At 41.9% G+C, this 144179-nt stretch overlaps 2 protein-coding genes across 3 annotated transcripts in view; one reads left to right on the top strand and one right to left on the bottom strand.

The window, feature by feature from the left end:
* Positions 1 to 40378: 40378 nt before the first annotated feature.
* On the bottom strand, positions 40379 to 100374 carry SUDS3 (SIN3A corepressor complex component SDS3). 2 transcript variants are annotated; one of them, XM_089677321.1, is made up of 13 exons: positions 100115 to 100374; positions 93268 to 93337; positions 89861 to 89916; positions 85008 to 85079; positions 78471 to 78490; positions 77432 to 77588; positions 69669 to 69764; positions 63825 to 63886; positions 63324 to 63365; positions 59985 to 60006; positions 56614 to 56719; positions 45870 to 45954; positions 40379 to 41305 (listed from the first exon to the last, which is right to left on the bottom strand). In XM_089677321.1, exons 1-13 carry the CDS (start codon positions 100236 to 100238, stop codon positions 41207 to 41209), a joined length of 1011 nt encoding a protein of 336 aa, XP_089533447.1. In that variant the 5' UTR covers positions 100239 to 100374; the 3' UTR covers positions 40379 to 41206. The 2 variants fall into 2 exon arrangements, with proteins under 2 accessions (XP_089533447.1, XP_089533450.1); XM_089677324.1 differs by lacking the exon at positions 63324 to 63365.
* Positions 100375 to 130264: 29890 nt separating this feature from the next.
* The window catches only part of TAOK3 (TAO kinase 3), a 413079-nt gene continuing 399164 nt past the window's right edge, over positions 130265 to 144179 (top strand). The window contains exon 1 of the mRNA XM_089677299.1: positions 130265 to 130690. The gene's annotated coding sequence lies outside the window, so the exon portion shown is untranslated. The remainder of the gene's footprint in view (positions 130691 to 144179) is intronic.

The raw sequence follows: 144179 nt of genomic DNA, 5'->3' as shown, positions 1-144179 counted from the left end.
TCACAAAATATGTTTTTATGGAAAATAGAGTCCTGTTTTGACTAAATACACAATTTATAGGTCCAGGAACCAACTATCTCTGTTTATAAAATTGTAAGTTAAAAAATGTCCGTTCCCCTCTGTGCCTAATTTAATGCAGCTGCTGTATTTTGATATCCCCCAGACATCTACAAAAGGTGTAATTATATTATATAGCGCTACAAAAAATTATTTGTGACCAGCTATGTAATGCCCCTCAAATAATTATTTTATACAAACAAGTTTGTGTATTAAACATTAAATTAAAACTATTAGAGATGAGCGAATCGAACCTGGCGAAGTGGAATTCGTTTCGAATTTCAGGAAAAATTCGATTCGCATCGAATCCGAATTTTAGCAAACTTCGGGTGCACGAATCGAATTTTTCCCGATCAGCCGGCAAAAGTGTCACTGCAGAGAGCTCCGCTATTTCTGACAGTTCTGACAGTTCATTTACAGCGGTTGAAACATTGTATCTATTTGTTTCCATTTAGGATACAGATGTTTTTATTCGGAAATAAATAGATACAATGTTTCAACCGCTGTAAATGTGAAGGAACTGTCAGAGAACTGTCAGAAATAGCGGAGCTCTCTGCAGATACACTTTTTGCTGTACTGGAATATTTCTTCTTTTCATTCTTCTTCTTCTTTTCATCCTACTTCTTCTTCTTTTCATTCTTCTTCTTCTTCTTTTCATTCTTCTTTTCATTCTTCTTCTTCTTTTCATTCTTCTTCTTTTCATTCTTCTTCTTCTTCTTTTCATTCTTCTTCTTCTTCTTTTCATTCTTCTTCTTCTTCTTCTTTTCATTCTTCTTCTTCTTCTTCTTTTCATTCTTCTTCTTCTTCTTTTCATTTTTCTTCTTCTTTTCATTCTTCTTCTTCTTCTTTTCATTCTTCTTCTTCTTCTTTTCATTCTTCTTCTTCTTCTTTTCATTCTTCTTTTCATTCTTCTTCTACTTCTTTTCATTCTTCTTCTTCTTCTTTTCATTCTTCTTTTCATTCTTCTTCTTCTTTTCATTCTTCTTCTTCTTCTTTTCATTCTTCTTTTCATTCTTCTTCTTCTCATTCTTCTTTTCATTCTTCTTTTCATTCTTCTTCTTCTTTTCATTCTTCTTCTTCTTTTCATTCTTCTTCTTCTTCTTTTCATTCTTCTTTTCATTCTTCTTCTTTTCATTCTTCTTTTCATTCTTCTTCTTCTTCTTCTTCTTTTCATTCTTCTTCTTCTTTTCATTCTTCTTCTTCTTCTTTTCATTCTTCTTTTCATTCTTCTTCTTCTTCTTTTCATTCTTCTTCTTCTTCTTTTCATTCTTCTTTTCATTCTTCTTCTTCTTCTTTTCATTCTTCTTCTTCTTCTTGTCATTCTTCTTCTTCTTCTTGTCATTCTTCTTTTCATTCTTCTTCTTCTTCTTTTCATTCTTCTTCTTCTTCTTTTCATTCTTCTTCTTCTTCTTCTTGTCATTCTTCTTCTTCTTCTTCTTCTTGTCATTCTTCTTCTTCTTCTTGTCATTCTTCTTTTCATTCTTCTTCTTCTTCTTTTCATTCTTCTTTTCATTCTTCTTTTCATTCTTCTTATTCTTTTCATTCTTCTTCTTATTCTTTTCATTCTTCTTTTCATTCTTCTTCTTCTTTTCATTCTTCTTCTTCTTCTTTTCATTCTTCTTTTCATTCTTCTTCTTCTTCTTTTCATTCTTCTTCTTCTTCTTCTTCTTTTCATTCTTCTTCTTCTTTTCATTCTTCTTCTTCTTCTTTTCATTCTTCTTCTTCTTTTCATTCTTCTTTTCATTCTTCTTCTTCTTCTTTTCATTCTTCTTCTTCTTCTTTTCATTCTTCTTTTAATTCTTCTTTTCATTCTTCTTTTAATTCTTCTTTTCATTCTTCTTTTAATTCTTCTTTTCATTCTTCTTCTCATTCTTCTTTTCATTCTTCTTCTTCTTTTCATTCTTCTTCTTCTTTTCATTCTTCTTCTTCTTCTTTTCATTCTTCTTCTTCTTCTTTTCATTCTTCTTCTTTTCATTCTTCTTCTTCTTCTTTTCATTCTTCTTTTCATTCTTCTTCTTCTTCTTTTCATTCTTCTTCTTCTTCTTTTCATTCTTCTTTTCATTCTTCTTCTTCTTCTTTTCATTCTTCTTCTTCTTATTTTCATTCTTCTTTTCATTCTTCTTCTTCTTCTTCTTCTTCTTCTTCTTATTCGTCGTGCCCCATGACTGCCCAAATGAGTGAAGTGTGCGGTGATTCTAAGATCGACGGCACTCATCTGCATGTCATACTGACTGACAGTATTATTTCTCTTCCCCAGCAGACTCCAAGGGCATTTAAATTAAAGGTACAGTGTTCTGCACTAATATAAAGGCTCTCTGAAGCCTAGAAACCCTTTAAATAAGTTAAATTCGCGGCAAATAAATTTGCATCGAATCAAATTTCTCCCGCAAATTCGGCGAATCAGCCGAATCGAATTTTTGAATAATTCGCTCATCTCTAAAAACTATATATGTATCAAAACCTTTTCCAATTAGTGCCAACATTAATAAACTGACTAGTGCTTCCAAAAGTTCCATCTGTGAATTCATGCTGAAGAGGACCCTATACATATATAGGATAAAACACAAATGCACCATTAAAAAAATGTGATTCTTAAGAATTTGCTTTCAACATGCCATCAACATGGTGTGAAAAACAGTCCAAATCAATTTTATGGAGGTTACTTACCAAAGTTGGAGAATGCAAAATGTGGTGCATAGAAATCAATCAGCTTCCAGGTTTTATTGCCAAAGCTTAATTGAAAAAGCTGAAGTTAGAAGAGGACTGGCTACCATGCACCACTACACTAGATTCTAAGTGCACCCATTTTAGTAAACCCCCCCCCAGTGGGTTTGATTTACTAAAACGTGAAATTGCTAAACCTGGTGTAGCTCTGCATAGAAACCAATCAGCTTCCAGAACTTTTGTCAACGTTTAACTGAACAAGCTGCATTTAGAAGCTGATTGGCTACCATGCACAGTTGCACCAGATTGTGCACTCTCCAATATTAGTAAATGAACCTCATTGTATTACGAACATTACTTTTTGCCAAAATACCTTGTTTGTGTCTTTCCAAGTGATCACATAGTATTTTCCCAGTCAACATACCAAAAGCTGCATTTTGTGAGAGGTTTGCTGCTTTGTGCATTGACATACCTCCATACAGCCCTTGAAATTTCCACTCGCCTGTTCATATTGGGCGAGTGGAAATAGGATGGGAGCGAGCAGCACTGGCACCAGGGGTGTGTGGGAGGAGCAATGGTGGGGGCAGTGATAAGCAGCAATCTCCTGTATGTCTTTCAATGAAGCAGCTGGAAGCCATGGGAGGGAGAAGAGAAACGGCTTCTAGCTGCTTCACTGAAATACATACAGATCACTGCTTGTCACCCCTCCCACCACCACCACCCCACCGATCATCTCTGAACATTCTGTTTCTTTCGCCCCCCGCGCTATGTGCTCTTCAGTGCCTAGACCCTCCCCCCATCTTCCGCACCAATAGGAGAAGAGGAGAGAGAAGCTTGATCTGCTTTGCCTCTTCCTGTGCCCGCCCACAAATTGTACACAGAGCAGCCGACAGCTGTGATGCTTCTGACTGAGCATGTGAGTCTGACCTCCCTTCCACCCCTCCCTTCCTTGTATCCACCCCTCCCTTCCTTCCTTCTACCCACTCCTCCCTCCCTTCCTTCCACCCATCCCTTCCTTCCTTCCACCACTCCCTTCCAGCCCTCCCTTCCTTCCACCCACCCCTTCCTTCCTTCAACCAGCCCCTCCCTTCCTTCCACCCACCCCTCCCTTCCTTCTTTCCTTCCGTCCACCCACCCCTCCCTTCCTCCCTTCCTTCCACCCACCCACCCCTTCCTTCCTTCCACCCCTCTCCTCCTTCCACCAGCCCTCCTTTCCTCCCTTCCTTCCACCCACCCCTCCCTTCCTTCCTTCCACAACCCCTCTCTTCCTCCCTTCCCTCCATCGCTTCCTTCCACCCCTCTCTTCCTTCCATCATTCATATCCTTCCTTCCTTTCTTCCACCCCTCCCTTCCTTCCTTCCACCCCTCCCTTCCTTCTCCCCTCCCTCCCTTCCTTCCACCCCTTCTTTCTTTCCACCCTTCCCTTCCTTCCTTCCACCACTCCCTTCCTTCCTTCCACTCCTCCCTCCCATCCTTCTCCCCTCTCTTTCTCCCACCCTTTCTTCCTCCCCTTCCCCCCTCCCTCCCTTTCTTCCACCCCTTCCTCCCTCCCTCCCACTCTCCCTTCCCACCCCTCCCTTCCTTCCTTCCACCCCTCCCTCCCTTCCACTCCTCGCTCCCTTCCTTCCACCCCTCCTTTCCTTCCTTCCACCCCTCCCTCCTTTCCTTCCTTCCACCCCTCCCTTCCTTTCCAGCCCTTTCTTCCACCCTCCCTTCTTTTTCAGCCCTTCCTTGCTTTCACTCTCCCTCCCACCCTTCCTTCCTTGCCTCCCTTCCTTCCACCCCTCACTTCCTCCCTTCCTTCTACCCCTCCCTCCCTTCCTCCCTCCTTTCCTTCCACCCCTTTCTCTCTTCCTTCCACTCCTCCCTCCCTTTTTCTCTTCCTTTCTTCCACCCCTCCCTCCCTTCCTTTCTTCCCTTCCTTCATTCTGCATAAAACATTTATTAGTGCCATTTCATGAGATAATTTACAAGTGCGTGTTTAGGGATGGAATTAAGAGCGAGACAGGGTAGGGGATGGGTGGGGCAACTGGTGGCAAGTAACTCTTAAGTCCTGGCTAGTAGCTCAGAACTTGAAATTTTGAGCCCTGCCTCCATAGACCCAATCTGTGCAGGCAGTATGGTTACCTGCTGACCTGGCACCATCCAGAGGCAGCTTAACTATTTTATGACACAGAACTTAAATCCAATGGGATTTTACTTCAGATAATTTCATCACAGATTATGTTTTTTCCCAGTCTTTTGAAGTGCAAGAAGCCAATGGGGTGCATTTGCTGAAGGCAAATAGATTGTGCACTTTGAAAATGCAGTTGCACTCATTTTCCCAAGAGCTTAGTGAATGCGGTAAACTACCAATCTGGTGCAAGGAAAATAAAAAAACCAAAATTTTTTGCTTGCACATGACTGGATGATGAATAGCAACAGAGCTCCAACAAAGTCACTAAGATATCACAGTCTATTTGCCATTAGTAAATCCACCCCCATGTACTTTTTTAAGCCTTTTCTCTGTGCAGTACTAACACTGAAGGAACATAGAAGACACAAGGAGGGTCTAATTAGCACTTAACCAACTCTCCTAAAACAGGAGGGGAGGACAAATGGAGTTACTAAACCACATAAGTAAACAAGTTGTGGTGGCTCTAAACCTGCCCATATATGTTGGCATACTATACAACAAAATAACAACAATCTGATGCAGATCAATATAACACAGAAAATACAACTAGGTGGTACAGAGCTTGTGTTTCTGCCTGTGCATGAGCTGCAGATCGAATCCATCTGTGAAGGAACTCTGAATGATCTCAGAAGCATCCCAAATGGATCTCAAATTATATCTGATTGCACCTTAAAGTTTGCTGTAAATATTGCAGGTTACGCAAACAGGCTGCAGCGGTACGTCTGGTTTGGTATATGTGCTTTTGAATAGCTATCTTTTTAAGTGAGTGTAAACCAATCTTGCAAAAGTTTTTAATAAATGGAGTCACGTTATGTCTGCTCTTTTTGCTATTTATTCTTTATGTGAACATCAACCATGAGGAGATGAGATAAAGCGGTGGAGAACTACAAAGCTCAGCAGTTCCAATTCATTTTCACTGTGGAGGATACTAGCACCAGTGTTCTTATAATCTTATATGCCTGGAGGAGCAAGCTAAGGATACATCATAGAGAGGAGGATATAGTCCCAGCAAGCTCAGGATATCTGTATTTTAAAACGCATCTGACTTCTAACATGAACTTGTTAGGGTCAACAACACTAGGTGAGTGTGGGACCATATGATGGGAGCATACCTGATGATTCCAAGTTCAGAGTGGAAAAACGATTTTTTTATCTCATTACATTTTTTAAGTGAGTATAAACCAATTTTGTAAAATTCTTTAGTAAATAGAGTCACCCTATGTCTCCCCTTCTTGCTATTTGTTCTATATGTGAGTAATAACTATGAGAAGATGAGATCAAGTGTTGGAGAACTACAAAGCCCAGCAGTTTCAATTTGTTTTCACTGTGGAGGACACAATCATCAGTTTTATTTAATCCTATATGCCTGGAGGAGTAAGCTGAAGAAACTTCATAGAGAGGAGGATTATAAATCCCAGCAAACCCAGGATGTCTGCCATCTAACTTCTAACATTTATTTGTTGGGGTCAACAACACTTGGTGAGTGTGGGACCATATGATGGAGCACATTTCAAGATTTAATGTCTGAAGAGTGGAGGAACTCTAATTTATTTAGAAACATAGAACTTTCCTCCAGTTAGTTTAAGGTCATGTCCCCGTGTTCTTGATTTTGGTTTCATGTTGAAAATACTGCCCTCCTGAACGTTATTCACCCCCTCGATGTATTTAAAGGTTTCAGTCATGTCTCCCCTTTCCCTTCTTTCCTCCATACTGTACATGTTAAGTTCCTGAAGTCGCTCTTGATATGTTTTATTCCACAGACCTTTCACCATTTTTCTTACCCATCTCTGGCCTTGTTCTATCTTATCAATATCTTTTTGTATGTGAGTTCTCCAGAACTGGACACAGTATTCTAAATTAGGTCTAGCTAAGACCTACACCGCGTTCCAAATTATTATGCAAATGATATTTTTCTCATTTACCTAAATAATTGATGTAAATAACAGTCAGCATAATTCTCATGTTATCAAGAGGTATTCTTTGCAGCATGAGATGGTGCATTGTCATGCATGAAGATGATTTTATTACGGAAAGCATAGTTTTTCCTTCTGTACCAGGGAAGAAAGTGGTCAGTCATAAACTCCACATACTTTGCAGAGGTGGTCTTTACACCTTCGGGGGCTCTAAAGGGGCCGACCAGCTCTGTTCCCATGATTCCGGCCCAAAACATGACTCCACCATTGCCTTGCTGACGTCGCAGCCTTGTTGGAACAGGGTGGCCATCCACCAACCATCCACTACTCATCAGTGAACAGGACTGTTTGAAAATTAGTCTTCATGCATTTTTCTGCCCAATGCAGCCGTTTCTGCTTGTGAGCATTGGTTAGTCGTGGCCGAATAGAAGGTTTATGCACAGTTGCAAGACTCTGGAGGACTCTACACCTTGATGTCCGTGGGACTCCAGAGTCATCAGCAGCTTCAAATATCTACAAAAGGTAAAAACGAATAATAGTGAGCGCTCTTAATGAACACAGCAGCTAAAGCACCGAAGGCAACCACAATGCCTTTAAATGTAAAGTGTAAACAAAGGTAATATGGTGCAGTGCTAGAAGAATAAAAACTGAAGACAGTCAAAAGTCAATGTGATAATATCCGTGGTTTCTTATATAGGGTGCAGACTTTCAAAGCTCTTGCGGCCTTAAATAATAGCAATGCGCACTCACCAGAAACGCATGGATTATGCGCATGTAGGAATAATCATTCCAGATGTCAGATCCTCCAACATTCAAATGGCATGCATCCCTCTCACGGTGGGTCCCCGAAGACTCAAAACCAGATCCTGAGGTCCTCCTTAAGGTGTACCAGGCACTTCACAATGGTGGTGGGACTCTCTCCACTAAGTGGTAATGGCACCTTCTCATCTCCTCAGATGTCATCCGAAGCCGGCTGCGCAGGCCGCAAGAGCTTTGAAAGTCTGCACCCTATATAAGAAACCACGGATATTATCACATTGACTTTTGACTGTCTTCAGTTTTTATTCTTCTAGCGCTGCACCATATTAGCTTCAAATATCTGTTTGCTGCTATGTAATGGTATTTTAGCAGCTGCTCTTTTGATCCGATGCATGGATCTGGCAGAAATCTTCCTCAATGTGCCTTTATCTGCACAAACTCGTCTGTGCTCTGAATCAGCCACAAATCTCTTAATAGTGCAATGATCACGCTTAAGTTTTCATGACATATCTAATGTTTTCATACCTCGTCCAAGGCATTGAACTATTTCACTCTTTTCGGCAACAGAGAGATCTTTTTCTTCCCCATATTGCTTGAAAATGGTGCTCTGCTTAATAATGTGGAACACCGTTCTTTAGTAGTTTTTCCTTAAATTGGGCTCACCGTCCAATCTAATTATCACAGGTGTGTGAGATTGTTTTCAGTGATCAAAAGAGCCCTGAGACACAATGCCATCCATGAGTTAAACTGAAAAACAAAAATATTTAATCTTTGTGACACTTAAATAGAATTTGCATAATAATTTGGAACGCGGTGTATATAGGGGAATCAGGACCTCCTTCCTCCTGCTGATGACCAGTTAAGTTTTTCTAGTTTTTTTCTTTTTTAATCTATACAAGTTGATTTGATGGACATGGTTATATACAGTTGCAAGAAAAAGTATGTGAACCCCTTGGGATTACGTGGAGTTTTGCATGAATTGGGCATAAAATGTGCTCTGAACATCATCTAAGTCACAACAATAGAAGAACACAGTCTGCTGAACATAATACTACACAAACAATAGATGTTGCCATGGTTTAATTGCACATAACATGTAAACATTCACAGTGCAGGGAGGAAAAAGTATTTGAGGCCCTAGCTTAATGACTTCTCCCAGAGCTAACTGGAGCCAGGAGTGAGCCAACCTTGACTCCAATCAGTGTGATGATATTGGATGTGTTGCTGACAGCTGTCCTGCCCTTAAAAAGCACACACCTGTTTTGGGTTTACTGGTTTCAAGAAGCACTGTCTGATGTGAACCATGCCTTGCAGAAAAGAGCTCTCAGAAGACCTACGGTCAAGAATTGTTGACTTGCATGAAGCTGGAAAGGGTTACAAAAGTATCTCCAAAAGCCTTGACGTTCATGTGTCCACGGTAAGACAGACTGTCTACAAATGGAGAAAGTTTAGCACTGTTGCTACTCTCACTAGGCGTTGTTGTCCTGCAAAAATCACTGCAAGAGCACAGCGCAGAATGCTGCATGAGGTAAAGAAGAATCCCAGAGTGTCAGCTAAAGACCTACAGAAATCTCTGGCACATGCTAACATTTTTGTTGACACATCTACAATAAGGAAAACATTAAACAAGAATGGAGTACATGGGAGGACACCATGGAGGAAGCCATTGCTGTCCAAAAAGAATATTGCAGCACGTTTGAAGTTTGCAAAAGAGCACCTGGATGTTCCACAGCACTACTGGCAAAATATACTGTGGACAGATGAAACCAAGATTGAGTTGTTTGGGAAGAACACACAACACTATGTGGGGAGAAAAAAAGGCACAGCACACCAACATCAAAACCTCATCCCCACTGTAAAACATGGTGGAGGGAGCATCATGGTTTGGGGCTGCTTTGCTGCCTCAGGGCCTGGACAGATTGTTGTCATTGATGGGAAAATGAATTCCAGTTTATCAAGACATTTTGCAGGAAAACGTACGACCATCTGTCCGCCAACTGAAGCTCCGCAGAGGATGGGTGATGCAACAGGACAATGACCCAAAGCATACAAGTAATTCAACAAAACAATGGCTGCAACAGCAAAGAATACGCCTTCAGGAGTGGCCCAGTCAGAGTCCTGACCTCAACCCGATTGAAATGCTGTGGCATGACCTTAAGAGAGCGATTCACACCAGACATCCTAAGAATATTGCTACACTGAAACAGTTTTGTGAAGAGGAGTGGTCCAAAATTACTCCAGATCGTTGTGCAGGTCTGATCTGCAACTACAGGAAACGTTTGGTTGAGGTTATTACTGCCAAAGGAGGGTCAACCAGTTATTAAGTCCAAAGGTTCACATACTTTTTCCTCCCTACACTGTGAATGTTTACATGTTATGTGCAATTAAACCATGGCAACATCTAATATTTGTGTAGTATTATGTTCAGCAGACTGTGTTCTTCTATTGTTGTGACTTAGATGACGTTCAAAGCACACTTTATGCCCAATTCATGCAAAACTCCACAAAATCCCAAGGGGTTCACATACTTTTTCTTGAAACTGTATGAACTTTTGTTGATATACGTTTTTGTGTATGAGAAGGATTTGGGTAGTGAGCAATGCTGTGTATACATTCATTTCAGGTTTTGCAAACAGTTGACAATGGGAACAGGTAAAGAGTGTTGTCACCACACAAGCAGGAAAGGCCTGAACAAGAATCTGCCTGGCAGGATCACCAGATATCATTTTAATGATAGCTGCAGATTTAAAAATACTGAAAATTAATACTTAAATGACATGAACAAGTTAAACGTTTGAAGAGATTTTAATGATTGGGTATACATATACATATATTCAACAGATTGTATAGGTAAGGAAATATTTCTATTTTAAGACTATGGAGGCATATACGTAAATAAATCATTTAAATAGATTGAATAAAACAAAGCGCATTTATCAATGACATCAGTAGATCTCATCATTCTGCAAAATGCATTGCAATTATATTTAGAGAAGAAATGCGTGACAAAATCATGAAATCAGATTTAAAACAACAAAACTTCACAGAATACAGAAACGGTGCTCCAGACATGACTTCATAAACTGTGTGGCTTTCCTGGAAAAGATTGAGACTAAATCAAATTCATCTGAATTTCAGAAATCCTTTTTAGCACAGAGAGATACACTTATTCGAATTGCAACTCAAATGTAAGACAAAAAGTCCTTGTACAACATTAAAATATAAATTCAATTCTCCAAGGTAAGTACACGAGCTAATAATCAGCTATAATCAATAGATGTTCAATGGTCAGACAACTGGCTGCTTTGAGACAGCTGTTTTTGCTTTAACTCAAGAGTAAATGAACTAGGGCCAGTCAGACATTGGAATAATTACTTTCACATATTGATTTATTGGCATCTGTGTTCAATTGTTAGGGGAACAGATTATCAAGAAAACGGTTTGTGTTTGAGAAACAGATGGATGTCACTCGTTAAAAACATATTGAATAATCAGAACAAACTATACATTTATGGTTCTGTTAGCGAAAATGGGGCTTCAGACAGAATCCATTGTTTTCCATACACCATCTTTTTTCCAACCTTTACCTTTCTCAAATAAAAGCTTCAAATTCCTTGGTTAGTTAAAAGATACTTAGAGCTTTACAATTTTTGCAACCTAGAATTAACCCTGACGTGTAACTCCACTCTTGTGGGAGAAATATAGAAAATTAAAAAAAAAATAATATAGCATATATAATTACCCAAGCCATATTGTAATTTAATGTTATTAAAAATAAACTTTCCTTTTCAATCTGGTTGCCAATGCAACCTGGAGGAATTCTGTGCATAGCTGTTGTACAGAACTCCTCCAGAAATTTAATTTCCTGCTTGTGTGATTGGCTGACCTCTAAAATCAGTATACCTCAGCGCAATTATGTTTTACCCTTATGTACACTTCAAAATGGGCTGGAGTGTTTGAGGTTAAATCTACCTTGATAAAGGGAAAAATCACAATTTGACATAAACACTTGTGGGTCAAATATTGGAGGTGAGAGTATACATGTATGTCGGTGAAGGGAATACACGATTTTGGTGATAACAGCACTGGTCGAATTCAAGAACTGCTCAATTAATTGACTGATCAATGGTAGAATATTGTTCAAATAAGAAACATTTTTACATAGTTATTCAAATATATTTGTTCATTTAAAGGACTCACTATATTGATTATGTGCATTTGATTTATTTATTTCTAGCATGTATATATTTATTAGCATGAATGTATATATTTTTATGACACTGAGGTATGTGTTATTGGTGGTGATATATGACCGCGCTGCACTGTTATAGTATTGTATTTTGATTGACTATTTTCCCAGAACTCTGCAAGAAGATACAATTCAGATTTTAGGCATCCTCTGCAACAAAAATGTAATTTTTGGTGAGATGCTCCTAAAGGGTTAAGCACTTTTAAAGGGATGCAGACCATGCAGCTCATTACACCACTGAAAGTGTATCAGCTGATCAATAATGAAAAAGTCACTCCCATTCAGAATCAGTATCCAAAAGACACAGAAGAACAAACAATGTTTTCTTCAGAACAGAAATATGTAGGAATCTGCAACAAAGTTTGTTAATATCCCTGCAATACACATTGATATGGATTGTTTTTTCAAAATAAAAATAAAGTCACTCTTTAACTGCTTTACCGCTGCCCTATAGGAGAAATACTGCTACATGGTGGCAGGGGTGCGCAAAATCACATATATATATGATTTTTTTTTTAGCAAAGACATGTAGCAGAATACATTTTCCCCTAAATTTCTGATGAAATTTGATTTTTTTTTTTAATTTTACTGGACATGATTAATAGCAAAAAGTCAAAAATATTGTTTTTTTCTCAAAATTGTCAGTCTTTTTTATTTATAATGCAAAAAGTAAAAAACGCACAGAAGTCAAATACCACCAAAAGAAAGCTCTATTCATGGGAAAAAAGGACTTGAATTGCATTTGGGTGCAGCTTTGCATGACCGCGCATTTGTCAGCACGTTAACACAAAAAATGGCCTGGTTAGGAAGGGGGTTAAATCCTCAGGATAGCAAGTGGTTAAAGGAACTAGAGCTTTAAACTAGAGTGATATGATTGGTCACATGCTAATGCAGCATACAGTAAATATTAATCAGATTTCATCAGGCAGTTTGCACACAGACATACCCTCAAGGATACTTGTAATCTGTGCCCCTTTGATCTCAAACACTGCCCAGACAATTGACCTCTTTACAGCAGAACTCACACAAAGATTCCCAGCTAACAACTATAACAAAGACTAACCATTCTTCAGCAGTAACTATATCAGCACCATGGGATACATAGGGATGGCAGGCTCATATTGCACTATATAATATTCTCATTTCGCAGTCCACAACACTTCATTTGATAGTCCAGAACTTACCTTAAAGTGGAGCTCCATTCCCCCTAATACATTTTTGGTAAAAGGAAAACCACAATGAAATCAAATCAAATAGCATTAACAATTGGAATAATTCAATAGTAAAAGCATTGTATTTACTTAGTATTTATTAAAAATTGACCATGATCTCGGAAGCAGGCAGGAGCCATGATGGCTGTGGACATCTGAAGCCCGCAGGTATTTATTTCTGGGAATCGGTGCTGCTTGCTATCCCACTCATTCTCGCGCCGGCACAGTACAGACACTGCTCGGCGTGACGTGTGTAGTACAGGTTGCCATAACAATGGTTGGGACGGCTGAAGTTCCCACCCCCGCCGCCGTCAATCAACCTGTACATCACTTTACTCACAGAAAGTTAGCCCATCAAGGGTCACCACATCCAATTAAAAGTCAATTGCCACACAAAATATAGTTACCAAAGTAGACACATTAAATAGACAGAGTGTGATGTACACACTCTGCAATTCCAGCATAGAGCACAGCGTAGGATGCAGCAGGATACAGCATCCACGTCTTCCTGTAATCTGAACTCTTAAAGTGACTTCATGATGAGGGGTTGAAGCTGTCCCAACCATCTGTCACTTATCATGTTGCTTATGCCGAAGAAGTGGCCCCTGACCCCAAGAAGTTGCAGGCTATCACCTCCAAGGCCCTAAAATGTAACTGAACTCAAATGTAACTGAATTTTGGGGGATTACTAAAGCTTTGTGGAGAGTTCTGCAAAAATCATCAGACCCCTCAACAAGCTATTGAGAAAGAAGAACTAGGAATTTGAACCAGAGTCATCAGGTCAGAGTCAATGCAAGAGGACTGTTCAAACCAGTGTGAGCAGGTCTTTCATTAATTAAAATGTAGCTTGTCTAATATAGATTTTGCTTTGGTTTGAAATACTGACCTGGAGTGGGAAACAGACTTGCTGACACATTGTCAAGAAGATCCCACAGCACTAAAGCTGCTACAAAGGAATGGACTCAGCTAAAACCAGAAAGAGTGCAAGCGGGAGTCGAGCATTGAGTCAAGGGAATGGCAGGGGCTGAAGCCTTTGGAGTCACTGCTGCAGGTGTCCTCAGGCTCTACTGAGACCTCGCTCAAATGAGAGATGGAGGTCTGCCTACTCTCACTAAGAAAGACCTGAGAAAGGATCAAGGAGAGGATCCTCACTGTAGTCTTACCTTGAAAGCCCTAGATAGTTGTTAGTCTGGGCTCTTGCTGGCAATTATCCAAAGGAGGCACAACTGGTCCAGAAAGACTGGTAATGATTACACCTGCACTACAGGGTGGTTTACATAAGGGTCCCCTCGGATGATCCTGAAGACAAGTGACAACTGTTTCTTCCAGGAAAACTGTGTTATCTTCTTTCCACGATGACCATAGTCACTTATGCCCACACAGGATTAGTGAGAGACCCATTCTACTGACCCTGCATGAGAGCTGAAGTTGAAAGATACTGTAACTGCTGTCTAGGCTGCCTCCAGACAAAAACCTTATCATCCAGAGCTGACTCGATAGGCAATCTCCAAAGTCAAGGACCCAAAGAGTTAGTGTGCATTATTCTTCTGAGTCTGGAGCCTGATACAAGTGGACAGGGAAATGTCCTGGCAGTGATCAAGGTCCTGGTACAAAATCCCTTTGTATACTATGGGCTGCCTAAAAGAATTCACACTGATCAGGGCAGACACTTTGACAGTAGACTCATAAACAGTTGTTGGGCCTTTTGGATATCCAAACGTCCTGAACAACCCATTATCAGCCACAAGGGTACCTGCAACCTGAAAGAGTCAACTGAACACTCTTTTGAGGAGCAGATAGGCAAAAAAAAGGGAAAAATAATGGGGGGAGAGGAAAATGGAAAGGGTAAGGGAAAAACGGAAGGTGACCCACTATTCATAATAATGGATCACATACAGAATACTTCTTGTCTAGCTAGCAAGAGAAATGGCCACCGCCCCTTAATTAACTCTCAACGTCCTCTATTTTTTAGATTATGCTGCAAGTAGCTCAGGTTACACTTAGATACCCTCTATTTCCCTTACAGTAGAACTATAGGCAAACATTTTCTTTAATTTTGGATAGAGTAGGGGAGGGTTATAACCCATCAGTTTAGTTTTTGTCATCTGTGTCCCATTGTGGAGATTTACCTTCACATTCTGTTCCATAGTCACAACAGAAAGTGAGAGATAATCCCCGCAAATTAAGGGAATTCCTTGGGGTCCCACAGATCACCAGAACTAGTGTCCCCTTTGGAAAACGTCCCCTCTAATACTTTTCTGGGGACAACCCAAAATTTGGGGTTTTCTTTACTTTCCCTTTTGATGATAATGGTAAACAGAACAAATGGGATGGTGAATCTTCCTAATGGGGACACAGACAGTTCCAATCCCTCTCCACTTTGTTCACAACTAAAAAAAAAGTTTTGGTAGTTATACTTTAATCTCAATGCTCCGTAGTCCAATGCAACACAAATGCAGCTTACTGGGATTTTACTAAGAGCATGGTCGGCTAAAATACTACAGCAATGGCAGGTAGGTTGTGCTCCTTGTATATCTCAGGACTTAAATTCTACTTACACTTTTTATAAAGGAAAGAATATGGCAGAACCGTGACTCTGCCTAGAGAAGGCTGTTCTCAAAAACTCAGTACAAACAACAGTTGAGTCGCCGCACCGCATTTTCAGGTGCCATTAAAATGAATGGCACCTAAACACTCGGTTCTGTGATTTTTCATTTTAGCAGAGCCTTTTGAAATCGCATGCAGAATCATGGCAATTCTGTCCGCGATTCAAAACGCCCTAGTGTGAATGGGGCCTAAAGGCTTTAACCACTTCAATACAGGACTCTTTTACCCCCTTCCTGCCCAGACCAATTTTCAGCTTTCAGTGATCTCGCACTTTGAATGACAAATACTCAGTCTAGCTACACTGTACCTCAACAAAACTTTTATCATTTTTTTATGCAGAGATAGAGCTTTATTTTGGTGGTACTTAATCACCACTGGGTTTTTATTTTTTGTGGACTAAGCAAAAAAAAGTGTGATAAATTAAAGAAAATAAACCACATTTTTTTTAGTTTCTATTAAAAATTTTTGCAAATAAGTACATTTTCTTCATAAATTTAGGCCACAATTTTTACTGCTACATTTCTTTGGTAAAAATAACCCAACTTAGGGTATATTATTTAGTCTGTGTGAAAGTTATAGAGTCTATGGTACCAATCATTGAAAATTGATCACACTTGATGCACTGATGGTCTATCTCATTTCTTGAGACCCTAATATGCCAGGAAAGTACAAATACCCCCCAAATGACCCCTTTTTGGAAAGTAGACAGTCCACGCTATTTAGTAAAAAGGCATGGATGAATTTTTTTGAAGTTGTAATTTTTTTCATCAATTCTTGGGAAAATTAAGAAATATATATATTTTTTTTACAAAATTGTCATATTAACAAGTTACTTCTCACACACGGCATATGCATACTTGCAATTACTCCCAAAAAACACATTCTGCTACTCTTCCTGAGTATGGTGATACCACATGTGAGAATTCTTCACAGCCTGGACACAAACAGAGGCCCAACATCCAAGTAGCACCGTCAAGCGTTCTAGGGGCATAAATTACATTTTTAATTTCCTGACTACCTATCACATTTTTGAAGGCCCTGGAGCACCAGGACAATGGAATTACCCACAAAATGACCCCATTTTGGAAAGCAAACACCCCAAGGTATAATCTATGAGGCTTAATGAGTCTTTTGAACATGTCATTTTTTGCCACAAGTTTTTGAAAAATGTGGAAAGAAAATGAAAACATATTTTTTTTACACAAATTTGTCAATTTATAAGATATTTCTAACACATAGCATGTACATACCAAGAATTACACCCCAAAATACATTCTGATACTTGTCCTGAGTTTAGTGATACCACATGTGTGAGACTTTTACATATACTGGGACATTACATCAGAATAGATGGGCATATGATGGATGGGGTTTGTGGTCTAGTAGGCATGCAATTAGTTTTTGTTTGTAAGCCTCATATTAAACGTAAGACCCAAAAACTGTTTTAACTCCTCCACTGTGAGATGTCTCCATAGAAAAGGACAGGCATAGGATGTACTTTGATTGTTATCAATATACTGCTGAGCAAAAAGGTTAGTCTGGTCCACTTTGTACTGCAGGAAATTGTCAGGGAAAAAACAAATAAACAAAATCAATTTCAGAAACATTTTCAGTATTGGTCTGCATACCTGGCTGTGTGGTGAAAGGGGGGACTGAAGCTGATCCTAAGCTGGAAGGCAGCCATAAAGGGTTTGCCTGGGTGTCAGAAATATATGTTTGGGCCCTAATTCCTGGGATCTGGTGGGATGCTCCAGTGCTGGTACTGGACTTTTCATCCTGGGGTCTAGCACCACTGGTGTCTGCTGATTGACCATTGGGGTGTATGGTGCTGCTCGTTGTTGCCTGCTCTATCTTATTAGGAGGAACTGCTTCCTCCTCCGATTCGCTCACTGACCCACTACTTTCTATTGGATCGTATTCTGAATTGGAATCCGCTGCTCTCATCCGACATGCTCAGGATTTTGAGTGCCTCCTCACTAGTAAAATATTTTTTGGACATTGCAGCTCTGGTGATTGTGGCTACATGAGGGGTAAACTGCTGATGGATGGCTGTGATGTCGACTCTGATGAGTACACTGATTACACTGCACTGATGGCTGTGGTGACAGGTACACCGATGGGTTGCATTGATGAATGCACTGCCAGGTACACTGATGGCTGCACTGACAGGTCCACTGATGGATGCACTGATGGGCTGCAGTGACAAGTACACTGACAAGTATACTGATGGGCTGCACTGACAGGTTCACTGATGGGCAGCACTGATGGGCTGCATTGACAGATCCACTGATGGGGATACACTGACAGATCCACTGATGGTGGCACTGACAGATCCAGCGATGGGCTCTGTACTGATGGGCTGCACTGACATATCCACTGATGTGGCACTGACAGATCAACTGATGGCGACACTGACAGATGCACTGATGGGCTGTGTACTGATGGGCTGCACTGACGGATCCACTGATGGCAGCACTGACAGATCCACTAATTGCAGCACTGACAAATCCACTAATGGGTCCACTATTGGCTCCACTGACATTTCCACTGAAGGGCTGATCTGACATTTCCACTGATGGGCTGATCTGACAGATCCACTTGTGGCACTGACAGGGACTCAAGATCGATGTGTGAGGAGGAGAAGATAGCAACAGTGAGTGACCGCTGTGTGTTTATATTTATGATGGACTGTGACATGGTAAAAAGCCAATTTTTATTGGCTCTTTACCTTCAGCGGGGTACCGCTGTGTTTGAGGGACACAGCCCGACAGCAACGGCTGCGCTGCACGCCCCTGGGGGCGCGCATGCACGGTGCGATGCACAGGACATCATATGACACCCAGTCACAGGGAGAAGAGGACCACATGGCCGTCAATCTGCTATAAGCCAGGCAGGAACGTGTTAAAGCAAAGAATGTGGCAGAACTGTGATTCTGCGCAGAGAAAGTAGTCTACCAAAACTCAGTAGTGCATAAAAAGATCAAAACCCATTTGGAGAACATATAATGTATATATACAGTGATGCAAAAAAGTATTTATTCAGCCACCAATTGTGCAAGTTCTCCCACTTAAAAAGATGAGAGAGGCCTGTAATTGGCATCATAGCCAACATACCAGCAACAGTGTGTGCCAACCTTGTGAAGACTTCCAGGAAACGTTTGACCTCTGTCATTGCCAACAAAGGATATATAACAAAGTATTGAGATGAACTTTTGATATTGACCAAATACTTATTTTCCACCATAATTTGCAAATAAATTCTTTCCAAATCAGCCAATGTGATTGTCTGGATTTTTTTTCTCATTTTGTCTCTCATAGTTGAGGTCTACCTATGATGCCAATTACAGGCCTCTCTCATCTTTTTAAGTGGGAGAACTTGCACAATTGGTGGCTGACTAAATACTTTTTTGCCACACTGTAGTTGCATTGCTCTCAACCATCTCTGATTTGGAGAAACTGTCTCTCTTTTGGAACCAAAAGAGACCTTTATAAAGAAATGTATTGTTTAGCTACCAGACTGTTTTACTGCAAAAAAACATATACCCAGCCACTAAATTATTGTTAATTTGAAATCAGTATTAAAGAGGAATTGGAGAAAAAAAATCAATTGTGGGTTTAAAGTGTTTAAGTGTGTAAAGTCAATTTTTTTTCTTTTAAATTAACGAATGTATTATACTCACCTGCTTTGTGCAATGATATTGTATAGAGGGGGCCCCAAACCTCCTCTTCTTGGTGTGCCACCATAGGAGATCACTTCTTTTGGTGGCACACCTGCACTCTCAATCTCAAGCTGCGCTGCCTGCATCTATAGACACAGACAACATGGCTTGGCCCTGCCTCCCGCTACCTCTTCACAGGATTTGACAGACAGTAGCGGGAGCCAATGGCTCCCTTTGCTCTCAGCAAAACCTATGAGAGTGGGGAGAAGAGGAAGGAGAGGCTACAGATGGGTACATGGCTGGATCAAGATTAGGCTGAGATAAGTATTGGGGAGTGATGGGTTGAGGGCGGATACACATACTGAAACATTTTTTACCTTATCGTAGGGAATGCATTAAGGTAAAAAATATTTAGGCTTTACAACCATTTTAACCAATCTTTTTTGGAGTATCAGTTTTCATGGGCTATTTAAACTGGATCATTTCAGGGATGTGTCTTTTGGCTTCATACTTTATACCAAAAAAGTGTCCCTCTTTCTCATCAAGTTGGAAGTATGGTATTGGGATAACAGAGCACTGGAAAAATAGTGACATCATGAATTGATTTCTAAAAAAAAATCTATAAGAAATTGATGTGCTAGCCTTTACAAAATCATTCTTTTCTTGTCATTTTATGTCTAAAATTGTATCCTACTTCCAAACAGTTTGGCAAGATACCACAATTTAGAAATGACAAGAGTTAAATGAGCAGCTTGTGAAGAAGCAATGCTTGATACTGTCTTTCCATTTTTCTTAATCATAATTGCATGACATTTATTGAAGTGTTTACCTCTCTGTAGTTTCTCATCTCTGTAGCTTTGCAGATAGTGCTTGTGGTTACACAGCCTAAGCGCACTTAGGACAATTAGATAATTTACCTGCTGTGGTAGGTTTAAAATCAAGGAATAGAGGGCTGACTTTTCCACTGGTACGAAATAAATCCTTAAAAGAAAACGCAAATTAAACTGTCTCAAAGAGCTTTTCGACACATGCAAACAGCAATGCTCTCTGTGAAAAGAACAAGAGATTAAAACATGGAGTCATAAAAAGAGCTTGCTGTGTAAACATAATAAAAAGTGTACTTTGGCAATCAAGATTTTATCTGTAAATTGTGTCCATGTGTCTGCATCTAATTCCACATCCTTAGATCCTTGTTATTGATTATTACTGCAGATGATGAACAGCAATAAGCAAAGGAGATATGCAACTAATTAATAGAATAGCTAATGAGAAGGAAGGAGGATGAATTAATGAAGAGAGATGTTGAGATATTCTAGCTCTTGATGTGTGCAGCGAACAGTAGCATTATCTCTCCCCGTGCACTAAATTATAATGATTTGCCTATGAAGTTAGGAAAACTCTGTGGGATTTGGCAGTATTAATAGGTGAATTGGAATGTATCCAGATGTACCTGTTTTGACATAAACAATATTGTAGAAATACTGTATGTGGACTGAGGACTTTCACTGTACTAGACCATATCAGATGAAAAATATTGCTCTAGAATTGGTAATAGAAATGTCACAGTCAGGCTTTGTGCTTTTTATTTTCCCCCTTTTTATTCTTTGCCCATGTTTACATTTTGCCCATTTAAAAATATAAATCTTAAAAAATAAAAATATAAAAATAAAAATCTATAAAACAGGGGTATGCCAATTACCATTGTTGACCTTCACATCTGAAAATAGTTCTTGTAATAGAGCTTTTTTCCTTTATTTTGGTATTACCAGCATTGTCTCTGTGTACATGGTCACCAGGACAAATAGAGAGAGCAAATCTAACCATTGGGGATACAGACAGCCAAAAAAAAAAAAAAAAAAACTTGACCCTTCTCTACTTTAAAACTAAAGAAACAGTTTTGGCTTCATATATGCTTGAGTAGTGGGATTAACGCTTTTACAGACATAACTAATAGTCCTCATGTAAATTAGTGTAAAAAATGACACTTTTAGGGGTGTTTGATTTTTCTTTTGCCTCTAAACACACCTCCATGTTCACCTAGGTGTCCCTGCACGCATAGGCGTTTAGAGGTAGGGGCATTTAGAGACAGAAAATAAAACCCAGAGCCAGCATATTCAGGATAGTAGTGTTTTGCCACTAAAAAAAAAGACCCAACATGTCTAAATGAATTTCACTAGCAGCGTCAAGTGATTGAGCGTTCATCTATTTAAAAAATAAATATATATATATATATATATATATATATATATATATATATATATATATATATATATATATAAAATAAGAAAAAGAAAGTGGGGCACAAGTCTTGTACTTCAGATCATGGGCCAATGATGGTCATGATGTGCCTGTTTATATTTGGCATTTGTGAGTTATATTTTATGAATAAAGTTTTATATTGAGGTAATACGGAAGGCTTGTGCACCCCTTTCTTTTTCTTCTTTTATAGTGCTATTCTGGGCTACCCCAGTCCCTAGTGGGCTGCACAGCATGGCTTTGATTGCATTGAGTTAAAAGGTGTATGAAGATCCCTCCACACATGCCACATCCGGTCCTTTGAGCGCAGCTGGGTTTTTTTTCTTCTTTCTAGTGACAAAAAAAAAATAATATTCTGAGCAATGAAATGAATGAATGAACACCCAAGCACTTGAAGCGCACAAACGAGCCTAAACACATTTGCAAAAAATCCGCTTTAGTTCGATTTTTGGTGCTGCTTTTAGAAGGCATTTAGAAGAGATGGTGCCTTATGTGGTAAACAAACTCCCAATCGTTATAGCAGATGGGAGTTTGGTTACTTTGTCTTTGCAGATTTCCAGTTTTCCTGTAGAAGTGATTTGGGCAGCAGTAAACCCACCCAATCACTTCAACATACATTTATGTGAATGTCATAGAGGTGCTCATTCCTTATTTATAAAAGCAACGAAGTTCCTTTGGGGGACCTAGCTAGAGTAAACACCACCCACACACTACATGTCTTTGCACATCATTTTAACCTGTCTGTTCCTGTCTCTTCTAGGGGGTGACAACACATTGTCCTCGTCTGCTAATTATAGTCTTGTATTGTCAATCTCTTACACAGGCTTCTGATGTAAAATACAAGTGGTCATTTCACCGCACATTGCACAGATATGGTTCACTGTTGTCAATATCAAGAATCCTGCTCTTTCCTGGTCAATGTGTCTGTACATGTCTCATATGAAGAGGATAAACATAGAGCATCAAAGGAAAGGCAATGGGCCAATCTAGTATATGCAAAGTCTGTTGTTTACAGACATATGAAAAATTAAGTATACACCATGGAAGCTCTCGACCTTTCCAACATTTGAACAGGCAAATATTAGATCCTTATTCAAACAGTGCCTACAGATAAAAGTGATATACTGGAATAAAAACACAAGAAAAATTTGCCATTTCAATCATGTATTGAAAGAAAATATCAATAGCTGTAATAGTACAGTGGAAAAAAATACACCCTTAGTATCAGAAGCTGATATTTCTGTATTTAGCAGAGATTACAGTGAAAGTTCTGACCACTTCTTCATGCATAACTCCTTTAGTTGCAAGATGTTTGTGGGTTTCTTTGTATTAACTGCCTGTTTCAAAACCCCATCCTTCCTTTTGTATCTTAGCCATTCATTGGTGGATTTCCTAGTTTGCTTTAAGATCGTTATCATGTTGAAAGACCAATTAACAGTTCAAATTTAACGTTTGGACAGATGGTCTTACATTCTCATCAAGCACACTTTGCAGAATGTATCATTGAAATGCCAGGAGTATAGACAGGTCAGGGTAAATATAGAAAGAGAGATGAGTAGAGATCTCAGGATGAGGTTTTCTATTGGCTCACTGGGAGGGTATTTTTTACCAAAAGATGATCAAGCAAGGAATAATCTTGCCTGAATGGAGATGTAAAGCAAGGCTCCAAAGCAAGGATGGAATGCACTATATCCGGGTGATGGCAGAGAATAGTAGACTAGTGCTGAAGCTGCTAGGTGGAGAGTGGAGAGTAGAGTTCTGAAGACCATAGGTGGAGAGGAAGGGGAATCACCCACAAATCCCTGGAAACAGAAGGATTTCAACCGTTAATACTACAATTTGGCAATGTCACCCTTTAACAAGGTCAATGCACAGGCAGGGGAGGGCAGACTAAACACCTTACCCTGAAACAAGCAATTAGTGAACTACAGCCATGAAGGATGAGAAGGGGCTTAGGAAAAGGCCTGAGGGTAAGCCAGGGAGATCATATCATAGCAAAATGGAGTAGCCTGTGCTCTAGGTCATGTAACTAACCTCCTCGAGTAGAGGGGATGAGAACCGGTAACCAGGGAGAAATGAAATATCCGTGTGCTGTTTTAAATAATATTGTCCCTAATAAAATGTTATAAGGGACAATGAATAATGTGGAGAAGACAATCGCAACAAAAAAATATTTTGATGAATTAGACATAGACAAGATTGTTAAGCTTAAAGTATTTGTAAAGGCTGAAGATTTGCACCCTCATACATTTTATGCATGAAGGTGAAAAAAACCTTCTGTGTGCTGCCTCCCCCACAGCCCTCCCTAATACTCACCTGAGCCCCTTTGGGATCCAGTTATGTGTACGGGAACCTCGGCTGTCTCTCTTTCCATTGGCTCCATCGCCATTGGTTCCTACCTCTGTCAATCACAGCCAGTAAGCCAATGAACAAAGAGCAGGGTCGGGCAGAGACGCGACTATATTTGTCTTATGGACGTATAGAGTGGGGCTCAGGAGCATGCATGCATCGGTGTCCCCATAATAAGCAGCTTGCTATTGGCTATACTGGTCAAGGGGTGGAGCCAGGAGAACCTGCAGGGGACACAAAAAAGAAGAAGATCAGGGCTGCTCCATGCAAAACCATTGCAGAAAGTAGGTACGTATAAAACAAAAACAAAAACCCTTTAGAATGACTTTAAGAGAGTGTCTGGAAAGGCAGTAGTACCTAAACAATAAAATGTAAAAAAAAAAAACACTTTCAAAAGCATGTAGGTACAACCCTTTTAACGGAACAAACTCCAAGGGATACATATGTTTATCCCAGGGATTGAGGAATAAAAATCTCAATAACCTAGTACCCCAAGGATGCAAAGGTGTCTTTGCAAATTTATTTATAGATTATAGATACATTGGCAATGCGGTATGTGAACCTTCAATGACAAAAGTTCCTATTTAGGGGTTGGTAAGCCATGAAATCTTTTCCTGAGTAGGAAAAGGAGAGATGAATGCCTATTGCAGCAATAGAATAGAAAAAGGGTTAATAACCTAGTTTTTTTCCTAGTGAGTAGAAAGTAGACTGGGATCAGGACAGCAATTAAAAATAATTTTGAATCTCCTGCAAATGGTAAAAAAGAGAAAAGATTTTTTGGACATCTCTTTTCTGTGTTGGGGTAAGTGTAAGTAGACTACCCCATTGCCTGAGAAAGGGTTTTTTTTGCAGCTCTGGTGGGCTTAGCAAAGAAAGGTTTGCCACGGCTGGAAGGACCTGAAATAGGTGAAATTGTGCAAACGGATGAAAAATATTATAGCAGGAAATACTGTACATAACACAGAGAAAATTGTGAGGCTGAAGAATGGGGCCTGTACCTTCCCCATCAGTAGCTGCCTCAAAGTATTAATTGAGGCACTTGCTAAAGGAGAAGCTTGCCCTCAAAGGGCATGCGTAAAATGCATCTTTACCACAGTGGATCATAGGATCCTGCACATACTCACAAATTAAAGACATTCTGGAGATCCAGCAGATAAGGTTCTGCATGGCATCCAGAATATTAATGTCAAAAGGTGAACATTATCATTTCTGGTAAAGATTTGGATTGTCTACCGCAGGAGAAAATTCATCATAACTTTCCCCAGTCCAGATAGCCATAGTTTAGGCAATTGCTAATATGACAGTGAACTGCTGTAGGGCTGGGACTTCTAGTGCAGGCAGCAAAAAGTCTTAAAACACCTATCCATTGAATCTCTCAAGAAGAGGGTTTCATCAATAGGGATGATAAATTCATCATTTAGGGCAAGAATGGATGGGTCCACAGTAAGGATGGACCATGTTATTTAAAATTCAGCTTCTGTTGGATACAAGGCTTCAAAATTGTCAGGAGCCGGAGTAACCTCTCCAAATTTGGCCAGTCATATAAGGCCCACCTTGTCTGATCCAGAGTAGGAAAGGGCTTTCTAAAGAAGGTACTTTTCTTAGAGCATTTGTGATTATAAGGGGCCTGTATAATGCTAGGTGTATCTACTCAGAGACTAAGTTTGAACTGCTTTGGTCAATGAATCCACAGCAAATAACATATGGTGAGAAGGTACCTTCCTACCGGCACCTTGCCTTCTTCACCTGAATAAGATGTGCATTGATCATGTAGTTTCATGGTTGCATTTGTTGCCCTGTACATGCAGCCTATAGTAGAGTAAATCTTAAAAATTCCTATGTCAACAGTTTCTGTATGTGTTTAAAAAGGAGTCATGTAGCATGCGGCATGTCACTGCACAGATGAATGCATAATCTCTGTCTGCAGTCTGAGAACTGACATTTCTTGTGAAGAAACTGCATATCCCACAATCTCTGGGTGTCTCAGGCTAGTGCTCTGCAGGTGAGAACTAAACAGGATTGCGGCTGTATCTAGTCTCGTTTCATCCCCTGTGTCCAACTACACTCCAGCCCCCATGCCTACAATGAGATCATGCATACTGAGCTTGTGGAGGGGAGTTGTGTGGGCAGAAAGCTTTAAAGTTACAGAATGCAGCTGACTGAGTCAGCTCAGATGCTGGCTGCTTACTGCCCTTGTACATTGCCTGAGCCTGGGGTGACCAAGCTTAGTAAAAAGAACTGTTTGCACCCTGCTCAATATACTGACCAGCAGCTGCAGCTGCCATTCAATAAAATAGTCCCTGCCAATCAATTCATTGTCTCTGCAGCTGGAGGTTGTGCTTCTTTAGGGCCAGTTCACACTACATGAGTTTCAGTTGCTTTTTTTCCACATCCAAAACGCACAGAAAGTAGGTTATATGGTTGTCAATGTCATAGTTCACATCAGTGCTTGCAGTTCCAGTGAGTTCTGGTTGCAGAAAAAAAAGCAGAACAGGCTGCATTTCTTCTGCACAGAACTGTACTGGAACGCGGTAAAATGCATCAAAAATGCACCGGAACACTCCCTATTTAAATTAAAGAAACAAAAGAGGGTAAAATATGAATTGGAATGCATAAAAAACATGTCAAAAACGCACAATGCAGAAACGCATCAGGAACTCATCTGGACTGCGTTTCTATAGTGTGAACCGGCCCTTAGGCTAGGTTCACACTTATGCAGTTTGTGTTTGATTTGTTTCTCCAGTGCATGTTTTGCTGCGTTTTTTCATGAGTTTTGCTTTTTTTTCTTGTTGCTAGGCAGATTTAAAATGCAAAATGTAAAACGCATGAAAAAGTGGCAAAATACATCAAAAACGCAGCAAAAATGCACTACATACTTTTCTGCAGTGTTTCCATTGAAGTCCATAGAACCAAAAATGCAACTTTTTGCATTTAAAAAAGTCCTTGACCCTTTCCAAAAAACACACTGGGTGAAAAAGCAGAGATGTGAACCTGTCGCATAGGAAATCATGTTAAATGGACTGTAGTTCGTTTCTGCAAAACGCTGTGGAAAATGCTTAGGTGTGAACCAAGGGTAAAGACAGACTTAGACAAAGTGATAGCATTTTGTGTGCAGAAACGCATATGTTATAGAGAAGTGTCATTTTATTAATAATGATCCTTTGTGCTGAGGTTTATGGGTGTCTGTGAAACCCTCACATGTAATAGAGTATTATGTATGAAGGACTGGGGCATATGTGTGCAATGTATACAGCGAACAGGCACAGAGCCTGTTTAATAAGCCACTCCCACTGCTAGGTACAATCTGGTCATGTGGACCAGTCTTGGAATTGTTCTTCAGTCGTATCCCAATCTGCCCTAGATCTTTCATAATATTAACCATACTTCACTTTTGTCATGCTCTATTCATCTTTTTAAATGTAAAGCCAAGCAGCTACTTTTTGTAGGTATTGTTAACATTGGCATATTTATACTCTTTAACCACTTCAAGTTCAGACACTTTTACCCCTTCCTTCCAGGCCAATTTTCAGCTTTCAGTGCTGTCACACTTTGAATGACAATTGCGCGGTCATGCAACACTGTACCCATATGAATTTTTTAGCATTTTTTGAGACAGATAAAACTTTATTTTGGTGGTATTTATTCACCACTGGGATTTTTATTTTTTGTCGCTAAATAAATGAAAAAGTCCAAAAAGTTAGAAAAAAAGTGTTTTTCTTATAAAATTTTGCAAATAAATAATCTTTCTTCATAAATCTTGGCCAAAATTTATTCAGTCATCGTTTTAGTAAAAAAAATAACCCAAATTAGTTTATAACCAAAAATTATAATTTTTCAAAAAAATTGTTTTACAGTTTTATTTAAATGTTTTATATTACTATTTGTTTTTGTTTCTTTTTTTAACATACTGTCACCCTAGCAGTACAGTGTCACCATAATGACACTGTACTACTTGTGGGGGTTGATGAAGGGTTTTTTTTTTTTTTTTTACACCGATTGCTTTTACACCCATAAAGGCTGTAAAAGCAATCATTTCTCCTTGTCTCTGGCTGCATTCTTGCAGCCATTGAGAAATACTGTGAGAGCTGTGATTGGTCACAGCTTGTCACATGGTACAAGGCTGTTGTAAATAGCCTTGTACCATGTTACCTCTGTGACATTCACAGATTTCACTAGTAGTAGCAATGATGTTAGAAGTGACATCTTGCTTACTACTATTCATGTGATCACTGAGTGGCCAATCAGTGATCACATGATCAGGACCTCACACAGAGGTCCCGTATAGCGATCGGTGTTCCGCTGTGTCCTCGGGACACAGCAGGCACCGGATCTCCCAGGGAGTGCGCACAGGCTGAAATGGCGGGTGCCGTTTATGAACAGCAATCAGTTCCTTGCACTGCTCACGTCCAGCCATATATGTATATGGACCAGACGGGAAGTGGTTAAAGCAGACTTCCGCACAAAATAAAACCCAGTTAATACTCCCCCCTACATGTTAGAGAATTGCATGTCTTTTTTATTTTTTTAAATAAAGTGTCTTTGTTTTGCTGGTACTCACTCACACTTCTTCACCTAGGCAAAGATTACATAGCCCTAGACCACGGGTGTCAAACTGGCACCCCTACAGCTGTTGCCAAACTACAAGTCCCATGAGGCATTGCAAAATTGACAGTTACAAGCATGCCTCCCAAAAGCAGAGGCATGATGGGACTTGTAGTTTTGCAACAGCTGGAGGGCCTCCAGTTTGACACCCCTGCCCTAGACTGCACACAGTCTTTTGGCATATCACATCACACATCCCAGAAGACTTCAGGACAGTCTTACCAGCACTTCAGCTGTGGGTCATCTGTGAGTGATCAGAAAGTGACAGTCAACTCCTGAATTCAGGATTCATGATAGTGGCATGGGAAAAAAAATGCAAAGAATTCCGGTGCAAGGAAGGCAGCAATGGATATCACAGGCTATGAGGTATGTGTTTTTTAAAAGTCAGCAGCTACAGTACTTGTAGCTTCTGACTTTCTGTTTTTGACTTCCTGGATGAAGTTCCTCTTTAAATATTCAATGTTTTAGTGTCTGATAGGATTTAATAATCACAAAACAAATGTTTTCTTTTTAACTGCTGCTTAGCTATGTACTGTATCATTCAGCTACCTGTGTTGTCAGGTTGCTTAGTGCAGGCTCTTAGGATTTTACACCCAGTTCCTAGTTCTGGGTGAGATATGTCTAGATCTGCCCTAAAGTATTTCCATATTGTTAACAAGCAGTAAAAGCTTTAAAACAAGCCATTGCTGGTCTCCATAGCTATAGAACAGTGGTCTCCAAACTGCGGCCCTTTGATTGCCGCTATCTGGCCCTTGGAGCACTGTTCTCTCACTGAGGCATATGCCAACTGACACCAACATTGGAAGATCATTTCTCCCAGTGACACCAATGATGGGGCACTATTCCTTCCAATTGATACCAACAATGGGGCCCCATTCCTCCCCCTAATACCAAATGTGGCAATTTTTACTTACATTAATGCCAGGAAAATGTCCACTGCTGCTGGCCATAGTCTGGCCCCCCAAAGTCTGATGGACAATAAATTGGATCTTTGTTTTGAAAGTTTGCTTTAGAATGTAATAAACTGGCTGAAACCTGACTTATGTGAGGTTTGCAGATGAATTGCTGGACAGTGCCTGAAGCTACACTGGTGAGCGAGGGTTTTACCATCAAGAGCCTGGGCACAGATGCACATTAACCCCTTCATGTCGGCGCCTCCTGGCCCTTTAAGGGGTTTCTGACATCAGGAGGCAGGGGCGGGGTTTAGGGTCATGTGACCACAGTGATTGGCTGTGACATGATTGAAAAGGTCCCAATCGCAAGGAGAGATCGGGACCTTTCTGTGGGATGCCGACACGTGCTAGGAAGGCACGCGCTCTCAGCACGCTTGTTTTCAAATGGTACTCAAATATGCAGCTGCTCGATGTCAAGGCCCAGCCGCTGAGAGGTCACATATTTGCATGCGCTCGATGTGAAGAGGTTCAAGTAGTTGTGAACATACTATGTTATGGACACTTTCTAATACAGTTTTAATTATGCAAGCACCATAACTGCTTTTCTTCACTTTCAGAAATAATCTCTTACCTTTTTGTACACAGTTAAAACATTCTGTCATGTGAATATGCATCTCTTTTTCTGGATGGGGGAGACGGTGTTACAGGCAGGGGCGGACTGACAACTCATGGGGCCCCCGGGCAATAGGGGATCATGGGGCCCCTGTGTCCTTGCCCAAACTCAAAAAAGTCTATGAAAAAGGTACCAGAGGCATCTCATGGGGCCCCCCACTGACCCCGGGCCCTCGGGCAGTGCCCAAGTTTCCAAATGGTCAGTCCGCCCCTCGTTACAGAACATTGTGCAAACAAACAGTGTGCCTGTATTTTACAGCCTGCTCAGTCTGAGGCAAGATGCACACTGAGTTTGAGCAGGGGGTGTGCTCAATTGGTAGGCTATGAATAGTCAGGGATTGTGGTGGCTGAACAAACTACCCAATATAGGCATGGCTTGTTTCTGCACAGTGTCCTGTACCTCTGAATGGCCAACCAAAGGATGAAAACTGACCAAGCTAACATAGATCAGCTTCTGTGTGGTCAGTTTAGAACAAGGAAGGAAGATAACTGGCAGGATCAAGAAGGTACTTTAGTTGGAAGAAGTACATGAACATGATAAAGACTATGCTTTATAAAATACACATATGTGAACACACACATAGAAAAAAAATAGAGTTATATACACTTTAAGGCTATGAAAACAACATAAAATTAATTTCCTAATCTCAGACGAAGATAATTCCAGGTATTTATATAATTAATATACTAAGGTACTTATAATTAATAATTTGTCCTCAAAAGAAACTTTACTGCGCAAATTATACCCCTTTTATGTTATACAGGATGATTAGATTAGTCTATCCTGTTTAAAAAGCTGAATAGAAGGGGGTCATTATAAACATGTGTTAGAGGCCAATGGAGAGAGGGCTTTCCTTGCAGCTAAGTTCCAGACCCCCCTGGATATGGGACAGGAGGAGTCAGGCCTAAAGTAGCACGGGTCACCTGTAGGAGTGCTTCTCAGAGGTACACAAAGGAGCACAGCTGATGCACTGAAACGGTGTCTGCAGACAGGTGGCACCCGTGAGAGGTATGCAGGCCTTCAGGGTAGCAGAGGACCACAGAGTAGTCAGTTTAAAGCCAAGGTCAAATGCCAGGTGGAGAATGGAGCAGATGTAGTCAATAGGATAGCCAGGGTCATACACAGGAGAGCGAGTGAGAATATCAGTTAGCCAAGCTGAGGTCAGATGAAGAGAGCAGGTGAGAATATATATTAGCCAAGCCGAGGTCAGATCAGGAGAGCAGGTGAGAATATCTATTAAATGAGGAAAGAACAAACAGAGGGTGCACAGGCCTAGTGCATTACCATAAAAAATGTTTAATAAGAAATAAAATAGGTGTTGTACTCACAAACGACAATAAAGTCAAGGCACATCATAAAAGAACAGCTGGGTCAACACCGCACTGAGTAACAGTCCGTAATGGGGAATGTAGACATCCAATAGGCTGACGCGTTTCGAGGACTTGCCTCTTCCTCAGAGCCCTCTGTGGGATGCTTGATGGTGTATGTAGAGACTGGCTCACGTTCCTGGGGATGTCCAGAACTGTGAAGATAAGTGTCTCTCTATCACGGCTGGTGGGGGTAGTGGAAGGCTCTCCCGAGTGAGGGGCAGGGGTGTTGTTGGTCAATGTCAGGTTCTCTGCGTGGGAGGGGGAAGGGGGGTTTGTGTTGGTCGGTATCTATAGGGGGGGCAGATCATTTTTGTGTTACCTAGGGCAGCACAAAACCTAAATACACCACTGCAGGTTGTGACATGGATAGCTGAAGAAGGACCCTTGCTGGTTACAGTTAAAACCATTCACTTAAGTTAGACTTTTTTCTTTAAAATAAGTTTTCTTTCCTCCTCACAACCCGTGATCAGTTATAGGGGGTAGAAACTTTCCTGGAAATGGGCTTTAAAACAGAACTCATTTTTTTTTTCATTTTCGAATACAGTAAGGGAGAGTTATAACTCCTGTGATTTTTTTTTCTTTGTCATTTGTGTCCCATTGGAAAGATTTTCCTTTACTTTCTTTCCCATTGCCACAGGGAAGTTCCCCAGAACTATCATCTCATTTGGAGGATTTCCCCTCTATTCCTGCTCTGGGGACAACCTAAAATTTGTGATTTTCATTCCCTCTCACTCTTGCTGATATAGGTAAACAGGACAAATAAAGAGGGTGAATCTTCCTAATGGGGATGCAGACTTCCATAAAAACCTGGCAGGTGTTCTAATCGCTCTCCACTCTATCCAAAAAAAACCTTTTGCTTTTATACTTTAACATTATTCTCATACATGTGCTGGAACAGAAGAGCTGAGGAAGCTCTGACTCTACTAAAATGTGGCAACGTTTTACCCAGAAGCACACAATTTTCACCCATGCAAGAGACAGCTGTAGGTATATGAAAGCACCTCTGACTGCATAATACTAGTAACTAGTAAGTTGCTTTAGGACCCTTGTAAATGCACACTGTGTACCAAATACCCTCTACATGAACACATCTAACAAATGACTATACAGTATGTCACAATTAATGAAAGGCAACAAAAGGATCACATGTACCTGTTCTGACATCCATGACAAGTGTTTGTAATCTGGGAAGGTCAAAAATGAATCATAATGCAGAAATTATAACAATAGGTTGTGAAAATTCTGCCAGGACACATTTGACATGTTTGTTACAATAACATTCCAGGTGTCCCTGAAAATGGAAATATTTGCTCTTCAGACTAGTAATTATGAAAACGTAATGGAACTTTTTGTTCTTTCAAACAAAAGAAAAAAAAAATCATTTTTTTCATTTCAGAGAGATTATCCTTACTTGGCAGTATACCTCGCTTTCTTAAATACATCACAATTACCACTTACTGAGCTCAGATTGGAATGTTCAGTGGTGTTCATGTTTAGAAATGGTTCAATCAATATTTCTGTGCTTGTGGGCCAGAAGTACCTAGGAACATGGTAGTGCATAGTGCTTATAAGTTTTCTGTAGGAGGAACAGAGTTTCATTTATGGCTATTGGCTGGTACATTTCTCCCACAGTTTGCATTAAATATACTGCTTTACAGATCCTGACTCCCTGCTGTGCTATTCTGTCATGTTTACGATTACTACAGGAGAACTACACCTATAACAAACTTTTCGTGAATGGATCAGGCAAACTAAACAGTATGTAAGCAAAATTAATAAATAAAAAGCAAGTAGAAATATAAGTACAGGTTTAGTAAGAGAACATGTGGCAATCAGAACCATCATCCCTGTCTACCCCAAATTTGAAATAATGGGAAGTAGGGGTCAGTGATCTTTTCTATGAGTCAACATGTCACACATCTTGCCTTCCTATAGTCCTAGTGCCTGCTATGGACAGTAAGGTATGAATCAGGTGAAGTTGCAGCCTGCTGAAGGCTGCAGGCTATCCAATTCTAAACCAGCAGTTTTGCCTCTGCATTTACATTGACGTAGCAGGGGTGTTTTATGAAATCAGTGAGCCTGTGTGCAAGATCTTGATCCCATTGCTTGATATAAAAAAAATGTTCTTAATGCACCACAGTGAAAACAGGCAATGGTTTTCATTGTGCCAGGGGTGTTGCTAGAATTGTAAAAGACCTGGAACACCTTTAGCATTCCAAATAAAAAAATAATGTGGTGCACATAGCTTGCCATGGCGAACAGGTTTGGCCAAATTGCCTTAATGGTGGAAGGGTCTTAAGATACGTAGTTAAATAACAACATGAAGGCCTTCTAGTACCCATAAATCATAAAACTCTGTGCCAGAGTTTGTAGTATGGAGTGTCTGCAGGATCCAAGCATTGCACCTGCGATCTGCTGAAAAGGGAGTCACAAAGTCATTAATCATTGGTGATTACATATGCATTTTAGTATGCACACGAGTGGAAAGTGTATTATAGTTTAGAAGATACTGCACTATGAATTATTTATTTTACGGTAAAACAATGGAGAGATTGTGAAGAGGTTTAAGTAAGACACAGAGCCGTTGGGAGTGAAAGAAAGCTTTATTAGACCCATTTGTGTATGGGTCAGAAAATCTGGTAAGAATCTTTGATATTGAAACCACTGGATATACTTGCCTGTTGATTGATTGAAGAAACAGCTGCATATATTTAGGCACCTGAAGACCGCAATACATACATTTACTTCAGTACTTAAAGTGATTATACCAGGGTGATACCTGCAAGCTACATACATCCCTGCATTTATTTTTTTTAGCCAGTGGCAACTTTTATGTATGCTTTTACGGGTGATGGGAGGGGGAACCGTTTACTGTCCCATTGCCGAGTCCACAATGAAGCCAGCTTACCCTAGAGCTGATTGAGGACTGGCATGTCCCCGATCATCTCTACGCTATAGGAAACCGAAAGCAATAAGGATTTTGTTATTTCCAGTTTCGACAAATGTCAACAAAGCCATTTTTGGCTCCAGGAAGCTCTCTGTGTGATCAAATGCTTTTAAGGGCAGAAGAGACAAATGGGGTCTAACAGACCCCAGATCTCTTTATAAAGAGGGCTTGTCACTGACTATTGTTATCACAGGGGATGTTTTCATTCCTTGTGATAACAATAAAAGTGGTAGAAAATAAAACAAAATAAAAAGACACTGTTAACACCTCGGTTCTGCATTGGTACGTAAATGGTTATCGCACCACAGATGTGAGATATTGCCGCAAATATCAGCAAGAACAATAATTCCAGCACCAAATCTCCTGTAACTTTAAACTGGTAACCTGTAAAAGGCTTTTAAAGCGTTGCCTATGGAGATTTTTAAATCCTGTAGTTTGTCACCATTCCACAAGCATGCAAAATTTAAAGCGTGGCATGTTATGTATCTATTTACTCGGCATAGCAACATCTTTTACATCTTACCAAAAATTGGGGATCATATTGTGTCTGTGTGCATTCAAATTCAAGTGTATCTTTTTCCCAAACATTTGTGTTAAAAAAAAACAAACTGATGGACAAATGTCGTGTGACAAAAAAAAAGTAGCAGTTTTATTCTTTAGGGCCTCTGCTAATTATACACTGCTCAAAAAAAATAAAGGAACACTTTTTAATCAGAGTATAGCATTAAGTCAATTAAACTCCTGGGATATTGATCTGGTCAGTTAAGTAGCAAAGGGGGTTGTTAATCAGTTTGAGCTGCTTTGGTGTTAATGAAATTAACAACTGGTGTGCTAGATGGGCAACAATGAGCCAACCCCCAAAACAGGAATGGTTTAACAGGTGGAGGCCACTGACAATTTTTTCTGACTGTTTTTCACTAGTTTTGCATTTGGCTAGGGTCAGTGTCACTACTGGTAGCATGAGGCGATACCTGGACCTTACAGAGTTTGCACCAGCAGTCCAACTCCCCCAGGATGAAACATCAATACATGCCATTGCCAGAAGGTTTGCTGTGTCTCCCAGCACAATCTCAAGAGCATGGAGGAGATTCCAGGAGACAGACAGTTACTCAAGGAGAGCTGGACAGGGCCGAAGAAGGTCCTTAGCCCATCAGCAGGACCGGTATTTGCTCCTTTATGCAAGGAGGAACAGGATGAGCACTGCCAAAGCCCTACAAAAATGACCTCCAGCAGGCCACTGGTGTGAATGTCTCTGACCAAACAATCAGAAACAGACTTTATGAGGGTGGCCTGAGGGCCCAACGTCCTCTAGTGGGCCCTGTGCTCACTGCCCAGGAACCATAGAGCTCGATTGGCATTTCCCAATGAACACCAGAAATTGGCAGGACCCCCACTGACGCCCTGTGCTTTTCAGAGATGAGAACAGGTTCACCCTGAGCATATATGACAGACATGAAAGGGTCTGGAGAAGCCGTAGAGAATGTTATGCTTCCTGTAACATTGTTCAGTATGACCCTTTTGGTGGTGGATCAGTGATGGTCTGGGGAGGCTTACCCATGGAGGGACGCACAAACCTCCTACAGGCTAGACAATGGCACCCTGACTGCCATTAAATATCAGGATGAAATCCTTGGACACATTGTCAGACCCTACACTGGTGCATTGGGTCCTAGGTTCCTCCTGGGTCATGACAATGCCCAGCCTCATGTGGTGAGAGTATGCAGGCAGTTCCTGGAGCATGAAGGAATTGATACCATTGAATGGCCCCCATGCTCGCCTGACCTAAATCCAATAGAACACCTCTGGGATATCATGTTTCGGTTCATCCGGCATCGCCAGGTTGCACCTCACTGTCCAGGAGCTCAGTGATGCCTTATTCCAGATCTGGGAGTAAATACACCAGGGCATCATCCGTTGTGTCATTAGGAGCATGCCCCGACATTGTCAGGCATGCATACAAGCACGTGGGGGCCATACAAACTACTGAGTACCATTTTGAGTTGCTGCAATGAAATTTCAGCAAAATGGACTAGCCTGCTGCATCATTTTTTCACTTTGATTTTCAGAGTGTCTTTGAATTCAGTCCTCTGTAGGTTGATCATTTTCATTTCCATCAAACGATAGGGCATCCTTCCATTTCTAACACGCTACCCAGTCCATATCAGTATAGATATCCAGCATGATATATTTCCCCATTGAGATCTGATGTGTTTTCAAAAGTGTTCCTTTAATTTTTTGGAGAATATATATTTGTTGTTCTAAGTAATTTTCTAGCAAAAACAACGGATTTTTAAATGTAAACAAAAAGTGTCAGAAAAGGCCTGGTCAAAGTGGTTAAGCGCTGGACATTTTTGAACTTACATACTGAAATTCAACACAGGGTGATATTGTGCAGCTGATTGGGGACACTTGAGCACTGGTTAAAGAACTAACTTGTGTAGTCTTGTCTGCCAAAGTTTATCATTGCTCATACCTTATGTCAGGGCTTGAAAAAGCCGCTCGCCTGCTTGCTCGCCTGCTTGCCAAATGCGAGGGGAAATCCTTGTGTGGCGAGCACAGATGGAGTGGCTCCACCTGCGCTCCAAGCCTCATTGTGAAGCCGAGTTCTGGTGTCCAACTTCCGGCTTCTTCTTCGGCATCGCCATTACACTGGCAGCACCGTTGAGGGGACAGGTGCAGGAGAGGTCCGCTCTCCTCCGCTGAGAGGATCCATTATGAGAATAGGAGATTAACTGGGGCAATAGTAATATTAAGCTTATATTTAAAACTCACAAATGTCCCTTGGAAAAAAAAAAAAAAGCAAATTAGAGTCAGTCCTTGCAAAGGGGCATTCAGTAAATGAATAAAAGATGAATTAGAAAGATAAAAACAAATACATATTAATGCAGCTCTGTATTGATTAATTCATCATTCAATGTATTTTTCTTTTTACATGCAAGCACAGTATGTACCTATATTTAACCTGGTATCAGCCCCTGTACAGCAGAGTCCAGACTGGGAGAGGGAGAAGCAGCACAAGAAGCCAATCACGTGTGCTGCAGTGCTGATATATCCTGTACATCTGAAGGATGCAGCTCTCCCTGTGTAATCATTGGGCTCTGTGCACTGTATATCAGGAGAATGTGGCTCTCCCTGTGTAATCATTAAATTATCATCAATGAAAAATACAAAATGTTTACTACAGGTTTAAAGTTGTAAAATGTGATATTTTGATTGCACCCTATTGCTATTAAGCTATTGCTGTTATGTTTAAATTGACATAATAAAGCTATATTATAATTGCAGTTTTTTTATATTTTGGACTCTTTACTCTAAAGAAAAATGTAATTTCATAAGCTTTAAGGGGGCGTGGTTTGGGGCACGGCTGGGGGACGGGCCAGGGTTGGAGGTGGACCTGGGCAGGGTAGGGTGGGGCAACTGGTGGAGAGTAAGGTTTGTGCCTGGGTAGTACCTATAGGTCTAGACTCGAAAGTTTAAGCCCTGCCTTATGTGTAGAAGGACAAACCTCTGTTCTCCACAAAGAAAAACAGAATTCATCTACCAATAAGCAATGTGTTAAAAGCAGTAGTAAACTCTCTTTTTTAAGTTATACCTACAGTGGGGATCGAAAGTTTGGGCACCCCAGCTAAAAATTTGTATTAATGTGCATAAAGATGCCAAGGAAAGATGGAAAAATCTCCAAAAGGCATCAAATTACAGATTAGACATTCTTATAATATGTCAACAAAAGTTAGATTTTATTTCCATCATTTACACTTTCAAAATAACAGAAAACAAAAAAATGGTGTCTGCAAAAGTTTGGGCACCCTGCAGAATTTATAGCATGCACTGCCTTCTTTGCCAAGCTGAGACCTGCCAGTGTCATGGATTGTTCTCAATCATCATCTGGGAAGACGAGGTTATGTCAATCTCAAAGGTTTTAAATGCCCAGACTCATCTGACCTTGCCCCAACAATCAGCACCATGGGTTCTTCTAAGCAGTTGTCTAGAAAACTGAAACTGAAAATAGTTGACGCTCACAAAGCTGGAGAAGGCTATAAGAAGATAGCAAAGCGTTTTCAGATGTCAATATCCTCTGTTCGGAATGTAATTAAGAAATGGCAGTCATTAGGAACAGTGGAAGTTAAAGCAAGATCTGGAAGACCAAGAAAAATATCAGACAGAACAGCTCGCAGGATTGTGAGAAAAACAATTCAAAACCCACGTTTGACTGCACGATCCCTCCAGAAAGATCTGGCAGACACTGGAGTTGTGGTACACTATTCCACTATAAAGAGATACTTGTACAAATATGGTCTTCATGGAAGAGTCATCAGAAGAAAACCTCTTCTACGTCCTCACCACAAAAATCATCGTTTGAACTTTGCAAATGAACATATAGACAAGCCTGATGCATTTTGGAAACAAGTTCTGTGGACCGATGAGGTTAAAATTGAACTTTTTGGCCGGAATGAGCAAAGGTACGTTTGGAGAAGGGGCACGGAATTTAATGAAAAGAACCTCTGTCCAACTGTTAAGCATGGGGTTGGATCAATCATGCTTTGGGGTTGTGTTGCAGCCAGTGGCACAGGGAACATCTCACGAGTAGAAGGAAAAATGGATTCAATAAAATTTCAGCAAATTTTGGATGGTAACTTGATGCCATCTGTGAAAAAGCTGAAGTTAAAGAGAGGATGGCTTCTACAAATAGATAATGATTCTAAGCACACCTCGAAATCCACGGAGGATTACATCAAGAGGCGTAAACTGAAGGTTTTGCCATGGCCTTCACAATCTCCTGACCTCAACATAATTGAAAATCTATGGATAGACCTTAAAAGTGCGTGACAGACAGGAATCTCCTGACCTCAACATAATTGAAAATCTATGGATAGACCTTAAAAGAGCAGTGCATGACAGACAGCCCAGAAATCTCAAAGAACTGGAAGACTTTTGTAAGGAAGAATGGGCAAAGATACCTCAAACAAGAATTGAAAGACTCTTGGCTGGCTACAAAAATAGTTTACAAGCCGTGATACTTGCCAAAGGGGGCAGTACAAGATATTAACTCTGCAGGGTGCCCAAACTTTTGCAGACGCCATTTTTTTGTTTTCTGTTATTTTGAAAGTGTAAATGATGGAAATAAAATTTAAGTTTCGTTGACATATTATAAGAATGTCTAATCTGTAATTTGATGCCTTTTGGAGATTTTTCCATCTTTCCTTGGCTTCTTTATGCACATTAATACAAATTTTTAGCTGGGGTGCCCAAACTTTCGATCCCCACTGTACAAGTAAACCTACAAACAAGCATACCTGTAGGTACAATGAATAGCTTCTAAACATGTACCATTTAGGAGATATTCACATCAGAAATAGCCAAAGTTGTTACCTGCGCATGCGCAGTGATGCTTTGCATTCCGAGCACACAGTATGGAATGCAGAGTGCTTTATTTTTGTGTGAGTTTACTGCAGCTTTAAATAACTGATGATATAGGTCAACTTATGGCTTATGCACATAAAGCTTGGCAACAGGAAGCCTCAAAATGAAACATTTGTTATGGTGTCCACACACGATTTAAAGTACCAAAAGACAGCCCCTCAAATGCATAAAATCAGAAGTTCAAAATGATAAAAGCATCTGTTCAAAATATAAAGTCTTCTAAACCATTTTAAGTTCACTGTGTTCAATTCAAAGCAATTAAACCATCAGCATGCATGGCAAACAGGCACCTTCAGGAGTCTATACTTACACATATCTGCAGTGTCAGAGAACCACTGGAAATTCAGGCACTCAAATGTCAAATATTGACTTTACTTAATCTGAACTCTGACCCACACTGCAGTGAAATCTGCCATTGATCTGTTAGGCCAATCATAGTGATGGACCAAAAAAAAAAGTAAATAAACCCCAATGGACCTTAGGACTACCAGGGCACCTACAGGGTATGTGAAGATGTGTAACTGCAACCATACGTGCCAGCAGATGGTTTATCATCTTTAAAATTAACACAAATTAATTTTAAAATCTTTTTTATGGTCCCTTTTTTAGTACATACAGAATAAACACGTAAACAAACACTGAAAATGTTAAAATGAATACATTTTAAAGCAGCTTGAGATAAAGTTTACAACAATACGCTGACAACTAATAGAAGCAGAGGAATACAAAGAACCAATATTTCCACAAAAATTCCTGAGATCGTATCCTACTTGAATTATGAATTTATCAGTTTGGTTGTGGTGGTTTTAAAAACCGTCAGCACCAAACCTGAAATACAAATGAGCAAGATTCACTGGTGGCAACAATGAAATGTATGAAAACAAATAATATCTAAGATCTTACTCCCTGCCTTTTATTCTGCATCTAAAAGTGGCTGCTTTAGTAAAACATAAAGATCATATTATAGTTACAACAAAACAAGTTAAAAAAAATCTGTTAATTTTAATTTGTTATAGTCACTGTGAGCTTTGTGATAAGCTGGCTAAAAAACAAACTCATTTATGCAGCAGCACTGAGATTTTGTGAAACAATTCTCTTCGCAGAAGATGCAGTTGATTCTTTGTGCAGCTCAATACTGAGACAAAAAAAAAAAAAAAAAAAAAAAAAACACAAGAAGATCTTCAGGGCAAGATATACTGAAGAATAATTGAATCGTCTATCCCCGCAAGTCTTCAGCACCACTGACACTAAAAAGGATTTGAAAATTTTACTATACAAGGTAATGTTCACTGATCATAGTTCGCAGTCTGTGCAGGTCAGTGATGCCAACTGTCATCCTGATGAAAGATGATGTGTCATAAAGGAACTGTCACATTAGACGACTGGTGAGACCAGTGGGTTTTATGCAGCAGAACGCCTCCGGATAACAAACAAGCCCCTCTGTAGCTGGCCTAGGTAGATCCTCATCTTTGTGCTGTCACTGCTTTTCCTCACCCAAATCTGCAAAGAAAAGTTCAGTGAATATAATTAGAAAAGAACCCTGATATAAGTAAAAGGTAGGATGTTCTTCTAAACTAAGGAGCCGATGAAAACATTACATTCAACAATTAACACTTTACATTCTTCAATGGCAAATGGAGAAAGCACCCAAATGGCAGTAACAAGCAATTTCAAACATTACAGCATGGATACTTAACACATTCCCACCCATCATAAAGTACCGGCTCGCTGCCAGGACATTCGCTGTTCTGGGTGGACATCTTATGATGTGCTCCCCAGAATATAGGTCACAATGCGTAGCGATATGTCAGACAGCGTAGCTGATTACAGATCAGCGTAGTTGATTACAGATCAGCGTATCAGCCCACTGCCAGTACCATGTGATCACTGTGACCAATCACAGGAGATCACATGACATTCATTGTGTAATATTGTGGTGATCTCTGTGATTGATCACAGTGCTCACATGGTACAGACTGGGCCAATCACAGCCAATCTGTACAATGTGATTACTATTGTGGTTAGCTGTGATTGGCAACAGCTAAAAACTAAATTAATCAATTTCATTCAGTAAAAATGGTTGTTTATAAACAGTGATTTTCACTGTTATAGGCAATCCTAGTATGCAAAATAAAAAATAAAAATCCTGATCACCTCCCCAGAGCCCTAGAGTACATTGTATTGCTTTTAGCATAAAAAAAGTAAAGAAAAAAAATGAAAAAACAATTTAAAAATTCATCTTTTTTTGTCACATACGGTCACCAGTCAGTGTCCCTGATCACCATTATAAGATGACGCTGAAAAAAAGGGGTGATTTGGGGAATATTTGTACTGTCTTGGTATTTTAGGGTCTCAAGAAATGAGATAGGCCATCAGTACATCAGGACTGATCAATTTTCAGATGTACAAATTACAGTTTGAGGATAACTTTCCTATAGACTAAATAATATACACGGATTTGAGAAGCAGTATACATTTGGCCTAAATTCATGAAGAAAGATTATGCATTTGCAAAATTTTATAACAGACGAAGAAAAATGTGGTTTTATTTTTCAAAATGTTCAGTCTTTTTTCATTTATTTAGCAAAAATTGAAAAACCCAGCAGTGATTAAATACCACCAAAAGAAAGTTCTATTTGCGTGGAAAAAAAGGATACGAAATTCATAAGTGTACAGTGTTGCATGACTACGCAATTGTCATTCAAAGTGCAACACCGCTGAAAGATGAAAATTGGCCTGGGCAGGAAGGGGGTAAAGTGGTTAAAACCAGTTGTGTTCTCAGTAACACATCATTAAATGTGTTTTTTTTTAATGCAGTGTGAGTACTTGAATTTGACTTGGCATCTGTTCCTTGTAGTCCACTGTACAGAAGAGCTTAGACTGTGAGAAGCAGCACAACGAGCTGGCAGGTCCACTTTATGAGGACTTAAGGAGTCAATTAGAGTGCTAATGTCCCTACACTCTGCCTTAGTAGACGGAGTACAGACAGCACTTGAACTACTGTTTACCTGGCCTCAGCCTGCCAGCATTTGACAGCTGTAAACCCAAATAGTTGAGAACTGGAATGCCTGCAGCTGTAAGATTGCTTTAACCCCTTACCCCCCAGTCACATTAAAGCCGATTACAGTGAAGTCACACAATTTCAAAATCGGGTGACCTGCCGATTTCATTGCGATTTGCAAGACATCTGACACAGATGTCTATACAAATCCCAACAAAAGTAGTGCATGCAATACTTTGGAAATCGATGCGGCTCCGATCAAGTCAGAGCCACACCGATATGACAGCTCTAATTGCGGACAATAAGGTGCGACTTGGCATACGATTTGCAAGTTGCCTGGCATGCAAATCGCATGCCAAGTCGCACCCGATGTGACCAGGGACTTAAATTGGTAGTAAACTCTCCAGAAAAAAAAAAGTTTTCCCCCTGCAAGGCAATGTCATAATATGCAAGTATGCATCACGTACTAGCACATTATGTGAAACCTTCCTTAAACAAAAAGCCCTCCAGCGGTGCGCTGTCACAGCTGACAGCGCTTCCACCTTCACTCGGCCCCTCTTTCGGGTTTGCGGGCTCTGGTGGCTTGAATGGCAAAGCCACGATGACGTCATTCCCAAGCATGCGTGCGGGAGTCATTTTTTTACAGCACACAGCTCTGAAGGAAAGGCACAGGCATGCCATTCCTTTAGAGCGCATGCGCCAGTGCTCTACACAGGTAAGTATCTCCTAAACGGTGCACATTTAGGAGATATTTACAGTACCTACAGGTAAGCCTTATTATAGGCTTACCTGTAGATACAAGTTGAAAAAAACAGACTTTAGTACCACTTTAAATGCTATGAAACATGGCTATGCACACATCAACATCAGTGAAAGGAATAAAACAATGCCTTTGACACAAAATCTAAAAAAATTATAATGCAAAACACATAAGCAGCAGATAGTATAGAATATGACCTAAATAAACAAATATTAGGTGGAACTGAATGATCCAAACGGTTTACACAACTACATTTTTTCCAATATACTACACAGCTAGCTTCATCGAGCAAAGAGATTTTCCAGCACGCAGGACAACAATCTAAACACCTGCAGGCTGAAAGTGAAAGTCACTGGAGCAGGGTCATTGTCCAGTTATACATTTACACACACGGAAGAATCCACCACAGGTTTTAACAAAAACATGTGCAGTTCACACCATCTGCCGTATCAATTCTGACTTGAACCGCTTCCTACCTGGCCACAGCACAGAAAAGGTGGGAGCTTCGGCGTTCAGAATGGACGTACCCGTACATCCCATCAGAACGTGGGTCAGCACAGAGGCGCGATCCTGTGATAGCTATGTCCCTCGAACAAAGCACATATCAGATTGGGACATGGGTGCTGTGATTGGCTCTCTCGATCATGTGATAGTGATCACTATCACAGCCATCACACAGCGTAAACAAGACACATGTCTGTCTCAGCACTCCTGCTGAGCTCAGTGGGGAGGGGGGGACAGAGGATGGCTGCAGCCTGTCACATTGTGTGTGCAGCTGTCATCTGTCACAGTGTACTATTGTCCCATCAACATCTGTCACAGTGTTCCAGTGCCACATCTGTCACAGTGCAGCCTGTCACGTTCTGTGTGTAGCTGATGATTTTAGTGTTCAGCTACACACAGACTGCAGTCATCCCTACACAGTACACCAAGCACCATCTGTCCCTGTCAACATCTGTACCAGTGCACAAAACATCTGTTACAGTGTACTATTGTCCCATCAACATCTGTCAGTGTTTCAGTGTACCAAAACATCTTCAATAGTGTTCCACTGCAATATCAACATCTGTCTGTGTCCCTAGTGGATCGTCAACATCTGTCTGTGTTCTAAGTGCACAAAAACATCTGCCAGTGTACCAGTTTACCACCAATAAATAAAAAATTTGAAGCGCCCCCATACCCCTAGTCCCATACGCATACGTAAGCTGCAATCGCAGCAAACATGTGAGGTATTGCTGCAAACGTAAGAGCAATAATTCTAGCACCAGACCTCCTCTGCAACTTTAAACTGGTAACCTGTAAAGGCCTATAAATTGTTGCCTTTGGAGATTTTTCAATACTGAAGCTCGGTGCCATTTCACAAGCATGCGCAATTTTTAAAGCGTGACATGTTCGGTATCTATTTACTTGGCGCAACACCATATTTTATATTTTAATTGGGTATTATATTGTGTTTGTGTGCATGAAAATTAATTGAAGTGTATTATTCTGTTAGTGTGTAAAACTGCATCTGAACAACTGCTGCGTAAATACCGTGTGACATAAAAATCTGAGGAGGAGAGGAGTCAGGACCACCCCCGCCAGGGACCCAAGTAGAGAAGGATCTGGGTAGCTCTGTACAAAACAGTTGCAAAATAGCTCATAAGTATGGCATGATTGTTGTTTTAATAACTTTTTCCCTTTACAATCATGTCTATGACCATCATTGTCACGCTCAGAAAGGAATACAACAGTTTTAAAATTTGGTAGCCCTCAAAGAGGCACAGATTCTTTCATTTCTGATTACATTATTCAGAGATTTAGCAAAATTCACCTAGTCCTTGGTTACTAATTGTGCACTCACAGGCTTGGGGTGGGGGGGGGTGATCAAACTCTATTGCTTTACTGCATCTGAAAACTTCAAGTCACTAGCCTGGATATGCGGTTTGGTTGGACTGTATAAAATAAATTACACATCCTTTAGCAGGTAACAGAGCTCCCATATAGACTTGAACTGCATTGCAAAAGGAGCAGAAAGCACAACCACTGCGTAGTACAGCAAATCAGCAAGGAAAGGTTTGCTATTGCAATGAAAAAATATAGATAATTCAAAATACACGTAATTTGTAGTTATATACTGTATGTACTTGAGAGCAGTCATATTGTCTTATTACATACATTGGCTCTTCTTACTGCTTAGCAGTGCAATACAATGGCTCTGCTTTCTGTTCCTCAAACCTTTGTGTCACCTGTCTCATAAAAACAATGCACTCCCTATGTGGCTGATAACCTAACAGTAATGCTCTTCTCCCCTGTACATGTACCTCGTTAGTTCCAACTGAACTGATCACACAGCTGATTTTGGTGTTGTCCTTTGATTCTAGGTATATTGCTTGACTCTTGTGATACCTAAACGGAATAAGAGACACAAAGCATTATATTACAGCTTGATTCAGTAAAAGCACTTTTATTGCAGCTACTAGTTTCAATGCACTTTTTTTTTTTTTTTTTTTTAAACAATTGGCTTTTATTCAGAAAGAAAAAGCAGAACATATGGACAAGAATGAGCTACAAGAAAGCATAGCATATTATCATATCATGTAATACACAGTTTACAAATTAGTTTCGAAGCAAACTCAGTAGTATAATCAAAACATTAGGAAGCATTCACATAGTAAAACGTTTACAATTTGCAGGTATAATCATCAAATCTGATAGAAAGAAAAGTAAGAACAGAGGAAAATGAAGAGCTAGGAAAGAAAGCAAGAGAATAGCATAAGTAAGGACAGATCTATCTCCGCAAGAGATACCCAGAAATCACCAGCATGACCCACATGTCCAAAAGAGAAAAAGAGCTATTCGCCCATCAGCCCTTTATATCTTTCCAAAAAGTGAAAGCATACCAACTGGACCACAATTTGTGAAACCTGGGAACCACGTCGTCAGTCATAGCCAGTGTCCGTTCCAATTCCTGAATAACATTAACCTCTCAGAACCCAGTCTTGAATCGAGGGGTATGAGTGGTCTTCCAATGTCTGGGAATTAAGGACTTAGCCGCATTCAAAAGGTTCCGCACCAAAGGATCTCTTGTACAATTTCATAGAGCACTCAGAAATATGGAGGAGGCAACATTCAGGAGTTAAGGGCAATGCAGTCTCCGTAATAAGAGTAGATCAACTCTCGAACTTCATCCCAGAATGGCTTAAGTCGTGGACATTGCCACCAAACGTGGAACAAGGAGCCCTCCGCTAACTCACAGCGCCAACATAACCCTGATGTCTGGGGAAACCACCTCTTTAACCTGTCCGGCGTAGCATACCAACGCGTTAACAATTTGTAGGAGGTTTCTTGAGTCCTGTTACTGATGGAGGATTTGTGAGCAAAAATGCAGGCTTTTCTTCATTAGTCAATGGAGAACTCTGCCTGAAAGGCTGATTCCCAACCTAGCTGAAAATTGTCATGGGTGACAGAAAGATTTATTTGAAGCCAAGAATAGGCCAAAGAGGTGGTTTTGTCAACGGGTTTCCCTTTCAGTCATAGCGTTTCCAGAGTTGTAAGAGGTCTGGAGAAGGCTGCCTTCAGTCTGTGGTTGGTCAAGTAATTATGTATTTGATAATAAGTCCAGTATGGGAGAGAAACCTGACCTCATATCTCCTGAAGCTCTCCTTTGGACTTAACTCCTCCTTGCTTGAGACAATGAGTGGCCAATAGAGATAGACCCGACTCATGCACCGGAATCGCTCCACATTCCAACCCAGGGGGAAACTCAGGATTATCAGCATTGGGGGTGAGGGGGCATGGAGTGCTAGCAAAACCCTCAACCTTCGCAAGATCATGATACGCATCTAAAGCTGCACCAATTAAGGGATGAGCCATCAGACGCTTCCAGTAGGTAGACTTTGACAACCATGGTGAAAATCTTAAAAGGAGCTGAAGAATAGGAGCTTTCAAGGGAAACCCAGTGTTTGTGTATGGAATGACAATTCCAGTCTATGATTCTGGCAATGTGAGTAGCATAATATTACTTTTTAAAGTCTGGCAACCCCATACCACTGGCTGCTCTGACAAACCAGGATAAGGTTTTCGCATGCCGGATTTTAAAATCGTTCCAAATCTTGCATAATAAGGGGACAAAGTTTTGCTTGTACAAATGCTCCAAATTTGGAGTAAGCCAAATGCCTAAATAGTTAAGGGCTAGAGGGACCCACTTAAAAGAGCAATTTTGCTTAATGAGGGCTAAGGAGGAAGAGTGGACAGTTAAATTCAAGGCCTCTGACTTAGTGTAGTTCATTTTCAAATTGGGGAGGAAATGGTAACGATCGAATATGCTCAAAATGTTAGGCACGAATATGTGGGGTTGGGATATGAAAAATAACAGGTCATCCGTGTATGCCTCCATTTTGTAAGTCTCATTGTTAATGCGAAATCCATGAATCACCTCAGTTTGCTGAACCAGCCAAATGAAGGGTTCAAGGGCGAGGATGAACAGAAGGGGAGACAGAGGGCAACCCTGTCTCATTCCATTCTTAATAGTGATTGTGTCAGAGAGAGTGCCATTGACCTTGATCTTAGCTGTGGGGTTTTGATACAGAGCAGCGATCCAATTCAGCATGTGCCAGTCCGATATGAGAACACGTAGCAAACATGAAGTCCCAAGACACACGACTGAAGGCCTTCTGATGCGGATCAGTAGAGAGGAGAAGGCCTTCGAGGCCCTCAACACGCGCCCTATAGATTAGGTTAAGAGCCTTGACAATATTGTCGCGTGCTTCCCTACCCGGCATGACACCGATTTGTTCCAGGCCAATGATATCAGAGAGGTAGGGCCTAAGCAGGTTATCCAGTATTTTTGCAAGCAGTTTTATGTCAGTGTTGAGTACGGAAATAGGTCTGTAGCTCGTGCATTCAGCAAGGTCTTTATCTTTTTTGGGGATTACAGTAATATGTAAAAGTAATACGAGAGAAAGTAGGGGGTATTGGCTGAGACATAGTCAGAGAGTTAAATGTCTGGAGTAGAGGCGTAGAGAGCAGAGAACTAAAGGTCTTATAATACTGTGACGTCAACCTGTCTGGGCCTGGGCTCTTCTCCGGTTTTAAGCTTCAGATAACATTAGCCAGTTCTACCTCCCCAATGGGGCATTCTGGCAATTTGACATCTCAATGCACCTTTTATTTGTTTTCTTCTAAGAAAAGTAGGCCCTGTAGAATTATAAGATAAGCATTTTGCTGGCATTTTCACAATAACTAGAATGGTAAAGTACCTGCAAATATTTAGCAAGAATAAATTAGTAAATGGTAGCATTAATCTCTAATGACTATAAAGCATATAATGAAGGCTCTGATGGGTTATACAAAGGTTTCAGTACTGAAGAGAATTGTGAAAGTTGCCAGTGGCGCTTTTAAACAATGCACTTTGTAACATTCTCTTTTAAACAGAAGAAAATAATAAAATATAAGTACTGAATCCTGAATCCTACATTATAATGTGACAGTTATATCACCTTTTGAATATAAAAACAGGAGTCTGGAAAGTCTTGGAGTTCATTGAGGGACATAGGAAGTCATATTGTCAGTTTACACTGCCACCTACAAGAGGATTTGAAAAAAAACAAAAAAAAAACACTGTAGGACAATCCAGAACAACCTCCTAACCCAGTATGCCTCGGTTTGTAGCAATCATGATCATAAACAGAGGGGTTGAGACCTTTGACAGGAAGTCATATACTGTTAGAACATCCAAAAAGCAGCTCACCTGGAGGGTGGACAACCACCAACAGGTTCAACAGAAAACAGAACCGGGGACTTCCTATAGCTCAAGAGTCGCCAGAAGACCAACACTCAAACTCGACACAGGATAAAGCCAAACCTTCAACATGCTGCCTAAGACCAGGGAAAAAATGGCCAACCATCAGAGAGAGTGACTCGACATGGAGGGAGCACTGAACTATGGACCAAGAGAGAAGCTGGTCAACCTGAACCCATCAAAAATGAGTGAAACAAAAAAAGGGAGGAAAAAACTCATAACTTGACATAGTCAACAAGGAATGGGATCAATCCACTAGTAGGAAAACGTACCAGAAAAGGAACGCAAGACACAAAAGCCATCAGCATGAGAAGTACTGGGAATGCAGAAGCGACACTGTGGATGCAGTGCCTTGTTTTGGCAGAGGGCAATCAAAGCTGGTCCCAGCTGACTGAGCAGGTCAGAGGATCCCTCTGGATGAAGAAACTGACATGTAGCAGAATTGGCCTAAATTTATGAAAAAAATTAGATTTTTTTTTTTTATTGGATATGTCTTATAAACAAAGTAGAAAATATATTTTTTTTAATTTTTGGTTATTTTCAAATATATAATAAAAAATAAAAAACAGTGGTGATCAAATGCCATCACAAGAAAGCTCTATTTGTGTGAAAACAATTATATAAATTTAATTTGCATACAGTGTTGCATGACCGCGTAATTGCTAGTTGAAGTAGCACAGTGCCGAATAGAAAAAAAAATGCCGCAGTCCTGAAGAGGGTAAAACCTTCTGGAGATTTAGTTGCTAATAGAGTGAAAGAAATAAAAACCATGCGAAAAGGGGTTACTTCTCCACCAATAAAACAAACAAAACATTTTGATAGAGTTAAGTCTAATTTCTCATCACATGGAGGGAGCCACATGATGGGACAGTATATGCTTTTGAAGAGCAGAACCAAAAGCAAGCCTGTTGCTTTCCCCTACATGGTCAAAGTACAGGTTCGCTTTAGAAGAGAACAATGTAATTTAAATGGCATTTAGGGAGTAAACATCTCCAGAACATAGGTTTACCTCCTGTTCTGTTCTCTGACTCACTAACCTGTCCAGCAGAGCAGATTTCCATTTCTGAGTGTGTAATTATAGATTCTGTCATTAAGAATCTGGGGATTAACCCCTTGCTGACACAGATCTCATATGCACTGCATCAAAACTAATGAAAAAGAGGAGAGTGCCAGAAGGAGGTTAATCTAAAACCATTGCGCGATTCAAAGACTCCCACGTATTTTAGGCGTTACTTTGATATTTTTAGTTGACTAGCACTGATACACAGTAGATGTTAAAAGGATTCGGCTAAAAAAAACAAGAGATATATTATTTCAAAGTCATTTCCTAAAAATAACTGAAAGCCCTGTCACATCTGTGCATTTGTAGAGCAGTTAACTGTATGTGAAACTGCGTGCAAAATACATGAAGAGATCTGTAGAACTATAATCCTATTCATTATGCCACCGACTATTATGGCACAGATTTTACTTTCATTGTACTTGTAGCCTCCTGTGTATTTAACTGCCGAAAAATGCACAACTGGTAACAATGCACTAATTTTCAATATCAGGAGAAGACAGCCTGCAGTTGCAGAAAATTCAACATAAAAGGGAGAGAAATAAATTAAAAGCAATTCTGCACAATATTACATGTAAAGAGAAAAAAATTACTTTTTTTTGTTTTTTGGGGGGGTGGAAAGAAAAAAAACAACCAAATTAAGGAAGGCATATCTTAATCATAGAAACAGTGGCTGGATAAAATGACAACATAAACCAAGGATTTTCTCTACATTCTTTTCCCAACAAACACACAGATATGTGCACAGACAGTGGCATCTAGTGGCTAAATGCCTTTATGTCATTTAAAGTTGGATTAAAAAAAAAAATTAGGTGTGTATACATTTGTTGAAAATCAGTACCAGGTCTATTCAAGTAGTCAAGTTTAATTTTTTTTAAATCACCCCCCCCCCCCCTTTTTGCCAAACAAGACTCCTCATGCTCCAAAAGGTGCCCTATGTATCCTTCTCTGTGATCTGAGGCTGGTCCTCTTCCAGGTTGAAGGATGCCCAGCAACATTCAACCAACTTCCTGCTCCTCAAGGGCGGGAACATCATCAGCCACTCTGGGCTCAAAAGAGAATGCCACAGAGAGAACCACCCACTGCCAAAGGACAGAAGAGGGCTCCACATGCGTCAAAGTTAAAAAAAAAAAACAAATACATCAGTTAAAAAATACTGTATATATAAAGATTTTTTTTTAAATATAGTGGTGTGGGGGTGTTCAAATCTGGAATCAAGCTTTGAATGTGTTCTTGAAAACAGCTACTGCAAGTACCTGATTTCGATACTAGCCTCTTGCAATCCTCTGTACAGCAGTGCTCTGAAGAGAGGGAGAAGCAGCAAAAGGAGCCAATAATGGTGTTCTGCAGTAGTTATGTACTAACATGGAACAGGCTAACAGGAGGAGGCAGCAGAGTGACAGAGATGCATTCGTTAGTCTGCAGTTTCCTTTTCACTGTCCAGTGATAAGCAGGGGGAGGGACAAGACCCTGTTGTCATACTTAACTGCAGTAGAGAAAAGTCAAGTCTCCCGGTTGGCAGGGCTGTGTAATTTTCAGGAATGATCGATCGGGAATATAAGCCATTTAGCTCTTGAAACAGCTTTCATAGATGTATTTCATATGTATGTTTAGCGGTTTACCTGGGTTTCAGCTTAAATAAGAAAAACACAAAACCAAGAGAACAGTCCCTTCCCTTTAAAAGGAAACCAACTACTACAAAGAATGACAAATCTCCACTAATACAGTGGATATAAGAAGTCTACACACCCCTGCTAAAATGTCAGGTTTCTGTGATGTAAAAAAAGAGACAAAGATAAATCATTTCAGAACTTTTTCCATCTTTAGGGCTCATGTACACGGGGCGTTTGAAAAACTTTTCTGAACGCTGGAAACTGACTGCTAGAAAAAGGTAGGTTAAAAACATCAGTTTAGCCACGTTTAGAAGCATTTTTAAAAGATAACCTCAGGAGACCTTCCCAAATGCCCAGAATGCACTGAAAAATAGTAAATAATTAACTATTTCAGACATTTTGTGAGAAATAGAGAGAGCAGAGAGAGCACTACATTCTGATGGGTGTTCCAACTGTAGCAAAAATGGCTCATGAAACATGATTGGCGCTGTGGGAGGAGCTACATAGTGCTGTAATGCCTGTAATGCCTCCGGATGCATTCTGGAGTGCACACAACACTCCTTGTGCTTTTTTGCTGTGTTTTGATGTGTTCCAGTACAGTTCTGTGCAGAAGTAATGCAGCATGTTCTACCATTTTTTCCCTGCACGCGAAACCTGGAACGGACTACACTGGTGTACTAGGTCCATTTGAATACATGGAAAACCCTGTGCATGCATTGTTGAGGAAGAAAAAAAGGCTCTGGACAGCGTCTGGATATGGAGCAGCCCAAAAACGCGTCTAAATGCGTTTAGAACGCCGGTAAACTCTAGTTCTGAACACGATTTTTGTGCGTTCAAAAAAATGCCTGTAACCTCAACTGCCTGTAAACGACAATGTGTACATGGACACATAGAAAAACATAAAGGAGAGTTCAGGGGCTGCTGAAAAAACTGCACAACTGTCCCTAAACTTCAGTCTAGCAGCTGCAGTGTACATGAGCCCTTAATGTGACCTATAAACTGTACAACTCAATTGAAAAACAAACTAAATTTTTTTTTTTGGGGGGGGTAAACATAAAAAAACTAAATAATGCGATTGCATAAGTGTGCACACCCTTTTATAACTAGGGATGTAGCTGTGTTCAGAATTAAGCAATCACATTCAAAATCGTGTTAAGTAGGAGTCAGTACACACCTGCTATCATTTAAAGTGCCTCTGATTAGCCCAAAATAAAGTTCAGCTGTTCTAGTAGGTCTTTCCTCACATTTTCTTAGTCGCATCCTACAGCAAAAGCCATGGTCCACAGAGAGCTTCCAAAGCATCAAAGGTATCAGTAAGGAGAAGGGTACAAAAGAATTTCCAAGGCATCAGATATACCATGGAACACAGTGAAGACAGTCCTCATCAATTGGAGAAAATATGGCACAACAGTGACATTACCAAGAACTGGACGACCTTCCAAAATTGATGAAAAGACGAGAAGAAAACTGGTCTGGGAGGCTGCCAAGAGGCCTACAAGATGTTCCTACATTAAAAGGAGCTGCAGGAATATCTAGCAAGTACTGGCTGTGTGGTACATGTGACAACAATGTCCCGTATTCTTCATATATCTGGGCTATGGGGTAGAGTGGCAAGATAAAAGCCTTTGCTTATGAAGAAAAAAATCCAAGCCTGGCTAAAATTTTGAAAAAACACATCTGAAGTCTCCCAAAAGCATGTGGGAAAATGTGTTATGGGCTGATGAAACCAAGGTTGAACTTTTTGGCCATAAATTCCAAAAGATATGTTTGGAGTAAAAACAACACTGCATATCACCAAAAGAATACCATACCCACAGTGAAGCATGGTGGTGTCAGCATCATGCTTTGGGGATGATTTTCTTCAGCTGGAAGTGGAGTCTTAGTCAAGGTAGAGGGAATTATGAACAGTTCCAAATAACAGAAAATATTGCAACAAAATCTTCAGGCTTCTGCTAGAAAGCTGAACATGAGGAGGAGCCTCCTCTTTTAGCATGACAACGACCCAAAGCATACATCCAAATCAACAAAAGAATGGCTTCACCAGAAGGAAATTAAAGTTTTGGAATAGCCCAGCCAGAGCCCAGACCTAAATCTGATCGAAAATCTGTGGGGTGATCTGAAGAGAGCTGTGCACAGGAGATGCCCTCGCAATCTGACAGATTTGGAGTGTTTTTGCAAGGAAGAGTGTGAAAATATTGCCAAGTCAAGATATGCCATGCTGATAGACTCATACCCAAAAAGACTGAGTGCTCTAATAAAATCAAAAGGGGCTTCAGCAAAGTATTAGTTTAAGGGTGTGCACACTTATGCAACCACATTATTTTAGTTTTGGATTTTTACTTCCCTCCACCTAAAAGATTTCAGTTTGTTGTTCAACTGAGTTGTACAGTTTATAGGTTACATTAAAGGTGGAAAAAGCTCTGAAATTATTTATCTTTGTCTCATTTTTTTACATCACAGAAACCCGACATTTTAACAGGGGTGTGTAGACTTTTTATATCCACAGTATTAGTGGAGATTTGTCATGCTTTGTAGTAGTTGGTTTTCTTTTAAAGGGAAGGGACTGTTCATGAACATGCATGCAGCTGGTAAATTGTCCCCACACCCAGTACATTTATTTCTTATCCAGCCCAGCACTCACTATTCAATTAAGTAAGGATGACAACTTAATTCTTGTCATCAGTGGTACTTTACATATTTTTGTTCTGCCATCAATAACAACCAAAATGAGGCCTCAACCAATATTTTCCCATTTCAACAATGTACACAGTTGCCATTGATTCTGTCTGGACGTGGGGAAATGTGCTATGTTAGGGATTTCATGCAGTACAATGTGCCCCAAAATTATTGTCTAAAATATAAATGTTCTGTTTTGCCACACAGCAACCTATCACCTCTTCCCTTTTACCTTCCTACCTCTATTTTCAGTGCAGACGTTTTAACGCTGTACATGAGGGTGGATTAGATCTCCCGAATGTCTTATCAATGCTCACAGGAAAGTTCAGAAAGCTGTACTTATGGTCCCCTGCAGACAGATCTCTAACATGTTTCCTGGAACAAATCTATGAGAAAAAACATTCTCTAAAGACATCCTAAATCCAGTTTGCTAATTGGATACTTGACTCACAGAAAAAAAAATTGTTGATTTTATCTATAAACTATATTTAGCTTATATTGATTTATTTTTAAGGGGATTGTAAACCCTCACCTTGTAAAATAACCCATTCAGTTTAAAATAGAAAAGAAAGGCAAAGCATTAGTGTACAGATTGAAAAAATACTTGTTTTCCCTTTTGTATAAGTGACTGCATACCTTCTGAAATAGCAGCACACTGATTACTAAGAGGGGGAAATGTCAGGACAAGAAAGATCAATGGAGGAGCGCAGACTGAGTGCCCTGCACAGCTAGCTAGAGAACTGACCACGGTGTGTTTGCCTGCTCAGTATGGTCAGTTTTTAAGAGGAAAGCAGAGGGATAGGCAAGAACACCAGGGATTTCACACAGAGAAAGCAATACAAAGAACAGGATACTTTTTCATACAAGTATATGATACAGCAGGCACATATCAGGAATATGAAATGTTGGCTTTACATATTTTTTTTTAACCACTTGCCAACCATTTGCCCTCACTATACTGTGGGTGAGCGGTGGCTGTAGGCAAACCGACATACTGGTACGTCGCTGCCTACTTCCAGAATTAGGGTGTGCCCCCCACCTGGCACCTGCTGTGATTGCACACAGCGGAAGCCTGTCAGCAAGTCCCGGCCAATAATTCATGGCTGGGGCCTGCTGATCGGCTGTGTTCAATCACAGCCCAGAGCTCTTGTGTTGGTAAACACAGAGCTTTGAACCAAAGAAGCGATCTGTCAGTTTCTCATGCCTGCAAAGCAAGCATATGAAACAAATCGGCTAGTGAAAGCAGCACACTGTACACACATTAAACATAGTTAGGCACATATTTAACCCCTTAGTTGCCCTAGATGTTAATCTATCCACAGCCAGTGTCATTAGTACAGCAACAGTGTATATAGTATGATCACTGATCAATGTATTAGTGTTACTGGTGATGTCAGTGTCAGTTAGTTGGTTACCCCCAGCATCAGTTAGTGTCAGATTGCCCGCTACAGTATTGCAGTCCTGTTAAAGTGTTACTAAACCCAGGACCCTGCATTCACTATAAATGGTCACCCACAGAACACACAACATGGAATTGCATTTATTTTAGTAAATATAAACTGCTAAATAGCTTTTCTCATCAGCAGCCAGTTAGAGCAGTCTTGTCAAGGGTTAAATCTTCTGGAGCGTTTGTGGAGAATCGAAGTGGTTAAGGCAGAAATCAACTCTTAAAAAAACAATAATAAATGAACTTATATTGCAAAAAACACAAAAATGTGCATTTATTATTTTTGAGTTGTAGTTCCTGCAGAATCCTCTTCCAGCTCAGGTCCATACTGAAGTATGGACCCTCAGCTACGGAGCTGGGGGAAATATCAATAGACTGCAAGGTGCAGTTAGCTTTTAAATAAGAATTGGATGTTTTCCAAGCAATATTAAAAAGGATTCCGAGTACAATAAAGAAGAATAATATTTACCATCTCTTATCATAGTACAGCTTCCCATCTTCTATCCGAGCTTCGAACCTCTGGGCAGGAGATTCAGTTTGGGTAGTGGGAAGATGTTCTGGAGTTGATGGAGATACTGCAAATAAAATATATGAAGAAGTAAAGTAAAAGTCTCTTAAAACAGACTGGTCACTAAGGTGAAACAAGATAAGCTGACACACAAATCTTTGTTGACAAAGGTGACAAACAGATGACAAAGTATGGTTTTGTGTATCACAGTGTACTGCAGGGATTGCAAGTTTTTTTTTTGTTTTTATATATATTTTCATACTCGCTGAAGCAGAAACTCACTTTTAAAAAGATCGCTAATCCCTTCAAAAATAAGACTGATACAATTTGTGATGAGATCTCCACTGAACAGATATTTCCCTCACCCTACAGTCCTTGTCCACCTGCACAATCAATACTTCCCTTGTTTACCCCAGCTACTATAGAGGAAGTTGGTAAACTTTTTACGAAAGCCCACCTAACCAACTGTCCCCTGTTCCCTTGCAAATATTACGGTCACCCTCTGGCTCTATCCTTCACTCATATCTTCAATATCTCTCTTTCTACTGGCATCTTCCCCAACCCTCTAAAACATGCGCTAGACACCCCAAACTTAAAAAGGGCCTCACTGGACCCCACAAATCTTAGCAAATTAAGACCCATCTCCTTACTCTCTTTTGCCTTCAAACTCCTTGAACGTCTAGTCTACAACTGGCTGAGCTGCCACCTCATTGAGAATAATCTTCTCGATCCCCTGCAGTCTGGATTTCACCCACAACACTCCACAGAAACTGCTCTCCTAAGACTCACAAATGACTTACTAAGCTAAAACCAACAGTCACCATTCCATACTCTTACTCTTGGACCTCTCTACTACCTTTGACACAGTTGACCACCCCCTCCTCAATAAAAAAAACTATTTACTTGGCCTCTGTAATTGTGCTCTCCGTTGGTTCGAATCTGACCTATCTCACCACACTTTCAGTGCCACTTACAACTCTTCTTCCTCCTCTCCTACTCCTCTTACCATTGGGGTCCCCCAAGGTTCTGTCCTTGGACATCTTCTATTCTCAATCTACACGTCTTCCCTGGGTAAGCTGATAGCTTCCCATGGTTTCCAATACCATTTCTATGCCAACGACACGCAAATCTCTCTACACCTCAGCTCACCCCACCAGTTTCCTCACGTATCACCGATTTACTAACAGATATACAAAGCATCTAATTCACTCCCTTGTTATCTCTCGCCTCCTCCATACACACACATATACATACATATATATATATATATATATATATATATATACACACATACACACACACACACAAAATTAGGTTAGGTCCATATATAGCAAAAACTGACTGGATGGGACTTCACAGTACAGATGGACAATGGTTCAAAACACACTGCAAAAGCAACCCAAGAGCTTCTGAAGGAAAAGAAGTGGAATATTCTGCAATGGCCGAGTCAATCACCTGATCTCAACAGAATTGAGCATGCATTTCACTTGCTGAAGGCAAAATTAAAGGCAGAGAGACCCACAAAGAACAACTGAAGACAGCTGCAGTTAGAGCCTGGCAAAGCATCAGACAGGAGGAAACCCGGTCTTTGATAATGTCCATGGGGTCCAGACTTCAGGCAGTCATTGCCAGTAAAGAATTCTCCACAAAATATTACAAATTAACATTTTATTTATGATTATAGGGGAGAGGACTACTCTTAAGAGTTGTAATTCCTAAACCCTCTCTCCAATTTAGATGTCCATACCCTCAAGAGTGCGCACTTTCAGCCCATGTCCATTATATAACTATAGCTTGAATATGTGTTGTTAAATACCTGAAAAAAACTGAAATTGTGCCTGTGTCCAAATATATATGGACTTAACTATATATATAGCATAGTGAGTGCAGCTAATACTGAGATTGATTCACCTTCACTTTATTTATATTTGTAACACATAGTGCAATCTGTTTTTGGTTTATTATTCCAGGTTTTATTGCCAAAGCTTAAAGTGGAACTACACTGCATGTGAGACTCACAAACCAAAAATGCTATTTAATTCATTTTTAATATTCAAAGAAAACTCTCCCATCCATCTATGTCTCCATGCTTTGTTTTGCTGAGAAATCATTTTGAAGAACACCCCCCCAGCATTTCTGGCAGTGGCCATCTTGAGTAAGGGCAGGTGATTAGTGCATCATTTACTTCCTGGAATCCATCTGCCCTTAGCTCAGGCATAGGCTGAGCTGAGAACCCTCCCTCCCCTCCTGAAGACTGCTGGGATGTATGACATAATTTGTCTAGACATGGAAACCAGGAAGTAACTGAAGAAATGTAAAAAGTTTAAAACAAGTAAATGCTGTACTTTACTGTTTACGATGGCTAGCAGCATAAGGATTTTTTTTAAAAAGTCCATATTGATTGAGAGAGCGATGTTCCACTTTAGTGCTCTCTGAAGACAGCTGCAGCTCACAGCACTAAATAGATAACTGAATGAAATTACAATTCTCAAACTGGGTCCTCTATACAATGTTCAGCATGTAAAAGAATAGGTTAAAGGATGCATAAATTTTAAAACAAAGTGCACTTAACCTTTGTCTCCGACCTCTGCTCAAGGCACAGGGGCAAAAAAGGACACAGTAAGGCCCACAAAGAATTTGCAGTGCTGGATGTAAACAATCCGCAGAGGTAGAAGCCTTTGGGAGGGGAGTGTGTGATCAGTTATGTCAGTGCACAGAGGCAAAAAAAAAAGATAACATTGCACGTTGTTTTAAAGAACACCTATGCTTTGAAGGAAGGATATTCATATTATTTAACATATTTGTAGAGCACGAGTGTTAATACAACATCAAATAAAGAGTACACAGGTACCTGCATAAAGCTAGATTTTAAATACAAGTAAAGACAAACAAGTCTAACTTTATTTTAACCTCTTATATTGCCCTGTACAACAGCACTTAGACTCAAAGAAGGAGAGGAAATACTAAGAGTTGGAGTTGAGCTTTAAGGGATAGGTTCACCTTTAGCAACACTACATCTGTAACAAGTAATATGCTGCTTTGCACCAGTCCCCCCTCACCCCTTCTCCTGTGACAGTGGCGGGGGGGACAGATGCACCCAGGTGAGTACATAGGTTTGTGTTTTTTACTTCCCAAACTTGTCTTTTAAAGTGACTGTTGCTTTTGAAAAAAATAAAACAAAATGCCTGCTCCCTAAAAAACACGCTTTTGAAGTAAATAAACCATGATCATTTATCTATTGATTTTGAAATGACTGAAACCACTTTTTACCAACAGGGTTAGGCTTTAGCATGTTTATAGTGCTTTAATGTTTGCTTGTCATAGTTACTTACCTGGTCTTTTAGGGGATTTTAACTGTTAGAAAGAACACACAAAAAAAAAAACAAATTAAGCCAATCAAGAGAATACATAAAAATACATACGCTGTAAAATGTTATTCTAGGTAAAATACCACAAAACCAGTCTGTACTGCATGAACCCAGAACTATGGTACCCAAAAACAACACTTCGGTTTTGGTTGGGTACTGCTGACAAGCTAAATATTCCTGTTTTACTATATCTTTTAGACCTTAGCGCTGAACTTTTTTTTTTTGCACATTTTTTTTTTATCATCGAGTCTTAATGAAGGTGCCACCCTATTAAACCAATACCATATTCTGGTTTTAGAATAACCACCTGATGAAAGGTAAACCTGGGAAAATAAAAGGCAACCACACAAAAGAGATAATACTGACTGAGATTCCTTTAGTATGTGTGAACCAATCTAAGTCTTCTACTAATGCACACATGCCAAAACATTATTGAGTGGCATGTTCCTCACATCAGATCCTATTGAGCTATTCAATGCCTAATGACACTCTCAGATAGGCTGCAGACAGAAGATGACCTTCAATGTGAGATGCATTCACAGTGGAATGTTTGTTTGCTTTTCTATGGAGGGAAAAAAAAAGAAGAAAAAAAGAAAAAGCTGACTGGTCTAAAAGTTTTCCAATATGCAGAAAATATTTAAACAAAATTGAAAATATTCAATACGTTCGTGAAAATTTAAAACCTTCCCAAAAATGATTTTTTTTTTCCGCCAATTTTATCAAAATGATTAAAGGTATTAAACAAAAAGTCCACACACCTTTGTAGATAAGATCATAATTTTCAAATGCCAGAGTTAAAGGCGCATGGGCTCAGTCTTATTACATGCTCAAGGGCTCTGCAACAATTTATGACTCTTAACCTCACCAATTAAGATTTTTTGTTCAAAATACAATCCTTTTCTTTGCATACCATTGATGTACACATGAAGTATGGTGTTATACTACAGCCTACAGGGGAAATTGATACTGTGCAGCAGAAAACCGTTAGCCAGCACAGGATAACCCCATCCATAACCAGCATGCTCCAGTTTTGAAGCAGAGTAATACCAAGAGCATGACCATAAAAAGAGAGGGGTGGGACCTGTGCCCCTCAATAGACTCCAGGAAAATTATTTTTCAGTGAGTACAAAACAATTCTATTTTTCCTTGTCATTGAGGGACACAGAAAGTCTTAAATTAACATTAAGGGGTCGCTTTTTTTCCTTTAAAATAATAAACACATCAACTACTTGCCTGCTCTGTGCAATGGTTTTGCACAGGGCAGCCTCAATCCTTTTCTTCTGGGGTCCCTTACTGGCGCTCCTGGCTCCTTTTCTTCGGTGGGTGTCCCCATGGGAAGCCGCTTCCTATGGGGGAACTTGTGTGGGCTCGCTCCTGAGCAGCCTCATCTGCATCCATTGACACAAACAAGGTGGCTCAGCCCCGCCCCTCACTCCCTTGTCAGAATTTGATGGACAACAGACGGAGCCAATGGCTCTTGCTGCTTTTAATCTGTGCAATTAGGGGGGACAGAGCCGTGAGAGCTGCTGTTCTCATGCATACAGCTGGATCAAGATGAAACCCAGGAAAGTATAAGGAGGGTGAGGGAGAACACATGCAGCACAGAAGGTTTTTTACCTTAATACATAGAATGCATTAAGGTAAAGAAACTCAAAGGCTTTACAACCACTTTAAGCCTTCAGGACTTCCAAAAACCAGTCCAACTGAGGGATGAGAACCATAGAACAAAGGCTAAAGGCTCGTTCACATGGGGAACTTTACTGTGGGCACTGTGTAGGTTGGTGTTTTCCCAAACACAGGGATGCACAGGCACTGCATACATCCCCATGCCAGAATTCCATTTATTTCTACTGGAACAAGCGGCTGTATGGACATAGCCGCCGTGTCCAACTACATGGCTTGACAAATCCCAGGCGCTAGGTTTGCAAAGCGACCAGAAATCGGGACCTGGTGCCTGGGCACCGGTCAGCCCACTCACGGCCGGGCTTCTTTCCTCAGTTGGCCACTATCACCTCCTCCAATGTCCAAGCATGGCCCGAGAATGAGCCAGCTTTGTTGGCTTTCTTACTGCCTGCCGTACCCAAGGCACATTGTCTCCAAGCTGGCCTTGCTCCCTCTGGAGCTCACATGGTACACACACACGGTGCTGCGGGAGGCAAAGGGGGTGCAGTGGGGACCCGGCGGCCTGTGTGCCGCTCCGTGTGGCCTCCACCTGACAGAGCAACTGGTGGGGACCCGGCAGCCTGCGTGCCGCCCCGTGTGACCTCCACCTGACGGAGCGAGCAGTGGGGACCGGCGGCCTGTGTGCCACCCCGTGTGACCTCCACCTAACGGAGTGAGTGGACTGGCAGTACTCCCTGCAGGAGCTTGATGTGGTGGAGGAGCGAGAGATCCAGTGTTTTTACAGAGGAGGGGAGGAGCCAGGATATATAGTGGGGGTCAGGGCTTGACAAATCCTCGGTTGCCATGGTGACCAGAAACCATGTCCCAGCATCTGGCCTTACAACAGCCCACTCACAACCAGCACCAGGCGCGAGCAACTCCCATTGCCTGAAGCCCCAGACATGCAGCTTTACCCACAACAGAGCCAAAGTTTCTCTCTTCCTCTCAACACACCGGCACCCCCATGCACCCTCCCCCAGCAGACCCACCATTGCCATGCAGAAAGGCTCCCCCATACTCCCCTCTCCATCGACACCAGTGCATACTGTGGCCCACCTCTCCTCGCCGCCAGTCCCCACTCGTGAGGCTGAAGGTGAGCAGAGTCCGCTCCCCCCCCCACCCCCCCCCCCCCACACACACACACACACACACACCAAAGACCTCAGCCCCCAAAACCCTCGGCTCCAGTCCCCTCCATGCGAAAATTCAAGATCTGTTATCTCCGTCAACGAAAATAAAGCCGTTAGTCAAAAAAAGAACTGGCTTTTCACTGTTTTAGCTGGCATCTAGATTCAAAGCAAATTTGTTAAGCCCTGTCCTAATATGACGTGGGTGAGTGCAGTAAAGCGCCTTGTGTGAATGAGCCCTAACACACCTATGAAAAAACTGAAAATTGCAGACTACCTGTAGCTCAAACAGCCTTCTGAAATGCCAAACACCCAAAACTGGCATCTGATGAGGCCTGAAAATACACCTAATAGCCAACTAAAACAAAACAGTAAAAACTTTAGAAAACCTTAATTAAGAAGCAGTTCTATGGACATAATTTCCTACTTAATCCTTTAACCCCCCCCCCCCCCTATAACTATTAGCCAGATTAGTTTGAAAAAAATACATCTAAACTGAAAACTTTTTACTTACCTGAATCTGTGGTTTTATGACCTGCCACTTTCTTCCCTCTTCCTAGAAGAAGAATGGGACAGTCTAACTTCCAATGTCCACGTCACTGCCTGGGTGATGTGAACAAATTTCCACTGGATTTCCACCAGTGGAGTCCTCTCCGATTTCACAACTGTTGTGATACAGCAAGAAGATTGGTCGGCACAGGCACAAATGGCAGTGCTAGATCACCAGTCTCCACTCCCAGAAGTGGCACTGGTGAAGGACATGACAGACCAGGTGAGTAAAAAAGGAGTCTTAAAATAACTGTTGAATGTGTGAGAGGTGGAGGATTAAGATTGCTCAGAGATGGACTTTAAAATGAAGAGTAGTGTTTGTGTAAATACTTGTATTATAATTTCCAATACATTTTACAACAGAAGTTGTAGTAAACAGTCCTCACGACTAAAATGTATCTGCAGTTAAAAGAACTGTTTATTCCGAGAACGACATCTAGAAACATGCAGCTAAATTAGCCCTTACCTTATTTAGGGTTCTTAAATCTTCCATGATCTGTTCATCTGTAAGTAGGTAATTAAGCTGAGGTACAGAGGTTAAGGAAAAAGTAAAGAAAACAAGCTTGCACAAATTACTACAAAACAAATTTAGTGTCCTGTTCTACAGTGCATATATTTTATTTACTTCTTATTTATTTTTTACAGGTATCTATATAGTGCTGCCAATTTTTGAAGCATTATACCTTAGGGCTCAACACATTTGCTTTGAATCTAGGAGCCAGACAAAGTCGGGAGCCAGTTTTTTTTCCTCTTTTAAAGGTAGCGTGGGTTGTCCGTGCCCGGGACAAAGCAACTTTTGGTCTACAAGCTTCAATCACAGCAAAACTGCACCATGTTTTAGGTGCCATTAAAAACAAGGGCACCTAAACCTTTGTTTTGTGATCGAGGCGATTCTACCGCAATCCAAAAATGCCCAGGTGTGAGTAGAGCTCTCCTGGTTTACACATATGTGATTCTGGATGCATTGTCAAACTCACATGACAGGCTAGATATTGTGTGTTCCTATTGAGGTGGTTCACAGAGATGCGATCCACACGCATTATGTTTAGAGTGCCATTATGAAAAGGGTCCTGTGTGAGTTTGTAGTGGTGCGTTCCGAGAGAGGGGGGGAGAGAGGGAGAGGGGGGGAGAGAGGGAGAGGGAGGGAGATGGAGGGAGAGAGAGGGGGGGGTGAGTGAGGGAGGGAGAGGAGGGTGAGTGAGAGATAGAGAGAGGGGGGGAGGGGGGCGAGAGAGAGGGAGAGGGAGAGAGGGGGGGAGAGAGGGAGGGAGAGAGAGGGGGGGTGGGGAGAGAGGAAGAGCGAGAGGGAGGGGGAGAGGGGGGGAGAGCGAGAGGGAGGGGGAGAGGGGGGGAGAGCGAGAGGGAGGGAGGGGGAGAGAGAGGGGGAGGGAGAGAGAGAGGGGGGTAGTTGGAAGTGAGGGAGAGAGAGGGGGAGAGAGAGGGGGAGAGAGACCCTTATGAGGAAGTCAGGAAGTGATGAAACACGTCAAGGGACGTTACAGATTGACCTGAAATCTTTACTAAGGTGATATCAATACATGCGTTCCTGGAAGCTGCTTGGAGATCCTGTCGTATGGGAATACCTGCAGTTTTATTTCTACATTGATGTAAGCATATTTTACTAAAGCCTCGACTTACTTAATCTGAATACTACACTATATAGTCCTTTCTTTCCTTCTGAGTGGTATTCTATGGACGGCCTTGAGAAGCGTTTCCTTAAATCATGCTTGAGGAGATGGGATAGTCTGGTATCTTGCATAACGATTATGGAATGATCTTGGAGGAATTTTGGAGATTGCATATTGGGAAAATTATCCTAAAGGCTTTTAGTTATATAATTTATGGTAAGAGTATTTACTCTAGCAACATAGAAGTGCTCAAGAGGTGTTTTCACTTTGTCACGTGTTTGTTTTTTCACATATTGCAATTAATTTGTATTTATATATGTTATGATCATTTGAATATTGAAGATAATACACTACCCAGGTTTTAATATATTTTTTGGAGGTACACGGTGGAAATCAACCATACATTCTGGATTATTATATTGAAGAAAAAAAGAATTGAGAAGATTCACTGACACGAAGAGGGTTTATTATTCATTTTGGACTTTCAAGGGTAAAAGTGTGACTTTTTGAGTGTCAATCTTTAGGGTTATTGTTTTTTTTAATATTTTATTTAGTTTATTTGGACACCGGTTTTTTGATTTTGTATATTCCAAAAGTCTCCACAACATATGATTTATAGAAGAGCTCCAAATTTTGGAGATAAAGTGATCGAAAAAGGAATTGGATCCACTTAAGAAAAAGTATATCCTAGGATAAAACTGTGTTCTATTCATGCCAGAAATATAACGCTTGCAAATAGGTCAGCAATAGAGTGAGAGGGTTAACTTATTTCAAATCCAAAGGCAAATAGAGAATTTAAGATCTCTGAATTTATCACGTTCAGTACTACCCATGTTGTGTACGCTCTAGAATGTCCATAAGGGATGATGCCGAGCGAAGCGACAACTTAAAAAGAAAATAGCGGAACACATTTATAACATCTCAAAAGGCTACAAACATATTGTCTTTACACTTTAGAAAACACAACAGAAGAGACCTTACAGGTCTAACATTTTGGGGGTTGATAGAGTCCCCCCACATGGAGGGGTTCAAATAGAGTGAGAGACTTGTCAAAAAAGGAAACTAAATGGATATATATGATGACTTCTTTTTATGCTGTATTTATTTTTGTATGAATTTTATTTGGTGTTATACACCTAACGCTCTGTTTTATTAGAAAAATATGATTAAATGTTCTAAAAATGATCAATTTAGAAGTTGACAGTTGGATCAACTGTAGATGGATGTTGATAACCCATGTATAGCTAGGGTTTAAAATGTAATGTTTGAGGGTTTGCATTTTACTTAATGATCTCTTTATTGGCCTCTAGAAATCATAATATTTTGAATAATGAGGAGAATAAGTATTGCTCTTTGTAGTGACCTCTAGGAGGTATCCGTACTTTTTGTCTATGGGACTGAGTACAGAACAGAGAGGCATGGTTATTACAAGGTTAAACCCTTGTAAGCATTACATATAAATACCGCTTTCTCATGTCGTATAGTCACACCCTCAGCGGAAGTTATGATGGCGAAACGTTTCAGTGCGTGACCATACATGACGTCAGTATGTTGGTCAGAAGTGACTATGACCTGCCACCCGAAGTAATGCAGATCGTGGAAGTGCGGTGAGATGTTGGTCACATCCACCAAACAAACATAGACTGACTTTTGATGCAATTTAAGAGTTTACAGGCTCAATTTATTTGTAACTTTGTGAGTGTGATTTTAATATGGGTTTGGATGAATCCAATAAATGATTTAAATGGGATTACGCTATGTGGCTGGTTTTTTTTACCCTTCAGTTTCAGAGCCTATCCAAGCTACTGTGGGGATTGCTTGCGAAGGATGACGTGATCTTTGTGGAATTACATATATGCCATTTAGCCTGATTGATTTAAAATTTTAAAACAGCTGCCTACCGCTTATTTGCTTGCATATTCACCATAACTCCATAAAACACGTGGTATTGCTTTAACAGTGAGATTGTTTTGAATACCCATAAAAAGCTGGCCAACTGAAATGTAAAAAAAATGCCGCAACTACCAAATGGAAAATATTTTTTAATTTCTCTTTCCATAGGATTTACCCCCCCCCCCCCCCCCCCCTCTTCCTGACCAGGCCATTTTTTGCATTACAGTGCTGCGTTATTTTAACTGACAATTGCGTGGTCATGCAATGCTGCACCCAAATGACATTAAAAAAAAAATCTTTTTGCTATTAAACAAATCTCATCATAAAGTTAGGCCAAAATATATTCTGCTACATGTCTTTGCTAAAAAAAAATACCAATACTCGTAAATTAATTGGTTTACATGAAAGTTATAGCATCTACAAATGGCGGTATAGATACTGGAATTTTTTTTTCTTTTTTACACAAGTAATGGCAGCGATCAGTGACTTGTAGCGGGACTGCGGCATTCATTCTGACACTTGGGGGGAACTGACTGTCACTGACATCCCCAGTGACACCAATACAGTGATCAGTGCTAATAAAATGCACTGACACTGTACTAATGACACTGGGCAGGAAGGGGTTAACATCTGGGGTGATCAAAGGATTAACGGTGTGCTGTTTCACTGTGTGCTGTGTGTGTGAGTTACACTGTAAGCACACTGCTTTGTATGGTTCTGCTATGCAAAGCCATACAAAGCAGTGTGCAGGAGCTGGCAGGGGAGAGATCTGTATTGTTTACGTACAGGTCTCTCCCCCATCATTGATACATGGCAATCGCCGGGTGCCAGCGGGGAACCACCAGCTAAAACCAAGTGATCGGCAGGTGAAGCCACAAATGGTGGCGCGGGTAGGGCTCACACCCCCTACCTGGAAATGCAAAATCACATAATATATATATTATATTCTGAAGCAGAGTATGGTGTAAACTGCAAGCAAAAATGTATCCAGAATACATCCAGAGTGCGTTTTTGTGGTGTGAACTGGCCCTAAATGTATTACAGCAACAATAGTTACCGTATTTTTCGCTCCATAAGACGCACCTGACCATAAGACGCACCTAGGTTTTAGAGGCAGAAAACAGGAAAAAAAAATTCTGAACTAATGGACTGCAGAAATAGTACAGGAGATGACCAGAGACTGCGGACACAGTACAGGAGATGACCAGAGACTGCGGACACAGTTCAGGGGATGACCAGAGACTGCGGCCACAGTACAGGAGATGACCAGAGACTGCGGCCACAGTACAGGAGATGACCAGAGACTGCGGCCACAGTACAGGAGATGACCAGAGACTGCGGCCACAGTACAGGAGATGACCAGAGACTGCGGACACAGTACAGGAGATGACCAGAGACTGCGGACACAGTACAGGAGATGACCAGAGACTGCGGACACAGTACAGGAGATGACCAGAGACTGCGGACACAGTACAGGAGATGACCAGAGACTGCGGACACAGTACAGGAGATGACCAGAGACTGCGGACACAGTACAGGAGATGACCAGAGACTGCGGACACAGTACAGGAGATGACCAGAGACTGCGGACACAGTACAGGAGATGACCAGAGACTGCGGACACAGTACAGGAGATGACCAGAGACTGCGGACACAGTACAGGAGATGACCAGAGACTGCGGACACAGTACAGGAGATGACCAGAGACTGCGGACACAGTACAGGAGATGACCAGAGACTGCGGACACAGTACAGGAGATGACCAGAGACTGCGGACACAGTACAGGAGATGACCAGAGACTGCGAACACAGTACAGGGATGACCAGAGACTGCGGACACAGTACAGGGATGACCAGAGACTGCGGACACAGTACAGGGATGACCAGAGACTGCGGACACAGTACAGGGATGACCAGAGACTGCGGACAGCACAGGGATGACCAGAGACTGCGGACAGTACAGGGATGACCAGAGACTGCGGACAGCACAGGGATGACCAGAGACTGCGGACAGCACAGGGATGACCAGAGACTGCGGACAGCACAGGGATGACCAGAGACTGTGGATAGTACAGGGGATGACTGCTGACCTTTGGGGAGGGGGGGGAGCGGGTACCTGAATTTGACAGATACCCGCTCCCACTTCCGCGGAGTTGTTCTTTCATCTTACCTGTTCCTCTATCCAGCCGCGCGCTGTCTTCCCGGCTTCTGTAATGGCGCTCGGCATGACAGCCGGGTGCCCAGTGCGCATGAGCGAGAAGCACTTGCGCTTTGTAATTGGTCCGGCGGCTTCTGGGATCTGTCATGTGTCCCAGGTACCGCCTTACCATTCACAAAAAGCACCGCTTCCTGCGCATGCGCACATGGCACTCGGCTGTCATGCCCACACTACAGAAGCCGGGAAGACCGCGCCGCTGGATAGAGGAACGGGTAAGATGAAAGAACAACTCCACGGAAGTGGGAGCGGGTATCTGTCAAATTCAGGTACCCGCTCCCCCCCCTCCCCAAAGGTCAGCAGTCATCTCTATAAGGTCCCGCTGTAGAGCTGAGCGGCCGGCCCGGTATTCTGACACGGCGGCAGTGGAAATACCGGACCGGCCGCTCCATATTCGCTCCATAAGACGCACTGACATTTTCCCCCCTTTTTTGGGGGGAAAAAAGTGCGTCTTATGGTGTGAAAAATACGGTAATAGATAAATCAAATATTTTTGTAATATCGTACAAAGTGTTTTCCCCAAAGTACCTGATATAAAAAAGTAATTTGTTTTAATGTAGTAAGTAAAGGATATCAGGTGCTGGCTTCCTTCGTTTATCAGGGATTGGCACTGGATCATTGGGCCGTCGTCGCAGTTTTCGAGTCATAATAGGCTTGACCTCCATGGAATCTGTAAAAAGCAAAGCACTTTTATAAGATCACTTAGATTTAGAAGAATTTATGACTTATCTTTGTGCAAGTGGGAACAGGATGAGCACTGCCAGAGCCCTAACAAAATGCCCTACAGCAGACCACTGGTGTGAATGTCTCTGACCAAACAATCAGAAACAGACTTCATGAGGGTGGCCTGATGTCCTCTAGTGGGCCCTGTGCTCACTGCCTGGCACCATAGAGTTCGATTGGCATTTGCCATTGAACACCAGAATTGGCAGGTGCGCCACTGGCGCCCTGTGCTTTTCACAGATGAGAGCAGGGTCACCCTGAGCACGATAGACTTGAAAGGGTCTGGAGAAGCTGTGGATAACGTTATGCTGCCTATAACATCGTTCAACGTGACCCTTTTGTTGCTGGGTCAACGATGGTCTGGGGAAGTATATCCATGAAGCGACGCACAGACCTTTACAGTCTAGACAATGGCACCCTGACTGCCATCAGGTATCGTGATGAAATCCTTGGACCCCCTACGCTGGTGCAGCGGGTCCTAGGTTCCTCCTGGTGCACGACAATGCCCGGCCTCATGTGGCGAGAGTATGCAGGCAGTTCCTGGAGGATGAAGGAATTGATACTATTAAATGGCCCCCATGCTTGCCTGACCTAAATCCAATAGAACACCTCTGGGATATCATGTTGCAGTCCATCCAACGCCGCCAGGTTGCACCACAGACTGCCCAGAAACTCAGTGATGACCTGGTCCAAATCTTGGAGGAAAAACTCCAGGACACCACTGTCATCTCATTAGGAGCATGCACTGAAGTTGTCAGGCATGCCTACAAGCACGTAGGGGGCATACAAACTACTGAGTACCATTTTGAGTTGCTGCAAAAAACCTCAGCAAAAAGGACTAGCCCGATGCATCATTTTTTCACTTTGATTTTCGGGGGGGTTTTTGAATTTAGTCCTCTGTAGGTTGATAATTTTCATTTCCATCAAAGGGTGGGGCATCCTTACGTTCCTAACACATTACCCAGTCCATATCAATATAGATATCCAGCATGTTATTTTTCTCCCATGAGATCTGATGCGTTTTCAAAGTGTGTTCCTTTTTTTTATTTTTATCAGTTTTCCAGTACACAGTGATTAGTAAGTGTAATGAGGAAAAAGAACTATACATGCCGTGTAGGTTGTACATATAAAACATGAAGATAGATAAAATTGCAGAAATATAAGTGCAAATACAAATATTAATGCTAACTGAAAAATGAAGTGCGCCACTAAGGGCCTGATTCATAGAGTTCACCCATAGGTACAAAGAAATCAGGAGTAGAGAGAAAACAGTGTACTACTTCTATAGAATTATTGCTTATACCACTCAGTACAACATTTCTAATTTTTATCAAAGGATGACCAAGAGGCTGTTCTAATGACTAGTAGTCTTTCATATTGATAATTAAGGTTGACTTGTACAAGAACTTTTGAGGGGTTAGGAGTTCGTTCATCTCTCCAGTGTCTAGCAATTATTAATTTAGTTGCTATTCGTATGTAAGTAACTACAATATGGTGAATGGTTGGGTATTTATCTATATTCAGATGTAAAATTGCTACTGCTGGATCTGGGGGTGAGAATACCCCAGTAATGTCGGCGATGATACTAAATATTTTCTTCCAATAACTGGTCAGATTCTTACAGTTCCAGAAGATATGATAGATTGTGCCATCGTGTCTGCATTGTCTCCAGCATAAGGAGGGTGAAGTGGGCTAATATTTTGCTAATTGAGACAGTGTTCTATACCACCTAGTTATTATCTTCTGAGTGAGTTCCCAGTGATTAATACAGTGGGATGCTATATAGTTGTACTTATCTGTCATGGCATGGCCCATTGGTTAAGTGTAAATACTTTATGGAGATCTGTCTCCCATGTTTGTTGCTATTTATATTGGAGTGTATTATATAGTAGGGAGATGCCTTTATCATTTTTAGACTTGCCGGTTAAATATGTCCAAATCTGGGAGTTAATGTATGTATATATATTATACATGGCTTAGATAGCGGATACTGACTTGTTAATGAGTCAAAAGATTTGAGTGTATACTGCTGCATTATTTCGTCAAACCATTTTATACCTTTCTCCATCCATTGTTTAGTAGAGAAGTAAGGCAGTAATATTTCTAATATTTTTATAGTGAGCCAGATTTTGATATTTGGGGGTTCGATTGATGAATGAAAAAGTATAGTTCTCCATGCCAAGATTGAAGCCTGAGTAGTTGGTAGCAAATGAGTCAGGGTAGGCTGTTTCTATGCATCTGCTAGTAACAGCAGGTTTAGGTTGGGTACTCGTGCACATGTAGCTTCAATTTAGACCTACCAAGCTTCAGCAGGGACCAAGAACCAATGTTTAATTTCTGCAAGTATGGCGGCTAAGTAGTAATCTTTTATGTCCGGGGAAGACCCATTCCTCCAACTTTTCTATGCTGAATGAGATGTTTGTGGAAGCATTTTGCTCTTTTCCCTTGCCAGATGAATTGTTTGAGAATCTTAGCGAGTTCTGATATGTGGGATGCTTTTAATATAAATCGGGAGGGTTCGGAATATATATAAAATTTTCGGAAGGATCATCATTTTAAAGGATGCTATTTTACCTGCCCAAGATAGTTCTGTATGGGTTATACGGGTCATATCATTACGAATCTCTGAGATGAGAGATTTAAAGTTAGTTTCAGCTAGTAGTGACGTTTTAGCTGTCAAGGTAATGCCCAGATATGGTATGGAATGCTTTCCCATGTATATGGAAGATAAGATATTAGGTGCGATTGGGCATGAGCATTTATGCCTAGATCTAGGATTAACGATTTAGCAAAGTTGACCTTATAATATGACAAAGTACTGAAATGGGTAAGAACATCATGTGCGAAGGATAAGTAGATAGTTGGTCTGGTCAGTAGGAGTATGACGTCATCCACAAATAAGTTAACATGAGAGGTTTGTTGAAATTTAAAACCAGAGATGTGAGTGTGTCCGAATGGCTTCAGTGAACGGTTCCATCATCAAGTTAAAGGTACATGGGGATAGTGGGCATCCCTGTCTGGTGGAGTTGGAAATTTTAAAAGTTTTAGATAGGAAAGCCAAGGTGAAAACCTGGGCCGAAGGATGTGAGTAAAAGGGCTAGTATAGCTGCTTGGATCAGACCTTGAAATCCAACAGTGGACATGTAACCCCAATGGATTCTGCTGAATACCTTCTCTGCATCAATGGAGAGAAGCAGAGAAGGCAATCGACATGATTCTGCATAGTGTATAATATTTAGGAGATGATGAGTTGTGTCGGCTGCTTGATGGCCTTTTGGGAAACCCAATTGGTGGGGTTTTACCAAATGTGGTATAATATAATAAAGTCTTTTGGCTATTAGCTTAGCATAGATTTTGAAGTCTGTATTTAATAATGAGGCAGGCCGGAAATTGTATGGTGTGTCAGGGGATGTACCTGGCTTGGGAAGAGTTACAATATAAACTTTAAGCATTTCTATGGGGAATGAGCCTGAGGAGATCACTTCCTGGAATACTAAAAGCAGATGAGAGGTCAAGACCTGTTTGAATATTGTGTAGTAGTTATTTGCAAGGCCATCTGGACCTTTCCATTGGGTAGGGAAAGTATAATACAATCAGTTTGTTTTGGGGTAATTTTACCAGAGTATTTCCAGGTGAGATGAAGAAAGGGAGGGCAAGTTAAGCGTGCCTAAGAATTTGTCTGTCGCTCTCTTCTTTTGCAGGTTGTATAGTGCCAACATCTTCTTTCAGGTTGTATTAGGAATAGTAACAGTCCACAAAAGCATCAGCTATTGCTTTCAGGTTTGTGAGCTTAGCTGACGAGGAAAGATGAATGATATGGGAAAACTTCATCCTTTCAGTTTTAATTCTGTTTGCCAGAAATGTGCCTGCTTTCTTATTACTGGCGTAATAATTGAGCTTAAGTTTACGTATGGATAAATCATGTTGTGCACATAGAAGCTCCCTAAGCTTGTGGCAAAGTCCAGACAGCCTTATAGCCAACTCATTGGAGGGGTTAGACTGGTTTTGTGATTCTGTAGTTCGGATGTCAGAGAGAAGGGTTTCTAACCTAGCCGTGTGTATTTTTGTTTAGTCTGGAGCTTAATTTTATAATTATGCCCCATACATAGGCCTTGTGAGTGTTCCAGTTAGCAAAGGATCCTGTCAATTGAGGGTCATTAAAATGAAAATACTTGTTTAAGTGTTGTATTTCTGGTGTCTGTATCACCGCATCATTGCATATCCATAGGCGTGTTGCCACAAGAGTATTTCCCTCCTCCATCTGTATTGTTACAGGCGCATGGTCTGACCATGTGATATCATGGATATCATGGATGTAGGAAATGAAAATCCTCCTCAGCAACATTTTATCCAACAAGAAGAGGTCAATACAGGAGTATGAGTTGCGTATTGGAGATTAGTATGTAAAAGATTTTTCAGTGGTGTGCTGGCATCGCCAAACATAAGAGATCCTTTCTGTTAAGGAGGTTGTGTAAAAAGAAATCGCATTCTGGTGTAGTAGGTATAATGTCCCAAGTCTGCAGGAGCCGTAGGCCTTCTTCTAAGGATTCAATCGTGTGATGCGAGCCTTGATATGTAATGTTGATTTTAACCGGGTATTTTCACCTATAGACAATTTTATGGTTTCTTAATGCCTTAGTGATAGTTGCCAGATTTCTGCACTGTTTCAAGGTGTGTTGAGAGACATCTGGGAGAATTTGAGGTTTGGCCGCTTGTTCAGGGAGATTATCTGCATGATGAAATGCTTCTAGTAATTTTTCTTTTACTTAAAAAAAATGTATTCACAGCACCACATCTCGAGGTACCTCGGCTGGAAGAAAGGTTGGTTTGGGTACTCTGTGTATTCTATCAATAGTAAGATCTATAGGAGACAGTGATGGAACTACTGCTTTGAATAAATCACGGGTGAGTTATTGTGCCTGGATGATTCAGGGACCCCACAGATTTCTAAATTGATCCATCGTGAACAGTCTTAAAGATCTGCCACTTTCGCTTGTAGTTTGGAAATGGTTTCTTGCTGTGAAGTATGTGAGTCCACCAAACCATTGAAGGAAGATATGTATTCACTCATCCTAGATTCTACTTGGTGTACCCTGTCCCCCACCTCATCTATTTCAGCTCTGTATTGTTGTATACATGGATCATGTCAGATTGTTTGGATGATAGCATTTCCTTTATGGTCACATCAGAAATCAGTTGGCCAGTTGTCGGAAACTGTGCTATGAGGTCTCTGGGTGTGATCGCTCATCTCCATATTTGACATAGTATCATCGGCCTCTCCAGACTCTCTACAAGGCCTGGATTTTAATGGGCTTCTTGAGGAGGGAGAGGAAGGATCAGAGTCTGAGGAAGCGGAGTCTATATTGGCAGCTGCATCTTCTATATGCCCTTGTACTGCGTCTGTGTCATCTGCTGTTTTGGGCTCTAGGAGGTCTGGCAAACTGTTGTATATTGTCTCCGGCCGCCATTTTGTTGAAGCTCGTGGAACATGTTCGTTAAGAAATCAGATAATTTATTTACCTGCGGCGGGTCCTGACAATGCTTCCCCATATTAATCGGGTGCAGAGGGATCTGGTGGAATCGATATACATATATATACACACACACACACACACACACACACACACACACACACACACAACACACACAACACACACAAGCACACATACATACATACACACCCACATATACACAGTTGTGCTCAAAAGTTTGCATACCCTGGCAGAAATTGTGACATTTTGGCATGGATATTGAAAATATGATTGATCATGCCAATAAATGCTCTTTTATTGAAGGATGATGATCATATGAAGTCATTTATTATCAAGTAGTTGTTTGGTTCCTTTTTAAATCATAATGATAGCAGAAATCACCCAAATGGCCATGATCAAAAGTTTACATACCCTGGAATGTTTGGCCTTGGTACAGACACACAAGGTGACACACACGGATTAAACTGCCAATTAGAGGTTAATGTCCCACGTCTGTGGCTTTTTAAATTGCAATTAGTGTCAGTGTATAAATAGTCAATTAGTTTGTTAGCTCTTACGTGGAAGCACTGACTAGGGTAGATACTGAGCCATGGGGATCAGAAAAGAACTGTCAAAAGTCCTGCGTAACAAGGTAATAGAACTTTATAAAGATGAAAAAGGCCATACAGAGATGTCCAAAGCCTTGAATATGCCAAACAGTACTGTTAAATCACCTATTAAGAATCGGAAAGTTCAGGTCAGGTAGACCAAGAAAGATTGCAGCCATAACTGACAAAATTGTCTGGGATTCAAAGAAAAACCCACAGACAACCTCAAAAGAAATACAAGCTGCTCTGAAAAAAGATGGTGTGGTTGTTTTTAAGGAGTACAATACGGAGATACTTGAACAAAAATGAGCTGTTTGGTAGCGGTGCCAGAAAGAAGCTTTTACAGCACCAATGCCATAAAAAAGCCCTGTTACAATATGCCTGACAACACCTTGACATGCCTAACCAGGCATTGATGCAGTAAAGACTTCTTTCTGGTGCCTTGACCATGCAGCTCATTTTTGTTCAAGTATCATCATATTGTGCACCTTCAAAACAACCACACTGTCTTTTTCCAGAGCAGCCTGTATTTTTCTTGTGGTTACCTATGGGTTTCCCTTTGTATCCTGAACAATTCTTCCAGCAGTTGTGGCTACAATCGATCTTGTTCTATCTGTACTTGGCTTGGTATCAAGAGGTCCCTGAATTTTCTACTTCTTAGTGGAAGTGATGACTGGCATATACAAGGCTTTGGACATCTTTTGACACTAATTGCAATTAAAAAGTCACAGATGTGGGACATTAACCTCTAATTGGCATTTTACCCCGTGTGTGTCACCTTGTGTGTCTGTACCAAGGCCAAACATTCCAGGGTATGTAAACCTTTGGTCATGGCCATTTGGGTGATTTCTGTTACGATTATGGTTTAAAAAAGGAGCCAAACAACTATTTGATAATAAATGGCTTCATATGATCATCATCCTTTAATAAAACAGCATTCTTTGGCATGATCAATCATTTTTTCAATATCAATGCCAAAAGTTCACAATTTCTTCCAGGGTATGCAAACTTTTGAGCACAACTGTGTGTGTGTATGTATATATATATACACACACACACACACACACACACACACACACACACACACACACACATATATATATATATACATACGCACACACACTCTTCTGTCAGTTATTCTCAAAGTGGATTAGATATTTTGTTCCCTAACCATATAGCTGGTTATTTATATGTGCAACTGCACATTTTTGATTAATCAAAACAATAAAAATAGGCCAACTAAGCGATTATGAAAATAATCTTTAGTTGCAGCCCTAATTGACAGCAGTTTTCCTTCTGGCACTGTGATTATTCTGCAACCTGCAAAGTCTGCACTCCGAATGCTCAAGGAAGCTGTTAGGACAGTGACACACCTGCAGAGATTTTACTAACAAGCTAAAATCCAGGTTTGTGACCAAAATAATTTGAAACTGCTGCCAATTATGTGGAATTGGAAGAAAAGATTAAATACAAAGTGAAAGTTTAATACTACTTTAACAATGTTAAAAGGAGATTTACATTTACACTGACCCTACCTCCGGTCAATTCCATTGTTAGTTTTTCGTTTTCAATCATTTTCTTCTTTTCCTCTAGTTCTGCAATTAGATTTTCCTTCAATTCGATCTTCTTATCCTCAAACTCTTTGACAGCTGCCTTTTTCTCCTTGATGTAGTTCCTTTCCACTTGTTCTGTCTGCAATATAAAACAAAAGACTTTAATGCTTCTCTGTAAACCATGAAGGGTCAGTCCTCTCAAAAGTGATATTTTAGCTATAGGCAGAGTCTAATTGGTCTACGGCAGCCCCTGGCTACATGTATGGTCTTAAAACTGCCAACAAACTAGGTATCCCTTAAAACTGAGGAACGCAAGCCACACAAGTTTCTATCAGAGATTTCTGTCAGAACTTTGTTTCATGGAGCTTCCAACTTTCAAACCAGTAGGGCTTTTTTATCTCTCCCCCAAAAAAACATTTATATTTGCTTTAAAGTGTCACAAAAATTCGAAATAAAATCATAATGTAGACATATATTCTCACACTTAATGCTGGATGGTATAGATGCTACAAAAAACAACATATTATTGAAGCTCTGATAGAATCAGATTACGCCTTGATCTCTGGCAGCTGGACCATGCACCCTAATAGCTCTGGAGAGGTACAACTTTTCAACTTGACCTGGATCTCCCTCCCACAACGCCCATACTTGAGAGTTTTTGCTGTTCCCTGCCCAATGCTGTGTGTTTCAGCACTTCCTATTGAGCCTTCCATAATGTAGAAGAAATCCAACAGGAAGAGTGGAACAACATTTGTGTAGATCCAGAACCTCAAAGATAAAAATCTCAGCAACCCTGAAGTTATCTAAAATTGTTGTCAGATGGTTAATGCTCCAGAATCAAAAATCTAAAATATCAGTTTTGGATGCGAGGAAAGAACACTTACACTGGCTGCCTGGGCAATATGTTGGCAAGCAATTTGGTTTAGCATGCATGGAGATTGTATGTTCGGTTGTCACGAGCCAAAAAACAAAAACATACATGTGATCATAGTCCTAGAATAAAAAGAAAATATGCACTTACCTCCAGCTGCAGGAAGAGCTCTGAAATAATCACAAAATATCAAGTTAGGTTTCTTATAAAAAGAACATTGTTTTAAAATAAAACAACTTAAATATGAATAACATGAACTATAGGTAATTCAATGGTTTGGAGTTTGCTTAGTGTTGCATAATATGAAATCCACTTAACTGGATAAGAATTAGCTCAGGGTTCAATAGCATTCATCACTATACCAGGTTATTGGTTAGAACCTGCAAACCTCTTCTCTTATTGCTTCAATTTTCCCCATTATGATACATGACTATATGCCCGTCTTATGACTTCATATTGCTATGCTAATATGGAATGTAGTCTGCCTTCCTCCATATGGACTTAATGAAAATACACTAGCACATGGAAACACAGCCAAGGCAGTGGAAAATCACTGAGAACTTAATGTGCAGAAACATTATATATTTTTTAGGTGCAAAGAATCACAATAAGATCTCTAAATTTTGCATTAAATATCTAGGCTCAAAATCACGTGCGCTAGAAATGCAAAAAATTATGATACCCGAAACTGTAAATAGAGATACACTGGATATTTATTTATATCCTTTTCCAGCTTTACAAAGCTCCATTACCTTATTACACGGGTCTTTTGATAGTTCTTTTCTGCTCCCCATGGCTCAGTATTTAGCCTGCTTACATGTGAGAGCTAACAAACTCACTATTAATGCACAAACACTAAATGCAATTTAAAAAGCCACAGATATGGGAAATTACCTTTGATTGCCAGTTTTAACCAGTGTGTGTCACATTGCGCATCTGTACCAAGGCCAAACATTGCAGGGTATGTAATCTTTTGGTCAGGGCTATTTGGGTGATTTCAGTTATCATTATGACTTAAAAAGAAGCCAAACAACTATATGATAATACATGGCTTCATATGATCACTATCCTTAAATAAAACTTTTTTTGGCATATTTTAAATATCAATGCCACAATTTCTGTCAGGGTAAGCAAACGTTTGAGCACACCTGTACATATGTACATGTACCTTAAATGCAATGATGGCTTGTGGAGATATCAGCACATACAGAATGACAGGTATTCTTTATGGAGAAACCAGGGATTCTGATGTCTCCAGTCAGTGCAGACTGGGGTACAGAAACCTGAATTTATCTGCTGCTTACCCAGCTACTCAGCCTACAGACCTGTATTCTAAAGCCGACCATAAACTTAAAGGCTGAACAAAAGAAATTAACAGATACCTCCATCCACTCTAAGGCTTGGTTCACATGTGTGCGGATGGTGCCGCTGCGGATCCGCACAAAAGTCCGTGCAGCCGCACCACCCACATAGAAGAATGCAGACACGCGGGAGGGTGCCATTAATTCTAATGGCACACCACCCGCACTGGAAATTGCACCCGTACTGGGAACCGAGGTTCCTGTGCGGGCTGCGTTTTCAGAAGAAGTGCAGGGACTTCTTCCCTGCGTATGTCGGGGCACAGGAGTCCATTCAAAAGAATGGGCTCTCGTGCCCGCACAAAACGCGGCCCGCAGGAATGCGGATATGTGAACAAAGGGGTAAATCTGTGCATAGACTGATCGAAATTTGGCTTGTTTTGCAAAGATCAGCTTTATTTTGACCAATGTATGGGCACTGTGGTTGTACAGAAGTCAATCATCTTCTGTACAACTGCCCTGTTGGATTTTCCCTGTTCGATCAGCGTTGTAGGCTAAAGCCTGCAGCATTGATCTGTGACTTCTGGCAGCAGGGAAGTCTCCCCACTGTCAGATACAAAGATACAGTGAGGAGCTCCAAAGTACGAAATGCCGGCAACAAGGTGAAAATGAAAAAAATTCTTCTTTATTATTTCCAAAGGATACAACAGATATATAGTAGCATCAATGACTTCTTACAAAAGTTTAAAAAAAAACATTTTGGACTTGCTTCGGCAGCTGTCACTTTTGATTTTTGTGCAGCTGTGCGGAGCTTCACCCACACAGCCTCATCGTTCATTCACAGAGATCTGTGAATGAACTACAAATCCCATCTGGCAGATGGCCTTATAGTTCTTAATGGAACACAAGTGTGATGATTACCACATTCATAGTCCATTGATACCTCCTTCAGCTCAGTATCTGGAAGTCCATACCTTGGTATGGCCAAGTTGCTGGAAGTATGCAGGAGCCTGTGCATTGCACCTGTGATCCACTGATCACAGCTGCAATGCTTTGCAGGGTCATTTGTAAAAAATAAAATGCATTTTTTTTGGCTACAAATATGGATTCCGCTATTTTTATGTTACATTTTTCTTTTCTTGTTTGTTTTTTATTTTTTGTAAAAGGCTGAATTAGCTTTTAAAATAAATATGAACAGTTTCTTAGTTGTACGTTCTAACTTGTGGTGTCATTCCAACCCTATTTTTAGCACTTTTTGAAAAGCAAGCTCCAATCCCACATTCCCAGACAAAAATAACATTTACTTTATTGCATTTCCTCTAAACAGCTTAGTTCTACATTTTCTAATCTACCGCAAAAGCTCTAAAGTGGTATACAATTTAAAAAACACTAACAGGCAGGGTTTTTATGGCAGAAGAGACACCATTGGTCTCCGCAGTGAGTGGTAATGTACACTGACCCATGCATGCACAGCACATTATGGCACCAGCTCTGTGCTATGGTGATGTGACTCCCATGTGCACAAGGGAATAACATCATCCCTGCTCACCCACTCAAGCAGCCTGAAATGAGTTTTGGAAGGAAGATCAAGTAAAGATGGAAGCATGAGGTGCGGACTAGCACATTATGGCAAAAAGCTGCAGGGGGGCCGGATAAAAATATAAATAGATTTTTACCAAGTTACTACTGCTTTAAGCAGCAAAATAAACTAAATAAAAAAAAAATACACACAACTTTTAGAAAGCAGAAACGAAGTATTGCAATGAAAAAAATGACAGAATAACATAGCAATGTACTTTGTATGTTCTCGGATTCTGTCTCATGGTACAATGGGGTTGAATTACAAAAACTGGAGAGTGCAAAATCTGAGGCAGATCTGTAAAGACACCAGTCAGCTTCCGCCCTGGTTCACACTGTGGAACCGTACGACATTCGCACCCCATTCCTGTGCAAATCACACGTCATTTTGTGCGGTGCGATTTGAGCCAGCCATATTGCATGGCTCAAATTGCAAAGTATCTGCATTGAAAAGGTGAAGGCACCTTTTTTTGCCACACTGGAATCAGACTGCATGGGTGTTCATACCCGTGCGATCCGATTTATGCAAAAACGCACTGAGTTTTGCAACCTGCTTTTGGGGTGTCGTTAACATTGACACCTGCAACAGATCACATGAACACAATGCGATTTCTATGTGGTGTGTTAAAAGCACAATAATCGCTGTGTTTCCTGCACCGCATCAGTGTGAACCTGGGCTCCAGGTATTTTTGTCAAAGCTAAAAGTGTTACTAAACCCATGACCCTGCATTCACTATATCCAGTCTTCCACAGTGCACAGAAATACTAATATTTTAGTAAATATAAACTTTTAAATACCTTTTCTCATCAGCAGTATATACCAGTCTTGTGACTTCTAGCACTGTCCAGCAGAGCACTGATTAAAGCTTTTAGGAGGAGTTTGCACTCTCTCCTGATAGTCCTATGAGGCTGCAGGACCCCTGACCCTCTGTCTGAACAGTGCTGTCTCCGAAGAAAAGAAAAAAAAAAAAAAACTCTAGCAATACACAGCAAACTGAGCATGTGCAGCTTGCACCAAAGGCTCTGTTCTATCAGCAGATGGATTGGGGACAGCAGAAGAAGCAGAGGATCAGAAGACAGGATCAAACATCCTTTTTACACAATGCGGAGGATTAACCCCTTTCCACAGCGAGTATAACAAGCATACGTCACTGCATATACAGACTGATTTTACTGTTGTGGGTTTAGTAACACTTTAATTGAACAAGCTGAAGATAAAAACGGATTGGCTTCCATGAACAGCTGCACCTGATTTTGCACTCTTCAGTTTTAGTAAATCAACCCCAGTGTTTCTGAAGACAAATATACCCTTAGCTTTGGTTGACACTGAATGCAATTTTGGAATCACGCTACTTCACTTGAAGTAGCGAGATTTCAAAGCCACAGATCGGTGCAATTTGTACCTCTGATTTCACTGCAGCTTGCGACTTCATTTAACATTAGTCAATGCAAACCACAATGAAATCAGAAATAAGTAGTTCAAATCGCACTTATTAAGATAGTGTCATAGAAAAGTTGCACCGTGTCTACCAGGGCTTAATGCATGCTAGGATCTCTTGTCTCCCTACCACACCCAATGTATTACAGGGGATAAGGGACCTGAACACTAAACTTCCATATAAGGAATTACTATACTTATACTGAGGATGTTCAAAAACTTATGGAGAAAACAGAATTGGCAAGCTGACAGTATAATATGAACGGTTTGAATCTTCCATTGTCCAAGAAAATGTAAAGATACTGTATTAGGAATAATCAATTCCTTAATGTTGTAAATAAACTAAATTAAATTTACAACCCCACCCTGCCACAAAGTGCTAACCAAAATCAAATCAATCTTAGAAAAAAAATAATGTACTTCTTAAGTGAAATGCATTCCCAGCGATGCAACCTTTAAATAAACAAATCCTTATTAACACCAATATGTGCAGGACTGTGCAGTGTTAATTCCCCAATAATTTATCATATATTGACACATCAAAAAAAAAAAAGTGCATAAATGATATACAGTAAAATAAAATATAGTCCTTCTGAAATGAACTTCTTTTCTCCTAAAACTAAGTTTCCAATGTGTGCATAAAAGAGGGAAAAGTTCAGTGGTTAAAATCCTCATTCTTCACCTCAGTGAATCCCCAAACACCAGATATCAGACTCGCTCATAGGAAAAATTTGCTTCTCATAAAAATGATTGGCAAATATGGCTTATTGGCAAATAAACATGCAAGATCAATCACTTCTCCTTTAAGGAATCCAGATCTCACGCTCAGTAAAAAAAAAAAGGGAAAAAAGCCTCTAATAGTGCAGTAATATTAACATTTTTTTGTCCCCAGTTAAAATAACACTCACAAAACAAGCATTATACATTGCCCATCAACAACTCAGATGCAGTGTCCATATAAATGACTCAGACACTCAGCAGCTCACCTGATTCAATGGCTTGTCAGCTCCGTTCTGGGTCTCATATTACTCGATGAGGACCGTGCAACCCAGCCTTGACATGTTTCATTACAATTTTTAGAATCTTCAGGGCCCTGGTGCAAAAACGCTATGAAGGGCCCTTTACTCCCACAGTGGGACCCTTTCAAATGTTTTGTAGTGGGTCTCCTTCCTGCCCTTACATTAGAATTTACCCTTACATCAAAGTTCCCAGAGTGCCCTTTACAGTACATCAGAGTCCACTGGGTTTGCCTTTCAATGCATGGGAGAACTCTGCAGGCCCTGATGCAAGAGGGGAACTGTGGTTCTCTGGTCACCAGCCCCCCCCCCCCCCCCTTACATTAAGGGGTTTACTGATGTAAGAGAGGAGTGAGGACACTGACATAGGGGGGGACCCTTATATCAGTGTCCACCCTTACCTTAAGGTCTCAACTCACTCCATACATCAGTAACCCCCAATAGAGCGACTGAGTCACACACTGACCTGTAAAGGCCTGCAAGCTTTGGTTCTCCTCTCCCCCGCGCCCATTCATTGCAGATGCTTTCAAATTTGCTGTAAAGGAGACATCACCTGACAGAAGCCCCCGCCACTCAAGCCTATCTCCGCCGAGACCAAGTCGATTACCAAACGGCTGGCTCCGGAACTGCGCGTGCGCAATGCAAAGCCAGCTGATGTCACCATACACCTGACCAGTGGCCTGCTGAAAAGTAATCGGCTGAAAATAGGGTTATTGGAGTTTTGCCGACGGGAAAAAAAAAAAAGATGCCAATAATGGCTGTGCAGCATATTTTTTTTTTTTTTTTAAACTGTTAATTTAGTTTTTTTGGCCAAGTGCATCCTGAATTTTCGGTTTCGGTCCAGAATTTTCATTTCGATGCATCACTAACAAATATTGATATAGGTCATATTAAAAAACGAATCTCGTATAGCTACTTCAATTCAGGAGGACTGTATCATATTGTATATTTTCTATGCAACTTTTTTCTTTTGATGTGTCTATATATGACAAATTATTCAGAAATTAACACTACGCAGCCCTACATTAGGAATAGGCAAACCTCCCATTTCCTGATTTATTCAAAGAGATCCCCATTCTTTGGGCATCAACAAACACAGTAAGCCTGCTACTACAGATCACAAATAGTTTTTCTCTGGTAAAGTAATTAGAAGTAAACTAAGAGGATTAATTAAAATGAAGCGAGAGCCCAGTGCTTACTTCACATTCCACCTGCATTTATGGGCCATTTAAAAAATGCTGACTGTGGTGCAAAGTTTGCAATGTCCTTCGGAGTGATCTCTACCTAACTCAGTTTAACTTAATGTTTACGTGTGTGGATTAAACTTTGCAAAATAAATAGATAAGTTTGCTCTTACCAGCATTTCGTAATCTTTCTTTGTACTGCTGGTCTAATTTTTTCAGGCGCTTTTGGTATTCTTGCAATGTCCCTGTTAAAAAAAATTAAAATAAATAATCACACACACACACATACATACATTAACATATTTAAGCCCATAAAGCTCATGCAAGCATCTCATTCTACAACAAGAAAATCAAAGATTTGTTTTCATACAACATATGTTATTCTAAGGGTTTTGATAATGGCCCCAAACAGGTACAGGCACTACCATATGTCTTACATGTGGTGAATGATTCACCATGTATATTAAAAAAAAAAAAAAATATTGGAGTGGGTGATTATCTAGAATATATAGTGCCTTGAAAAAGTATTCATACCTCTTGAAATTTTCCACATTTTGTCATGTTACAATCAAAAATGTAAATGTATTTTATTGGGATTTTGTGTGATAGACCAACACAAAGTGGCACATAATTGTGAAGTGGAAGAAAAATGATAAAGGGTTTTCAAATTTTTTCACAAATAAATATCTGAAAAGTGTGGCGTGCATTTGCATTCAGCCCTTGAGTCAATACTATGTAGAACCACCTTTCGCTGCAATTATAGCTGCAAGTCTTTTTGGGGATGTCTCTACAAGCTTTGCACATCTAGAGAGTGATATTGTTGCCCATTCTTCTTTACAAAATAGCTCAAGCTCTGTCAGATTGGATGAAAAGCATCTGTGAACAGCAATCTTCACCTCTTGCCACAGATTCTCAATTGGATTTAGGTCTGCACTTTGACTGGGCCATTCTAACACATGAATATGCTTTGATCTAAACCATTCCATTGTAGCTCTGGCTGTATGTTTAGGGTTGTTGTCCTTCATGTGTAGGGCAGTGTAAATATCATCTAAAGCATTTTGCTGGATTAAAGCTGGCCATAAATAGTTTGTTTATTTTGTACACCAAGTGGGCTGGAAAAAAAAATACAGATTCATTCATCAACACAAATGAGGTGGATGGAGAAATCTTTCCTGCTGGGACAATGTATTTTGACAGCTTTCCCTGCTACTGTCAGAATACACTGATCAGTGGCTGCAGCCACTGGTCAAGAAAAATATTCCAGTACGTCCTTTCAACAGAAGTTGATCAAATGATCGTCTTTTGAGTGGGAACAACCCCACAAACTGATTGAAATTCAGCCAGTCCCTCCTGAACTAGAGGAATTTCAATCAGTGTATAGCCAGGTTAAGGCTCACAATATACACTATATTGCCAAAAGTATTGGGTCACCCCTCCAAATCATTGGATTCAGGTGTTCCAAACACCTCCATGGCCACAGGTGTATAAAATCAAGAACCTGGGCGTGCAGACTGCTTCTACAAACATTTGTGAAAGAATGGGACGCACTCAGGAGCGTGATAGGTTGCCACCTGTGCAATAAGTCAATCCATGAAATTTCCCTGCTACTAAATATTACACGGTCAACTGTTAGTGGCTGCCTCATCAACGTACATTAGTGAAGGAGAAAAATGACCTGTTTGCAAAATTTTATAAATGAAACACAGAAATAAAAAAATTTTTGTTTTTTTTTTTCAAATTTTTTGCTCTTTTTTTGTTTATAGTGCACAAAATAAAACACCCATACATGATTAAATACCACCAAAAGAAAGCTCTATTTGTATGAAAAAAAATGATACAAATTTCATATGGGTACAGTGTAGCATGACCGCGCAATTGTCAAAGTGTGACAGCGATGAAAGCTGAAAATAGGCCTGGGCACGAAGGGGTAAAAGTGCTCGGTAAGCATGTGGTTACACGAAAATTGTTTATTCTGCAATTGTACGAGAAAAAGAAAAAAAACTTTCATGCTTTTCCCTTTGGATAATTTCACGTGAACTCATGATCGGCTCTTGAAAGCTGATCAGATTATCATACGATCCCTTCAAAAGTGGTATTTCTTGTCCGATTTTCTCATCACATGTACAAGGCTTTAGGCTGAGATAGTTTAGAAATCTTCAAAATTGTAAATTCTCATATAATAATAATGACAGTAAAAAATGTCTGTAAAACAAACAGCTGTTGTCATACAGGGCTCAATTAATATATTTCTCTAGTGATGCAAAACTAGCAAAGAATTGAATGTTGCTAAAAAGTGGGGAAAAAAAAAAAGACCAAGTTACACATTACAGTACGTCTATTCTTAGTTATAATGATCTGAGTGCAGTGAAATTTCTGCTTGACTTAATCACAAAATGTAATCAGATTATATACGTTTGCTTGTTCCCAGACATGCATCAAAGTTTTAACTCTTTATCCTAGTATTCTCTGTATAGTGATTTCATACCCAGAAATATTTCTAGCCAGTGCTTGACATGAACTTACTGTGTGGTGGTCCAAATAGACAATATACAGTCTTAGAAAACAAACTGCCCAAAGGATGGGCAACAAGTAGTTACTGTGGTGACAGATATCATATGAATTGAAAAATTCTGAAAAAAGTCTTTAGTACCAGGCATTTTAAAACATCAATTTTTATTACTTTGTGATTAACTGAGACTTCAGTGTAGATTTGAACATCTTACACCGCAAATTCAATTCGTAAAGACAATGCAAAACAAACAGAACATTCATTAGTGAATTTAAATATCCACGTACAGACACCTGCTTAGACTCATATGAGAATGGCATACCGAAGCAATATGCTGTCCAACAGTGTAAGGCTGCGTTGACACTAGCGTTGTGTGCAGGCGGCAGAGAGGCGTTTGGGAAGCGTTTTTACTGCTTCCCAAATGCCTCGGACAATTCTGTACATTGCAGCACATGGTGCTGTTCTAACGGGAGCATTAGAGTCGCATCGCGGCAAAACGGACGCCTCTGGTCGAGTCAGGAGGCGTTGAAGCCTCATATTCTAGTCTTTGGTGCCGCCCAGCTGGTGTTTGCGGTGTGGTTGCAACACAGTTGCGGGACGTTTGCGGTGCGGTAACACCATTCAAACTTCATTATAGGCGTTTGTGGGGCGTTTTTAACGCTCTGCAAATGCCGCTAAACCGCGCATGCAGCGTTTGAGGAGCATTTGCCAAGCGTTAAAAACCGCTCCGCAAATGCCGGGCCAACACTTGCCAAACGCTATAGGGGCGTTTGGCAAGCGTTGGTAAAACAGTCAAGTGTGATCGAGCCCTAACAAACACAGATTAAGGTAGCCCTCATATACTGTATGAGTGTGGGATCCCGTGAGGCCCTGGAACGTCAATACGCATTATAATGCATCAAGAGCTCATAAATAAGCAGAAAATTGCAAGTGACGATTTCCCATATGGGCCAGGCCCTATGTTAAGCAGTGAGGCAAATCTACAAACAAGTGTTGAATGAAGGATTGAGTCCCATTCAATTAGTTAATAAGCCCCAAAGAAAGGGGTAAATGTCCCCGGTTTTCTTGTTGCAGGTAATAAGGACCGCAAATATTCATAAGGTTCAAATAGGACACATCAAATGGTATGGAGACAGAGGCATGAATGCAGCAATGAAGTTAATGAAGAATGATATGATACGAATTGTATAGTTCAAAAGGTATAAAGAACACTATTGGCACTTGACCTTTTTAACTCCAACTCTCTTCTGGTCCTCAGACGAAGCTACACTATCATCTAGTGAAACGCGTTGATGGCACACCACGTCCAGTGACGCCAACTTTCCACCCGGGAATCCATCGAATTGGCGCCCTGTGTGTCAGTGACGGCACCAGAATGGCCCTTCGCACAAGGAATAGCCAGCTACTCCTTGTGCAAAGGGCCATTCTGGTGCTAAGTGCAAGGCACTTTGACCACTGCACCCTAACTAAGGCACTTTAACTACAGGGAGTAGAAGATTTTTTACCAAAAGCAGCACCAGGAGGAGGATCCTTTTGCTGGTTTTGAATAGCCCTTATTCTGGAGATGTCCAGTCCTTGCTTGTGGCTTCCTGAGACCCCCCTCCCATAAGGATCAGCATTAACGCTATTACCCATGTAGCGTTCTTATATATCCATATAAGGTGGCGGATTCCCATGTTGAATCATGAGCACTCTCAAGTATTCCATCTGGTATTGCTGCACCTTGTAGTTTCACAAACACCGGGCATTGCTGTGACCTGTAGTGCCACGGACTATTCATAATCACTATTATTGCTGAACAAGCACTCACGTATCACTTGGCACTTCTGTGACCTTAGTGCCACACACTATTTATATTCACCATTTATGTTCAGACGTTAAGAGATTTTATATAATTCTATGTTTTTATATGATCTGAGACATTTTATTATGTTTATGTCACTTGGATATCGTATGACCACTTTACTCACATAAGCACTTTATGATTGCATTTAACACATATTTAGCGCTGCACTTACATTTGTATTGACATATTGTGGGTTTGTTACCTTGCCTTTATTGTGCTAGCAGCTACCTTAGCCTCTGCGCTCGCCTTATATCTTGAGTTATATTAATAAAAAAATATGTTTTAAAATGCCTGGTACTGAAGACTGTTTTTTCAGAATTTTTCAATTCAAAAGATATCTGTCACCACAGTGACTACTTATTGCCCATCCTTTTGGCAGTTTGTTTTCGATGATTATTTTTTGGTTACAGTGACAACGCTTGAAATTAAGCGATAAAATATATTGGTATATAATCGATATTTGCCGCAATCATTTTTCTTGTAACAATATACAGTCTGTCCCTGGACTCCATTAGTCTGGCCATAGGGGAAAAAGCGTACCAACACAGCTACTTAATCATTGGCTGTCATGTAGAAAGAAGAACTGAGAAGCAGACATTTCTTATTTTCCTTAATTACCAAATCTCTTGCCAAACTGAGCCAAGAATGAAGGTTTTGCAAAAATATCTTACCTTCTTGAAGCTGTTGCAACTGTCTTTTGAGAGAAGCCAACTTATCTTGATACATTCTAAAAAGATACAATATGGCTAAATCAAATAGTGGATGCAATTTTTTGATATAGCAATCACTTTCTGAAGAAAATGTGAACTGCAGCATGGCCTCTTTTACTTTTCTAGCAGATGTAAAAACAAACCAAATCCATTCTTAAAGGGATAGTACCTATGAAGAAGTAGATCCACATTTGCATGGTATCTCAGGTTTTAAAAGACAACTGCACTTTTAGGGTACATGCACACCTAAGCATCACATTTTCAAGTGTTTTTTAGAGCACAATTGTACATTTTTGCTGCTTTTGTCAGGAATTTTTCAACTAGGCATTTTTTTAAGTGGCCAATGGAAAGCTGAAAAAGGAGCTGCTGTTTGAGCTGCAAACATGAGAAAAACCACTCACGTTGTGCATTTCAGGCATTTCTAATAAAGTCTATGGGGACAAAAAAAAAAAAAAAAAAAAAGCTAAATTCTTCCTGAAAATTAGCTTGTGTGTTTTTTTTTTGTTTTGTTTTTTTAGCAAAAGGCAGTTTGCTACAAGTGACAAAGTGCTCAGATATGAACAAGGGCTATTGTTTTTGCTTGTTGAGTGTTTTTGTGATTTGAGCTATAAACTACAAAATGCTCAAATGTGCACAGGGCCTTAGGCTCCATTCACATTAAGCTGAGCGTTTATCAGGCATTTTTTTTCAAGTAGGATTTTTTGGGGTTTTTTTTTTTTTAGGTGTCTAAGCATTTTTTTTTTAGCAGATTTTCAAAATATTATAAGCAATTTTTTTAGGCATTTTTTATTTACGCGTTTTTGCTGTGGGATATAGAAATAGCTGCTATTTGAGCTGAAACCGCCTGAAAAAAACAAACAAAAAACAAACACTTGAAAAACCGCTCATTCCCACTGTTCAAGCATTTTCCAATCAAATCAAAGGAGAAAAAAAAGCTCAGATCTGCCTGAAAAATAACGCAAGTACTTTTTGATTGACAGGCATTTTGCTACAGGCGACAGAACACTCAAGTGTGAACAGGGCCATTGGAAATAATGGGATTTTATTTGTTGAGTGCTTTTGAGCGTCAAGCTGAAAAACGCTCAAGTGTGAAAGGGGACTTACAGAGGAACACAGTTCCAGATTACAGCAGAACTAAAGTGCAAAAAAAAAACCCCAAAAAGCACAAACAGTGCTATCTTTCTTTCAAGCTCTCTCCTGTAAGCAATAAAATCTTGTAGTTCAAATCAAGAAGGCAGCCAAGGCTGATCATCATACTCTCTCGATGGATACAAAGTGTTGAGTAAACTTAGCCACCCAAGGGCAGGAAGTGCGTTATTTGTAGGATTGCCAGGTTAAAATAAAAAAAAAAAAAAAAAAGGGCCTGGAAACAAAACAAAAAATGATACAGCCACCACATCTAAGTACTGATCAGCTGCAATATATGGAGTGTTTACTTATTGGTTTAGATGCAGTTTAATGGAATCCTGTGCTGAGAGAAATACAGAGGCAACCATTTTTGACCTAGCTGTCATGCTGACCAAATGGCTTTAGCATCTGCTGAATCACCAAGCTGGAAGGAAAATGCAGAGATTCAATTCTATCTTTATTGGGTACATATCCGTCCATGGCACATTCATTTTCAGAGCTGGGACAAAAAAAAAAAAAAAAAAAAAAAAAAAGGGACTTGTGCTCTTTACCCCCATATCAGTGTTTATACCATTTAGTAATTTTCTTATGGCACACTACCCTGCACTGTTCTCACCAGAAGTACATAAAAATACCTGACAAATCCTTGCAAAAGAAATAAGAGCACTACCATCAACCAAACCTAAGGTAGACAAATTCACTCAATCCTGGAGCCAAAAATCGAGATTGGTAGGTTATTTTTCTATTCTTAGGTTAAAAAAGTAAGATACGTGTACAGCTACAGGTTGGAAGATCAACTGTGAAGTTGATCTCCCCCCCCCAAAAAAAAAAAAAAAAAAAAAAAACCACTGTCCTTGAAAATGTCTAGGATTTTATTAAAGAGGAACTTTAGTCAGAAAATTAAGTCCTGCTAGATCACTTCATGCTGGCCCCTTCTACAAGTATAACATTAAAAATAAGTGCCTATACTGTTTAAAATCCAGTAATTTACAGTCTCACCCTGCACTGCACATGCTTAGTTGCTCTCTATTTTTTGCATGTGCTGAATTTGTAGAGGCCAATCTGTTAACAGTCTAAAGATTTACTGCTGCTCAAGACTCTGGGCTTTAGCAAAATGGCAACCTCTGGCAAGAAGAAACGGGAACAATGTTGGGGACAATTGACAGCACACACTAAGCTTGGTACCATAATTATTAATGTGGGATGTGTGTTCCCCAATAAAAAAACATTTTCTTTTATCAAGTTGTTTGGGGTAAAGTTCCACTTTACAAGTGGAACTAAACCCATCGATTTACCAGTTTAAAAAAAAAAAAAAAAAACAGTTAAAATTCCTGGCATGTCGGAAATGCTGTCACATTTGCTTGCGCTTTCAACCAAACTGTCAAACCATAAAAACGACTGGTGTTATGTGACTATGACGAGATGCATCAGTAACAGTTTATGTTTAATGGTATATGAAGGCCTAGTTCTAATGGAGTCTAACATCTGGGAGAGCTTGATACAGGTGAATCCCATCCTTATGCATCTGGAGTAAAACCTAGGCAGGAGAGGAATACCTAATTTAAAGGGAAAGCGTGTATTGACCTATACCGTATGTAGGTCATATTGTGAAGGTCAGCAGATGGTGCAGTTGGTGGAGGCGAGCATGTGGCTCATGATTAAGAAGTAACAACACAGTGATATAAAAACTATTATTGTGGACTTTTTGTACTGGACAAAAGAAGTGCATTGGTTTATCCATAAAGGGTCAGGCAATCAATATAGGCCGGGTCCACCATTGGGTGTCACCATTGTTGCTATACTGTTTATTGCACAGTTTGCATATTTTCCTGCGTCATTTAACCCATTGTATTTGACACCTTATTTGTCATATGTTGTGTATGATCCAATGGCCTTCGTTTTAGTCCACTTGTAAAATTTGACAAGTCAATAAATTAAATGCAAAAGAAAATATCAGTTCTTGCTCAGAGTACAATAAACATAGGCAAATTGCACTCATGGGGATTCAACTATACAATGAAGTGCAGTTACTATTACTGGCCTACTTTTCTGAAAGATGCCATGTTTCCAAACACCCCATAAGCCAATCACTGTATATTTCTCCTCCAGACACCTTCACTATGATGCATATACTGCAAAATACAGACATCCAACATCTAATGCCCCATTTAATACGTACATCCTTCTTGTGTTCATCCAATCCAAAAAAAAGGTTGATATTATTGCTGTCCATTACTTACTGTTCTTTCATTTCCACATAGTCCACATTGTCATGCTTTGCCAGATCAGTCTCACTAGCATCTTCAGTGTCTTCACAGGACACAAAATTGGAAAGAAAAATAATAATTAGTCACTGTAAAACTGCATCACAACATGGCAAATGAGGTTTAATGTTGATAAATGTAAGGTTATGCACTTGGGGGCTAAGAATGTGCATGCATCATACATACTAGGGGAGTACAACTGGGGGAATCAATGGTGGAGAAGGATCTGGGAGTTCTGGTAGATCACAAGCTTAATAATGGCATGCAATGCCAAGCTGCAGTTTCTAAAGAGAGCAAAATCCTCTCTTGTATTAAAAGAGGTATAGACTCCAGAGAGAGAGATATCATATTACTCCTGTACAAATCATTAGTAATACCTCATCTGGAATATGAAGTTCAGTTTTGGGCACCAATTCACAAAAAGAACATTGGGGAACTGGAGAAAGTACAGAGAAGGGCAACCAAACTGATAAGAGGCATGGAGGAGCTCAGCTATGAGGAAAGATTAGAGGAACTGAATTTATTCTCTCTTGAGAAGAGGAGATTAAGGGGGGATATGATCAACATGTATAAATACATCAGTGGTTCATATAGTGAACTCGGTGTAGAGCTATTCACCCTGAGGTCACAGAGGACAAGGGGGCACTCTTTATGTATGGAGGAAAAGAAATTTAATCTCCAAACACGGAAAGGTTTCTTCACAGTGAGAGCTGTGAAAATGTGGAATAGACTCCCTCAAGAGTTGGTTCTGGCCAGCTCAGTGGATTGCTTTAAAAAAAAAAAAAAAGGCCTGGATTCTTTCCTAGATACACATAATAAAACTGTATAGTAACATTTATAGGTAAAGTTGATCCAGGGAATATCCGATTGCCTCTTGGGGGATCAGGAAAATAATTTTTTCCCCTGCAGGAGCAAATTAGATCATGCTTTGCTGCGGTTTTTTTGCCTTCCTCTGGATCAGTTGTGAGTACAGGACGCAGATAGTCAGGGCGCAATTCACTGTGCAAGCCGTCAGCCTCACATTGCTTTCAATAGAGCTGCTGACTGCAGCCAGCCACCAGGATCCCCCGCTGGATCTCCAGCAATAATAATTGAACACCCCACTTCCAAGTGTGAATGAGGCCTAAAAGCAACACAGAATAATAAAAATGCTTGAGATCCTGTCACGTCCAACATAGTGCATTAATATTATTGGTAAAATCCAGTCACAGGTACTGTGCTTGTCTTCATAGAACAGCCTGGAACATAGGTTCACGCTGTGTACAAGTCTTCTTACGAAGCCCTGATCACTGTAGATCCTTATCATTTTTACAATCTTAAAGGAAACCTTTTATTAGAGAATCATGAAGGCTGTTATTGTACTCATTCATTCTGAAAATGCTTGTTGGCTGGCTGTCAGATACTGCAGTGGGTTCAAAGCTTCCTGAGTCACTGACCTGGAAAAAGCATACAGCTAAGGAATTCTGATGCTCATGTTGTACATCATGCTTGCTCAAGGTCTGTCACTCAAAAGGCATTGGCACCATCTAAAGCCAAGCAACATTTTTTTTTGTTTTTTTAGAAGGAAGATGCAATAGAACCTTTTGACAGGTTCACTTGAATACCAGATCCACTAACTAGTTTTTATCATAATAAAGAAAAAAAATAGTTACTTTAAGACAATATATATATATACTACAATCCAGGAATGTAACTGTCACATTTGCTTGTGCTGTAAACCAAACTGTAAAACCATCAAATTGCTGGTGTTATAACCATGTGCAGTACCATGGCAGTTGATGATCAAACAGAGGCTAAGATGACAGTTTCCTTGGCTGAAAAGGATAGGAGGGTTTTGTTCCGCTATATTATCTTTACTTCAAATGTGGAACTAAACCCTCCTATCCTTTTCAGCCAAGGAAACTGTCATCTTAGCCTCTGTTTGATCACCAACTGCCATGGTACTGCACATGGTTATAACAGCAGCAATTTGATGGTTTGACAGTTTGGTTTACAGCACCAGCAAAAGTGAGTTACATTCCTGGCATTCCAGGAATGTAACGGTTTTTAAAAAAACTGTTGAATTAATGGGCTTAGTTCCATTTTAAATAGTGCTAACACTCTGTGAAAGCTTTCTTTATATTGTCTTCTCGTATTATCCTATATAGCAGATATAAGGAAGAATAAGAGCTTAGGCACTGGAAACCAGGCTGTTGTTTTGTATAGGAGTAAATATGAGTTTTATTGGTTGGAGTTTAGTTTGGAATAAAAAAAAAACAAAAACCCACAACTTGCTTTACCTTTAGGTGTAGATACTTACCTGCAATTATTTTTTAATGGAAATTTGTTAGGTGAAGTAATGAAAGGATGGTATACGGAGGAAAGTTTCTTCATTTTTCATATATTGGACATTTGAATTACACCAAGTTTATGATTGTAGAAATCCTTGGTATAATTGTATGGAAAAACAAGTGTAATGTCTATTAATGGGCAAAAATCTATCCTTCCAACAAATTTCCTGGACTGATTTCACTTTTCATGAAATATGGCAAAAGCGGCTTGTAAAACAGCAAAGAACAGCTTTATATACAAGCACGTTTCAAGTCTTGCTCGTGGGGTTAGGCACTGTCCTGACCTCATATCATACGTTTTATTGGCCCATCACTATGAACAGGAAATAAAGTGAGTGAGATATGTCAGTTCTATTATCAGAGGTGTTGAATAAGATCATTCTCTGCAGGCAGCCATCATCATCAGCACTAAAGATATGCAGCCTGACCAGTACTGTTATAGTAATGACCCATACACATGATAAGAATGTCAGATGAATAATCAGCCGGGGTTTGTTTTACATGCTAGTCGCCATATCAAAAATGAAGAGGGTACTAAACTTACAAAAATTCTCGTACAAAAGAAAAGAATTTCAAAAGTGATGTAATGTATTGTATTATATTTGCATTGTATTTTCAGATGACTACTGTACTGATTAAATGAAAATCGTACGATTTGATAACATATGAGAAAAATTCTCAAGCTTGTCCCTTTGGATATTGTTGCATGAACTGTTGTGATCAGCTCTTGAAAGCTGTGTACTAACGATCAGATTATTGGACGATCAGTCCTCAAACGGAAATCTTCATACGATTTTCTTATCGTGTGTACGGGCCTTAGGGTGCAGCACACTAGTGTTGGAAAACTAATTATGTAACACACATCATCATAAAGAGGAGTTCAAGTGTCCTGCAAACTCATCTCTAGCTGAACTTGCGCTCTTTTTTCATCCTCTTATGAGCTGTCTGCCTCATAACACAAACAAAGAGGTGGGCTGCGGGGTGAGAATGACCCGGCCCATAGATCATTTGAGAGAAAAAAAACGCAGCGTGCAAGTTCAGCAAGAGATATGTTTGAAGGATACCTGAACTCACCTCTATTCATTATGTTTCTGGCGTTCCACTCCTCAGCTTCACTGAATGGAGAGGACAACAGAAAATACACACATCTGGATATCAAGAGATACAATGTAACATTTCCAAAAGAATGTTGCTGGAATTAGAAAGTAAACATACCCAATTTCCTATGCTTCTCAGCTCCACTTACTGGCAGTATTTTACTACTGTCCATAATAAAAGAACATCCATTCAAAAGAAAAAAGTGGCATAAAGAATATTAGTTTTGCCAATTTTACACGCAGAGTCACCGGACCAACGACTATGTATATTCTTTTATAAATACACCTTAAAGGGCTTGTTCACATGGCTTCCATTCTTTGACAACCCTCTGAAAGGCAATCTGCAGTACATTGCTTTAGCAGTACAGGAGCACTGCCAGGCTTTCAGGTGACAATACTACCACCTATTGAATGCCTGTTTGTTTTTTTTTGGCAGCCATATGGGGATTTTGAATGGGGACATTGCACTGCAACCACAAGCATAGCATCTAGCTTGCTGTTGCAGAGCAGACCTGTTTGCTTGAATGGGTCACATTCAGTGGAGGTACAATCCAACAAATGCAACACAAAATCATTTTTGCTGCAGCAGCAAAGCAAAACATTGCAGCATCTTTACAACCCTATCTGTCCACAGTTGTAGCTTAAAATAGTTGTAAACCTCAGACATGAAATATGAACAAAGCATATCCCTCTACAGTGTGTACTTGACTCAGAGCAGTGTCATCTCTGTCTGCAGCTTCCTCTGCTATCAGCATGAGTCACTTCTGACAAGTTTTCCTGACACCAAGAGAAGAATGGTGACAGGGGAGGGACCTCCAGCAGAATCACAGCCTCAGCTCTATTTCTGTGTGAAGGGGGTGTGTTTCTTCCCTCCTATCAGCTCTCAGAGATCTCCTCATTGAGCTCTGCAGTGCATCATTTCAATACGATATAATTGCAGCGCTAAAAGTATGAGTAATGGGATGTGAGCGCTATTGCAGCGCATAAGAAGTGATAACATGATGAATCGTCTCTAGATGACGTATCAGAAAAGGGGATATATAAAGTCAATATATAAAGTGACTGTAGTGCATCATACACAGAGAATGCCAATCAAGTCCAGATAGATTAGTGATCCGTGCTCCGTGTCAGTAATCTCTATGACGAGGGCCAGTAAATTAATGCACTCAGCAGAAGCGCAAAAGGTATGCGCATGTGTATATATCTCTCTCTCCGCCACTGATCATCTGGGTCTGGACAGGGGCTGCAGGGTCTTCAAGCACACCGTAGGCACACAGGGTAACACCACTCCCTCACAGGACTCACTCCGCTCCAGGGGACAGCTCCAAATTATTACTGGATCAGAAGCATCAGCAATTGGGGGAAATCTCCACCTTAGGGGCTCGCATGATGCAAGCGAGAGACAAATGGGTACTGATAGTGTAGTATTTTTATTAATAAAACTTCAGCAGCATAAGGAATTAAAAGCACTCACATGTGGAAATGAGATATAGTAAAATGGCCGCCGGCCATTTGCGGCGTGACATCACTCTGGTAGGCTCCTCCCTGACGTGTTTCGTGCACCAGCACATTATCAAAGAGATCTGCATTTATATCGTATTGCATTATCTGGAGGTCAAGAGGTTCACCTTTCATGCTAGCTGCTTTTCTGTTTCTGCACTCGCATATATTCGCATTTTTTCTAGTGCATCATTTCAGCTCTCCAACACATTTATTCTGAACTCACAGACAAACTTAAATTCTGGACTTGTGGAGAAAGGGAGACTGCAAATAAAGGGGTACAACTTATGTAGGAGGATCACCTGAGACCAGTCACTTCACTGCGTATATGTTATAAGAGGTTTTAAACCCAAAAGCAAACATTATTTTGCAGCTTACCAATTCTTAGATGTGATGTCTGCTTTTGTTTTGTTTTTAGGCTCTCTTTCTTTGATTGTCACCTGGTGATCCTGTATGTCTTTTGTTTTTCAAACATTATATTGCAGGTTACCAATTCTTAGATATAATGTCTGCTTTCATTTTTCAGGCTCTTTCTTCAATTTATTTATTTTATTTATTTATTTAAGGTACTTGTATAGCGCTGTCAATTTACACAGCGCTTTACACACATATATATATATATATATATATATATATATATATATATATATATATAGAACATTCACATCAGTCCCTAACCCTCAAGGGGCGTACAATCTAAGGTCCCTAACTCACATTCATACATACACATATTAGGGCCAATTTAGACAGGAGCCAATTAACCTACCAGCATGTCTTTGGAGTGTGGGAGGAAACCTGAGCACCCGGAGGAAACCCACACAAGCACAGGGAGAACATGCAAACTCCATGCAGGAGGCGCCATGGTCGTGAATCGAACCCATGACCCATTTGCTGCAAGGCAGACATGCTAACCACTAAGCCACTGTGCCGCCCTATTTCCACCTGGTGGTCCTGTAAGTCTTTTATTTTTCAAAAGAACAAGCTGTCCTGCAGATGAAGTAATTAGAGGGTTGAGACAAACCATGTACCACTGACAGGGGTGCTTACAATGATCGCATTTTATTTATTCATGTAAAACCTTTATTCCAAAAGCAACAAAACTGTTGCTGTAAATGCTTATAAAGTGAGAGCTGAAGCTCCGCTTCAATGTGTTAGTGTATCTAAATTTGCTAGGCTACCTAACACTCCTCCTCCCCCCAGACTGACAATGCTGCTATCCAAAGGCACCCCCTGTGGGTCTACATCCAAAGTGGGGGCACTCTAATACAGGAGATGCGTTACTGACCAGATCACCAGGTGAAAACAGAGGGAGAAGCCTAAATAAGAGAAACGTAATGCAGCCACGACATCCAACGATTGATAAGCAGCAATATATGACATTTTTGGTTCGGGATTTAATACCGCTTTAAGGTGGGTACTAAAACTCCAGCTCAGCTGCCTACATTTACCACCATCCATATGGAGGAGCCCATTGTGTGCTTTCCTGCACGTGTATTGGGATGTTCCTCAGAATGGATATGAGCAGAGCACACAGCCTCCAGCTGGAAAGTTCAGGAATCCATGGATCTCTATAGAGGGAACAAGGTGTACAACTTTCAGCCTGTGTACAAGGTGTACAACTTTCAGCCTGGCACTAAGCAATGTGCGGACCAAGAACAGCAGAGTGTGCCCTCAGCCCACAGAGTTGTCAGAGACACACCCCCTTTGCTGCTCATAGTGAATGAGCCCGACAGGCACCCCTTCCCCCATCTCAGAAAGTTGGGGAGTATTAGACAGCTGCCTGGTCACTGGGGGATCCAACCCATGACAGCAGGGATCCCATCCATGACGTCACTTCCCCACAGCCCTGACATGTTGTCGGAGCAGAGTGTAAACAAAGCCCGCAGAATCCCTCACCCTCATCAGACTCCCGGCCCCGGAAACTCCGGTCATCCTCCTCCTCGGCGCTCTCCAGATCTTCCTCTTCATAGTAATCAGTCGCTGGAGCAGCTACCGGGGACATCACACCGACGGAGCTCATGGTGCGGAATGAGCACCCGACAGACAGCCGGAGACCAGCGATCACTCTGCTGCGACCCCGATTGGTCACACTGGGCACTCCGATACAACAGCCGCCGCACAGCAACGGGGTCCTCGGGCTGCCTGGTTTCCTGACTCCTCTTTCCGGCTGCCTTTAGAAATGCCTGCAACTGGAGCGTAGAAATGTCAAATAAAATTACCTAAAAAGATACGGATGCAAAAGAAATATAACTTCACGTGCATCGTGAGCACTTCAAAAATGCATTTCATTGAATAAAAGAGGTGCAATGAACGGCCATAATATACCGGCATCTCGAAGACTGCCCTTCCCTACAAAATCCCCTAGAGCATCTGGTTTGTTCCGCAGCACATGGCATTATGGGAAGTGTAGTTCAGGACGCTTGGCAAGAGTTGAAAATTATTTCCACAGATCACTTACTGCTAAGTCACCATAATGTGCAAAATTGTGAGACCACAAACCCTCAATTGCCTTTTGTATTGGCTGAGAGTAACTAGGATATAGTTTTACTAGTTTTTAGCTCACAATATCATAAAAACACATCCACAAACAAAATAATTAACATGTTACAAAGAACAGGAGTAGAGATGTCATCATGGAAAAGCAGTATATGGGGTGAGAAAACGTGATACACATTGTGGCAAAAACATAAATACATAAAAATAATAAAAAAAAAAAAAATATATATATATATATATATATATATATATACACACACTATATTGCCAAAAGTATTGGGACGCCTGCTATTACACGTGTATCCCAGTCTTTGTAGGGTTCAATATTGAGTTGGCCCACCCTTTGCAGCTATAACAGCTTCAACTCGTCTGGGAAGGCTGTCCACAAGGTTTAGGAGTGTGTCTATGGGAATGTTTGACCATTCTTCCAGAAGCGCATATGTGAGGTCAGGCACTGATGTCGGACGAGAAGGCCTGGCTTGCAGTCTCAGCTCTAATTCATCCCAAAGGTGTTCTATTGGGTTGAGGTAAGGACTTGCTTTGTGCACTGGTGAGCAGTCATGTTGGAACAGGAAGGGGGCATCCCCAAACTGTTCCCACAAAGGTGGGAACATGAAATTGTCTAAAATGTCTTGGTATGCTGACGCCTTAAGAGTTCCCTTCACTGGAACTAAGAGGCCAAGTCCAACCTCTGAAAAACAACCCCACACCATAATCCCCCTCCACCAAACTTTACACTTGGCACAATGCAATCAGGGAAGTACCGTTCTCCAGACACGTCCATCAGATTACCAGACAAAGAAGCGTGATTGGTCACTCCAGAGAACGCATCTCCACTTCTCTAGAGTCCAGTGGTGGCGTGCTTTACACCACTGCATCCGACGCTTTGCATTGCACTTGGTGATGTAAGGCTTGGATGCAGCTGCTCAGCCAAGGAAACCCATTCCATGGAGCTCTCTATGCACTGTTCTGATAATATGAAGGTCACACAAAGTTTGGAGGTCTTTAGCTATTGACTCTGCAGACAGTTGGTGACTTCTGCACACTGACCCCACTCTGTCATTTTACATGGCCTATCACTTCACGGCTGACTTGCTGTTGTTCTCAGTTGCTTCCACTTTGTTATAATACCACTAACAGTGGACTGTGGAATATTTAGTAGCAAAGAAATTTCATGGATGGACTTATTGCACAGGTGGCATATATATACTGTATATATATATATATATATATAGGTACAGGGAGAACATGCAAACTCTAGGCAGGTGGTGTCGTGGTTGGGATGCAAACCAATAATGCTAGTGCTGCTAGGTGGAAGTGCTAAACATATGGGGGCAGCACAGTGGCTAAATGGTTAGCACCTCTGCCTGGCAGCACTAGGGTCATCAGTTTGAATCCCAACCATGGCACCACCTGCCTGGAGTTTGCATGTTCTCCCCGTGCCTGCACTGGTCTCCTCCAGACACTCCAATTTCCTCCCATACACCAAAGACATGCTGGTAAGTTTACTGGCTCCTGTCTAAATTGGCCCTAGTATGTGTATATATGAATGTGAGTTAGGGACATTAGATTGTACACTCCTTGAGGGTTATGGACTGATGTGAATGTACAATATATATATATATATATATATATATGCAAAGCACTGCATAAATTGACATCACTATATAAGTACCTATAATAATAATAATAATAATAATAATAATGATACATTTGCCACTGTGCTACTCATGTAAGCCCTGTCAGTTTTTGTTTTTTTTTTTGCCATGTGTATCCCATTGGGAAGATTTTCCTTTATTTCCTGTTCCATAGCCAAACAGGAAGTGAGAGAGAGATAATACCTCTAAGGCAGGGGTGGGCAACTGTGGCCCTCTTGCTGTTGCAAAACTACAAGTCCTATCATGCCTCTGCCTTTGGGAGTCATGCTTGTAACTTTCAGTTTTGCAATGCCTCATGGGACTTGTAGTTCTACAACAGCTGGAGGGCCACAGTTGCCCACCCCTGCCTTAGAGGTATTATCTCTCTCTCCCTTCCTGTTTTGGCTATGGAACAGGAAATAAAGGAAAATCTTCACAATGGGATACACATGGCAAATAAAAAAAACTGACTGGGCTTACATGAGTAGCACAGTGGCTAAATTTATCATTATTATTATAGGTACTTATGTAGTGCTGTCAATTTATGCAGTGCTTTGCATATATATATTGTACATTCAGATCAGTCCCTAACCCTCAAGGAGTGTACAATCTAACGTCCCTAACTCACATTCATAAATACACATACTAGGGCCAATTTAGACAGGAGTCAGTTAACTTACCAGCATTTCTCTACATTCTATCCAAAACAAAAAAACATTTTGCCTTTAGTGATGTTTAAAAGTGGTTGTAAAGGTTATGACACCAGCCATTTGATGGTTTGACAGTTTGGTTAACAGCACAAGCAAATGTGACAGTTACATTCCTGGAATGCTTTGAATGGAACGTTTATTTTAACTGTTAAATCAATGGGTTTAGTTTTACTTTCAGCCAAATGCAGCAAAGTTGATTGGATGGCGCTTCACAGTACAGATGGACAATGATCCAAACCACACAGCAAAAGCAACCCAGGAGTTTTAGAAGGAAAAGAAGTGGAATATTCTGCAATGGCTGAGTCAATCACGTGATCTCAACCCAATTGAGCATGCATTTCACTTGCTGAAGGCAAAACTAAAGGCAGAAAGACCCACAATTGAAGAACAACTGAAGACAACTGCAGTTAGAGCCTGGCAAAGCATCAGAAAGGAGGAAACCCAGTCTTTTGTAATGTCCATGGGTTCTTGACTTCATGCAGTCATTCCCAGTAAAGGATTCTTAACAAAATATTAAAAATGAACTTTTTATTTATGATTATATTCATTTTTCCAATTACATTTGAGCCCCTGAAAATTAAGGGACTGTGTATAAAAATGGTTGCAGTTCCTAAAATTTGTATTTGATATTTATGTTCAACACCTTGAATTAAAGCTGAAAGTCTTCACTTTCATTTGAGTGGTTTTGTTTTAATTTATTCTGGTGGCATACAGAGCCAAATGTATGAAAATTTTGCCTGTGTCCAGATATATATGGACCTAACTGTATACAAATAAAGCGTACACATAGGCAAAACAGAGCATCAGTGTAAGAAATATACCCAGTAACAATACACAGGAATGCCACAACGTACAGAACATTTAGATAAAAAAATAGACATAACTAGAAACAAAAGGCATAAGTATTTGAAAACAGTCACAATTGAAAAAATATATCTTGAAAAATATCATGGACCAAGGAAACGGTAATAGCATGTGGAAGTGTAGAGGGATGGGCGCACAGTTAGGTGGGATGGAATTCTCCAATCCGCTGATATCTCTAAAACAGAATGGACAGCATTTCCAGCCCTTTACGCTAGGCCAAACTGGTGTGCAGCCAAGGGGTTGGGAGAGGACCCCACCTCCCCCGGAGTAGACTGCAGAAGGGGGAAGGAAGGGAAGGGTAGAGGGAGATGGAAGGGTCATGAGGAGGAGGGGCCAGATGGAGAGAGAGAGAGAGAGGAAAGAGAAGGGCGCAAAATATAAGGCATTCCTCCTCTCCCGGGGAGCTTTGTGGGGGCATAGAAAGGCAAGCTTCAATGGGGAGGTGTAAGCTCGTTCAAGTGAGTATCTGTAAAGACAAAGTAGTCCCAGGGGTGCCATGTGTCACAAAAGGATTCTTCTTTTTTACACAGGGTGAACATAAGGTTTTCCATGTCTGTAAGTTTGTTCACCATGGAGAACCAGAGAGAGAGCATGGGAGGAAGTATGACGATCGCGCAGTCAGACCCCAGCCCTTCTCACCAAACTCGTGACCGAAGGACTAGGCAATCTAAAACCGCACTGTCACGTGCATAACAATGCCACGCCCAGCTGCACTCTGCACAAAGATTTTCCAGCTAATGGACCACAGTCTGTGTATCTGCAGCCTGAGAGCGATTGTTACTGGGTCAGGTTAATAATGCAATTAACCCTTCACACTGCCACTACCTCCTTTTTGTACAGAGAAAGAGAAAACTTGGCAATATCAGCAATAACACTATAATGTTTGAATAATCGTTTGTATACACAATGTCACCGCAGACAGATGTATGCAAACGTTTTAAAACACACAGTAGCGCTCTTCAGAGGCAGGGATTCTTAGTTTGCATTAAAGAGCTTTAGAAACAGTTCAACGCTTTCAGAAAGTAAGATTTATTACTAATAGGTCAAAAGGGTGCAATAAAAATATTTACAGAAAAAGATGTAGCCAATATCTATATATATATATAAATATACAGAGAGCAATGCCACAGCAAAGAAATAACAGAAAGAAGTTTAGAGAGATAAAGTAGTTTCCAAAAGTTCAGGGTTAAGAAGATCAAGTTTTCTGAGCAAAAGGGCCTTGTCTCCCAAAGATAGTTCTGATGTTAAAAGAGAACTTCTTCAATTTCAACTCAACTCAGCTTTTCTTAGCTTAGCTCCAAGCATAACAGCTTTTCTAGGAACTCAGCAGGGTGTCTCCTTGAAGAAGAGAACCAATTGCCTCATTTGGGGAGAGTGTTGGGCGAAGACCCCAGCTAGAATCAAAATCCCTCACAAGTTGATACCAGGGCAATAAATTTCCCTGGATACATGTAACATTCTATCCACGAGTAGATTAATATGCAGAATCACCTGCCAAACGTCTAGATATGAAATATGACTTACCTGCTGGGGCGGTTAAGGAGATATCGTTTTCTGCTCTCCTGTAGATTCCAGCTCGGGGATGTTTAGATATCAAGCAACTTGTATTAAAATGACCCATCTGAATATATGCCTGGTTTTTATGTAAGACTTTCATATTCCAAGATATGAAATCATAGGGGAAAAGGGGATTTTGAAATGTGAGTCCGTTTTACGACTACCTGGAATGTCTTTGAAGCTCAGTGAAGGACTGGTTTTATGGCTTTACAATATCTTAAATTGAGAAGCTAACAGACACCTGGGCACCAGCTAGTGTGGGATTTATAACCCTGGAGCCTGATTGCCTGTGATCTCTGCATCATACAGGCGACATGTCGCTTAACAGAGAGGGAGGGGGGATTTGGAGGGAAGCTGATTTGGGAGTAGAAATTATACAAGATGGAGGCCTTTGCCAAAATGGAGGTTTGCATCCATCTCTGTGTGCACAATTGCTGCACCTCCCTCCTCAGGTAGTTGCATGGGAGGGAACTGCAATTTCCCTCCTGACGCAATCGACACCTGCTGCTGGTTTGGCTGATCAGGGCACAGACTCATTGTGCCCAGAGGTTTACCTTGGGATTATCTGGTACAAATGCACTGCGGGAGAACCAGGTTCCTTCTGAGAAGGGTGCTGTTCTCCCCAGCAACACTGTTGTGCCAACCAAGTGGGCTGTTAGGGGTAAGCACCAGTCTGCCGTGACTACCCAGATATCGTGGCAACTGCCGTGGTGCCCACCTGTTCACACACTTCTGTTCAGGGGTGTCATATGCTAACATATTGAGATGTAGCTTCTTGTTGAGGTAGAGAATGAGATTTCCCTCTCCAATCTCCTTCCTCAGGCCCAGGACTACATCTGACCCGAAGGTAGTGGCGCCTGTGTGCACCAGAACCGGACAGGCGAATTCTGGAACGCGCCTTCCAAAAGTGTCTACCGGTACCTTCGTCCAGGATGAACAGTCCTCTTTACAAGCTAGCATCCAGGACACCATTTCCATCAGTTTCCTGTCTGTTAGGTCAGTCACAGGTTCAGCTGAGCCATGATAGTTGCACCCAGGCATCTTACCGTAGCCAGCTGTACCCAAGACTGATGTAAGCTTCATTTTGGCCTGGGGAGTAGGCCAGGCCATAACTGCCTCAGTCTCCCCATTCCCAGACATCTGGGGGTCTCTTCCTACCAGTGGTTCCCAAGGCTGAACCACTAACACGCCCCTCTGACAGTTACCAATCTCGACTGTCAGACTAGGCACAGGCATTTTGTTCCTGACTAGTGACAGGGGTCCAAGTTGCTCTTCCTAGACAGGGCCGAACACTGTAAGACCCCTAAAGTGGGCAACTGCACACAGTTCCACTCCACATTGTAGGTCATTCCTGACCCCTGGGGAGGTGGTTGGTGCGTTCTCAACCCCCACTAGCTTTCCCATGAATTCAGGCAAGCCACCTGGGGTGGTGAAGGCTGACTCATCCTGAGCCTCCTGGGTTAGAGATGGTGGCCCATACCCTCTGTTCAGGTCCATGATGGTTAGACAGCGGGCACCTGCTTCATTACCTCATGGCTCCTGGGCATGGGGTAGGCCACAACCACAGGGCTGGCGCTCAGTTTTCCAAGGTCCTCACAAAGCCTGGTCATCTGATCCTGTTTGGGGACCGAGACTACCGGTGATGCCCAGACCCTGTGGGACCTCTGGATCCCTAACTGCGATATTCCCTCTGTCTCTTTGGCACATTCAGTCTGCACCTCCAGTGAGCTGAGGTGGGCCGAAGAAATGAGTGAAGGATACACCCTGCCGTCCAACTCATGAACAGCACGGTGAGCTCTCCACGGGTTTCCCTGAACCCAGACACCATCTCTCATAGGCCTTGCCAGCAGCTTCTGTACCTGAATGGAAGTGAAAGGGGATTGGAGCTGAAGTGTCAGGAATGGACTTGCCAATAGTGGTGGGACTCACCTGCCTTGTGGGCTGCAGTACCAGGGCTGGCCAGCGGGTGCTCTCAACAACCAGAGGTTCACTTCGGCAATTAGCCATCACCTGAGGCTGATTGCAGGTGTATTTAAGGGATGGCCAGACCTGCAGTCTGTGCCTTGGTATGTGTTTTTCCATGGGCCCCTGTGTCTTGTAACCTGCATTCCTGTTCCTGTTTCTGCCTGACTTGTTGCCAACCCTGCCTGATCCTGACCTCTGCTGACTTCTCCTGTTTTGATCCCTGGCTTGTGACCCTGACCATTCTCTCCGCCTGCTCCTCCTGTACCTACCTGCCCGATAGTTATCGACCCGGCCTGCCTAACTATGTTGTGCTCTACATGTGTATGTACCTGGGTATCTGTATCGGTTTAGGTTTGGGTTTGTTTCACCTTGTTGTATGCATTTGTGTTAGCTTGGGGTTTGGTGCACTGCGTTTATGTTTGTATTGTTAGTCTTAATAAATTGTCTTATTTATACCATATCTGAGGCTTGCATTTCCCTGTGTCAGTCCACACACTTCTGGTCACACCTGCATCCCTGACATTACACCAAGGCCAAAAACCTGACCAGAAGTGGCTGCACAGGGAGGCCATCTTAGCTTATTGTTGCTGGGAAGGATGGATCTTCATGAGGTGGTGTATTTATCTTTGCTAGTGTTTGATGACAAAGACTATGCTTATCAGACTCTTAAGGAGTATACCCGGGATCAACTGCTAGAGTGTATAAGGATCGCTCATTGTCTAGTTGATCAGGGCACAGAGTTTTCTGAGGTGCAGCCATTGATCCAGGTTTGTGCTGAGTTGGCTCGGTCCTGTACCCCTGAAAGCAGGGATGACTTTTTTCCCCCATTTAGTGTGGATCAAGTGGAATCACTGGTATGGTTGTTGGAGGATGATCCAGATTGTTTCCATGAGCACTATGCAGCATGTCCATCACATGTGCTTATGGATTGCATATACGCAGTGCAGTCTTTGATCAGACAGGCTAGGTGTAAGCTGAGTTTTGTTAAACCAGTACTGCAGACATGGACAGATTTGTTACACCCAGCCTCAGTTGGCTTGCAACATCATTCCTCTGCTCAAGGCACTCTTCCTGCATCCCCGACAGCACCCCCAGTGATGGCTAACTACCACATACCAGTCCCCTGCTCCCACTCGCTGCACCTATCCTTTCTTCAACCCTGTAAAGAAGTCCTCTGTAGCAACTGCTCCCTCCTCTGTTCCATCTTCCAGCTCTTCTCTGTCTCCAGCTGCTCCATCCGTTTACAAACCTGCGCTTACTTACAGTGCTCCAGTAACTAAAACCAGGAAAAGGCAAAAGTTCTTTCCAACCAATACCATCCTGCCAGTATCCAAACCAGTCAGCCTCCCATCTGAGAACCTGCCTTCCGTGGTGCAGCCTGGTGCCTCGGCGCCCACAATTCAGCCTGATGTCTCTACCCAGCCTGATGTCTTTACCCAGCCTGATGCCTCTACCCAGCATGATGTCTCTATTCAGCCTGATGTCTCCATTCAGCCTGATGTCTCTACCCAGCATGATGTCTCTACCCAGCCTGATGAACTGATCCAGCCTGATGATCCTATTATGCCAGATGACTCGATGCCCGCTGTTCTGCCAGATGACTCGGTGCCCGCCGTCTTGCCAGATGACTCGGAGCCCGCAGTCTTGACAGACGACTCGATGCCCGTAGTCTTGCCAGACGACTCGGTGCCCGCAGTCTTGCCAGACGACTCGATGCCCGCTGTTCCGCCAGTTGACTCGGTGCCCGCAGTCTTGCCAGACGACTCGGTGCCTGCAGTCTTGCCAGACGACTCGGTGCCTGCAGTCTTGCCAGGCGACTCAATGCCCGCTGTTCCGCCAGTTGACTCGGTGCCCGCAGTCTTGCCAGACGACTCGGTGCCCGCAGTCTTGCCAGACGACTCGGTGCCCGCAGTCTTGCCAGACGACTCGGTGCCCGCCGTCTTGCCAGACGACTCGATGCCCGCTGTTCCGCCAGTTGACTCGGTGCCCGCAGTCTTGCCAGACGACTTGGTGCCCTCAGTCTTGCCAGACGACTCGATGCCCGCTGTTCCGCCAGTTGACTTGGTGCCCGCAGTCTTGCCAGACGACTCGGTGCCCGCAGTCTTGCCAGACGACTCGGTGCCCGCAGTCTTGCCAGGTGACTCGATGCCCGCTGTTCCGCCAGTTGACTCGGTGCCCGCAGTCTTGCCAGATGACTCAGTGCCCGCAGTCTTGCCAGACGACTCGGTGACCGTAGTCTTGCCAGACGACTCGATGCCCGCTGTTCCGCCAGTTGACTCGGTGCCCGCAGTCTTGCCAGACGACTCGGTGCCCGCAGTCTTGCCAGACGACTCGATGCCCACTGTTCCGCCAGTTGACTCGGTGCCCGCAGTCTTGCCAGACGACTCGGTGCCCGCAGTCTTGCCAGACGACTCGATGCCAGCAGTCTTGCCAGACGACTCGATGCCTGCTGTTCCGCCAGTTGACTCGGTGCCCGCAGTCTTGCCAGACGACTCGGTGCCCGCAGTCTTGCCAGGTGACTCAATGCCCGCTGTTCCGCCAGTTAACTCGGTGCCCGCAGTCTTGCCAGACGACTCGATGCCCGCTGTTCCACCAGTTGACTCGGTGCCCGCAGTCTTGCCAGACGACTCGGTGCCCGCAGTCTTGCCAGACGACTCGATGCCCGCTGTTCCGCCAGTTGACTCGGTGCCCGCAGTCTTGCCAGACGACTCGGTGCCCGCAGTCTTGCCAGACGACTCGGTGCCCGCTGTTCCGCCAGTTGATTCGGTGCCCGCAGTCTTGCCAGACGACTCGGTGCCCGCAGTCTTGCCAGACGACTCGGTACCCGCTGTTCCGCCAGTTGACTCGGTGCCCGCAGTCTTGCCAGACGACTCGATGCCCGCAGTCTTGCCAGACGACTCGATGCCCGCTGTTCTGCCAGTTGACTCGGTGCCCGCAGTCTTGCCAGACGACTCGGTGCCCGCAGTCTTGCCAGGTGACTCGATGCCCGCTGTTCCGCCAGTTAACTCGGTGCCCGCAGTCTTGCCAGACGACTCGGTGCCCGCAGACTTGCCAGACCACTCGGTACCCGCTGTTCCGCCAGTTGACTCGGTGCCCGCAGTCTTGCCAGACGACTCGATGCCCGCAGTCTTGCCAGACGACTCGATGCCCGCTGTTCTGCCAGTTGACTCGGTGCCCGCAGTCTTGCCAGACGACTCGGTGCCCGCAGTCTTGCCAAGTGACTCGATGCCCGCTGTTCCGCCAGTTAACTCGGTGCCCGCAGTCTTGCCAGACGACTCGGTGCCCGCAGACTTGCCAGACCACTCGGTACCCGCTGTCTTGCCAGTTGACTCGATGCCCGCTGTTCCGCCAGTTGACCCAGTGCCCGCAGTCTTGCCAGATGACTCGGTGCCCGCAGTCTTGCCAGATGACTCGGTGCCCGCTGTTCCGCCAGTTGACTCAGAGCCCGCTGTCGGGCCGGTTGACTCAGAGCCCACTGTTGTGCCTGGTGACTCGGGGCCCGTGGTCTTGCCAGATGACTCGGGGCCCGCGGTCTTGCCAGATGACTCGGGGCCCGCGGTCTTGCCAGATGACTCGGAGCCCGCGGTCTTGCCAGATGACTCGGAGCCCGCGGTCTTGCCAGATGACTCGGTGCACGCTGTCGAGCCAGATGACCTGATGCCTGGTGACCCAATGCCCGCTGTTGTACCTGGTGACCCGATGCCCGCTCCCGAAGTGCCTCCGCCCGGTGTCCAGCTCGAAGTGCCTCCGTCCGGTGTCCAGCTCGAAGTGCCTCCGTCCGGTGTCCAGCTCGAAGTGCCTCCCTCCGGTGCCCAGCTCGAAGTGCCTCCCTCCGGTGCCCAGCCTGATGTGCCAGTCTTTGATATCCTGCCAGTCACCGGACCCGGGCGGTGGAACATTTTGCCCAGCTAGGACTGTTTGGAGCGTCCTGAGACAGCTCCTTGAGGAGGGGGGGGTACTGTCAGGAATGGACTTGCCAATAGTGGTGGGACTCACCTGCCTTGTGGGCTGCAGTACCAGGCCTGGCCAGCGGGTGCTCTCAACAACCAGAGGTTCACTTCGGCAATTAGCCATCACCTAGGGCTGATTGCAGGTGTATTTAAGGGATGGCCAGACCTGCAGTCTGTGCCTTGGTGTGTGTTTTTCCATGGGCCCCTGTGTCTTGTAACCTGCATTCCTGTTCCTGTTCCTGTTTCTGCCTGACTTGTTGCCAACCCTGCCTGATCCTGACCTCTGCTGACTGTTTTGATCCTTGGCTTGTGACCCTGACCATTCTCTCCGCCTGCTCCTCCTGTACCTACCTGCTCGATAGTTATCGACCCGGCCTGCCTAACTATGTTGTGCTCTACATGTGTATGTACTGTGACAGTAGGCAGGTGAAATCACCTGGTTGCGTCCTGGATGGACGATACATTTGTCCGAGGTTCAGGCTTTAATGGGATTTGTTCCACTAGAGGGAAGTGCTGAGTCCTTCTGCATGGAGGTAATGAGCCCAGCTTAGTGCTTAGGGAGTTGCTCCAACCTGGAACCAGATCTGTGTCTGAACTGACTGGGGAGCTGACATCTTATCTGTATGCAGAGAGACCAAAGCCTGTGTGGCTAGCCTCCAAGTATTAGCAACTAGGTATAGCAGCAGGCTGTACCTAGTGGGTAGCTAAGGAAAGTTGTTGTTGCAGTAAGTAGCCAAGTTGGCCAGGATTTATTTTGATGTTTCTTTTTGGTTTACCATTTTTCTGTAAATATTGTAAATAAATTGCACCTGTTTGTTTTCACCTCCACTGTTGTGCTGTGCCTGTCTTTTTGTGTTGTGCACCCATCCAGGGGGTCACACACACTCACTGCCGAGCTAACCCCGTTACAGTACCTGGGTATCTGTATCGGTTTGGGTTTGTTTCACCTTGTTGTATTTGTGCTAGCTTGGGGTTTGGTGCACTGCGTTTATGTTTGTATTGTTAGTCTTAATAAATTGTCTTATTTATACCATATCTGAGGCTTGCGTTTCCTTGTGTCAGTCCACACACTTCTGGTCACACCTGCATCCCTGACATGAAGGCTGCAGCTCCCTCTCTGAGGGCCGTCTGTCAACTCCAAGGGGGCCCCGCGCACTTCCAATCCAGGTGTGCTGTCACTGCCCATGACATATGTTTGTCTGCCTGGTGTTTGGGGAGCGAATCTAAGCCAGAAGTAGTTGGAGGGGGTTTCCTCCCTGGCTTCAGATGTTCCCCATACACTCAGGTGACACTCTTTCAGTCCCCAAGCCCCCTGCTGATAGACCATTCATTTCACTGTCCTCTTCAAGCCATTGTTTATCTTTCTCTGCAGGGAAGCTCACAGCTAACCTGCTGAAGTCTACAGTTTGATCAGTCCTCGGTGCTGCCTTGGCCATGGGACTATAAGTACCAGCCGGCTGTTGTGTACCATGCAAGGACAATGGCTGTGCGGTTATCAAGGTAGCATCCTCTGAGCCGGACTAAGGAAAAGGCCTATCCAGACCATCTCTTTGCTCAGCACCCAGAGATTGTACCTCTGCCCACTTCACAGCACCGTGGGTGACCCCCAACAATGAAAATGCATCATTATTATCATCATGACCATCATTATCCTCATCATCATTAACATTATCAACATTATCATCAACATTATCAATGTCATCATCATTATCAACAGTTACGTTTGTAACAGCAATGACACGAGTTCATTACCTCCCCATGCAAGGGGATTTCCTCTCGTTCTCCAGCTAATGGAGAATCCTGTAGCCCCACTCTATTCCCAGCCCCCTCCCTCTGTCCATCCACAGGTTGCCCAGACATTACCCCAACATCTGCACACAGTACCTTGGCATGTCCAGAGAGTTCCAAGGGGGCCTTTAGGGTATTCTCGGCAGGGCAATAGTAGGACACAAGAGTACCCAAATTGGCACCCAACAAAACAGGTGTGGGAATTTCATCCGAAACCCCCACCTCCCTCATCCCCCTTCCCGCACCCCAATCAATGAATACCTATGCACGGAGTATGCGTGGATGGGTCCCCCCAACTCCAGTGAGGGTAAGGAACTTTCCTGGGATGAGGTTCCTTTGCTCAATCACCTCTGGCCGGATCATGGTGACTTCTGCCCCGGTGTCACGGAAACCAGTTACAGACCAGTTGCCCACAGTGACTGGCTGCAAGTTGGCGGGGGTTACCCGCATCTTCCTGCGGACAAACAGCACTGAAGAAGAGTTGCTGGCCGGCTGGCCAGGTGATGTCATCTGCTTCTGCTCAGGACACTGCGTCCTGAGATGTCCAGATTTCCCACAGGTATAACATCTGCAGTTGTCAGGCAGGGATGGCTTGGCCCCAAGTACTGCAGGTGTTGGGTGAGGGGAAGCTTGACTCACCGGCGTAGGAGGGGTTGCTATGGGTGATTTCCCTCCTTTCCAGCCATTTGGAGGAGCCTTGCGATGGTCAGACACCCACGTGTGGACATAGATATCTGCCAGATCGGCTGCAGCTTTGGCAGATGCTGGCTCTCTCTCCAAGACAAACTGTCTGATGTCTGCTGGGCAGATATGCAGGAGCAGATCTCGTATCATGAGATCCTCCAGAGACTCATAGGAGTCAGCTTTCAGTCCTTTAGTCCACTGCCGGAATGTGGTGCGTAAGCGACTCACCACATCCATGTAAGAGTCCCCAGGTCCCTTTTGCAAGGACCTAAACCGCTTGCGGTACACTTCCTGGGTCATCTGGTACTTCCAGACGATGGCATCTTTTAGAGATTCATAATCGTCGTCCAGCCCCTCTGACAATTTGACGAATGCATCTAGGGCCTTGCCTCGTAGCCCTGGTGTCAGGTACCGAGCCCATTGTACTTGGAGCAGATGGTACTGACGGCAAGTTTTTTCAAAGGACAGTAAATACATGTCAATGTCACTATCTTTTTCCATCGCTGGAAAGTTGGCTGCTGTGCCCACGGCAAGAGAGGCGTCCCTGTGCTCTAAGGACCCAAGGTTCTGAACCTGTCGCTGCTGCTGGAGCCTCGCCATCTCCAGTTCATCTTCCCTCTGTGCCGCCTCTCGGTCAGCCTGGCGTTCCTCTCTGTCAGCCGCTGCTTGCCGTTCCTCTCTGTCCGCCGTTGCCTGGCGTTCTGCAGCCTCTCTGTCAGCTGCTCTCTCAGCCTGGCATTCAAGGAACTGCAAGTATGCCCTAGGATCTGTCTCCATGAGGCGTTTCAGGGCTTCCTGCATCTGAGGAGAGTCTTTGCTGGTTACAGGCACTCCAGTGCTGGCCTGCTCAGGCTGTGGTGTGAAGATAACATGCTGTGGTACTCCAGTGTCAGTCTCTGTATGCCCATCCTGCGAGGCCATCTCTCCCACCGCTGCCACCAATATGTGATGATCGTGGCGTCAGACCCCAGCCCTTCTCACCAAACCTGTGACCGAAGGACTAGCCAATCTAAAACCGCGCTGTCACGTGCGTAACAATGCCACGCCCAGCTGCACTCTGCACAAAGATTTTCCAGCTAATGGACCACAATCTGTGTATCTGCAGCCTGAGAGCGACTGTTACTGGGTCAGGTTAATTACTCAATTAACCCTTCACACTGCCACCACCTCCTTTTTCTTCAGTGAAAGAGGAAACTCGGCAATATCAGCAATAACACTATAATGTTTAAATAATCGTTCGTATACACAATGTCACCGCAGACAGATGTATGCAGACGTTTTAAAACACACAGTAGTACTCTTCAGAGGCAGGGATTCTTAGTTTGCATTAAAGAGCTTTAGAAACAGTTCAACGCTTTCAGAAAGTAAGATTTATTACTAATAGGTCAAAAGGGTGCAATAAAAATATTTACAGAAAAAGATGTAGCCAATATATATAAGTATACAGAGAGCAATACCACAGCAAAGAGATAACAGAAAGAAGTTTAGAAAGATAAAGTATTTGCCAAAAGTCCTGGGTTAAGCAGATCAAGTTTTCTGAGCAAAAGGGCCTTGTCTCCCAAAGTTAGTTCCAATGTTAAAAAGGAGCTTCTTCAACTTCAACTCAACTCAGCTTTTCTTAGCTTAGCTCCAAGCATAAGAGCTTTTCTAGGAACTCAGCAGGGTGTATCCTTGAAGCAGAGAACCAATTGCATCATTTTGGGAGAGTGTTGGGCGAGACCCCAGCTAGAACCAAAATGCCTTGCAAGTTGATACCAGGCAATAACTTTCCCTGGATACATGTAACATTCCATCCACGAGTAGATTAATATGCAGAATCACCTGCCGAACGTTTAGATATGAAATATGACATACCTGCTGGGACGGTTAAGGAGATATCGTTTTCTGCTCTCCTGTAGATTCCAGCTCGGGGATGTAAGATATCAGGCGACTTGTATTAAAGTGACCCATCTGAATATATGCCTGGTTTTTATGTAAGTCTTTCATATTCCAAGATATTAAATCATAGGGGAAAATGGGATTTTGAAACACCAGACTTTGTCACTCTCACCAGGGTTTTAAGAATCTAAAACCATGGGAGATCTGCAGTGTGAGCATGTGGTGGAAGGAGCCTGGAGCCTGAAAGGAAATTAGCAATAAGAGATGCAGGCATAAAGTCTGCACCATTCACCTAAACTGAGAAAACAATGCAGATCCTGCTCCTATTTATAAAAAGGGCTAAAGCTTATGGGGTTGAGAGAGGGGGAGGAAGTCTAACACTGCATTTGCTGGGGTTAACAGCCAGGCATTTATTTATTGAGTTTAGTTACTTATATAGCGCTGTCAATTTTCGTAGTGCTTTACACACACACACACACACACACACACACACACATATATCGTGCATTCACATCAGTCCCTGACCCTCAAGGGGCGTACAATCTAAGGTCCCTAACTTACATTCATACCTAAACATACTAGGGCCAATTTAGAGAGGATCCAATTAACCTACCAGCATGCCTTTGGAGGGTGGGAGGAAACCGGAGTACCTGGAGGAAACCCAAGCAGGCACAGGGAAAACATGCAAACTCCAGGCAGGCGTGGCTGTGGTTGGGAATCGAACCAACGACCCTACTGCTGCCAGGCGGAAGTGTTAACCACATGTAGATGGCACAGTGTAGTGTGTTCAGGGCATGAGCAGAGTGAGACATGTGAGCTCTTTGTCAGGTTACTAGCCAACTGTTCACATTCTGTACACTATAGGGTGCTGTATTGAAAACTGTCACAATCCATTTTTGAATAAGACACGGATATCTGTGCCAGTTTCTATTTTACTCTGACATGGAAACTTGTGGGAAGGCTCCGTTAGACAGGAGACATATCTACTTCTATTGAGTGCACACTGATCTGTGCATGTGCATGCACAAGATGATGTCAACCCCTGCCAGTCAATAAAAAGGCCAAAAACCCAACACCCTGAAGAAAATGACAGCAGCTGGTGAAGGATGTAACCACCACATCACTGGAAGGTGAAGGTAGGTATTTCTGGGGGTTTAGTTCCACTTTAATACTGAAAAGGGTGAGTATAATGGTCAGTTTATAATCATTTATGTAAAACCTTTATCCCAAAGGAAAAGAACTAAATACAGCAGCTGTGCACTGCAACTAAACAGATTCTAGCTTTAATTCCAAAGCTTAACTGAACAAACTTAAGTTAGAAGATGATTAGTTACTATGCAGTTTTTCCAGTTTTAGTAAATTCCCCCCCATTGTGATATAAATCAAAGATTACAGTTCAGGCCCCTTTGGTGTAGATCAGCCTTTCTCAACCAGGGTGCCTTGAGGTTTCTTCAGGGGTGCCTCGGCAAAATGTCTAAAAATTGCCAAAAACTTGTATACAAGCCAGCAAGTGGAATAAGGCTGCCTTTTAGTTACACAAAGCCATAGATTTTCATTGTGCACCATTACGACCTGCTAGCCGCTGGCGTCCTGACAACCTGTCAGGGATCGCGGCGTCCTGTTGGCCGGCGCATGCGCGCTGGCGACGGCTCACGCCGGGACACAGGCACCAGGTCCCGGCGAGCCGTGGATGACAGGACACCGCGCATGTGCAGTGGGAGCCGCGGGCGCACCTCGGGCGGCCAATGACAGCCCGGGGGCGCTTCCTGGGCAGCCAATGACAGTGCAGGGTGCAATATTTAAAGATGCCCTGCACTGTCAGTAATCGCCGCAAGGTCTATCTGAGTTCCTGAGTCCTGTACCTGTGTTTTTGACCCTGATTGACCCTGACTACGCTGTCTACTCCTGTGTTTGACCCAGATTGTCCTGACTACTCTGCCTTCTCCCATCCTGACCCCCGGCTTGTTTTGACCTCTCTACGGACTGACTTATCCTGCTGACCCTGCGTGTGACCTGACGATTCTCCTCCTGCCGATTCTGTACCTCGCCTACCCCACGGGACCCCTGCTCGTGATCCATCCTGCTAGGTCCTGCCGTCCTCCTCACATCTGGCTCTCCCGGTACCTAACATCCCCGGAGGTTCCCTCTGCCACTGGTGGGCCTGCTCGGAGGTCGTGACCTGGTCCCGGTCTGTTTCAAGTCCATCCCCACCATCAGGGGCCCTGGTGAAAGCACAGACCAGGACTTAGACTCCACGCTTTGGGTAGGTCTGTCAAGTGGGCAGCCATGGGCACCACCTGGTGGATCTTAACACAACCAATGACATCATCAATTGATAAGGAGGATGTCAGCTGCCTGCACAGCATCCTAGTTTGACCCTTCCCTGCCCCTCTCCATCAGTGCTGGGGTCACATTAGCTCAGTGATGGAGAAAAACTGAGGGAGAAGAGAAACGCTGGAATACTAGTCAGTACCGGTGTGCAAAAGTGTATTTGCTTTGGAAGAATAAATCACCTCTAATGTTGGGTGTCCTACATGTGTGGATGTTGCTGCATTATGCAAAACTATTAGAATAGTATTTAACATTTTGGAATAGGGTGCCCTTTTAAAATGATGGACAGTCTTGAGGTACCCCATTTTAGAATGGGGTGCCTCAAGACTGTCAATAATTTTATAGGGTGCCTTGGAACTGTCCATAATTTTAAAGGGTGCCTTGACTAAAAAAAGGTTGAGAAACACTGGTGTAGATAATCTTTGTTTTCTTTAAATAGCAGTGGCTGTGACTGTTCCTTGTATGGGAGCTGATAAGGGCTTCACCTCACATGTCTGATATAGAACATTGTTTATCCTGTGTTTATCTTGATTTATTTATCGATTTTATCTTGATTAATCTATCAGTGACATTTTCTTACAACTGACAGAAGCAAACTTTGAACTAGCACAATACTATTTCTGTCCACTAGAGGGGGCAATTTACAAAGAAAACAATGAACTGTTAGTACAATTTTCACTTTGAACTGATCACTTTTCTGTTTGTTTTGCCATTTGACATGCTTTATATACTGCCCCCAATGTGTATGGAAATCAGAAAATCAGTGGGGGTGTCTTGATAGCTAACAGAGGAGGGTGATGCTCCATAGGAATACATAATTAAAGAAAAAATATGTTTTTCTAGAAAATAAGTTTTTTTTAAATAAAATGATAATGTAATCTTTTGGGGGGGATATTTTAGGTGCAAATATTGTTGAGCTCTGTAAGTCCTCTTTTAGAAAATTAGGGATTATATGGCTGTTTAGTAGTATACAATAAAATGTATTGTTATTTTCTAAAACAAACCCATACACACCCACTATTTAAATAATATGTAAACCCAACATTTCATATTCCTGATATATGCCTGATGTACCATGTACTTGTATGAAAAGTTATCCTGTTCTTTTTGTATTGCTTCCTTTGTGTGAAATCCTTGGTGTTCCTACCAGTCCCTCCGCTTTCCTATTAAAAACTGACCACATTAAGCGGGAAAACACACCATGGTCTGTTCTCTAGTGTGCTCTCCTCCAATGATCAGACTTGTCCTGTCATCCCCCCTGCACAACCATTCATTGGAAAGTTCTGTGTTCTGCTGTTTCTCCTCCTCTAGCAGCTCCTTATGCAGCTGAGAACAGAGGGTATGTAGTCACTTAAAAAACAGGGAAAAAAGGTTTTTATAACTTTTTTTATATCTATATACAAATGTTTTGCCTTTCATTTTTATTTTAAACTGAATGGTATGTTTTACAAGGTGAGGGTTTACAATAATTTTAATGGCCCTGTAATCTATTTCTTATTAAACTGTTTCTTAATGTGGTTTTCTGCCTCTTTGTAATGTCCGCCATTAGCCCCTGAACCTCTCCTTTTCCACTCACTTCCACTTCTTTGGAGAAAGCAGTGAACATTAGTTGCAGTCATGTTCATTGCTCTATGCACACTACAAATCCTATAGTCAACAGTCCATAGTCCGAGGTCCATCTCAAAAGTGAGCAAAAGAGGGTGGTTACACTATTACATACAGTTGGTCTCTGGAGAATGAACGTGGTCACCCTTTACAACTTCTGCAATAGGCTGAACGCGACTTCGTTGCCCCAGGTGGACTTCTTATGACGTCCTCTCGGAATGCGGCCACGCTGCTGGCACAATCTGTCACCGTCTGTGTCCACCGGATACAACTAATTACAGATCACTGTACTGGGCCACTGCTGGTACCATGTGATCGCTGTGACCAATCACAGGAAACCACATGACAATTGTAAACAATGAATGGCTTTGATCATGACATTCATTGTGTACAAGTGTGTTACTAGCTGTGATTGGTCACCCTGATCACATGCTACAGACAGGACCAATCACAGCTAATCACAAAATACATACTGAATAAATTGATTTCATTCAGTAAAAATGCTTGCTGATTGCAGTGAAATTCACTTCTATAAGCAATCATACTGTGTAAAAGAAAAATCCTGATCAGTTCCCCAGAGTAGTACAATATGGTAACATCGGTAATATCATATTGCTCTGGTCATAGTGTGTTTTAAAAAAGCATAAAAAAGGGAAAAAAATTTAATTAAAAAAATGTTGTTTTCTCGTACTGTCACTAGTCATTGTCTCTGATCAGATATATAGCATAGTTTGTGGAATAAATAATGAACACTGATTTGGGTTATTTTCACCAAAAGAGTGTAGCAGAATACATTTTGGCCTAAACTTATGAAGAACAAATGTTTATTTGCAAAATTTTTATAACCGAAACAAAGAAAAAAATTTTTTTTCAATATTTTTGGTCTTTTTTTGTTTACTTAGCAAAAAATTAAAAACCCAGTGGTGATTAAATGCCACCAAAAGAAAGCTTTATTTGTGTGAAAAAAGTGATAAAAATTTCATGTGGGTACAGTGTTGAATTAATGCGCAATTGTCAGTCAATGAAAGCTGAATATTGGTCTGGGCAGGAAGGAGATAAAAGTGTCCGGTATTGAAGTGGTTAAATAGGAAGCTGGATCACAGCAGCAAAAAAGGCCATTTGGAAATTTGAAGGAGGCTAAGAGCAATAGAAGGGACTTTCTGGAGTTAAGAGTATATACTTTAATAGATTTTTTAAAACCAGAGTTTATAGTTATATTACAGGCTGTACTAAAGAGCATATTGTATATTTGATACAATTTATGTGCAATGTATTATTTCTGTTCAATTACATACCTATCATACTCCAATGTGCCTTTATCTTTGAGATTTAATCTGTAGAAAAATACATATGTACTGTATGTCCACACTGTGCCTTGGAGCTGGTAAATGTACGTTATAAGAGTCAAGGGAAGGTAGTACAAGAATTGGCTGCATTGAATTCATCATTCAGTGTAGTCTCAGACAGTAACGACTACTGCATTTGAGTATACAGTATACATGTATGGGTGCTCTGCCTGTGACTTTGCTTCTTCATTCTTCAGATATGCATTGCATAGATGGTTCAGACCTCCTGAAGGCTCTCTGCTGGGTCCAACAAAACACACTAGCAAAGAATCTACAATGTACTTTTTTCTCATTTTATTATAAAATAATATAATATCCTTTTTATTTATAATTTAGCCTAACAAATTGTATAAAAAACGTCTTACAAAATCATTGTGGTATCCTAAAAAGTCCAGCGAGTGCAGTATACAGCATAATACTAAATACCTGTATAACTATCAGTCCATAAATGAGTACATCATATAGAAGATGCTCTTTTTCATTCTCAATGCATTTCTTGGAGCAATGTCTGTGTCTTCAGGATTATTATTATTATTAATAATAATAATAACAACAATAATTTTAAGATAATTTTAATTCTAAGAAGACGTAATCTTTAAAACTTCCACTGTCCGATATGATGGTTAGCTGCAAATTTAATTGAACATTAAAATCAACTGTGGCTCAGATTTCATTGTCCCCCTAAAAACCAATGATAGAATCCTTCCGGAGGCTGTGTGGCCCCACGTACTACTACTGCAAACAAAATAAAGGGTTGCAGATAAAAAATGTTATAGTCTATCTATGACCCCTTGCATTTGTTCAATGCATACTTATTCATACATTGTATCATCGGTATCATCAGCTATGATTTGTATCTGAAACGCTTTTGAGCTGTATGCTTGAAGATTAATGAAGTGTAGTAAGTCAATGCTGCGTACAGGAACCTTTAATGTATGCATTGAATGTCTGAGTGAACAGAAACCCTTCTATGCACCAGCATTTTTCTACAAACATTGGACCGGAGATGTTGAGGAAGTTACACAATTTTGTTATTACCCCATTTGTATACCTTTCTCCTATCAAGCACAAAAGTTAACCAAATACCTAAAGTGGTAGTAAAGTCTGATCTGTTACTTGAAGGTAAGCATAAGCCCAAGATATTTACTTGTGTACATGTACTGTGTGCCGTAAAAAGTGATTGATGTGCATGTGATGTCATCGCGGCTCAATTATTCAAGCCGGCGGAGCACTGAAACCCGGAAGAAGGACCGAGTGAAGATGAAAGCCCTGTCAGCGGTAACTGCGTGCCGCCGAAGGGTTTCCTTTTTAAGGTAAGTTTCACATAATGTGCTAGTAAGCGATGCATAATAGCACACTATGCCTTTGTCTTGCAGGGGGAAAACTTTTAGTTTTTTATTCTTAGAGTTTACTAACGTTTTAACCAGGGCTTTTTTTCAGCGGCAACGAGATGGAAAGCAATTCTGGCACCTTCAGAATGTAATAGCAAGGGGTGCTGGGGTTTGGTGGGAGATCTATTGATACTAGGGGAGTAAATTGTGGCTGGGAAGGATCTACTGTTGAGGGAAAGGTCTATTTTTGCTTGCTGCTGGAAGGTCTATTGATTATGGCTGCTGGGAGATGTGTTATTGTGGGGGTGGATCTATTGTTACTGGGGGTTATTATGTTGCAGGAGGGTTTGTTGTTGCCAGGGGGGGGTCTATTGTTGGGGGAATCTATTGTTTCTGGCAGCAGAGGACCTATTTTACTGCTTTTCTTGTTATCAATAACACGTTCCATACAAATTACTTAGCACCACAAAATTACACTTGTTTCTGTATTCAATAAAAGGGGTGGTACTGGGAAGTGGGTAAGGGGGTGGAACCAAGGAGCAGTGCTCAGAGGTGGGTAGGGGGTGGAAACAAGGAGTGAACTGAAAGTGGGAGTACCTGCACCTATTCCCAGAGAAGAAAAGCCCTGGCTTTAACACTGAAACGTCAATGTATTGGTTAAAGAATGTGAAAGGCAAAGCCCACTGGGGTATTTTCAAGTTTTGTATAGAGTGGGGCTGAGATCAAAGTTTGGTTCAAATACAAAGTCAGCAAACTTTGGCTGTTTGGGAGCCGAACATTATATAGGCATCGTCCATCATGGGGTGTACTACAGTATATGCCCGTATATGCCCATGCAAGGGCAGTGTTTACCTGAATAGGAATACAGGTGTCCCATACATCCCTGTGCAGGCAGTCCCATTGATGTCAAATGTGGTGCAGCGGCCACACGGACACAGTCACTGCTTCCAATCTATCAGTGCAGGTGCACAGTCCTCCAACGCACTGCTTCCAAACACTAGCTGCGTTTGGGGCTGTGTATCCACACCCTCACGGAAGTCAAACTGGGAGCAGTGGCTGTGTCCATGGAGCCAATGCATCACAATTGACATCAGTGGGAGCAAATGTGCATCCTCGTGTGGGTAACATGGCCCTTGCAAGGGGCATTGATACACCCTTTGTGAATGAGGTCATATAGTAGCAGTAGACATACTGACATTGACCATATTGATCATATTTGGTAAATGTTACACAGGAGACCCTGTTGATTTGTTACTATTAGTGGCGGGAGCTGGGAGATGTCATTCTGTGCCACTCAGTGATAGGATCATGTGAGTCTGTCAGTTGGCAGTAATTTTTCTCTTTTGCTGGGCATTGTTCATTGTCATTGACGAGGATTCTGCATCACTGAACATCATGATTGAAGATGGAGTTATTTTTTTAAAGATTGTATAAGCCTGCTTATTTACTTTTCATTTTTGGTGTGAACTATTAGGGGCACCATGCACAGCTTACCCATTAACATAGGGGAAGAGGGGGCTGTATTTGGCAGCTCCCTGTTAAAGGAGACTCCAGATTCTGATAAGCCCCCTCCTACGGACTCTCACAACCATCAGACCAGGGTTGTGGGAAAGATCCCCTTGTCCTCTTCCTCAGACTCCATCTTAGTACTGGGCATACCAGCTGGGCAAATTGTTTTCCCCACCCTCTGGGCAGTGGCATCATGGTGGCATGCCACGTATGTGTCTTTCCTGAATCCAGCAGCCATCTTGGATGAGGGTGGTTTGCCCAAAAAAGGCAGCAGATGCGGGGGACAGGATAGGCAAGCGTTTTCCTCCCTCTGTCATAATTTGAATAGTTTTGGCGCTATGTCTGTCATCTCTCATGCTGGATGAAGGGGTTCTTTGCTGATCCTTTTCTGGGGTAGTCCTCCTGGAGCAGAATTCTTCCACAAGTTGTGGCAAAGTGTTTCCCTTACAGCCTAACATTATCTTTCTCTCTTTCTTGACTGCTCTCCATGCTACTTTTATGCCATGAATCACTTACTGCCAGGGTAAGACCCTCACTCATCCTCTAGTTAAGGGACCGACGATATGATAAATCTAAGCCATTAAAACAGTGCACCTAACACTGGTTACTTCTCTATTTACAGTCATATACTGTATAGGGAAAATGTTGTTTATTTTGCAGCTGGGAAAGATTAAGGATATAATGTGCTAGCATGCATCACATACTAGCACTTTATGAAAGACATTATGAAAGTTACCTTAAAATGAAGCCCTGCAGAGGCGCAGTCACTGCTGACAGGGCTTCCATCTTCACCCGGTCTTCCTTCTGGGTTCATGAGCTCTGCCAGTACGCATGCGCTGGTGACATCAGTGGCTGCAGAAATAGTGAATATTTCCTAAATGATGCATGTTTATGAGATATTCCCAGTACCCACAAGTACAGTACGCTTACCTGTAGGTACAAGTCACCAAGCAGTGTTTAGTACAGCGTTAAGTCTCTCACCTTCTGAAATGATTACAATCTGGTCTGAATCTTGGCTTGAGTTTGAGCTCCCTTAAGTTTAAGTGGTAGCAATTCTAGCAGTAGCAAGCACAAGGATCTCTCTTGTGGTACATTTCCTCAGGGCTATACAGAAGATTTGCACCCCAACAGATGCCCTTTTTCTCAATAAGACCTGACGGTGGCGCTAGAGTTTTGTCAGGGCAGGAGCCGAGGAACGGACAGGCAGGCCTAACAATGTAACGCACTGGCTGACAACAACCACCACCCACAGACCGAAGTCCCTCAGGGCGCGGAGTCTAAGTCCCAGGCTGCCCTTCACCAGGGCCCCTGATGGTGGGGATGGACTTGACACAGCCAGGAACCAGGTCGCGGCCCCCGAGACACCTCAGTTGCAGTAATGGCTGCCGCCAATGGCGTGTAGCTGGTGGAAGAGACAAAAGAGTAGTCAGAAAGGCAGGGGTCAACAACAACAGGACAAAACAGTACAGGACAGCAGACGAGAATAACAGGTCACGAGCCGGGTTCGGCAACAGAGGGTCAGATCAAAGGAGAATACAAAGAATAGTCAAGTCACAAGCCGAATCAGATACCAGGAGAGTCACAAGAGTCAGAACAGCGTAATAGTGACACAAAGACACAAGTGCAAAGAGCATGTGCGGGCCACAGGCTTATATGTCATCAGCCACGCCCCTCTGGGGGGTGGACCTCAGAGACCTGAAGGCATAAAAAGGATTCCCACCATGCACAGCAGAATCCAAGATGGACGCCAGCACATGGAGTAACATAACCTCAGGGAAAAGGTAGGACCTTGACAAGTTTCTAGCAAAACATCCCTTTGTTCCACTTAGAACAATGCTTATTATGGATCTCATGCTCAAGACAGCCTTTCTGATAGCTATAACTTTGGGCAGAAGAATGTCGGAACTGAAGACTACACCTCCTTTTTCCAATATAGGGTGGATTTGAGTCAGATGTCTATGCCTTTTTTTCCCTGATAGGGTGGATTTGTTCCAAAAGTGAAAAGTCGTCTTTCCACATGGCCAGTACCTGGGCTTTTCCAACCTTTCCAACAGGTTCTTCACATGAGTATAGTGCGACTTTACACTCTCTGGCACTCAAGTAGCATTTTGAAAATAAATAAAAGTATTTTAATGCTTACTCAGAGTGTTTTTACTTTCCATAAATGATTTTGTATTCATCTGCAATGCTCCTTTGCATTTGCTAGAAAACATGACACCCATTTTTATATTTTTAACATAAAGTTCCACTTTAATATCACTTTAAAAGATAAGTTCACCTTTGTGAACATGTTAAATGTTCCACCTGTTTTTAGGGTGGAACTTATAACATGTTCCCAATACTGCAGCCACTGCCTACCTCCCCATTACAGCAGACCAGGGAGAAGTTCCCTATATTAGCTTTAAGTTTTCAAAATCAGCCACGTCATTCATTCACAATGTTCTGTAAATGAATGAACTACAAGTCCCAACAACCTCAGCAGCTGTCAGCTTGTAGTTCTCAATTAACTACCAGGGCACTGTGGTAACTCATTGAATCTTTGTCAGTATATCAGCTTTTGGCCCCCTTCACACGGGTGTTCCGTATGTCTGTTTTATATCTGTCCATTTAAGGATGAAAAACAGGCACCCATGTATTTCTATAGACTGGCGGATATAAACAGGTGATCCATTTACCACTTCCCTGCAACCCTGTAGCAGAAATACTGCTGCAGGGCAGCAGGGGTGCGCAAAATCATGTATATATACGTGATTTTGTATCTCTACGCCGCCATTCACGGCTGTCAATCACCGGGCCCTGGCCAGTGATTACCGAGGATCTCCAACAGGGAGGAGGGCTGCTTTGTTTACTAACAGTCCTCCTACTTGTCGGCTCAGGCACACTGCTCTGGATGCCTGTGCATAGCACAGCCATCCAGAGCAGTATGCTTACAGTGAAGCACCAACACCCCGCCCCCTAGTTAAACACTCTCAGCACACGGTTAAACCTTTGATCGCCCGTTATGTTAACCCCTTCCTGCCCAGTGTCATTAGTACAGTGTCAGTGCTTTTTTTTTTTTTTTAGCTCTGATCACTGTATTGGTGTCACTGGGGATGTCAGTGACACCAAATCAGTTCCCCCCAGTATCAGAATGCCTGCCGCAGTCCTGCTATAAGTCACTGATCACCGTCATTACTAGTACAAAAAAAAAAAAAATCTAGTATATATACTGCCATTTGTAAACTCTATAACCAATTAGTTTCCAGGTATTGGAATTTTTTTTAGCAAAGACATGTAGAAGAATACATTTTATCCTAAATTTATGATGAAATTTGATTTTTTCAATTTTTGTACTGGGTATGTTTAATAGCAAAAAGTTTTTTCTCAAAATTGGAGGGATCTTTTTTTTTTTTTTATACAAAATTAAAAAACACAGATGCGATCAAATACCACCAAAAGAAAGCTCAATTCGTGGGAAAAAGGACGTAAATTTCATTTGGGTGCAGCATTCCATGACTTGTCAGTTAAAGTAACGCAGCGCCATAATGCAAAAAATGGCCTGGTCAGGAAGGGAGGTAAATCCTCAGGAGGGCAAGTGATTAACAGCCGTTTTTTTGAACGGAAAAAAACCCTATTTTTCTCCCGGGTAAAAAAAAAAACAGCCGAAAAATAGATGTAAAGGGATGAAACCACACATAAACCAGGGTGGATAAAAATCTATGATTTTTTTTTAAAAATCCAAAAAAAAAAAAAAAATCTGATTTTTTTTTATTTAAATCGGATTTTTTAGATTTAAATCAGATTTTTTTTTAAATAAAATGCTTTTTGAGGAAAATAGATTACCATCCAAAAGGTTATTCCATCATGAAATAAAGATTAGTTTTTTATTTATGTAGAATAAGGCTGTATATGTTTAATTTTTTTGGTAAATAAATTCCATGAATCCATTCACAATGTCATGCTCTTCCAGAGGTTTTTGTAAGATTATTGGGCAGTTTCTCTGCCTACAAGATATTATCACAGATGCTTGGTTTACTTTTGCAGTTCTCAAAACTGAATTTGACTCAGCGGAGATCACATGCCTCTTCTTCACAGCAAAAATGTTATAATATGACAGAGTTAAGAAAAAGACCTAAATCCTAACTTCTACAAACCTATGAATTCAGAATCAACCCCTTCAGGGCTAAGTTTCAAGAAGTTCAGTGAATAGAATAGAAACAATATTTTTCTGATTGTTTGGAGTGGAATAGATCTGCACAAGAAAGTGAAACTAAGTGTGAGGAGGAAGGGGCTGACAGTCTAAGTTTCTTAAAATATATATATTTTGTTTAGCCAAATTAGTTAACAAACATGGATGTTTGTTTAATCAAATAACATATGCTGGAATGTTATTGTTTCAGTTGAATAAATCTATTTAAATTGTTATTATTAAGCTAATGATACCTTAATAATGTCCAAATATGAATGATTAATCTATTAAACTGGGGATAAAAAAAACTAATATGAAAAGTTGTTGTTCTAAAAAACTTCATCTACTTGCATATTAAAGTTATACCAGCAAGAATTAGTCTTTATGTAGAAAACTAGGATTTAAATCAAGCCTTACTGACTAGTGATTTAAATCAGTTTGATTTAAATCAAATCCACCCTGACGTAAACTAATGAAAAAAATGATGTAAACTGATGAAAATACGGATGTAAACTGATGAAAATATGGATGTAAACTGATGAAAAAAAAACAAAAAAGAATGTAAGTTGATGAAAATACAGATGTAAACTGATGAAAAAAACCCCGGATGTAAACGTATTTATATATCCCTGCTAGATTGTAAGCTCCAAGGAGCAGGGCCCTCAAATCCCTCTTGTATTGAACTGTATTGTTACTGTATTGTCTCCCACTATAATGTAAAGTGCTGAGCAAACCGTTGGCGCTATATAAATCCTGTATAATAATTTAAAACAGATGTAAACTGATGAAAAAAACCCAGATGTAAACTTATTTAAAACAGATGTAAACTGATAAAAACTGGAGGAAAACTGATGAAAAAAGCAGATGTAAACTGATGAAAAAAAACACGGATGTAAACGTATTTAAAACAGATGTAAACTGATGAAAATAACCCAGATGTAAACATATTTAAAACAGATGTAAACTGATAAATACTGGATGTAAACTGATGAAAAAAGCAGATGTAAACTGATGAAAAAAACCCGGATGTAAACTGATTTAAAACAGATGTAAAGTGATAAAAAAACGGATGTAAACTGACCTAAAACAGATGTAAACTGATGAAAAAACGGATGTAAACTGATCTAAAACAGATGTAAACTGATCTAAAACAGATGTAAACTGATCTAAAACAGATGTAAACTGATCTAAAACAGATGTAAACTGATGAAAAAAATGGATGTAAACTGATGAAAAAAATGGATGTAAACTGATTCGATTTTTCTTTGAAAAAACGTGGTTGAACTGATGAAAAAAACTGGAACGCCCATGTAAAAGCACCCTTCTGATACATCCCGTACAGGCAAGCAGATATAGTGCCAGGTCTGCAGGAGACCTGCATGGCACCGGTGATCTGCTGATCCAATGCTTTCCAGGCTCTTGCAACCAAAAAATAATAAATGCAGTTCTTTTTACCTGAAAAATAAAAGTGCATTCATTATTTTTGGTCAAAGGTGAAGTTCTCCTTTAAGTGCACTTCTAATCGTACGGGAAGATATTTGAATGAATGGTGCGGTGACAGGGCCCCTTTAACGATCCAGAGGCGGATACAGCGGTCCGTCTGTAGATCTGACACACTTGGGGTGTATTTCTATGAAGAGTGAAGGACGGGTCTCCCGGAGTCCATGGCATGCAGGGGCAGGCTGTATCCGGCAGAGGGCAGCAGAGAGCGGCGCGCTGGCAGCAGACAGTAGAAATGAGGACGGTGGTGCCTGTATTCCGTGACCCAATTTCTCCAGTCCGCCCCCACACCTTAAATGTCGGTGGAATCGCACACATCACAAGTCCTCGGCCCGCCTATGAAAAAATCATAACTTTCATTAATAACGCGCCAGAAGTTCGCGTCGGTGCTCAGCCATCCCTCCTAACATGAACGGATCCATCGCCTCAGCCCGGCACCTGAGAGCCGCCTCAGCCTGCGCCCGAGCACATGTCATTACGTAATCCAGCCGGCGAGCGCCTCGGCTCCGGCCGCCATCGGGTTAACAAATAACCCAATGGGCTAAAAATAGCGTAGCTGTGAACACAGACTTCAGAATGTCACTGAACGGGGCGGGGCCTGCGGCCTCACGTGGTGCCCAAAAAATGTAATAACACAAGAAGCACGCACTTCCCTGTTCTGCGCGACCGGAACAATCGAGCGCGGAGCCGTCGATGACGCCTGCTGCCCGTCAAGGCAAGAGATCGGTGGGCGGCTGGGTACGCCTCGGTAGGCTGCTCCGTTCGCGCTGGAGGTTCCATTTTTTTTCTCTCTTTATCAGTAAAGTCTCCCAGAGGAGGGATGGGGGCTGTGAGGGGTCAGAAAGGTGGAGCGGAGTGGTGCGCGGAGCTGTGACACAAGTGCGGAGACTTCACAGAGCAGAGCGAGAAATCCCTCCGCGACACCCCGGAAAAGCACTCCAGTCCGGACAGTGGCAGTGTGTCCCGCCGCCGCCTCTTCACACTCACTCCGGGAAAGTCCCAGCTTCCTTCGCCGACACTTTGACAGGTGTCCCCCGCCCCGCGCTCACTCTGACAGGACTCTCCTCCGCCCCCTCCGCACAGCTGGGACCCCCGGCCTGCCTCCTCATACTTTGTCCACAGACAGGACACCACAGCCGGCTGCTTCTGCCAGGTAAGCACTTCCCGGAGCCGCTCCTCCGTACACAGGGAACACTCAGGCGGGGCTCTGCTGGGAGTTCAGGTGTACTTGCCTCTAGTCACAGGCTGCTGAATGCCACATGAGGCGCCCGAGCCACTGGCCGCCCCTCCTAGAACACCAATGGAGTGAGGTGTGGCTCTGCCTGGGCACATGACACGACTTGACAGACTTTAGGCTGTGTTCACACCTGAGCGTCACCTTTTCCGTGCGTTTTGTGGCAGCGGCAGGTGTTTCTGTATTCCCTGTAGAGGACAGGATCACGCGTGAGGCGTTTTGTTGCCGTGTGGACATATCCGTGTAAACATGCGTGTATTGCGCAGTGCAGCAATGTCATTCTATAGGACTCAAACGGCGTTCTGCCGCAATCCAGCGACTAAAGTCCTTCCAAAACTTTTCCGAGCGTTCGGCCACGTTCACGCTGCTGAGGTGCCATTATGTGGGGCGGCTCGCATGAGGTCTGTATGATCTATCGGGCTGGAATCGCACTATACTAGTACAGGCAGTGGTGTATTTAGGTCTAGTGCTGCCCTAGGCAACACAAAAATCAGATGCCCTTCCCCCATCCGAGAGCCTTCCACTGACACCCAAACCCCCCCCGGCAAAAGAGAGACCCCTTCACAGCTCTGGACATCCCCAGGAACACAATCGGGCTCTGCATACACCATCGAGCAGCCCGCAGCCTCTCGGATCACACCTGGTCCCCATGCCGCATATGTCCCTTCTTCTGGGGGGCAGTGCTGCCTCCTAAAAAATGCTGCCCTAGGCACATGCCTTGTAGTAAATACGCCCCGAGTACAGGAACTTTTTCCAAAATCATACTGTGTTGAGTCACATTGATGTGAATGGGCAGCTTTGAAAACAATGTGATTGTCATTCGATTTTGTGCTACACAACAGACCTTACACTAGTGTGAATGGGGCGGAGATGTCAGCCACCACCATAGAGGTGCATTGATGATTTTCTTTTTTTTTTTTTCCCCCCTCCCTGAATGTTTTGGAGCTGCAAGCTTCCCTCTACAAAACTCCGATGTGAATGAGGTCTTTAGCCCTGATTCACACTGGATCCAGCTTTGAAATCATGCGACTTCACTTGAATTCAAAGTTGGATCACTTCATAGGCATCTGTGTGACTTCATGCACAGATGTTTTATGCAAGAACTACTTTTCTCATCATTGCAACTCCGATGAATGGTTCCGTTGCCGATCATTTCATGCGATTTGAATGGTCAAATCGCATCAATGTGAACCAGGGCTTAAAGTGTACCTGTCCTGGCGTGCTGGTTTCTTTCACTGGGGTTGGCTGGGAACTAGTGACGTCAGACACTGGGGGACATTTACTAAAACCGGAACACTCAGAATCTGGTGCAGCTCTGCCTGGTAGCCAATCAGCTTCTAACTTCAGCTTGTTCAATTGTTTGGCAAAAACTGGATTGGTTTCTATGCAGAGCTGCACCAGATTTTGCAGTCTCCAGCTTTAGTAAATCAACCCCTTTGTGAACCCTGTCTGGTCCTCTGAGGACCGGTCTGCTTTAAGGGCCTGTTCACACCATGCCTGCACATGAAATGCAAAGGAACGTGCTGTGCGATTTCAGGCCATTCAGTTTGAATAAGCTAAAATCATACCGCTCCGTACCAAAAGTAGTGCATGCATTACTTTTTAAAACTCACTGCAACCAGATCACATGGTACAAAAGTACCATGTGATCCAGTACTGGCAAACACACTGCATTTGTGTTTGGTGTGTCATTAACTTTGTATTGACTCCCATTGCAGATCACAGACGGAGTGCGTTTTGCATGCGGTCTGAGTTGCTCAGTATACTCTTGTGCAGAGTTTGTGTGTTCATTGTGTGAATCAGCCCTAAGGAACGCAGCCATTAAAGTGTTCCTAAACCCAGAGCAGTAAAATCAGTCTGTATATGCAGTAAAGCATGCTGGTTATACTCACTGGAACTGAAGGGTTAATCCTCTGCATTGTGTAAAAGGGCTGTTTGGTCCTGACTTCTCTGATCCTTCCCTTCTTCCCAATCAACTTGCTGATAGTAGAGAGCTCTAGGAGACACTCTGCACATGCTCAGTTTGGTGTGTATTGCTAGAAAGGTGTTTTTTTTTTTTTTTTATCCCCCTCTGGGAGGGTGCACATGATCAGGCCAATCAGCACTATCCAGACAGAGGGTCCCAGGTCATGCAACCTTATAGGACAGTCCGAGCAGAATGAAAACTCCTCCTAGAAGCTTTAACCAGTGCTCAGCTGGACAGATAGAAGTCACAAGGCTGCTATGTACTGCTGGTGAGAAAAGGTATTTAGCAGTTTATTTTTACTAAAATAATTGCTTTTTTGTGTACTGTGGGAGACCAGATATAGTGAATGCAGGGTCCTGGGTTTAGTAACATATTAAGGTTTTGCTCACATTTGCGCATTTCAGGAATATGTGCAAAAACACATTCCCACAATAAATGCATTTTTATTTGCAGTGTCATTTAACTGTCAATGGCACCCCGAACGCGACCAGCAAACACTCCAGATTACACAGAAGTGTAGGTCAACACCCAAAAAGGTGTGGGAGTTTCTTTTGGTGCACGCAGGGCAGCCTGTTCAAGTGAATGGGCTGTCCTGTATGTGTGTGTGTGTGTGGTTGGGAAAAAAAAAAATGCGGAAGAACACACATTCACGCGACATGTTTATGTGACTGGGGCCTTCTGTAGGAGTTCTGTAGTTACAGCACACACTTTCATTTTAAAACCTCAGCATTGTAAAAACAATAGTTATTGTTGGCAATTCAATATAAACCTACCTGAAAAATCTCCTTTCTATGAGTGCTGCCTGTCAGCTGGTCATTTCTTTCCACAACTTCCTGGATTCCCTGCTTGTTCTGCAGCTCCTCCTCTGTTTACTTTCCATTTCTCAGGACTACATATCCCATAGTACCTTGCTGTCAAGGTGCGATTCCTGTACTGACTGCTGCTTCGGAAGCTCCTCCTCCTCCTACCCCTTTTGTAGTTCAGAAGGCAGGCTATGTGAGATGTGTGACACAGCCATGCTACTCACAGGACATAGTGAATATGTGTCACAGAATTCAAGGGAACAGATGTGTGGGGATCTTCACAAAACGTGTTCAGACTTCAGGATCATTCAGAATAATAGGGCTAGGCTAGAAATATTTGAAATTTAGTGTGAAAATGAATACATGATTTAACATTTGGCCACAGATACACTTTAAGGGCCCAGCCACATGGAATACACCCTGTCGCCCAACACCTAGACATCAATTTGCCTTGAGTCCTCTGAGTTCAATTAAAAAAAAAAGTAGGACATGCTGTACTTTTTGTTTAGACATTGCCATCCTCATTAGTCACTGCAGTGGGTTGCAGTGTGAAATTTCAATAAAGTTAAAAAAGAAATGAACCATGTGATGCATCGGCAAGCTTTGCAGTGCGAAGCTGTGGTATAACATGGCTCCTGATGAATGAGTCCCTACATTCTCACAAAGCTTTAACATGTTCATATCATTTGAAATATTTTTAACTCTGCAGGTTCATTAAACAGTACCTGGTGATCCTGCCACGAGGGTCCTTGTTTAGGCGCAACCTGTTAGAGGGAGACAATGATTCATCTCAAGGTTGAGGAGTGATAATTATCCTGCAAACTCCTGAAGAAGGCTACATGTAGCCATTTTTATATGGTCCACTATTGTAGCCATCAGGAAATGTGACCTAAGAATCGCCATGCAGCCATCTGGAGCACATGTGAACAGAAAGTGGTTGTAAATAGGCTGCGGGAGATCAGCAGCACTGAAATGCAAACAAACTATTTTTCCCCCTCTGTCAGCCCAGCTGTAGAAGTGAGTCGGGGAAGCCCCAGTAGTGTCATGGGAGCAGAGTTATTTCCTGCGATGACGTGATAGCAGGGGGGACGGGCCACGCAGCTGCTCTTGTGGCTGGTAGAGGCATGTCAATACATAAGTTTTTGTTTTCATAGAAATGTTTATGGAATTTCAAAAATGATAATAGGGCTATTGTCAGTGAGCATCGTAGATGGAGAGACTGCATCTTCTGCTTTAACTCTGTGATGTCAGATGTGCTTGCCTTACTCATCTCCCTGCACCATATTGTGAGGATGGCTCATAGTCATGGGATTGAAAGTGAGGAATTTACCAATTATAGCCTGAATGAGTCACTCAGGTTGCATCCATTCTATGCTGCAAGCCTCACATTTCCTGTCATTGCTGTCACATCAGGGATCTCAATTAAAACTGAGCTTCTCGTGTTGCAGAATGGAGTATGTTAGAGCAGCTGAATGGTATGTTTGTCATATGTGCTGTGCCTGTAAAACTTGGCATCGTGGATGTTTTTTTTTTTTTTTTTTTTTTCTCTTAGTCCTTTCTTTTTGTAGCTTACTCTAGACATACTGAAAGCAATGCTGGTTATCACAGAGTCAACATTCCAAATGGGTTTATTACTTGAATAATTTCACAAATGATTTTATTCTACTTGGTGAAGCAGAGTCATTGTGTAGAGAGACATTGGGTCCAAAGGTTGCATGCTTAGATCTGAGCACTTAGCCCAAAGACTGAGTAGTTGCTGTATACATTGTACACACGTTATATACTGAACTGGGGAACGTCGTTTTCTTATGACCCTTTGATTGCTCTCTTTAGATCTGCATGTTAGCAGCCTCTCTTACTATGTTCCAGGTTACAATTGCAGTGCAATCATTTGACGGAACTATGCAAGTGCCTGTATTCCTGAAGGTGTTTTATTTTACCTGTAATTAGCATGCCATTTGAGGTGCATGTTTAACTGATGGTTCATTTGTTACACACTGTAAAGTTTCGTTATGCCTTTTGGCCTTGATTTTTGTCTGCTTGCTATTTCATAGGAAGAGCAATGATACAATTGCAGTTCTTGTGGCCATTGTTCATAGTTTTAAATTATGACTGCAGCTAACAATTATAAAGTTTATTTCCACTTTGCAGAAAATTGGGATAACACCTACTTCATATTTGTTGCATGCTTCCATTTACACAGCATACCTTAAGATAACTAAATTGCTGCTTACTTTTGTACTTGCTGAAAAATCCTACCTAGCTATCCCCTACTTTGTGGTGTTCCCACTGCATCTGAGCACCACAAACCAAAAACACGATTTCATTTTTAATATGCAGAGCAAACTCCCCCAATCATGTCTCCATGCTTTTTTTTTTTTTTTTTTTTTTTTTTTTTTTTTTTTTTTTTTTTTTTTTTGAGAAATAACTCCCCTAGCATTTCTGGCTGTAGCCATAAGGGCAAACGATTCATGTAGCATTTACTTCCTGGAATCTATCTTGCCTTACCTCAAGCATGCAGGCAGGAGGGTGTGCTTAGCTGGGAAAACCCTTTCTCTCCTCTTGAATACTCCCGTGATGTATGCCAAGGTAAGAAACCAGGAAGTAACTGAAGAAATGTAAAAAAAAAAAATTAAAATATGTACATATGATCTACTTTTCTGTTTACTAGTGCTAGCAGCATGACGATTAAAAATAATCAATGTCCATATTGATTGAGAGAGTGAAGTACCACTTTAAGGAGGGGACTGGGGAGTTGCGTTTACTATAATGACCCCTGACTGTACTGTGCTGCCAAATTTCATCATCAGTTGCAAACTGGATGTGCACACTATCTGTCACAGTAAAGGGCTAAAGTGGAATTTATCTGTATCTTAGCACCACAAAGACCAGATTGCTGGTATAAAATAACAAAGCTATTCCGTGGTAAAACATGTAAACTCTTTGATGGGAGGCTATAACACAGTCAAAGATAGTTTTGCATATGTCACATTTTACAGATTAACATATAATGTGAAAAACCGTGTTAGAAGAAGTTAAGATAAGGAGGGGAGGGGGTATGTAATTCAAATGTAATCAAACTCGTCTATCCATCTGTGTCATTTTGTTGAGAAATCACTTTGAAAAACACCCTCCTACCATTTCTAGCCATGGCCATCATGCGTAAAGGCAGATGATTCATGTAGCATTTCCTTCCTGGAATCCATCTGCCCCTTAGCTTAGGCAGGCGCGTTTAGCTGAGAAAGCCCCTCCTCCCTACCTCAAGATGAAGCGGGGGGGGGGGAAAATGCCCATGAAGACCTGAAATGTAAGATTATTTTGACTGCCAGGAAGCAGCTGAAGAAATGTGAAAAAAAAAAAAAACTTTAAACCAAGTACAGTAAATAATACACCTTCATATCTATTTACCAATGCTAGCAGCATAAGGATTAACAGTAGTTAATTGAGAGAGCTTAGTTCTGCTTTACCAATCTCAAGGCTATGGTGATATTTTGTATGTTAAAGTAATATGCAAGATAACTTTTTTTTTTTTTTTTTTTTGCTTTAAAATAAAAATGTTATACTTACCCCCTCTGTGCAACAAAATTGCACAGAGCAGCCCCTTTCCCTCCTCTTCTGCAGTCCCCCACTGGTGCTCTTCGCTCCTGCTTGCGGGTGTCACCATAGCAAGCTGTGTGTTATAGGGGCGCACGTGTGGGTGCGCTCCCAAGCTATGCTGTGTGTATCCATAGACAACAGACATGTTCTCTCCTCACAGGATTTGACTGACTGTAGCAGAAGCCGGTGGCTGCTCCTGCTCTGTGTCTCCTGTGAGAAAAAGGAGAGTAACACTACCGCAGATGAGAGTGTGCTTGATTGTGAGAGGAGTCAGGCAAGTGTTTAGGCTGGGGGGGGGGGGGGGGGTCAGAACAAGTAGTGAGATTTTTTTTTTTTTTTTACCTACACCACTTGCCCTCCTGAGAATTTACCCCCCTTCCTGACCAGGACATTTTTTTTGCATTACGGCGCTGCGTTTCTTTAACTGACAATTGCGCGGTCTTGCAACGCTGTACCCAAATGAAATTTACATCCTTTTTTCTTTTTCCACGATTTGAGCTTTCTTTTGTTGGTATTTGATCGCCTGTGCGTTTTTGTTATAAAAAAAAAATAACAATTTTGAGAAACATTTTTGACTTTTTGCTATTAAACACATCCAGTAAAAAAAAATTAAAAATGATCATAAATTACACCAAAATGTATTCTGCTACATGTATTTGCTAAAAAAAATCACAATACATGTAAATTAATTGGTTTATGTGAAAGTTGTACTGATTACAAATGGTGGTGTATACATACTGGGATTTTTTTTTTCTTTTTGCTAGTAATCGTGGTGATCAGCGACTTATAGCAGGACTGCGACGGATATTCTGACACGGGGGAGGGGGGTGTTAACTGGCTTAGTGTCACTGACGTCCCCAGTGACACCAATACAGTGATAATTGCTAAAAAAAAAAAAAAAAAGCACTGACACTGGGCAGGAAGGGGTTAACATGAGGGGTGATCAAAGGGTTAACTGTGCAGGAAGTGTTTACTAGGGGGCGGGATGTGTGTGCGTCACTGTACTCACACTGCCATCCAAAGCAGTGTGCCCGAGCTGACTGGGAGGAGGACTGTTGGTAAACAAAACATGGGTCTTCTTCCCCATCGGAGATCATCGGGCGTTGGCGAGTAATTACTGGGTGGTGATTTACAGTCGCGAATGGTGGGTAGGGCGCACGCGCCCCCTACCCGGAAATGCAAAATGGTGTTTATGTATATATGTGTGTGATTTTTGAGCACCCGTGCCGCCCTGTAGCGGTATTTCTGCTATAGGGCGGTCCGGGAATGGGTTAAAGTATAACTAAAGGCAAATGTATTTTTTTTTTTTTTTTTGTTTAGTGTTGGATAGAGTGCAGAGGGATTAGAACACCTGTCAGTTTTTATTGCTCTCTGTGTCCCTGTTAGGGAGATTCATATTCTCTATTTGTCCTGTTTACAATTATTGAAAGTAAAATAAAATACCAAATTTTCGGTTGTCCCCAGAAAAGTAATAGGGGGCAAATCTTCCAATGGGGACACTGGTTCCGATGACTTGGGGTCTCCAAGGAATTCCCTTAATTTGCAGGGATTTCCTCTCACTTCCTGTGGAACAGGAAGTGAAGGTAAATCTACCCAATGGGACAAAGATGGCAAAAATAAATCTTACATGGATTATAACCCTCCCTTACTCTATCCTAACCAAAAAAAAAAGTTTGGCCTATAGCTCTACTTGAATGCGGGGAATGCATTACGACTTTAGAACAACTTTAATGCAAAAAAAAAACCTGTTATGAGTCTGTCCGCTATTTCCACTTTTAAGTACCTCAGAATGCCTATGGTGTCCTATGTATAACCTGGTCCAAATAAACAGACTAAAAAGGTAGAAGAACAAAAAAAAAATTTATATTTGAGGTGTGTGTGGGTTTTTTTTTTTTTCTTGTACTAACATGTACGCCTATAATAAAGCTTACCTTTTAGGTACTGCAAATATCATCCAACTGTGCACCGTTTAGAAGATATTTACCTGTGAAGAGCACTAGCTCATGCGCTCTGAAGAAACGGCATGCCCGTGCCACTCCTTCAGAGCTGTGTGCCGTAAAACGTGAATCCCGCGCGCATGTTTAGAAGTGATGTCATCGCGGCTTGGCCAGTCAAGCCGCCAGAGCGAACAAACCCAGAAGAGGGGCCCAATGAAAATGGAAGCTCTGACAGTGGTGACAGCACACCGCTGGAGGGCTTAGTTTTAAGGTAAGTTTCACATAATGTGCTAGTATGTGGTGCATTATGCCTTTGTCTTGCAGGGGAAATTTTTTTTTTTTTTTTTTTTTCTTCCCCCTAGAGTTTACCACCACTGCAAAAGTATGAATGCAGAAAAAAAAATCAGCATAGCCAAAAATAGGCGCTTAATGCATACAATAAATGAAAAAGAACAGCAGCAGTAATGATGAAAACATGCCTGGGTATCTAAGGCTTATGGCACTGACTGGGTAAGAAAGTGGAAACATTCATGAATATGTGTTGTGTCAATGCATGGAGCTGAATTTTTCACTTAGGACAGAAATCACACTTATTGTGTTAATTTGAATCGCTCGATGAAAATAGAAGCTGTGACCTGAACTTTATTTGGCTTTATACTAGCTTACGAATGGCTTGAACCTGAAATCTTCTTTTCATTGGTCTGTTTGATGTAGTCTTTATTTTTATTTGCGCTACCTATTTTCGTTCTGTGGTTATTGGTAAACAGAAATGTACATAAAGAAAAGTGGAATATTCACAAATAAAATCCCGTTTACTTAAGTGTGATGAGCTGCAGTACCTCTAGGGGTATAAAAAGTTGCAAATGTTCAGTCAATACCTTTTTAAACTGGATTTGAAATCTTACTTTTGCATAGCAGCATGTTTTTAAAGGACATTTAAACCCTAGATCAAAAATGTAATATTGCAGCTTACCAGTCCTTTAGATGTGTCGTCTGTATTGGTTCTCATTTTTTTGTTCTTTCCAGAAATGCTGTGCCATTGTCCTTTTCTGGGTGCTGAACTGAAATCACAAGCAGGCCGTGTTGTCTGCATTACAAGCTCTCTTCTACAAATTACCCCACTACCATGTAATGAAGGATGAAGAGAGGAAGCTGTGTCTGTAGTCCAATCAGGAGAGCAACCTAGCTGTAAACGCTACTTCTCCATAGATATAGTGGCGTGAATGAAAGTAGCTACTCCAGGATGGGGAGTCTGTTTTTTCTTCAGCTTCTTTAACAGTCCAAGCTGTTTTGCAAAAGTGGCAGTTGAAACAAACCTTTATCCACTGAAGGGGGTGCTTGCAATGGTCAGCTTTTATTCAGTTATGTAAACCTTTTATCTAAAATTGAAATCGACTGTTTGCTGTAACTGCCTATAAAATGTTAGCTGGAGGTCAGCTTTGATTTGTTGGTCAAGTCTATCTAAATCTGCTAGCATACAGCCCTGTTCAAAAGTTTTGAAAATGACACACATTAATTTTCATGAAGTCTGCTGCCTCTGTTTTTATGATGGCAATTTGCTTATACTCCAGAATGTTATGAAGAGTGATCACATGATTTGCAATTAATTGCAAAGTCCCTCTTTGCTATGAAAATAACCCCCCCCCCCAAAAAAAAAGCTTTAAAAGGAGAGTGGTGCTTGAAATCATTGTTCTATCTCTGTTAACCATGGTTACCTGAAAGGAAACACATGCGGTCATCGTTGCTTTGCACAAAAAGGGATTCACAGGCAAAGATATTCCTGCTATTAAGATTGCACCTAAATCAACCATTTATTGGATCAAGAACTTCAAGGAGAGAGGTTCAATTGTTAAGAAGACTTCAGGGCGCCCAATAAAGTCTAGCAAGTGACAGTACCATCTGTTAAATTTGATTCATCTGCGGGATAGGGGCACCACCAGTGCAGAGCTTGCTCTGGAATGTCAGCAGGCAGGTGTGAGTCCATCTGCACACACAATGAGGCGAAGACTTTTGGAGGATGGCCTGGTGTCAAGAAGGGCAGCAAAGAAGCCACTTCTCTCCAGAAAAAACATCAGGGACAGACTGATATTCTGCAAAAGGTACAGGGATTGGACTGCTGAGGACTGGGGTAAAGTCATTTTATCTGATGAATCCCCTTTCCGATTGTTTGGGGCATCTGGAAAAAAACCTTGTCCAGAGAAGAAAGGGTGGGCACTACCATCAGTCCTGTGTCATGCCAACAGTAAAGCATCCTGAGACCATTCATGTGTGAGGTTGCTTCTCAGCCAAGGGAGTGGGCTCACTCACAATTTTGATTAAGAACACAACCCTGAATAAAAAATGGTACAAAAACTGAGAGCAACTTCTCCCAACCATCCAAAAACAGTTTGGTGATGAACAATGCCTTTTCCAGCATGATGGAACACCTTGCTATAAAGGAAAAGTCAGAATAAACTGGCTTGGGGAACAAAACATCAACATTTTGGGTCCATGGCCAGGAAACTCCTCAGACCTTAATCCCAGTGAGAACTTGTGGTCAATCCTCAAGAGGATTGAACTAAAACCCCCCACAAATTCAGACAAACTCCAAGCATTGATTATGCGAGAATGGGCTGCCATCAGTCAGGATGTGACCCAGAAGTTGATTGACAGCATTCCAGGGTGAATTGCAGAGGTCTTGAAAAAGAAAGGTCAACACTGCAAATATTGACTCTTTGCATAAACTTAATGTAATTGTCAATGAAAGCCTTTCACTCTTCTGAAATGCTTGTAATTATACTTTACCATAGTAACATCTGACAAATACTGTATTTTTCGCCGTATAAGACGCACCTGACCATAAGACGCACCTAGGTTTTAGAGGCAGAAAACAGGAAAAAAAAAAATTCTGAACTAATGGACTGCAGACACAGTACAGGAGATGACCAGAGACTGCGGACAGCACAGGGATGACCAGAGACTGCGGACAGCACAGGGATGACCAGAGACTGCGGACAGCACAGGGATGACCAGAGACTGCGGACAGCACAGGGATGACCAGAGACTGCGGACAGCACAGGGATGACCAGAGACTGCGGACAGCACAGGGATGACCAGAGACTGCGGACAGCACAGGGATGACCAGAGACTGCGGACAGCACAGGGATGACCAGAGACTGCGGACAGCACAGGGATGACCAGAGACTGCGGACAGCACAGGGATGACCAGAGACTGCGGACAGCACAGGGATGACCAGAGACTGCGGACAGCACAGGGATGACCAGAGACTGCGGACAGCACAGGGATGACCAGAGACTGCGGACCGCACAGGGATGACCAGAGACTGCGGACCGCACAGGGATGACCAGAGACTGCGGACCGCACAGGGATGACCAGAGACTGCGGACCGCACAGGGATGACCAGAGACTGCGGACCGCACAGGGATGACCAGAGACTGCGGACCGCACAGGTGACTGCTGACCTTTGGGGAGGTGGGGTGAGGTACCTGAATTTGACAGGTACCCGCTCTTACTTCCGCAGAGTTGTTCTTTGATCTTACCTGTTCCTCGATCCAGCCGCGCACTGTCTTCCCGGCTTCTGTAATGGCGCTCGGCATGACAGCCGGGTGCCCAGTGCGCATGAGCGAGAAGCACTTGCGCTTTGTGATTGGTCCGGCGGCTTCTGGGATCTGTCATGTGTCCCAGGTACTGCCTTACCATTCACAAAAAGCACCGCTTCTTGCGCATGTGCACTTGGCACCCGGCTGTCATGCCCAGTGCCCACACTACAGAAGCCGGGAAGACAGCACGCCGCTGGATAGAGGAACAGGTAAGGTCCCGCTGCAGAGCTGAGCGGCTGGCCCGGTATTCTGACACGGCCGCGGTGGAAATACCGGACCGGCCACTCCATATTCGCCTTATAAGACGCACTGACATTTCCCCCCCAGTTTTGGGGAAGAAAAAGTGCGTCTTATACGGCGAAAAATACGGTAGATCTAAAAACACTGAAGCAGCAGACTCTGAAAATTGAATATTTGTCATTCTCAATTTTTGGCCAGGGCTGCAAAACTATCCTCCCTCAGGTTGACAAAGCTGCTGTCCAAAGGGGTCTCTGTTGCTCCTCCATCCAGAGTAGAAAAGTGTTACTTGCCAGATCCCCAGGTGAAATAAAAGGGAAATAAAAAAATCTTAAACTTGCGGACACCACATTTTACTGCTTTCCTCCTGCCCACAGTATATTTACTGCGAACAGGGGGCACGAGCCGGCAGGAACAGGAACATGTATGCCATCTAGCCTATTCTGGGTCAGGAGAGCACAGGCGCACCCGGTGCTAACCCCCGCTGTCACACTACAGCTGGATTTTGTCAGCAGGGCCCGGCCAATGATTTATAGCTGAGATCTGCTGGTTGGCTGTCACACCACAGTGCCCTGTGTTTTACAAGCACACAGGGCTCTTCACACAGATAAGCAATCTGGCTGCCAGATATGTATGTAAAAGCAGAACTTGTTAGGCACACAGTTAACCATTTGCAGCTTGATGTTAACCCCTTCCCAGCCAGTGTCAAGTAAGGTGTACAGTATTGGCAATGATCACTATTGATGTCGGTGTACCAGCGTCAGCTACCCTGCCACAGTCCCATTAGAAGTCGCTGATCACCGCCATTATCAGTATAGCGTCAAGGCTGCGTAAATTCCTGTCTATATACCATAGTTTGTAGATGCTATAACTTTCACAAAAATCAATCTATACTTATTGGGAATTTTTATTTTTTTAACCAGACGTGGTAGCAAAATACTTTTTTGACCTCAGTTTATGAAAAATTTTATTTTTATAATTTTTTTTTATTGGATGTTTTATAGATTATTATATATATATATATATATATATATATATATATATATATATATATATATATATATATATATATATATATATATAATTTTTTTTTTTTTTTCCATTTATGTAATAAAAAATAAACTCAGTGGTGATCAAATACCACCAAAAGAAAGCTCTCTGTGTGTGAAAACATTCTATAAATGTTATTTTGGGTACAGTGTTGAATCACCGAGCAGTTGCCAGTTAAAGTAGCGTAGTGCTGAATAGCAAAAAAAAATGCCCCAATC

Source organism: Staurois parvus, unplaced genomic scaffold (assembly GCF_062004578.1).
Source record: "Staurois parvus isolate SC_StPar_1 unplaced genomic scaffold, SC_StPar_1.0 ptg000014l, whole genome shotgun sequence".
NCBI classification, from domain to species: domain Eukaryota; kingdom Metazoa; phylum Chordata; class Amphibia; order Anura; family Ranidae; genus Staurois; species Staurois parvus.
Note: the sequence above shows the minus strand (reverse complement) of the source record. Positions and strands in the feature narration are given on the sequence as shown.

Bases quoted from the DNA above. Each gene is read 5' to 3' on its own strand.
- SUDS3 (XM_089677321.1), bottom strand. From the start codon at position 100,238: ATGAGCTCCGTCGGTGTGATGTCCCCGGTAGCTGCTCCAGCGACTGAT. The intron at 63,887-69,668 runs ATATCCTTTACT...TAACCTCTGTAC, and splicing joins ACGAAGGAAGCCAGCACCTG to CTCAGCTTAATTACCTACTT. The intron at 60,007-63,323 runs GTAAGTAAAAAG...TCTTTCTAACAG, and splicing joins TCATAAAACCACAGATTCAG to TTAAAATCCCCTAAAAGACC.